This window comes from Oreochromis niloticus, linkage group LG18, assembly GCF_001858045.2.
Source record: "Oreochromis niloticus isolate F11D_XX linkage group LG18, O_niloticus_UMD_NMBU, whole genome shotgun sequence".
Classification (NCBI taxonomy): Eukaryota; Metazoa; Chordata; class Actinopteri; order Cichliformes; family Cichlidae; genus Oreochromis; species Oreochromis niloticus.
The window spans coordinates 30,237,238-30,356,480 of NC_031982.2; the positions used below are offsets into that span (position 1 = coordinate 30,237,238).

General features: G+C 40.2%; 6 protein-coding genes and 2 long non-coding RNA genes across 12 annotated transcripts; 7 read left to right on the forward strand and 1 right to left on the reverse strand.

The window, feature by feature from the left end:
• The first annotated feature begins 16,071 nt into the window (after positions 1-16,071).
• Positions 16,072-18,135, forward strand: LOC109195523 (tripartite motif-containing protein 16-like). The gene has a single exon (XM_019347677.2). It carries the CDS (start codon positions 16,148-16,150, stop codon positions 17,810-17,812), a length of 1,665 nt encoding a protein of 554 aa, XP_019203222.1. The 5' UTR covers positions 16,072-16,147; the 3' UTR covers positions 17,813-18,135.
• A 16,298-nt stretch (positions 18,136-34,433) lies between these two features.
• LOC109195525 (tripartite motif-containing protein 16) lies at positions 34,434-36,753 on the forward strand. 2 transcript variants are annotated; one of them, XM_019347679.2, is made up of 2 exons: positions 34,434-36,242; positions 36,620-36,752. In XM_019347679.2, exons 1-2 carry the CDS (start codon positions 34,625-34,627, stop codon positions 36,676-36,678), a joined length of 1,677 nt encoding a protein of 558 aa, XP_019203224.1. In that variant the 5' UTR covers positions 34,434-34,624; the 3' UTR covers positions 36,679-36,752. The 2 variants fall into 2 exon arrangements, with proteins under 2 accessions (XP_019203224.1, XP_025756472.1); XM_025900687.1 differs by having other exon boundaries at positions 34,434-36,753.
• Positions 36,754-47,685: 10,932 nt separating this feature from the next.
• On the forward strand, positions 47,686-49,763 carry LOC109195530 (serine/threonine-protein kinase pim-2-like). The gene is made up of 8 exons (XM_019347686.2): positions 47,686-48,046; positions 48,172-48,295; positions 48,419-48,513; positions 48,651-48,698; positions 48,783-49,001; positions 49,091-49,271; positions 49,358-49,527; positions 49,617-49,763. Exons 5-7 carry the CDS (start codon positions 48,822-48,824, stop codon positions 49,501-49,503), a joined length of 507 nt encoding a protein of 168 aa, XP_019203231.1. The 5' UTR covers positions 47,686-48,046; positions 48,172-48,295; positions 48,419-48,513; positions 48,651-48,698; positions 48,783-48,821; the 3' UTR covers positions 49,504-49,527; positions 49,617-49,763.
• Positions 49,764-52,222: 2,459 nt separating this feature from the next.
• LOC109195536 (uncharacterized) lies at positions 52,223-52,835 on the forward strand. Its single transcript, XR_002057125.1, has 2 exons — positions 52,223-52,553; positions 52,627-52,835. It is a non-coding gene; the product is annotated as an uncharacterized LOC109195536 (long non-coding RNA).
• Positions 52,836-59,436: 6,601 nt separating this feature from the next.
• Positions 59,437-62,441, forward strand: LOC112842982 (SUN domain-containing protein 3). Of its 3 annotated transcripts, XM_025900693.1 has the most exons (9): positions 59,437-59,577; positions 60,161-60,251; positions 60,377-60,537; positions 60,645-60,703; positions 60,815-60,956; positions 61,046-61,170; positions 61,280-61,453; positions 61,579-61,668; positions 61,853-62,441. In XM_025900693.1, exons 2-9 carry the CDS (start codon positions 60,163-60,165, stop codon positions 61,961-61,963), a joined length of 951 nt encoding a protein of 316 aa, XP_025756478.1. In that variant the 5' UTR covers positions 59,437-59,577; positions 60,161-60,162; the 3' UTR covers positions 61,964-62,441. The 3 variants fall into 3 exon arrangements, with proteins under 3 accessions (XP_025756478.1, XP_025756480.1, XP_025756479.1); XM_025900695.1 differs by having other exon boundaries at positions 61,579-61,930; XM_025900694.1 differs by lacking the exon at positions 59,437-59,577 and having other exon boundaries at positions 60,081-60,251.
• Positions 62,442-73,459: 11,018 nt separating this feature from the next.
• On the forward strand, positions 73,460-93,849 carry LOC109195524 (tripartite motif-containing protein 16-like). 2 transcript variants are annotated; one of them, XM_025900686.1, is made up of 2 exons: positions 73,460-74,867; positions 93,365-93,849. In XM_025900686.1, exons 1-2 carry the CDS (start codon positions 73,490-73,492, stop codon positions 93,649-93,651), a joined length of 1,665 nt encoding a protein of 554 aa, XP_025756471.1. In that variant the 5' UTR covers positions 73,460-73,489; the 3' UTR covers positions 93,652-93,849. The 2 variants fall into 2 exon arrangements, with proteins under 2 accessions (XP_025756471.1, XP_019203223.1); XM_019347678.2 differs by lacking the exon at positions 93,365-93,849 and having other exon boundaries at positions 73,460-75,605.
• Positions 93,850-109,861: 16,012 nt separating this feature from the next.
• On the forward strand, positions 109,862-112,063 carry LOC109195527 (tripartite motif-containing protein 16). The gene has a single exon (XM_025900689.1). The coding sequence runs from the start codon at positions 109,949-109,951 to the stop codon at positions 111,590-111,592; it is 1,644 nt and encodes a 547-aa protein (XP_025756474.1). The 5' UTR covers positions 109,862-109,948; the 3' UTR covers positions 111,593-112,063.
• Positions 112,064-113,195: 1,132 nt separating this feature from the next.
• Positions 113,196-114,514, reverse strand: LOC109195541 (uncharacterized). Its single transcript, XR_002057130.2, has 2 exons — positions 114,455-114,514; positions 113,196-114,202 (listed from the first exon to the last, which is right to left on the reverse strand). It is a non-coding gene; the product is annotated as an uncharacterized LOC109195541 (long non-coding RNA).
• Between the last annotated feature and the right edge of the window lie 4,729 nt (positions 114,515-119,243).

The window sequence follows — 119,243 nt, forward strand, 5'->3', positions numbered from 1 at the left end:
GTCTCAAGAGCATGGAGGAGATTCCAAGTAACAGGAAGTTACTATAAAAAAAAAAGTGTTGGACAGGGCCGTTAAATGTCCTTAAATCATCAGCAGGACCCGTATCTGCTCCTTTGTGTCAGGACGAACGAGATGAGCACTGCCAGAGCTACAAAATCACCTCCAGGAGGCCACTGGTGAATGTTTCAGACCAATTCATCAGAAACAGACTTCATGAGGGTGTAGTCTCTGTAATGAATGAGTGAACTGCTTGCACTGTTAATAAATACCATAAAACAGATCATATATTAATGGATAATAACTTTTTTTTTCAAATTTAAATAATGGAACCAAACAATACAACAATTCACCAAAATCCTACAAAACTGTGGATGCTGCTGTAACTGCACAATACAACTGCAGTGAGAAAAGCTTTGGGTCTACAGGTTTATTTTTTAACTTTAAAAAAAATGTAATGCAAAAGTTTTGTTAAATCCCTCAAATTCAAGCTAAATATCTTCACATGAATTACATATTCATGTTATGATTTTAAATCCACTGTGATTGTATTCACAGGCAAAATTTAAACTATTAAATCAAATAATCTATAATCCCATTATGTAGAACAATCGCATGTAAAAATTAGTTTGATTTATTGGAGACACTTGTTCCCATGCCTCATTCCCACAGTTTGGGAAGGAACTAACATTATAAAGTGTCATGAAGTGCAAGGAAGGCCAGGAGTGCCAAAATGAATTCATTAAATACACCATTAAATAATTAAATAAATGTTACATTAATGAAAATTGGAGTTAATTCATTAAACAAATATTTCAAATATTAAATAAATGCCCATTCATTTCATTAAAAACATTTAATAAATTATTTATTTATTTATTTAAATATTTTAAATTAATGAAACATTTAATTAATTAATTAATTATGTATTTATTTAATTCATTTTGGCATTCGTGACCTTGTGGTTGTCTTCATTAACTTATTTTATCTGTCAGCCTCGCCCATCAAAGTGAGGGCCCGGGGTAAAAGCTGTTTGAATCAAAACCATTGCTTTGGGCTGGTGGCCATTCTTTTTAGTGGACGTTTGTTAACAACAACTGCGAACCTGTAGAAAATAACTGAACTGTACTTTGAAAAACCCTGTTTGTGTGTCACCAAATACGCATTTAATTTTTTTTTGTGGAGAATGTAGTGGTTTAATCTTCAGATATCTGGTCAGTTCGTCAAGATGGAGCCTCTTTGCAAAAGTGCTTCGATGATTTCGTGGAAATGTCTGCCCAGCCCAGTCTCATGGCAAAGCCTGTGATAGACCCGCTCGCCTCGCAAGCAGTCCAGCTGTTATACCACCGACAAAGCGCTGGTCCCAGTACACAACTGTCATAACCCCCGCTGACTGTCACCTCTCGGAGGTTGAACACTGACTTCATTTACTGAGGTTGTATCTATCGGTTCTTTATCTCCTGATGTTCGTATGTGTCATACTTGTTTCAGTCACCAATTCTAATTTATAACTAATATTAAAAACAGAGGAGAGAGAGCAAATAAATCTGATAAACATCTGATCTTTGTGCTTTTTGTTCAGTAATCAGCGTGACCTGTGTGACCATGACCCTGATGAAGGCCACAAGCCAAAACGCGTTGGTCAGTCAATAAAGTTGTTCCTCTTCCCTTTGAGTGTTGCTGGAGTTCCTGCGTTGTGATTTTTTCATCCTCTCCATGCACCTTGGAAGTAGGTCAAGTTGTGCCAGAAATTTCTGCTGTGTTTCCGTCACGTAGTAACTGTTAGGTTTAACTATACGAAGCTTGTTCGACACTATGAAACACATACAGACTTCACAATGTTCAACTAATATTTTCATTGTGAATATTAATCATAAGGGTAAACAGGCAGTCCAGCTGCTGTCTAGAGCCCTGTATACATGGAGTAACATCAGTATATTAAGGATATCTTTCTGTTATCTGGAATCACTGACCCTAACTCTGGGACCAGGATAAACGGTCACACAAAGCTGGTTATTAGCTCTCTAAGTTAACCCAGGGTTTCCCAGTGCGGGCACATGAAAGTGTGTCAAACTAATCTAATGGTCATCAACGATCTAATTCATGGGTCATATCGATATTCTTTTACAAAAAATCATCCTTATTAGTGTCAGCTATTCCAGAGACATGAAAATCTGCAGTATAAAGAACACAAAAATATATCAGTTAAACTCAACACTGCTGTAAAAGAGATGAACGCTTCAGTTTGTTGCAAATCAAAGTGGGTTCAATGTGACTGGTTGAACAGGTGTTCCTGCGTGTTCTGTGTTATCTGCATTTCCATCAGCGTAAAAGACTCAGCAGCAGATTAGAAACAAACAGAACAACATTTACACATTAATGAATCACAAAATTAATACATACATGTTCCTGTGACAATGCGACGCACTGTTTGCACAATGATTTTAGGAGCTGACAGCAGGCTTTACACTTAAAACATGCTGTAAATAAAAGACTGAGTGAAAATGTGGCGCTTCCAGCTCATAAATAATCGAAACAATCAAACCTGCTCCGACGGTTTGAGTTTTTATTTCCTCAGCTGGAGACTCGCTGCTGTTTAAAGGTTTGAGGGCAAAGATTAGATATAAAAGCAAACATAAAATACAGACTCAGTCTACATACACATTTGATTTGAGGTCCGCAATTACAGTTTCTGTGTCCTGTTTTATGATCATATATGTAAAATTGTGTTTAGCCAAAATGACAAAGGTAAATAAAGTTGTGTTTTTGTCTTTATTACGGATGCTCATCAGGGAAACACCTGGGCAGACCCACTATTTTCATCATCAAGACAGTTTGTTTTGCAGTTTTTAAGTATCATCTGTACAGCTGATGAACGACCGCTTTTTAGTTTCAGAGACATGATGGGTGCTTCCCAGAGTCTGACGTGCGTCGATCCAGGTGCTCAGTGTCTGACTTGGTTAGCTAAAGTTAACTTGGATAACTTTTATCACAGACAACGCCCACGTGAGCTGTGCCCTTGGAAATCTGGACTCATGTGGACTTTCTATGGACAAACTGGTAAGAATTGTACACCATTATACTAAAATAAAAAGGCTTTTTCCTAAATAGACATGCTATATTATAAACTATGATATAAATCTTAAGGCGCTATTAACATGCGTTGCGTTTAGCAGTTTCACCCCAGTTCTTAGGCCTCCACAGACGACACCGGAACTCAGTAGTTACCTCACAAATCCTTTATTCATCTTCACTCATGCCTTCTAGAACGGAGATGTACAGGACCCGGCAATTCCTCTGCAAAATCTCAACCGTTTGTCTGTTACAAACAGAGAAGCGACCCCCCATCGTAAAACCCACATGGTGTGTCGTAATCCCAAAACACTGTGCGTGTGCGAGCATGTAAGTGCCTGCATGTGTGCGTACCTGTGTGTGTGCATATGTGTATTTGTCTTTCTGCATGTGACTTCCTGCCAGTTCATCTCCCCTCACCCAAGCTACACCAAGCTCCTCTACAAAACATAGTTAACAGATTACAAGCACTGAGACCCCCACTCTACTTCCATTTGGCCAGTTTCCACTGGGCCATTGGCCTCTGGTTGTCTTACTTTTACAGCTACGCATGGGGGAGGGTCTCCTGCAAACCTACTTCTAAGTTGTGACAGTTATCCTCGTGACCAATGACTGTAGAAAACATGGACGACGCGACACCGCCTCCTCCCATTGTGCAAAAATGAAGCCAAAATATCCCACTTGTGGAGGCTGCCATCTTGCATTTTTGGAGCCAGAGTCGGCGCAGTAGTGACTTGAGGCTGAGCGACTGTGTAACGCTCCCGCCCAGACACCCGCTGGACGTGACCGCAAAGACGCCCCTCTACACTTTTTACGTAGCTTGGCTGCTCGAGTTCTTTGCTGGTTTACCGCGACTGACGACGTGTTTAATTAAGATAAATACAACCATGTCACTGTTATAAAAAAAGGACACACAGCTTATCATGTTATAGTTCTAAAATCACTCTGTTGTTAATTCGTTTGCTAGATTAGCCGCTAGCATACGCACTGTGTTGGAGGCTTGTTGCTAGCTAGTTAGCGATGCTACACACCTGTTACTCTAATAGTCTGTGTTATTGAAGGATTCAGCACTTCTTAGGTTTTGTTATCCATTTTTAGACAGCGATGAGATCGTCTGCACACTCTACAGAGGCCCAGAGTTACTGTTAATATCAAAAATGTAATGCTGTACTTTTGAGATTTTAACATAAGACTGTGAGTGTAATGGATCTAAAACTGTTTAAATCTTCAGAGCCCTCTACAGCCTGGTAACATGGAAACTTTAAAAACATCAGCAGAAGGTTTCAGTAGTGTAGTCTAATTTGTTCTTTTCATTTAATAATAGAGTCCATATTATATCAACAGCTACATTCACCCTGGAGAGAAACTAGTGAGGGAGACCATCAGGACCAAGCTGGGTTTCCTGTGTCCAGAGGTTTGGAGAAACTTCTTCCCTTTCTTTCATCACAGCTGTCCTGTGCCAGAAGTTCTGTTGACCCACTGAGAGAGGCTTCATTTAAGAAACACCAGGAAGACTGAAGCTCATGGCATTGATCAACAGGGGCGGATCTAGAAGGGGTGGCATGGGGTGGCAAGTGCCACCCTAAAATGATCCCTTGCCACCCCAAGTGCCACCCCAGTTTTGCATATGACAGTGTTGTTTATTCAAATAAGATAACATTAACAGTTTGAGTGTAGTTACAGTCAACAGTGAATATAAATGCTAAAACTGAATATATTGCATAGTGTTCTCCCCCTCCACCATTAACAAATGGTTCAGCCCATAGCAGGACCGGCTTTTTTCTAGTTTTCAGTAGCAAGCGATGCTTATGATTGTGCCAGAGCACATTTTGAACAACACCATGGGAATTTGGCTTTTTACACAGCTGGTTGGATGTTACACTCTGGAAATGGAAGGAAGGTGAGTGTTATTAACCCTCCGTGGTCACGGACACGCTGCACCTCCAAATCACATGACTGATCTAAGCTGACATAGCAACAAGCTGCAGCCACACTGAGTCTCTATTTCAGCCCACATTGAAAGTTTGGACTTCAAAGCTTTTAAATTTTAATTACAGGCCAGTAAATCCAGAGTTATGATAATATATATACAGCGTGAAAACAGTAAAGAAAGGGGAAAAAGCCACGTTTCCTATCGGGAAAAAAATGCACCATGTTGACCAATTTAAAAAAAAGTCAACATGTAGGATTTGGTTGTTTAGGAAGAGGGAAAAGTTTGGAGAGTGACGGTAACAGCAGTGAGACAGAGCGAGCGAGTGAGAGAGAGAGAGAGAGTTTTAAGATGTGGGAGATTTGTGACGTTTAGTGTGGAGTGTATACTTAGTGTGTGTAGTTGTTCTGTTGTGTAGTCGTTTTGTTTTGTGTGTCAGTGAGGGCACTAATGAATGTCACAAAGGCACATTTGCAATGTAAACACTGTCACTAAGTAGAAAACCAGCGGAGTGATACACCTGCTGTTGTCAGGCCTGCAGGTTTATCCCTGTGCTGTTCTCCTCTGTCTTTTGGTGGACAACCTTTTTTTTTTTACTGGCACTCATAATTTGTGGGGCATCTTATTGCGACACCTGATTGTTCTCTCATTTTAGTTTTAGTAATATTTTTAAATGGTTGTACAAAATGGAAAAAAAACAGCAGGTGTATTGGCTGCATTTTTAGATAAATAGTTGTATGTTTACAAAATGTACATTTCAAGTTATAAAAATTGACTCAACATGTCTGGGGCTTTTTTACAGTAAAAACATACTTCTAGGATTTTAAGTTCTTTGTGTGATTTCAGATCAGTAGTACTAATGCAGTATGTCAGTGAAAAAACAACTAAATTCAGTTGAGCTGAAAAGAATGATACCAAACAAGGCAAGGGGAAAAAAATAAAATGAAACAATTTGAGGGTGAAATACAAACGTAAACTCAAAAGGAGTCAAAAATGGCCGGTTGTATTTCAGACCTCAGTGGGTTAATCCAACAAATCATGAAAAATTAGGTTTAAATTTTTGTTCATGACAGTGCAGATTTTTGACATTTTGTGTAATTTAAGCTGTAACAATGTGATTGTTTCCTAACAAAAAACAGTGAAACTTAAGTTAGACTTGTGTTTGTAAATGAACCGCCCCATGTTGTGTAGCTTTCTGGATTTTATACTCATTGGGCTACATATTTATTTATTATACAGGCTATACAGTACATAACATCAAAACTCACATGTTTTATGTAACTAAAGTGTGTAATTATGTGGGCTACAGACAATAATTAAGTTATAGACTATATGAAAAACATGTATACTTACTGCATTTGAATTATTTTAACCATATATAACCATATATATGTCATATGTGTTTGAAAAAAAAGGCTTTGATTTTGCCACCCCATTTGATTTCTTTGCCACCCTCATGCCACCCTAAGAAAATTTCTCTAGACTGGGGTCAACGGGGGAGCTGGCCCCAGGGAAGGGTCACTTGCCCCACCCTTCCTTCCCTCCCCATCTCCAGCTGCCTCCCTCTTCCCGCTCCATCACAATCACCCACACATGCAGGGCCTTGGGGTAAAGGTGTGTCACCAGGGTGCAGGGGAGGCATCCCCCCGTCTGTCCCCTAATGGCTGCCGGTACCTCAATTTTATCCCACAACTTAGACATTCACATTACTCACACTCTCATTACACATACATATAGGATCTTGGGGGTGGGCATGCTACACGGACTCCAAATTACCATCAGGGTGTACACCTCACCCCTGGCGTCGTTGCCCACCTCTCAATTTTAAATACACGTAGACATTGAGGGCTATCAGGAGGGGCTATGCGCTTACCTGCTGCTCTCTGGCAGGTAGCTCCATGCCCTCCTGGGTTTTAAATGCACCTTAGAACACACATGCATCAACACTACATATGAGCGGGCGGAGGGAGGGTTTGGAGTCTTCACACACCCCCGTTCTCTGCGGCCTGTTGGAGCGGGGGGGCTGGGAGGAGTAGTTGGCCGTCCGACTGAGGTCTGGAATGTGGGGCCTCCCAGCTGCTGCCGAGTCGGGGCAGTCTGCTTTTCTCCATCCCAGGGAAAAAGGGTAACACTACCTGGGTCTAGGTACCCTTGTCCTACCTAGACCTGGGGCTTAGAGTACGCTTGGGGAGTGTGACTGTGTGTACAGTGTCTCTTTATGTCTGTCTCCACATTGGGTGAGTGTTGAGTAATTGTATATGAGAGCATGAGGGTGGGAATGGATGTTTGTATCTGTGTGTGCCTGTATGTCTGTGTCTATATGTCAGGTCGGGTATCAGACGCCACCTCTCTGGGGACATCTCAGGCCCTCCAAGGTTTGGAGGCCTATCTCCCCCCACCACTTCCCCTGCCAGTGGCAGACGCCCTCAGACATCGGCGCGTTGGTGGTTCTTTGTGTCCGGGGATGGGCGTCCAGGTGCACACCGGCTCACTCCTTGGTGGCTGCTTATCGGGGCCTGGAGCCTGGGGCTCGCTCGGGCCACTTCGGGGGTGGGGTGCCCTCAGCCTCTCGGCCTGGGGCTCGGTCACTCTGGCACTGCTGGCTGCCGGCGGAGCTCACGGGCACGTCACTGCAACCCCCCCTGGCTTCTGCTCCGCGGCTGCTGCGTGAACCCTCATCTGGGGCTCTCCTCAGCTCTTTCTGGGACAGTGGCGCGGCTGCCCCTCTGTTGGTAGCCTTGGTCTCTTGTGTTCTGAGGGCCTCTGGATGTCTGGAGTTTTGCTCTCCTCCATACCTGCTTCATGCCCTGGTGGACGGGGCTGTGGCTCCCCACACCCTCTAGCAGATCATTACATGAAGGAACCTTTTAAAAAAAAAAGCGTGTTCATGCTCACAGGTGTACACACGGGTGATCACACACAAACTACACCCTTTTTGGCTCCTACCTTAAAGCACACTGTGTAATGTTTAATATTTAGTATTTAGTGTTATATTCCCATAGATGATCGTGATGTTGTTTATTCTATTGCTCTCTTTTTCTTCTGCTTGTTTTCTCTTTTTTCTTTCTCAACAGGTGATCCAGGTGATTGATATATGTATTTTTTGTCTGCTTATTTTGTTGTTTTTTGTTTTTTGCCCTTTATCACCGTCCCTCTTCTCCGCTGTTTTTCTTTCCCTCTTTCTTTCTCCCTTTTCTTTTCCTCAGTCAAGTCTGTCCCGTATTTAGCAAGTGAAAATAAAAAATAAAATAAACAATAAAAGGTGAATCAAATAGACCATTACAGCAAGGCTGGGATGGTCCATTTGGTAAAGTAAATCCGTTGGGCATCTTTCTTCGCCTTTAGACAATAATTCTGATGGCAAAAGAGCCAAACGGGACAGGCAAAAAAAAAATAAAATAAAAAATAAGTTACAGGATCAAACGAATAGTAGAAAATAAACAGAAATAGAAAATGTTCTTCTATGAGTTTCATAGAGATTTGTTTTACATATTTTATATAATATAGTAAATGTGCACGAATGACCAGCAATCATTCAGTCACTGCGACATTTCTGGGTCCATTTTAAAGTTGTCATGCTTTGGCGCTAGAGACCGGAAAAACACAGAAGTGAGTGCAGACTTTACCGAAGGCTAGAACACTGTCCAATTTCACAACAGCCTCCCCGGCCTTCGAAGGACCCGCCCTATGTGGACCGGGTAGGTCGGGTCCTTCGGAGCATGCTACCCCTGAATTTGGAGACAGCCCCAGAGAACATGACTGGGGAAACATGGATAACATGACAGGAACCGGAACACAGGATGAAACATGAGGGAAGCAAGAACTCACAACAAAGATAATCACAGCCACACAGAGGGAGACACAGAGGGCAAAGACACAAGGGGGGAAATACTAACTAATACAAATCTAAACAGGAACAACCTCGGCACTAGAGAATCAACTTAACCAAAGACGACTTAAACATGAAATATAATATGAAATGACATCAAAACACAAGAAAACTCAAAACGCTGGGTGAAATGACCCAGTGACAGGAAGTGAGAGACATGTTCCTTTTTTTTTTGCCACAACCCTTTTGCATGTGACAAGTATTCATTTATATCACCTTCTGTTTTTTGTGCCATGTATTCATGTCAGTTCATATTCTCTGATAACTGTTTTCACAGCTTAATGAGCTCTCTCTCTGAAACAGTGCGAGTCTTTCACTCACTCTTACTCACTTAGTTGCTTCTGTAAAGCTGAATTGTTGATCACAGCAGAGAAAATGAGACACAAAGCTCAGAGTTTTGCTTCACTGCATGAGGGAGCCGGTGCTCTGACTATAGGAGGAAGCTGGAGCCGTCTGGGTAATTGGAAAGTAATCTGTTCTTTCTTTTAGTCAGCTGTCTCAACTCTGCTGGGACCTGAACACAACAAACAGGAACAAGTTTAAAGAAACTTCATCTTGTTGATGCGTCATGTAAAAATTGGATAAGATGCTCCAGACATTTCATTTTTTAGTACAAATGTTCTTAGCATAATTGTATATTCCTTATACTTTAAAGTGAAAGCAAACTGGTGGTAGGTTGGGGGGATTTTGGTACCCAAGACCTGGATCACTCCAGCTCTGAATCAATGCTTTGAATTAAGGCTTTGAGGCCTCAGTGTCGTCACTGCAGTAGATCAAGCAGTCAATATAATAATCCTGACATGTTTGTATAGTTGCATGTAGATCAGAAGTGTAAGCTTACCACAGGTTATTATTTATTTATTATTTGCTACTACATATGTCATATTAGGTAAACTGACATAAGATTTGTTGCCAAGAAGCATTTTTACAACAAAGAAATAAATGACCAGACACAACTTTCCTTACATTTCATGCAAAGTTTGATGGTTTTCCATGTTTTTGTTGCTATTTTACTGCTAACTTCGAAATCCTCTAATCTCCAGAAACCCTCATTTTCATGGATGGCTGGATATTAAACTTTATTGCAATAGCAGAGAGTCCAGCCAAACTGATCATTTCATCAGAGCACATTTTTAACTTTGAGTTGTGCCTCAGTGGTTGTTTGTTTTGGGGAACTGAACAGCAGTTAGCCTGGGAAACATCTATCAACACTAGATTTAAGGAGATAGCAGCATAACTAAAGGTTGGTTTAGCATCACTGCCCTTTTTATTGAAAAAGAAAGTTTTATACCCAATTTTAAAAGTGGCGTTTGACCTCAATTATTATCTCTGGACCTGAACTCCACATAAGACTTAAGTTGGGGTGGATGAATAAATCAACATAACACTGGATGAGAGAAAATAAGACATGCACCCTGGCAAAATAAAAACACAATGAAAGTGAAAAATAAGTGAAAATTAAAAGTGTTGGTTGTTTGTAAATGGTGTCGTACTTGCATAGGTCCTGTCTACTCACAGCACTTTCTGCTACATGTCTCATGTACTCAGTCACACACATTCATGCAGCACTTCTATCTGTGCCTGAGGGCTTTAGCCAACATTCACACACACACTGATGGACTTGGGGTTCAGTATCTTGTCCAAGGATACTTTGGCATGTGGACTGGAGGAAACTGTGGACCAATCCACTGACCCTGTGACTGGTACCAATTGTACCACCTGAACCACAGCTGGAACAAGATTAAAGGTGCTTAATAAAAGAAAACAGCAAGAGCAAAGAAACAAAGAACACTTGGGGAAGTCTGAATAGAGATAACATGTGTTCACTGCTTGAGCCACAATCTACTAGCTAACCTGAGTGAAGGAAAAGATTTGTCACGATTAACCAGCCTCTAAAGTTGGCAGCTCCTTGTAATGAATCATTTGACATTTCCATTTATTGCCAGTCTTTAGTGACTGAAACCCTGACATGTGAAACTGGCTGTCAGAATTCACAGTTATCTTCTGCAGCAGATTTTAATCAAACTTTATGCAGCCTGGCGGGTGTTCATCGGCCTTCCTGGTGATTTAATTGGCCAGCACCTTAGCGTGCAAGGTGAATACAGCATGAATCACACAGGCTGCTATAAACAAAGTTATGCCCAAGACAAATATTTGAAATTCAAATCAGCTGAGGACCTCGGTGCTGCTGCATACACACCTCCAACCACATTATACACCTGAACACCACAGGGCTCATCAAACCTGTTGTGATGAGCCAGACGACTGAAAATCTGTTGTTTTTCTTTCTGGAAGTTAATTTTTACTTAGAGATTGATGTTCTTCAAGTAACTTGAAAAGTATTTAAGAGATTTTTATACAAATCATTATCAATTCAATTCAGTTTTATTTATATTGCACCAAATCACAACTACAGTTGCCTCAAAGCCTTTTCTATTGTAAAGTAAAGAACCTACAATAATACAGAAAACAGAGAAAACTCCAACAATCATATGACCTTTATGAGCAAGTGCTTTGGTGACAGTGCTGCTGGGTTTTAACTGATAATAATACAGTGAGCCTATAAAAAGGTGTCTGTCTCTGTCATTTCCCATAAATGACTTTTTAAAAAATCTTTAATCTGTTTTTTGTGCTACAATCAGAAAGCGGTAAAATATACTTAATAAAGTATAAATAACTTTTTTCATGCAGCTGTACTTAAAGTAAAAAAGAAAAGAACGTGACCCAGTTTGTCACTTTCTCAATAAAACTTTATCACTGAGTATTAAAGGTTTTGAGGCAGAAGTTGAGGAGACTTTTGCACATCCCCATGCTGCTGCTGCTGTGAACGCTTCATTTTATCAGATGTAGCTTTAACATGACCGTGCCTCTGCAGACAGCTGCAGCTCAACGTCTGCAGGTTTATGGAAAATAAAGGCGTTTACTGCAACAGTCGCTTTAGATCGCGCCTGTCGCATCCAACAAAAAGTCAGCGCCTTTAGCTACAATTAAAGGAAATTTAATCCATCAGCAGGCTTTTGAGAGGCAGCTCAGAGCAGATGAGAAATGTACCGTAGCTGGAGACGACTCAGTGCCTGCTCAGTTTTATGAAACAAATCTTCAGTCTTTCAGTTCCTGCTGAGGACTCCAGAGGTATAAACATCTGTTTTTTTCCTGGAGCACAAAGAGTTTGTCAGAGTCAGAAGCCACAGACTACAGACGAGCACTTTTCTCCTGCAGTCCTATCAGCACATCTCCAGTTTAAAGCTTATACATGAAAATGGAAAGTATTTACTTAAATCCACCTGCTCTGTCAAACTCAGTTCATTCAATAAAGACAAAAACATCAGAATAGCTCAAATGATTATGAGATGAATCAGTTCATTTACAACCAGAAAATTAATCTGCCTCAATTTTAATAACTGAGTTAATTGTTTGAATAGTTTTTCTCTATTTCTGCTTCCTCAAATCTCAATCTTGCAGCTTTTCTTTAGTGCTTTGCTTCATTGTGCATGTTGGAGTGTGTACTGCACTGAAGGCTGGATGAAACAGATCAGTTCCTTAGACCAGCCGGTGAAGTGATTATTGAGAAAATAAAAGAACAGATTAACCAAATAAGACTTTCCTATCAGGCGACATCCTTTTTGACCTGCAGGGGCCTAAAATTATCTGCAAGGTATTTTTGTAGGTTGGCTGGAGGAATTTGTAATTAATTTCTATTTATGTCAGGCATGTTTTTCTATTAATACAATATAACTTCACTTCACTAATGTCTTATTTTTTGCAAAAAATCTCTTAAAATTTATCAAATTGTACCTGCACATGTTGTATAGCAATATAATTTTTTCTGATAAAGGCAATGATTATTCCTCATTTATTATATTTAGATCCCTTATAACAGTGGTCCAATCTTTTTTGCGCCACGGATCGGGTTATGCCCGACAATATTTTCACGGACCGGCCTTTAAGGTGTCGCGGATAAATACAACAAAAAAAACTTGTACCGGTACTGAAAAAAAGAAGATTTATTCATAACAGACGTGAAAAACCCAGGAAAACCGAGTTAACGATAAAAACGATAAAACCCTGAAAAGCATACGTCCGTGGCCCGGGGGTTGGGGACTGCTACCTTATAACAAAGTTTTCAAACACAAGGCATGGGGACCAGAATCAGCCTTCCAAAACTGGAAAATGTGAAATGCATAGAATTTTAACATTCATCACTACTACTACTACTACTACTAATAATAATAATAACAATAACAATTTTAGGTTTTCTTGACATAAAGAATCCCCCTTAGTTTCTTTTCATACTACACCAAAGTCATTAGGTGACGGTTAAACAATTAAATTGAAGTTCCTGTTTTTTCCCTAATTTTGTAGTTCATTTCTTTTTCTTTCTTTCTTTTTTATAGTGGATTCATTGAAAAATAAGACACTATTATTAAGTTAATGAAAAACGTTATATTTTATAATTACAGGACAGTCTGGGGAATCAACTACCAGAACTTTTCTGTAATTTTACACATTAATCGTGCAGCTTCACATGTCCCGCCCACTTATGATCCAAGTTACCTGTAAGTGGCCCACAGTGTAAAATGAGTTTGTCTTATAGATTCTGTGACATGATTAGTAATACTCAGTAACATCCATCAACCTCGGGTTTCACTGGGCAAAAGGCAGAGTTCACCCTGCACAGGGTTAACACACAGTGACAGAAAATAATAAAAACAATAGAATAGAAAATATTTGACACAGAGCACTATGGTTACTGTTTTTTTCTCACCTTCCTTGACTGAAAATAGGAGGCCTGGTGCTCCTGTCTGGCTCTGCAGGGATGACATGAAACATTGAACAGACTGCACCCCGGCAGCTTTGGAAACTCCTGTTTTGGATGGTTTGACACATGAACCAGAAGCTTCTGCATGCATGGACACTGGAGGCACCAGCCTGAGGTTTGATAACACAAGACCATCATTCTGCCCTAAAAACAGGAAGATAATCTGAAGTTACCTTCAGGTGCTTTTAAGAGACTCACCAAGTGGAATCTGAAAACTGAACTTTACAGAATACCTTTCAATGAAAAAGTTTAATGTCTGACTGTCATGCTCCTGGATATTTGACCCAGGTTTTTGAGTTTGTTGGACATTTTATTCATTCTTCAGAATTGTGAAATAGTTATGTTCAGGTTTTGAGAGCCTCTGAGTTTTGTTGCTTATGTTTCTAGGTTTTGGTTCTTGTTTGTGTTCGTGTCTGTCCTCTTTTCATTTCTAGTCTGTATTTGTCTCATCTTTGTGTTGTCATCTGTCTGATATCATCAGTGTTTTGTCCTTTTGTCTCCTGTGTCTTTCATGTCTCTGGATCTGTTTATTCCCCAGTCCAAGTATCAAGTTCACATGTCTGAGTCTCAGTGTGCGTCACTTCCTGCTTTATTTTATTAGTTTTCTGTCTCCTGTGAGTTTGTCCAGTTTTGCTTCGTCTGTCTCGTTAGTCAGATTTAGTTCACCTGTGTTCCCTGGTGTTTTCCATCTCCCTGATTGCCTCAGGTGTGTAAGCCCTTACTTTCCTTCTATCCTTGTCATGAGCTCACCCTTACTGTGTGTCTTGTCTGTGTTGTAGTCTAGTTTCCTAGTATATGCTTAGTTAAGGGCTTTTTACTGTGGTTGCCTGCAAGTCCAGCAATAAAGCTGTGTTTTAGGTTTACTTCTGAATATGATTATCTGCATATTGGGTCTTTGCCTCTGCCTGCTGCACTACTGACACCTGAGAGTAGCAATACACCTTAAAAGTGTCAATTGACTTTTAGACACTGATTAACAGAAGAGAAGTGTAAAGACTTTTGGGAGATTGCTGAGAAATGTGAATTTGTGAAACCTGTTTGTTATGGGGGATGTTTCTCAGGTGGTGAAACTGGATGAATATTTGGCTTTGCCCTCAGAAACAGTTTTATTGGCAAAAAATGTTTAACTTACCAAAGAATTTCTCCTGAGTTTTTTCTTTAAATATATAAAAAAGGGGAATTTGCAAAATAACAGAAAAATGTTCAAGTTCAATGTGAAAACAAAAATGTCAAACTAAAAAAAACGCAGTACTCTGTCCTTGCAGTGAGTTTCCATCTTTAGCAAACTGTTATTAATCTGTATTTAAGTTCATTTTGTCTGAGGATCTCCTCACCATGAAATAATCATTAGATCAGCAGCTGTGTCTCAGGTCGGACTAGAGGTTTGTTTTCATGCAGTTTTATTGCTAACAAGCTAATATCGCCATCTGGTGGTTATACAGTTTATGACAAAAGGTAATGCTTGTCCCCATTTGAAGACTGTTTCCAAAAGAGGACTGAAGAGTCGTTTAGCTTCTAGTTTAATCGGCTTTGCTGTGTAATCTTTGCTGCCAACAGTGAAGTGAAACATTTAAGCTGCACATGAAAGTTAATGGGTAATTATGATGATCTTTACCACAAAGATTTTAAATGAAAGAATAAACAAAGGGCATGAAAACTGATTCTTATGTCTACTGTGTATCTTCAGTGTGAATGTTGAATTAGTTTAAAAAAAAATTAGAGTTATATTTGAGTGTCTGCATTTAAAGCACATATTAATGTATCGTTTCGAAATCCATGTTGGTACACAGGAAAAATTACTAAAGAATGTAGAATTAGAAAACTATCTGTATTTGTTTTTTTAATAGTTTTACATATATTTTACTATTTAAAAAAAAATAATCAAGAAATCAAGCTTGCTGCCTGTCTTGTACAATAATTTTATTTGAACATAGGTTTGATTCAGTGGAGTCAGTTGTTCCCATGCATCATTCTGTAAGTGTGAGAACGAACTAAGATTAGAAAATGTCAAAATATAAAGTGTCATTTATTTTTATTCATCACAGCATCCTAAACTTTGCTGAACTTTTTGAAATATAGAATGAACTTACTGAGTGTTGACGGTCACATTTCAAACATCCAAGTAAAGATAAACTATTAAACTTTAACTGGGTCAGACTTGTTAATGCATGCTGTAAACACACATACCACACCCTGCGTCATCTGATTGGCTCTTGGTCGCTCTGTAAGAATATTTCTTTAGCGCCTCCCTTCACAGATGTGTCTGTATCAGGATGGGTCTAAACAACATGGTGTAAATGCAGTTGCTGGTGAGCCTCATTTCCTGTAGGAGGCGAACAAGAGCAGAGATCTGTTTCCCTTCAGAGCACAAAGGTTGTTTTTGCTCAGAGGAAGTGAAACTGTCTGACAGTCACTGAGAGACGGTGAAACGGCACAGCACATGAATCAAATGGACCAAACAAAATTCTGCTGTTCAGTCTGTTTGGATCTACTGAAGGATCCGGTGACTATTCCCTGTGGACACAGCTACTGCATGAACTGTATTAAAAGCTTCTGGGATGAAGAGGAAAAGAAGAAAATCTACAGCTGCCCTCAGTGCAGACAGACTTTCACAGCGAGGCCTGTCCTGGTGAAAAACACCATGTTAGCAGATTTAGTGGAGGAGCTGAAGAAGACTGGACTCCAAGCTGCTCCTGCTGATCACTGCTATGCTGGACCTGAAGATGTGGCCTGTGATGTCTGCACTGGAAGAAAAATGAAAGCCTTCAAGTCCTGTTTAGTCTGTCTGGCATCTTACTGTGAGAAACACATTCAGCCTCATTATGATTCACCTACATTCAAGAAACACAAGCTGGTGGAGCCCTCCAAGAAGCTCCAGGAGAACATCTGCTCTCGTCATGATGAGGTGATGAAGATGTTCTGCTGTACTGATCAGCAGAATATCTGTTATCTCTGCTCTGTGGATGAACATAAAGGCCACGACACAGTCTCAGCTGCAGCAGAAAGGACTGAGAGGCAGAGAGAGCTGGAGGTGAGTCGACAAAACATCCAGCAGAGAATCCAGGACAGAGAGAAAGATGTGAAGCTGCTTCAACAGGAGGTGGAGGCCATCAATCAGTCTGCTGATCAAACAGTGGAGCACAGTGAGAAGATCTTCACTGAGCTGATCCATCTCATCCAGAAAAGAAGCTCTGATGTGAAGCAGCAGATCAGATCCCAGCAGGAAACTGAAGTGAGTCGAGTCAAAGAGCTTGAGGAGAAGCTGGAGCAGGAGATCACTGAGCTGAAGAGGAAAGATGCTGAGCTGAAGCAGCTCTCACACACAGAGGATCACATCCAGTTTCTACACAACTACCCCTCACTGTCAGCACTCAGTGAGTCTACAGACTCATCCAGCATCAATATCCATCCTCTGAGCTACTTTGAGGATGTGACAGCAGCTGTGTCAGAGGTCAGAGATAAACTACAGGACATTCTGAGAGAGGAATGGACAAACATCTCACTGACAGTCACTGAAGTGGATGTTTTACTGCCAGATCCACCAGAGCCAAAGACCAGAGCTGGATTCTTAAAATATTCTTGTGAAATCACACTGGATCCAAACACAACATACACACAGCTGTTATTATCAGAGGGGAACAGAAAAGTAACAGCGATGGAAAACCAACAGTCTTATTCTGATCATCCAGACAGATTCACCGACTGGTGGCAGGTCCTGAGTAGAGAGAGTCTGACTGGTCGTTGTTACTGGGAGGTGGAGTGGAGAGGGATTCAGGTTTATGTATCAGTCGCATACAAGAATATCAGCAGAGCAGGGAGAGTGAATGAATGTTTGCTTGGACATAATGACAAATCTTGGGCATTAAATTGTAACAAAAACAGTTATACATTTTGGTACAACAACATCCAAACTCCTGTCTCAGGTCCTCGTTCCTCCAGAGTAGGAGTGTACCTGGATCACAGAGCAGGTATTTTGTCCTTCTACAGCGTCTCTGAAACCATGACTCTCCTCCACAGAGTCCAGACCACATTCACTCAGCCGCTCTATGCTGGACTGACGCTTTTCTGTGCTGGAGACACTGCCGAGGTGATCAAACTGAAATAGACTGAAGTTTTTCATAGTGTGTGTTTAAATCTGTATTTTAGTTTCATTTTATTTTCTCTTTGATTGATAATACTTTATTTGTCCCAAGGGAAATTGGGTCAAGGCTGCCAGCCTTGCCAGTGCCATCTTACCCTTTAGCCCACACATTACACAAACTTAATGAGTATGGCAGACCATGTGTGTGTGTTTGTGTTAGTTTTTGTCAAAATCATCAAACAAATGAGGAAAAACTGTGATTTTAATGAATGAATTCATATATTGTGTTGATGTTTTATTGTGTGAATAAACTGGAAGGTTTGACTATAAATCAAACTTTGAACAAAGTCTTTTCTTCTGTCTTCATTCCAGGATCTCACTCAAATCTGATGCAGAAAATATGAAACTAATCTGAGAGAATAACTGAAGCAGTTTTCCTCCTGAAGCGTCACAAAGTTCAGAGTTCATGTTTAGAGCAGAAGATTCAGCAGTCGCTGAATTGTGATTTTTCAGCGTATGGGCAACATTTAAACCACAGTATTACACTTGTTCATAACAACTAGAGAAAAATACGTTAGTTACAGCAGAACAACTACATCATGAATTTGGCTGCATTAAAACAGTAATGGTGACGACAGAGCAGCTGGAGGCTGATGTCATTCATTTGTATTCATGATCATTTTGTCTGAAGACATGAAATGATTTGATCAGCTACTGTGTCTCATTTCTTACCAGATGTTGACTCTGATGCACTTTTGTTTAATGCCGGCTAAAAACAGTGAAGAAGAGCTTCAGCCTTCAGATGTTTCACTTTGGACAGAAGCCTCCATAAAAAGTGACTCAGACACAAAATAATAATAATGAAAATCCAAACTTAAAACCAGGTTCATGCTGACTGTTGTTAAAAGTTGACCAAATGAGTTCTCATAAGACATATTGACTCTTTGATTTTATGTGTTTTCTGTAATTCTCTGGTCTTTTCTAACCAAGAAAATATGATAAATATAAGAGCTTTCATCTTTAACAGCATCATTGGAGTTTCAGGGGCTCATCTGGCAGTTCTACAGTTTATGACATCTGTGTGTTCAGAAAAAGATCACTTTCATGTATCTAAAGAGGACATGTGCACTTTATGTGCTTATTTTGTACTCTCTTTATTTTCTTTATGCTTTTAAAAGTGTCACATAAACTGAATTCCTAGTTTTTCTATTTCTCATATATTTAATCTTTCCCTTTAACAACTAATGTAAATTAATTCAACGATCCTTCTCATAATTATATTATATGTTATATTTATTTCTAATCTCCAGTATAGGCTGAAAATCCAAACAAAACTCACACTGTCCTTTTAAGATAAAAGTCCTACATCTCCTAAAGGCTTCAGTCTGCAAGCTTTCTTAGGCTCCTCCCCCTCATTGATCTTCAGGTTTGAAGATGGGTACAACTAAAAGGTGATTGTGGAGCTGATACATACTAATGAACACATCACTGCTGACACATAAATAATGTGTTAGTATCAGTTTACATAGTTTAAAGTGTTGTTATTATTATTTATATTGTTGGGTCGCAAATTTTGAAGCCAATATCCCACCAACACTGTGGAGGTCCAGCTTTTTAGATCTAATTAAAATCAAATCACTCATAATGATTCTCTGGAAAAAAGTAGAATTCTTAGAATAGAGTTTATTAAACAGTGTCATATGAACAACATAATAGTACACTTAAAAGCAAAAATAATGTAGAACTAGAATATAGAATAGAATAAAAAATGAATAAAAAGCAAAGCAACCACGGGGTGAAGAACCTTACAGCACAAACAGAACCCTAACACACACACAACAGAGAGACAGGAAACAAGCAGGACAAAGAAGAGAGAGAGAGCAAATGCATATCGGACTCATCTTATATAGGGACAGGGATCCCCGCTCCCATTTTTAGGTATCCTTACATCCTCTGTCTTTTTTTCCTTTTCATCTTCCACTTATGATATACACAACCCTACACTATAACTTCTTGTAAACCAATCTCTCATCCATCGCTGCATAGGGTCCCTTTGTCAGCTTTATGGCCAAAATGAGTCTGAAAGTTTACAGAAAGGCAGTTAATCAGTTAATCCATCCGACACTTTTGTTGGGTGCGCATGCTAGATAAAAACTGCTATCCATGCTGAGTAAGGGTTATTTCATCGCCTTCTGGTGTTTGAGGCGAGGGCCAGAACTTTAGGTGCCCGCCCTGCAGAGGCCAGGTTTGCTTTGCTTATAGAAATATTGAAAGGCTGTATGCTTCTGGCTTATAGTCACTCACAGAGCTGTCTGCTTTTAATTTACAGGCGTTCACATAACTGGATGCTTTTATCTTGCGGCAGCTCAAGGAGCCTTATGTTTTTTCCTTATAGCTGTTCAAAGGGCTTATGCTTTTATCTTATAGCTATTTGAGGAGGCTTGTGTTAGCTTATAGCCCCAAAAAAGGCTGCAGGCCTTTGCTTTGCAGCTATCCAAACAACTGCATGCCTCTGTTGTACAGCCAGTTGAAGGGCAGCACACGCTGTGAAACAGTCTAGTTAAACACAGCTGCATGCTTCTGCTGCGCAGCCATCTCAAACCACTGCGTGCTTCTGCTATACAGTTAGAATAGAATAGAACAGAATTCAACTTTATTGTCATTGCACATGTCACATGTACAAGGCAATGAAATGCAGTTTGCATCCATCCAGAAGTGCTTTAGCCATAATATACATAGATATATTACAAAATATATATAAGCAATATTAAAGATATATAGATATATTACAGAAATGGGTCAGTTATAAGTATGAAGGTACAAAACATGGGTCTATTATGGGTATGTTACAATGTACACAGTATGAAGGTATGTTATGAATATGCTGTAACTATAAGTTTGTACAGGCCTCTGTCATTGCGCCCCAGGGTGGCTGTGGCTACAATGTAGCTTGCCATCACCAGTGTGTGAATGTGTGTGTGAACGGGTGGATGACTTAATGTAGTGTAAAGCGCTTTGGGGTCCTTAGGGACTAGTAAAGCGCTATACAAATACATTACCATTTAGCATTTACCATAATTCCTACAGAGGTTATATAAAGTGCTAGTGGCTGTGAGTGGTGGTTCAGTCCATGTTATTATTCTGTGTATGAGGGTACAGTTGTCCATTTGTTTGCTTTTGTCCATTGTGTGTGTGTTCAGTCCATGAGTTTAGTGTGGGTCAGATGTCAGGAGGCAGAGTTCAGGAGTCTGACAGCTGTAGGGAAGAACAATCCCATTTTCACACCAATCACCCTCTCCAACCACATCGCAGTCCACTTCCTCCAGTCACCTCCACCCCTCCTTACTGACTTCCCATCTACACGTTTCTGCTCTTTTTCACTCTTAGTAATCTGTATTCATTTATCTTTTTTATCAAATCAAATATTGATGGGGCTCTGGTATATAAATTTGCCATCGTTACCTATATATGACAAATAAAACTTGAATGATGGGAATTTTATTTTAATTTTTTCTTAAACTTATTAGAATGAAGCTAAATGAAATTTTCATGGCTAACAGATGGACTCAAGCACAGACTGCATTCTGGCAAGCAAAAGGGTGAGAATTTATTTACAAAACGTGAAACCACAGTACGATATGTATATACAGTGAGTGGGAGCAGGAGTCCAGGGAATCCAGACTCGCTCTTCTCCTCAGCACAATCTCCACCGCTTCTCTTCTTCACACACTCAGTCCTCTTCAACCGCTCTCGTTCCGAATTCCATTCACGCTGCGACACTCAGCGATCACAGGGAAGTTTCCACCACCAGTTTAGGGGAGATCTATACACAGAGAGCTCGATTTGAACCAACAGGCAAAGACACACAGAGAGAGTCTTTCTAAGAGAGAGCTGAGAGTATCAACATGGGAGGTTCAACATTCCAGCAACGACTGCTCCGTGCCGCAGCGTTAAATAGTCATAGGGAACTGGTAGATCAGCAACAGCTGGTGGCAATCACCGCAGGTGCGTGGGCCAAGAGCGAGAGCCCAAAAATGAGCTCCGCCCAGGCAAGCAGGAGAGAGGGAGAGAGAGCGAAACAAAACAAAACCCGTGGCCATTATCAGCCAGCTGGATAGGAACGGGGACCATGACAGAAATGTCCTGGTTTGATCTGCTGACATAGCACTTACATCTGAAATGTGAAAGAAATGTTTTTTGTGGTAGTGACAGAAGAAATCAAACATGAGCTTTTCATGTTTTTAATATGACCTCATCTGTAAATTGTTCCATATTTGCCGCTAAGGTACTCGAGTATCTTCAAATATGAAGCTGAGTATTACTTCCATACTTTCCTCCACTGCTGATGACCTTGTTACCTGCTGCTCCCTGTTAATGATCAGCCTCAGTTCTGATAGTAAACTGTTGGCTCTCGTTCTGTCAGGTTGTTGCTCAGTGACGTCTTGTTTTCATTTTCCTTCTTCTTCAAATGTGTCTTCCTTTAACTCTTTGCTTTTGTTTCTGCTTCAAAGTGAACTAAAATAAGTAATAGTTTATTTATACAGCACTTTTTCACAGGTACATGTCACAAAATGCTTCACAAGAAAGGTAACAAAACATAGTACAGTCATAAATACATCATAAAAAACTTGGTCTAAATAAAAGCTTTTGGAAAAAAAATGTCTTTAGCTGCTTTTTAAAGGTCTCCAAAAGAGGAAGTGCATTCCAGAGTCTGAGTGAAACAGCTTGGAAAGATTGGTCCCCTCGAGTTCTGAAACGAGTGTGGGGGTGACCACTAACAGGTTTTGATTCGATCACCTCAAGTTACGAGAAGAGGTATGAATATGAATCAAATCAGCAATATAGGGAGGGGCCTGTCCCTGTAGTGCTCTGAAGGTTAAAACTAAAATCTTAAGTCAGTAGTCTTGCTGCAGAGTTTTGAACAGCCTGGAGATGAGCCAGCCCTTTCTTGTTTAGTCAGGTAAACAAATTGTAACAATACTCGAGTCTTTTAGAGACAAAAGCATGGGTTATCATCTCAAGTTCACTTGATGACACAATAGATCTAAGTTTTGAGATATTCCTCAAATGAGAAAAGCAGGTTCTTACAGTCGGATTTAAGTTCCGCTCCAAAGAAAAAAAATCAAATGACACCCAGATTTATGAGGTTATTCTTCTGTGAGGAACCTAACTCACCCAGTTGCTGGGTGAGTTAGGTCTGGCCTAAAGGAAGATTGTAAATTAAGAATAAAAGATATAATTATGATCTCTCAAATGTACGTCCTCGACAAACACATTGCCAATTTTGAGGCCCAAGGAAAAGCCAAGGTCTGTTTCTGGTTCCGCTCTCTCTCGAGAAGGCGGCTCCAAAATCAGGATAGCAATGGAAACAAGGGAAAAAAGTAAGAAAAACCTTACGCAATTGAACGAAATGGATGACGACCCGCGGGGCCCGCTAGGAGGTGGCAATGCTAAAGACAACATGAGGCAGACGTCCAGCGAACCCACTAGGGTAATTATGGAGATAATCCTGCAAGAAATTCAAGAATTCCGAAAGGAGAACAACACTCAGCTGGACGACATAAAAGGTGAAATTCATGAGACTAACAGGAGAATCAGAGAGGTGGAAAACCGTATTGAAGCAGCCAAAACCAGCGTTCAAATACTGGAGTGGTGATGAAACACGTATTTAAAGCTCAAGCCCGACGCGATGAAAAACTGACCAGGTGACTGACCAGGAGGGGAGAGCCAGGAGAGTCTACAGAAGGAAATCTCCTCAATAAGAACAAAAATAATAACAGAAAAGGACGTTACAGGCAAAAGGTATGGGACTATTTAAAGTATTATGAGATGATCAAAATGTTTCTCTCTTTGCTCCCTTTCTGAGTAGACAAAACCTTATCACGGAGGACATTTTCTTTCGTTATTGGCATGAACAATTGCAAGGAGGTATTTCTGTAGTCTATTCATTACTACATAGTGGAAAAGGGGTGGGATTAAATAAGCTTATGCTTCTTCCTGCTCCTTTTTGAACATGAAAGTTATTTGGAGTTGTGGTTGCTCGTTTTCCTTTTGTTTTGCTCTGTTCATTTGTCTCTTTTAATTCTATTTTGTTGTACTTTTTCAACATGTTCAAAATAAAGATTCAATCAATCAATCAATCAATCAATCAATCAAACAATTGTTTTCAATGGACTAAAACACAATGGAGGGCCCTTCCTCTGCAGAGGTACAGAGGGGACCTACCTCCACAGACTTTTCATCTGGCAAGCTAAAGGGACTGTTTATAAACACCCCTATTTTGGAAACCATTTTGGCAAATATATGTTCTCCAAAAGAGTTCTTGGTTCATTCTACAAAGTTACTTTCTTTTATTTATCAGGGTAGCAGAGTCACTGTTTGTTGCTAGATATGGTACATGAAAGACTAAACATTATTTCCTTCAATGTGAATGGAATACTGAACCCTATCAAACACTTCAAGATTTTATCTAAGATGAAAAAAGAGAAGGCTAATATTGTATATTTACAAGAGACACATCTAGACGACATAGAACATAAAAAACTGCAAAGGATGGGTTTCACTAAGGTGTTTTTCTCATCACATACATCAAAACATAAGAGGCAGGTTGCAATTTTGATATCTTAAAGGGTTTCTTTTCAAAAAATGTATGAAGAAAAAGATGTGGAGGGTAGATACATTTAGGTCAGGGGAAAGCTAGAAGGATCTGATTTCACTTTGATTAGCGTATATATATTTCACCTCATAGTACTTTCTCTTTTTACAAGAAGATAATAGAGTTGATGATTAGCCAGTCTAAAGGATTCCTGGTCTGTGGAGGTGATCTGAATATACATTTAAACCCAAAACTTGATATATCAAAACAAACAGGCTCCAACAAAACAATTGGTAAAAAAGTGAAAGAGTTGATGAAGGACATGGGTTTGATTGATGTATGGAGGGAAATGTTCCCTTATGAAAAGAGATATACCCATTATTCCTCACATCACTCATCATATACTAGAATAGACTATTTGGTTGCATATAGCAGGGACAGATCAAAACTGATCGACTCAGATATTGGAACAATAGATCTTAGCGATCATGCCCCAATGCATATTGTAGTTGACTTAGAGGGAAACAAAAGAGATACAAATATGGAGATTTAACCCCAGCCTACTTAATGATGCTAATTTTAGGAAAGAAATGAGCAACGGAATTCAAATGTACATGAAAGAAAATGATAATGGAGAGGTGTCACCACTGATTTTGTGGGATGCAGCAAAGGCAGTATTAAGAGGAAGAATCATTGCAGCAGGAAAAAAAAATACCAGGAAAAACTACAGGACTCAAAAACAGCTGAGGCAGCTAGAAAGCAGCCATGCACAAAACCAAAATCTGTCTACAATAGAACAAATTAAAAAACTAAGAAATGAAATTAACTTAATGTACACTCAGGAAATTGAAAAGAAGATGCTATTTTCTAGACAAAGATATTATGAAAATGGCTCAAAATTTACAAAACTATTGGCGTGGAAACTTAAGAAACGACAAGCAGACAATACAATATACAAAGTAGGAGATCTCCAAAAAAACAAAATAGAAAGTAAACAGGACAAGATCTGTCTGTCTTTGAAACCTTTTATAAACAACTCTTTTCTCAAAGTACGGATGTCAGAATTGATCAAATGGACACATTTCTTGAAACGCTCAAATTACCTGTCATGAGTAAAGACCAGAATAAATAACCAGCCTCTGAAATAACAGTAAATGAATTAGAAAATGCCATAAGAAACCTGCAAGCTAATAAATCACCAGGAAGTGATGGGTTCACTTCCGAATTTTATAAAGCATTCAAAGAGGATTTTATTCATACATTGAGAAAATTGGGCACTTGAAAAGGCACAAATCCCACCCACCTGGAAGAAGCAATTATCTCTCTCATTCCAAAGGAGGCCAAAGATAAGAAATAATGTGGGTCATACGGCCGATTTCCATACTTAACGTAGATTACCGTATCTATACATCTATAATAGCAAAACGAATGGAAAGAATACTCCCTAACCTCATCAAGCTGGCTTTATACATAAAGGTCAAACCCAAGATAACACAAGACGCACCTTACACATAATGAACTATATACAACAACATACAGAGCAGGCTGTGATCCTAAGTCTTGATGCTGAAAAGGCTTTTGACTCTGTTTGTTGGCAATACCTATATAGAGTTTTGCATGGTTTGAATGAGCCGGTAATAAAAAATGTAAAGGCATTATATGATAACCCGACTACAAGGCTTAGAATTAATGGTTACCTAACTCAACCTCTAACATTGGAGAGGGGAGTGAGACAAGGCTGTGCCTGGTCTCCTCTTGTCTTTGCTTTATTTCTGGAGCCACTAGACCAAGGCAGAACAGAAAAACTGCAGGTGTCACAATAAAGGATGTGGAACATAAAATACCAATTCAATTCAATTCAATTTTATTTATATAGCGCCAAATCACAACAAAAGTTGCCTCAAGGCACTTTCGCCTCAAGGTGCTTATGCTATGCTGATGATGTACTCTTATTCCTAAAAAGACCTGAGGAGTCTCTGTCGGAGGCAATGAACTGTCTTAAAAACATTGGCCCAATGACAGGATATAAACTTAATCTTGTCACGGTTCTGGGTCTTTCTGACCCAGCTTTTTGAGTTCTTGTGTTTTTTATATTATGGTTTATGTTTTGAGTCCTTTGTTGTACTGTGTTTGTTATTTCCCCAGGTTTCAGTTATGGTTATCATAGTGCATTGAATATTCAACAAGTAATACTAAAACATCATCAGTATACAATAGTGATGTGTCAGTCGCAAATGGCTCTTAGAGCTGACTCTTTGAAGTGAACGACACGAGCCAGCTCCTTATTGGGAGCTTGTTTTTTCTTGCTCCCACCCTCTCTTTTTTCTTTTTTTCGTTTCACTCTGCACGTGAGCCTTGTGCTTTGCGCTGAGCAGAGGGGGAAGGGGCGGTAGTTACACTCGCAGTAGCACAGGAACAGAGCGGGAGGGAGAGAGAGAGAAAGAGAGCCAGGGACAACAACAAGAGACAACATCGTCACATTAGAAAGGTACAGTTATTATTATTAATATTATAGTAATCATCCACAATTATTTTCAATTGCTGATAATAAAGCATTCAGAAATTTTATTCATGCAGTGAATCCTATGTATGCAATTCCAAGCAGGAAAACACTTTCCCAATGTCACGTCTGGTGTGTCAGACGTGTGGAGAAGGAGAATAGGCTCCAAGATGCATTTTTGATGCGAGTGAGTTTTATTAGTAAGAAAGGAGAAACAAACAGGAATGTGGTGGCCAAAATCTCGAATCTTATGTCCAAAGAAACAAAACAGGAGCCCCAAAAGATCTCAAAAGAAGACACGAGATTCCAAAACCAAAAGTTCAAGAAAGAAACTGGAGCCAAGAAACAGTACAGGAACAGTTCAGAAGGCCGACCCGGAGGCGAACAGCACAGGAGTCCGAAACACAACAGTTCAGGGGGCCAACCACGCAGAAGGCAGTGGCGGCAACGCAGTCAAAGGAAATCCAGAGGCTGGCTGTGCGGAACGCAGCAGCGGCGACGCAAGCGGTCCCTCAGACCCTCCAGCAGAGACAGAAGGCTGAAGCAGCCCCCAACAGAGCCTCAACACTAAGCTTGCGGCTCCTTAGCAGGGGACAAAGCTGGAGGCCCTGAGTACTTTCTCCCACACTGAAAACACTGGAATGATAACATTATTTGAACATTACCTAATAAGACTGATTCAGGACAGACAATTAGTTCTTTTAAACTTTTTCAGCTTAACGAGTGAACCGTCAGCTCGTTCAAACACACGTTAAAGTCCGTTTGGCTCGACACCACCGAACAGAGGCAGCAATATAACATAGCTAACATTAACAGTGCAGTGAATCCTGCTTGTGCCGTCATATTCAGGACTGCAAACCGAGCAGCATTCACTGACTTTCAGCTTGTTGTGTTTGTGGATATATGACTGACTTTAATTATCCATAAAATTATCACATTCTCTGTAAGATTAAGGTCAACTATTGTATTATTATTATATTTTAAAGATAAGATAACTCTTTATTGTCATTGCACAGTCATACATAGTACAATAGTACAATGAAATTGGAAAACTACTTCGGCACTACATATAACACAACACGACACGATACGACACATCACAACGCAACACAAACAACACAACACAGTATAATAACTTAGTAATAAAAAAGAAGAATAAGTGTATTTGTATTGCACACTGTTATTATTGCACATTAATTATTATTGCACCTTTTTATAAATATAAATATTATTATTATTACTGTTTTACCATTGTTAACCCCCCCCCAAAAAAAAATCAGGGCTATTGCCCTGTTGTAAAAGCTGTCCTTCAGTCTATTTGTTCGGGACCTCAGTAGCCTGAACCTCCTGCCAGACGGCAGCAGCTTAAACACCCGGTGTCCTGGGTGTGTACCGTCCCGTAGGATGCTGCGTGCCCTCTTGAGACAGCGAGTGCTGTACAGGTCCTTCAGGGAGGGAAGAGGATGTCCAATGATCTTTTGGGCCATATTGATGACCCTCTGGAGTGCCTTTCTCTGTGCTGTGGTGCAGCTGGAGAACCACACGCCGATGCAATATGTCAGCACACTTTCAATGGAGCAGCGGTAGAAGACGGTCAGCAGCTCCTTCTTCAGGTCCATTTTTCTCAGGATTCTCAGAAAGTGGAGACGCTGTTGGGCCTTCTTTAAAACCGCAGAGATGTTAGAGCTCCATTGGAGGTCTGTGTCTATGTGCACACCCAGAAACTTGAAACTGGAGACCCTTTCCACACACTCCCCGTTGATGCTGACAGGCTGCAGCTCAACTTCCTCCTTCTGAAGTCAACTACCAGTTCTTTTGTCTTGTTGGTATTGAGGTCCAGGTTGTTGTCTACACACCAATCTGACAGCCTCTGAACTTCAGCTCTGTATGCCGTCTCATCTCCCCCAGAGATGAGCCCCACCACGGTGGTATCATCTGCAAACTTGATGACTGCATTGTCTGGGTGGGAACTAACACAGTCATGTGTGTACAGAGTGTACAGTAGGGGACTCAGTACACAGCCTTGTGGAGAGCCGGTGTTAAGGCTGAGGAAAGATGAGGCCCCACTCTAACTCTTTGTACACTGTCTGAGAGGAAGTCTCTGATCCAGCGGCAGGTGGTAGAAGGAAGTCCAATTTCCAGCAGTTTAACTATTAGTCTGTCCAGGAGTACTAAGTATGATATTGAAAGCAGAGCTAAAGTCAACAAAGAGCAGCCTGGCGTAACGGCCCTGCACTTCCAAGTGAGAGATGGTGGTGTGGAGCGTTGTAGCAATGGCATCTTCAGTTGATCTATTAGCTCTATATGCGAACTGGAGCGGGTCGAGGTTGGGTGGCAGGCAGGACATGATGTGACGTCGGACCAGTTTCTCGAAGCACTTCATTATAACAGGTGTTAGAGCAACTGGTCGGTAGTCGTTGAGGCTGCTGATGTTAGTACGCTTTGGCAGTGGGACAATTGTGGCTGACTTTAGGCACGGCGGGATGCAGGACTGGGACAGTGAAGTGTTGAAGATCTTAGTGAAAACCCCAGCCAGCTGGTCTGCACACTCTTTTAGGACCCTTGCGGTTACCCCATCTGGTCCGGCGGCCTTCCTGGGGTTCACTGCCCTCAGTGTGTGCCTCACCTCATATTCCTGCACTATGAGGCTTGGGCTGCTGCTGCTGTCCGATGTTTTTGCTGCTGCTGCCTCTGGTCCCTTCACCTCAAAGCGTGCGAAGAAGTGGTTCAGCTTCTCCGCAAGCGCTGCGTTACTCTCAGTCAACGTGGTATTGCAAGGTATGTAGTTGGTTAAGTGCTGAACTCCCTGCCATACCTGTCGTGAGTTGTTGTTGCTGAAGTGGTCTTCGATCCTTCGACACTAAAGGCTTTAAAACCAAGTAAACGCTTTAAGTACAAACATCGGTAATGTCAGATAACTTTGCTGACATGTGGCCAACAGTAATGTTTTAATGTTCCTCATTATTAAACATTTGCACATAAATAAGTGACATAATATTCAGTACTTACTTTTAAAAGTTTATACTTTGGCCGCTCCGCTTCTGCCGTCTGCGGCAAAATTATCCACACCCACTGCCGCGCTATGAATTGTGGGATATGTTGGGCCACGAAGTCTACACCGAAACATCCTTAAAATTCACGGAAATGAAGGACGCATTTGAGGGCCGCATTTAGAGCAGCCTTTGAATTGGGACAGCCTCCGTCGTGTCGCTGTGATGTAATCGGCCTTAAAATGCAGCCTTTAAGGCTGCAGACCCTGAATTGGGATACAGCCAGAGGGAGCAGTCAGGGAGTGGGAAACAGGAGGGAAACACGGCTGGGGCAAATCAGGGCTAATGAGACAAGGGAAGCAAAATCTGATAAAATAACCTGAGACACGGACTTCAAAGTAAAACAGGAAACACAACACAGAGACATGGACTGTCGGAGTGAGATTTCAGAATTGTCATTTGTACTTAGAGACATATAATCATATATGCTTAGAGTTATATAATTGTTTACATATTGATAGAATGTCTCATCCTTAGTAGGTCTTTAAGACTCTGTGTACCATGAGATGGGGAGACGTTTACTCCCTATAGTGTTCTGGCATAACTCATACAAATTCCATATCTGTTCAGTGTCAAGTCTTAGTTGATTGCAGCAGGGAGGACTTCTCCCAGGAGACTCGTGGCGCCAGCTTTTTAAGGAGGTGTTCACAGGGTCATATTTTGACCCACACACATACACACACACCAGCTCACACAGACAGGTACTCTTTGTTCACATATATGCCTGTTTAAGATGTCAACCTAAACCTAACATGGACCTGACAAGGGGATACAGCAGACAGGGGAGACAGAGCAACCAAGGAACACAGACAGAAACCAGAACACAGAACACTAACAAAGAAACCAAAAGACTAGAAATGATAAATAATGTCAAATCAAAGTTCAATAATAATGCAAAACAGAAAACTCTGGGTAGACGACCTAGGCACCCTAACATTAACCACCAGACAGGTACGTTTATATCCTCCTTAGAACCAGCCTATTGATTTATGTCCTCTGTAATAAACATTTGTTTTTGGTCTATATCTTTTGACTTTTTTGAGCTATCCTAATAAGTCCTGATGTACGAAATAGAGGGCATCCTGGTCTTTCCATTTATATCTCATGTGTTTGGGTGGCCCCTTTTAGCTCCAAAGAGAAAGGAAATCACAAAAAATGGTCAATAAGAAGATTCATTTTTCCTCGGTGATCAGGAAGATATATAATATACTATTACTTCAATAATTATAAGTATTTGTATATCATATTCCTATGTACATTTTAGACCTGGGAGCAGAATTGCTGATGAACTGGTTTTTATTCAGGAACAGGCATGTCTATAATTATGTCACACACTGATTCGCTCTCTTTCGCACAAAATCACCAAAACACAGCACAAATCCCACCAATGATTCAATTCCTTATAAGTCATTGAATCAGGTACTGAAGCAGTGACGTGCTGAATGAAGCTTCAGTCGTCATTGATCACGTGACTCTGTTCAGACAAACCAAGCCTCAGCACAGCGTTTCTGAAGCAGTGTGTTGATCTTCTTTTTGACGCATGTGCCAGAGCTTCAGCTTCAAACGGGCCCATGTGAACTGAGCAACACTATCAGAGTTGCTGGAACCATGTCCCACTACTGGGCTACTCTGTTTTATTCTGTGTTTGGTTTTTGGAATTTTAATGTTGGTGAAAAAACACGTGGTTGGTCTGCACCTCATCTCTGCCTCAAGCCTCTTTTTTGAACCCAGCTGGTACAGGCCATCCTAACACACTGGAGCCACTAATCTCAGAAAATGTCTGACTTACAAAATGTATGATTTAATAAAAGAAGCTGCATAAAATAAATAAAAAAATGAATACATGGTAATTAACAAACACAGTTATAATAAGTATATAAATAAGTATATAAAAATAATTATAAAAAAGTATTCCTCTGTATTTGAATTGGAAACAATTATTGTTTATGTAAAAAGCTGCTGAAGACAAATCTGACTAAAGTAGCATTAATGAAACTGGATGAAGTGAATTATATACATATGTTTTTGAATATGTGTTAAGAACAACAAAGAAAATGTAATGAAGAGATTTTGAAGTTTGAAGTTTGTGTTAAATCTTCTAGGGCAGATAGATAGAGAGAGATGAGGTGTGGGTGGACATCAGATGATCAAATGTCAACAACCTGATTGGCCCAAGTGTGCAGATGTGACGTCCACTGAGGGAAGGGGGGAGAAAGGGTGAGCAGGTATAAAAGTGAGGTGAAGAAGAGATTCGGGGTTCTTCCCTTTTGTCCTCTGTGAGATGAGCAGTTCAGAAGTTTGGATCTAAGAGGTTCACAGTTAAAATTCCAGCAGAGACGCTAAAAGGAGAACCACAGTCCAACCTGTGAATGTTTTTAACCCTTTGTGAAACAACAAAGGCATAAATATGATCATATAAATATGATCTACTGGGTCAGACTCACAGGATCAGGGATTAGAACTCCTTTTATCAGAGAGATGAAATCTACTTCCTGTACAGGGTTTTTTTGTGGGCCGACCGATCGACAGAAACTAGAGTCAATAAAAAAACTGGACATTGGCTCAATGTGTGTGTGGCACAGGGAAACAAGGACTGAGCGCTGTGTAGTCCCACATAAAGTCAGACACCTGGTCACCCGAGGTGGACCATGGCATGGTCTATATGGAGGATACAGACACTGCTGAAAACATGACTCTGTCTGGTTTAGATGATAAAATGTCTTTACTTTAGGAGGCTGTGGCTCAGAGTACATTCACATAATGCCTTTGAATAAATGTAAAAAGCTTGTTTTTCTCCTGCTTTGATTTCTTTGTCCAGGTAGAAATTCTGCTTTTTGCCTCTAAAATCTGAAACAGTTTGAAACAAAGTTTGGCGCTCTAATCCTCTCTGTGTTTGTCCTTTGGTCAGATGGTGATATTGAATGAAATATTCCAGTATTCAGTAGCTCAGCAGCTTTGTAACATGTGGTTTTGCACACTGTTCAAACCTCAGATGTTTGTGTAAACAAGTGTGGAGGACACAAACTCACGGGGGGAGGAAGGACATTTACTGTTGATGTGTCTGACATTTAGTCTCCATGAGTTCTCATAAGACTGAAGAACTCTGTGATCTCTAACATGCAGCTGTATGTTTTGAAATGATGTGTCTCATTCTCTGGACTTTACTAGACAACGAGTGAAGAACATATAACGAATATCATCTTTAAAGTGATGAATAATAACTCTGCCTCTGTGTCTTCATAAAAAGATCGTACTTCTGAAAGGTCAGAGGGCAGCATCCACTCTGGGTTTACACAGTTTTGCAGGTTTAGCTCTTCGGAAGTTCAGCACCTGCTTTTTCAACCAATCAGAAGCCAGTATTGTAGAGAGTTCATATTTCTTTTCATGCAATTGAATAATTTTGAATGTTTAGGTGAATATTTCTATTTAGAGTATTTTCTCGATCAGTGTCTTCAGTCCTGACCCTGAGTGCGTACATTTAAAAATAAAGTGATATAACTTCTTTTACATTACTGTGAACTTCTTGTACAGTTTGACAGCTGATTGTTGTCGTGTTTGTCGTCATATGAAGATCGTTTCCTAAAGAGGACTGAACAGTCATTTAGCCTCTGGCTCCATCCATGAATCTGATATTTGCTGTATAATCTGTGCTGTTAATAGTGTAATGGAACATATAATTTGTACATATAATTTCATATGTAATTATGATGATCTTTACCCATTAAGATTTTAAATGAACGATAAACAAAGGCCAAGAAAACTGAGTTAAACTGCTGAGTCTACTATATATTTGCACCATGAATGAATGAATTGTTTGCACCAGTAATAAACAATCAAATACATCAAATTATCATCAATTATTTAAATAAAAAGAACCATCGCACCAAACAAAACAACAATTCAACAGACAGTTCTATAAAACTGTGGATGATTCAAAGTGCTGCTATAACTGCACAACAAAACTGCAGTGAGAAAAGCTTTGGATGTTCAGTTTAGTTATAATGACAGTTAAACAACTAAAATACTCGGTTAAGTAGGTGAGACAAAGTTACATTTACTGGATCAGTTTAAGACCAAAATACATTTGAATGAATTACTGACATGGACACTTTGTGAAAAATTACTAAACAGTTCAGGTAAAGTTTTACTAAAACCTTGAATTAAACTTGAAAGTTTTCATTTCAAATCCACTGTGACTGTGTACACAGGAAAGACTACAAAATAATGTTTGTTTGTTTGTTTGTTTGTTTGTTTGTTTGTTTGTTTGTTTGTTTTTGTAAACATTGTGGACTGATCTGCATTTGTTATTGCTAAATTTAAATATTTGTTACTATTTAATGATCATAATCTCATTAACTCGTCAATAAAGGGCATTTTGTAGAAACTGAGTTACAAGTTAACAAGGTTAGGTAGGTCAAAGTTTTTACTGCATATTGTAAATCAAACATAACACACCCTGGCACTGATGAAATAAGCATTTTATGACTTGTTGGTGCCTCCCTTCACAGATGTGTCTGTATCAGGATGGGTCTAAACAACATGGTGTAAATGCAGTTGCTGGTGAGCCTCATTTCCTGTAGGAGGTGAACAAGAGCAGAGATCTGTTTCCCTTCAGAGCACAGAGGTTGTTTCTGTTCAGAGGAAGTCAAACTGTCTGACAGTCACTGAGAGACGGTGAAACGGCACAGCACATGAATCAAATGGACCAAACAAAATTCTGTTGTTCAGTCTGTTTGGATCTACTGAAGGATCCGGTGGCTATTCCCTGTGGACACAGCTACTGCATGAACTGTATTAAAAGCTTCTGGGATGAAGAGGAAAAGAAGAAAATCTACAGCTGCCCTCAGTGCAGACAGACTTTCACAGCGAGGCCTGTCCTGGTGAAAAACACCATGTTAGCAGATTTAGTGGAGGAGCTGAAGAAGACTGGACTCCAAGCTGCTCCTGCTGATCACTGCTATGCTGGACCTGAAGATGTGGCCTGTGATGTCTGCACTGGAAGAAAAATGAAAGCCTTCAGGTCCTGTTTAGTCTGTCTGGCATCTTACTGTGAGGAACACCTTCAGCCTCATTATGAAGTACCTCCATTAAAGAAACACAAGCGGGTAGACCCCTCCAAGAAGCTCCAGGAGAACATCTGCTCTCGTCATGATGAGGTGATGAAGATGTTCTGCCGTACTGATCAGCAGAGTATCTGTTATCTCTGCTCTGTGGATGAACATAAAGGCCACGACACAGTCTCAGCTGCAGCAGAAAGGACTGAGAGGCAGAGAGAGCTGGAGGTGAGTCGACAAAACATCCAGCAGAGAATCCAGGACAGAGAGAAAGATGTGAAGCTGCTTCAACAGGAGGTGGAGGCCATCAATCAGTCTGCTGATCAAACAGTGGAGCACAGTGAGAAGATCTTCACTGAGCTGATCCATCTCATCCAGAAAAGAAGCTCTGATGTGAAGCAGCAGATCAGATCCCAGCAGGAAACTGAAGTGAGTCGAGTCAAAGAGCTTGAGGAGAAGCTGGAGCAGGAGATCACTGAGCTGAAGAGGAAAGATGCTGAGCTGAAGCAGCTCTCACACACAGAGGATCACATCCAGTTTCTACACAACTACCCCTCACTGTCAGCACTCAGTGAGTCTACAGACTCATCCAGCATCAATATCCGTCCTCTGAGCTACTTTGAGGATGTGACAGCAGCTGTGTCAGTGCTCAGAGATAAACTACAGGACATTCTGAGAGAGGAATGGACAAACATCTCACTGACAGTCACTGAAGTGGATGTTTTACTGTCACAACCAGAGCCAAAGACCAGAGCTGGATTATTAAAATACTCATGTGAAATCACACTGGATCCAAACACAGCAAACGCATGGGTGTTATTATCAGAGGGGAACAGAAAAGTAACATTAATGAATCAACAACAGTCTTATTCTGATCATCCAGACAGATTCACTGACAGGTCTCAGATCCTGAGTAGAGAGAGTCTGACTGGACGTTGTTACTGGGAGGTGGAGTCGAGAGGGGGAGGAGTTTCTGTAGCAGTTGCATACAAGAGTATCAGCAGAAAAGGAGGTAATGAATGTTTATTTGGATTTAATGACAAATCTTGGTCATTAGATTGTAACAACAACAGTTATACATTTCGGTACAACAACATCCAAACTCCTGTCTCAGGTCCTTGTTCCTCCAGAGTAGGAGTGTACCTGGATCACAGAGCAGGTATTTTGTCCTTCTACAGCGTCTCTGAAACCATGACTCTCCTCCACAGAGTCCAGACCACATTCACTCAGCCGCTCTATGCAGGACTGAGGTTTTACTATTTTGGGGACACTGCTGAGTTGATGAAACTGAAATAGACTGAAGTCTTTCATATTGTGGGTTTAAATCTGTGTTTTAGTTTCATTTTATTTTCTCTCCATCATTTCTGCACAGAGATCAGCTGTCAGTCAAACATTATGGGTGGTACCTCCACATCTTCTAGTTGTTCTCTTGATGTTTCTGAGTTTTTAAAGGAGATCTTTCCTGTGACTGTTTATGGAGGCTATCACTGCTCATCATCATTTTGATTTACTAAAATATTTCTCCACATGAAAATGTAAACTTCTCTATCCTCTAAATGTTTCTGGAATATTTGTATTGAAAAATGTCGACATTTCTCTTTATGAGTATGGCAGACCATGTGTGTGTGTTTGTGTTTGTTTTTGTCAAAATCATCAAACAAATGAGGAAAAACTGTGATTTTAATGAATGAATTCATATATTGTGTTGATGTTTTATTGTGTGAATAAACTGGAAGGTTTGACTATAAATCAAACTTTGAACAAAGTCTTTTCTTCTGTCTTCATTCCAGGATCTCACTCAAATCTGATGCAGAAAATATGAAACTAATCTGAGAGAATAACTGAAGCAGTTTTCCTCCTGAAGCATCACAAAGTTCAATTCAATTCAATTCAATTTTATTTATATAGCGCCAAATCACAACAAAAGTCGCCTCAAGGCGCTTTATATTGTACAGTAGATAGCACAATAATAAATACAGAGAAAAACCCAACAATCATATGACCCCCTATGAGCAAGCACTTTGGCAAGTTCAGAGTTCATGTTTAGAGCAGAAGATTCAGCAGTCGCTCTGTGACCTTTCAACTTTCTTCACTGAAACAGCTTCATTACAGAGAAACAAGTCACATTTTCTTGATGTTCTTAAGTCCTTTCAGATGTTTGTAATGGTCCTTGAATGCAGCATCAGTGTCGCAGGTTTAAAAGGTCACTTTCTGTTGTGTTCAAAGATTTCCTTCAGATATGGTCTTTAATCAGTAAAGCCAGTGATACAGCAGTGTCATTAGCTGTGTTATTGGCACCAGGCTGTGTTTATGTATGTATTTAATTCTGTCTGAGGATCTCTTCAGCATCAAATGATCATTTGCTCAGCTGCTGTGTCTCATCTCTTATCAGACATTGGTTGGAACAGAGTTTTGTTGCTGACCATCTGACAAGAGGGTGAAGAAAAGCTTCAGGCTTCATTTGGACACTACGTTGGACAGAAGTCTCCACAAAAATGACTCAGAAACACAAATATTATCAATGAAAGTCCGAATTTCAAAAAGGGGTCATACATGATCCTGAGAAATGTCCTTGAACATTTGAACATGAGTCAGAGGGTTGTCAGGTTTCTACACTGCATCGTGGCATCAAGCCTGAGATGTCTGTGTGAACAAGTATGGAGGACACAAATGCACAGACGGAGTCGAGCTGTTTACTGCTGATGAGGAAGGAAAATAGTCTGTTGGATATTAAAGCAGCATTTATTAGAGTAAGAACAGATACTTGTGTCCTTCATTTGATCCCCGTCAATTTACAGAAGACTTAAAGTCCCTTTGACTTCTAACATACAGCTGCATGTTTACAATTTTATTATTTACTCATTTATTTATTTCTAGCAAAGCGAGACTTTACTGATTAAAGACATATAATCAGACATATTACTGTTACTTTCTGAAAAAGACTCACATAAAGCAGATTTATCACAAGCAAACATCAAGACACATCCGTCATGGCTTAAAGTTGCAGTGGGACTCTTTCGCCATCTGGTGGTTGTAACAGTTATGACAACTGTTCCTGCATATATGTCCCTCCTCAGTGTGAAGAAGACTGGACTCCAAGCTGCTCCTGCTGATCACTGCGTGTTCCTCCTGTGTCTAAAATCTATTTCCATTATGAATCAGGAAACTGTTTGCACCAATCATAAAGGCAATAAAATACGTCACACACTAAGAAATAACAAAAAGGAATTGTGGATTTCAAGGAGATTTTTCCCTCGTTTTTTGAAACCATAAGAATACAAACTAATGCAAGACTGTCATGTTTTCATAAGTTTGTAGAGACACTGTTCTGTTGTATTCTAGGACATCAGTCACTTTTTAAATGCATGCTACTCCCTCATCATCATCATCATCATCATCATCATCAGCACCCATGACCTCCTTTTAGTCTTTGTTTTGTTATTTTTCAGAGTTCAGGAGACGTTCTTATGGGATTTCCACAGTGTACAAGTACTGTTTAGACCCTTTACCTAAAAAGATAAAATGGCCACATTTAAGAAGGCAGGACCTGCAGTTATTGTCCTTTTTCCAGACATTTATCTGGCACTTACTTTGGGGTTTTCTTGGTTGAGTCTCTCCACAGCAGCCAGGGAGGTGACAAACACCGCCGGCTGACAGTGAACCGTTTTCTGCAGCTCAAATTCAAATTCAAATTTTATTTGTCACGTACACAGTCATACACAGTACGATATGCAGTGAAATGCTTAGACAACTGCTCATGACCTAAAGAAAAAAGAAAAGGCTATGAATAAGATAGGAAATAAATATGAAAATTAAAAAGGGGTAAATTTAACTAGGAAGGAATAAAATAAAATATATAAATTAAAGTTAAAAATGAAATAACTGTACAACACAAATTAGAATGAAGGGTAAATTTAACTGGGAAAGAATAAGATAAAATATATAAATTAAAGTTAAAAAATAAAATAACTGTACAACAAAATACACAATACACAGTATAGAACTATATAAGAATGTATGAAGAAAGCTCGTCCTCGGGGCAGTGTTGCCAACTTAGCCACTTTGTCGCTATATTTAGCGAGTTTTCAGACCCCTTAGCGACTTTATTTCTAAAAAAAAAGTCGCTAAAAAAAGACGTGAAAGCGGGTATCGCTTTTACTCTCAACAAGCAGCGGGTGCTGTAACGCAGTCAGTTCTTCTTTTACTCTTTTGCTGTTTTGTGGATCACAAGGTTTAAAACTACTTATAAACACACACACACAAAGTAACTCCACCAGAGTGCCTATTTCGGGTCACTTTTGCCGGTCCAAGCCCGGGTAAAGGAGCAGGGTTGGAATTGTGACATTAAAAAAAACAATAATTGCTAAAAGAAATTTAATTTGTAGTTCTAAATAAACTCTAAATGCATTTAGGACGTTTTTTACTCACTTTATGTCTCTTCCACGATGTTATTTCTCTCTCCAACAACATAGGTTACAATTAGATTAGCATGACCAATTATGCAAATTAGGCGATGACGTCATTTAGCAACTTCTAGCGACTTTTAGGACAGCCAATAGCGATTTTCCTTACTGAGGAGTTGGCAACACTGCCTCGGGGCCCTCCAGACACAGAGACTGCAGGTGTTCCAGATCTACTGGCGTTTAGATCAACTGGCGTTAGTCGAACAGATGTGTGGCAGTCTTGCGTTTCAGGAGCTGCTACCGACAAACCAGCAAAAAAACGCCAAATGTGTCACCTGTGACACTTGTGAGGTTATCTCAAACACACTCCGTCAGTCTTGATGCTGTTGAACAACAAAATGTTTAAAAATGTGGCGAGTTTACCTGGTGATATCCTCACGCGCGACGCGATCGCGAAAACAGCAAACAATTAACACCACGCCGATGTTGTTCACAGGACACCAAGAGTAAACGATCGGGAGACTCTTGTCGTCGTTATCGTTCCCCTCGCACGGTTTATTTCTCCGAATTCAGCGTTTTTGCTTCACAACTAAAGCGAGCAGTTTACTTTGTGCACTAACATGGAGTCGAGTCAACCAGCGCCACCTCTGGCCAAGTACCACAGCCTACAGCCAGATCAACTTGTGACACACATCTGCAGCACGTTTGAATTCGTTTCATGCACAACACATTTGTACCTTTCAATTGTGTCTGTTTGTGCGTCATGCAAATAAACCTTTGAAAAGAATGAAATGACACTAATATTTCACTAGTGTTGTAACATCACATGTCGTTAGCGTAGTCTGTCTGTGTCTTTTCTCTGCGAACAAACATTTTAGAGTTGGTTGTTATATACAGTCTGTATAAGTGTGGTTAATCTAATAAACATTTGTAAGGAGATGGCAGTTACTGTGAATGTACAGCAGGTGATTAGTAATAAACAGTCAGACAATGACCCTGACAATCTCATTCAGTCTTGCAGATTGAATGCACCTTCTGTGGAAAGTGGTACCACACAGTGTGTGTGGACTTCCCCTGTGCAGAAGGCGACTACAAATGTTGTGGGTGCTAAATAAACAGAAAAAAGTGATCCCTGTTGTCTTTGCTTACTGATTGTTTTTAGTGTTGACAATCCACATTGCTGCCATTGCATCTTTCAACATGTTTGTGGGTAGATTTGGATGTACCAGGGGTAAGTGCAGCCACTCAGCCTCTACTCAATGTGATCACAGCAGCAGGTGCAGATGTGTCACAAGTTAATAGTAGTAGGCTGTGGTACTTGGCCACAGGTGGCAGCAGTGGACTGACCTCCATTGGAGACTGCTCCAGCTGCTATGTGATAGTGGATCTGCTACAAATTGAAGATCATATGCAAGTTTTGGAAATTAACCCTTGTATTATGTTGAAAAACAAAAAAATGACTGATTTTGTTGCGGGTCATTTAGATCCGTACTGTGTAAATCCACTCAGAATTATCCAAAAACTGCAATAAAACAATAGCAACGTTATTTTCCATCAGATAAAAATGTAGAACACAGACATACAACAGTTAGACTTTCCATAACTATTTTAGGAACAATTTGGTTTTTCGTTCTTACAAACTAGAGCAGGGCGATATGACCAAAAATATTTATCACGATATATATCGTGTATACATTTTCAAATGTATACATTTGAAAATTTGCGATAACGATATAACTGACAATATAATTGACACTAGACAAAATACTTTACAACTCCACAACTTTATTAGTGCAAAAAACCTCATCAATGTATTTTCACTTAAACAAGCAGCTATTTTTTATGTGCATTAAAGTTATATAAATATTCAACAGTGCAAATACAAATTCCTTGCTGACAGTTTAACCAAAAGGCATTTCCAGTGGAAATTGGCCGACACATCCTCAGCATAACCATGTATAATATCCACAAAACTTAAAAAGAGGTTATACACACACAATACGGTAATATTATGTTGAAGCACAGTACGTATCACTCCGCGAGGCTCCTGCCTACGATAGCCGTAATGCTCCGACAATCCATCAAGCGGTGCAGCTTCGTAGCTTAGCAAAGTCGTACTGAAACATCTGACAGATTTTCGAGCGCCGTGTACCACATAAAATCGTTTCAAGGTCAGTAAACACAACCAGAATTCATACATAAGGCACACGGGATTATAAGGGGCACTGTCGATTTTCAGAAAAATCAAAGGATTGATTTTAAGTGTGCTGTATTTTCCAAACAACACGGTAATAACGACGGCCCGCTAGCATGCTCTACCAAAAATAGTGCTTTGTTGTGTATCTGACGGACGAAAGCTAAACCAGTTCCACACCACTGAAGTTGCAGCATTTTTACAAACCAGTTCTGGTTCATCCGTTTCATTTAACGATCCACTTTAGCTCTTCTCATTCTGCGTCACCGCCATGTGCATATGTAAACAAAGGCACTGCGCATGCGCGTTTTACCCATATTCTATCGCGATATTTCATTTTCCTATCGTTGCACAAAACTACACTGTGAACGGTATGATATAGCCCAGCCCTATTACAAACACATTTCTGTTGAACTTGCCCAACGTTCTCAGTTTTTCAATGCTCAACATTTTCAATTTTGTCCACATGATGGACAGAATGTAACTGTGTGCTTTCTGCAGATGTACTTCTTGCATTTCTCACAAAAAGTGCTTGTTTTCAAACAGGAATCTTCCTAACTAAGATTTAAAACAAAAGATTTCTACGTCTCCTCCAGTCTCACAAACAGATGACAAACCAAGTGACACACCTGAGTCACTGACTTTCTTAAATCCACTCACTCTAACTGGCTCTGTTTATTACTAATCACTGTGTAACTGCTGTGAATTCACAGTAACTGCCATCTCCTTACAAATCTTCATTGGATTAACCACACTTATACAGACTGTATATAACTACCAACTCCCCAGCCATGTTGATGGATTGCCTATATTGGCTGGAAATATTAATTTCCAGAGAAAAGACACAGGCAGACCCTGCTTATAGGATGTGATGTGACAACACTAATGAAATATTGATGTGTCATATTTGTCCGAGGCATATTTCATTGTTATGGAAAAAGAGAATATCAAAATCATGATGACCAATTGGAGTGGTGATTTCTATGACTTTGTGTATATAATTTGGAATTTTGAACAAATGTAGGCCAATAATAAATATATGATATCATTTCATTCTTTTCAAAGGTTTATTTGCATGACGCACAAACAGACACAATTGAAAGGTACAAATGTGTTGTGCATGAAACGAATTCAAACGTGCTGCAGATGTGTGTCACAAGTTGATCTGGCTGTAGGCTGTGGCACTTGGCCAGAGGTGGCGCTGGTTGACTCGACTCCATGTTAGTGCACAAAGTAAACTGCTCGCTTTAGTTGTGAAGCAAAAACGCTGAATTCGGAGAAATAAACCGTGCGAGGGGAACGATAACGACGACAAGAGTCTCCCGATCGTTTACTCTTGGTGTCCTGTGAACAACATCGGCGTGGTGTTAATTGTTTGCTGTTTTCGCGATCGCGTCGCGCGTGAGGATATCACCAGGTAAACTCGCCACATTTTTAAACATTTTGTTGTTCAACAGCATCAAGACTGACGGAGTGTGTTTGAGATAACCTCACAAGTGTCACAGGTGACACATTTGGCGTTTTTTTGCTGGTTTGTCGGTAGCAGCTCCTGAAACGCAAGACTGCCACACATCTGTTCGACTAACGCCAGTTGATCTAAACGCCAGTAGATCTGGAACAGGTCGTAACCCAGGATCTTCTGGGCTACGGTGAACATTTCTTTAACGTTGGGGTATTTCAAAAGTCCTCTGCCCATGCCCACAAACTGGCTGCCCTGACCGGGGAAGAGGAGCACGGAGCAGCCGCTGGGGTCTTTTTTGGGTCTCCGCTGAGGCGCCGCGGCTGGCTCGCTGTTCGGGGGAGAAGCGGGGGCTTCAGCCGGAGGAGGGTAATCTCCAGCCGCGGAACCGGGCTTGTTGGTGGACAGCGTCCTGCTCAGAGAGACCAGCGACCTGACCTTCCCTCTGGAAGATGCTGCCATCCTGACTGCCACTGATGCCAACATGAGCTGTTCCTCATCCAACGACGTGTCTGCGGATGAAATAAGACACACAGCCCGCCCGGACAAACTGTAATCACCGAAAGAGTCAACTTTGCTTGAACTCAACTCTGACATCTGCTCGGCATGACACCTCACAGGGAGACGCCATGTTGTTTATACGGAGTTTATTCTCGTCTTCTTCCGGTTGACGTTCAGGCTCTTTCACGCTGCAGCGCCACCTCAGGTCAAAGTATGTCATGCTCTAATGTATCGTGTTTTTCTTTTCTGTGCTTTAATTTGTCTACAAAGTGAAAATAACTATAAGAGCTTTTAAGTATACACAGACATGCGCTTCTTAAATTTAGCTTAATTGGCTCCACAGGTAGGAAGTAAAAAAGTAAAAAAAAAACTTCCTTGCTGTACTTAATTTTTACTCCCTACATTTTTAAACAAATATCTGTAGTTTCCACTCCGTATATTTTCAAAACAAACTCGTTACTTTGGGTTTAACGCATTTGGGGGAAGTTAATATTTCACGTCACTGCAGGCCTTCAAACAATGAGATTTGAGCCTAAACAGTGACACATGAAAGGCAGTCGCGTTTTAATCAGTAGAGATGAAAGAGCAAACCATGTACCGTAGTTTTGATTTATTTATTTTTAGCACAACACCAGAACAACTAGTGATGGTAAATTTGATTCTTTTTACTGAATCGAGTTTTAATGAGTCACTCACCAAAGTGAATCGGGTTTTTTGAGTCATTTGAGTCACTGAGTCAGTTGACCAGAGAGTGCAAAAAATGTACATTTTCACTCAAACTTAATTTGTTTCTCTTTTAATGTAAATCCTACTGCTAAGATGAGTGATTCTTAAAGAAAACAACTATTTTATATAGCAAAAAAGAGCAAAAGAATTTCTAAAGGGAACATTTCTTTTGTTTATTTTTATTTTATTAGTATTTTCCTTACATGTGTCAAATATATATTTTCTCATCTAAATGTCCACTGAGCTGTGAGCCAGGGGGCGGTAGTGCGCCTTAACATTGGTTGCCAACCAAGAAGAAGAAGAAGTAGCTGCGAGCCAGGAGGGAGGGGGTGAGTGAGTGAGTGATTCGTTCGCTCTATGATTCAGCACAGGAGGGAGGGGGTGAGCGAGTCATGAGTGATTCGCTCGCTCTATGATTCAGCACAGGAGGGAGGGGGTGAGCGAGTCATGAGTGATTCGCTCGCTCTATGATTCAGCACAGGAGGGAGGGGGTTAGCGAGTCATGAGTGATTCGCTAGCTCTACGATTCAGCACAGGAGGGAGGGGGTTAGTGAGTCATGAGTGATTTGTTTCCCCTACGATTCAGCGCAGGAAAGGAGGGGGTGAGTAGCTCAAATGTGCTGTTAGCATGTTAGCAGAGCGATGCTACTGTGAACCGAGGAGCTATTGTCTTGATGTGAGCTTCTACTCAGGGTTTTTTTTTCCAGTTCAGAGCAGAAATGTTTTTGTTAAGATACTGGATGTTGTGTTTTTCTTCACAATTTTAATTATAAGCTAGATATATTTCTACTAATGAAATTAGTTTGCTAACAGCAACAGGGATGAGTCAGTGAGTCAGTTGCGCTTGTGAATCATGATTCACGAGTCAGTAAAGTGATTCTCGAGTATTGAACGATTCGTTCATGATTCGCGCATCACTAAGAACAACCCCACGTGCCCATAATTTGCGGTACTTCAGAAAAAAAGGAGTGAACATAAAAGGGAGTAAAATGTTGTGGCAGGTAATTTCAAATGCAGCATTTCTATCACCTCAACAAACACTAACTGTGTCACAGTGTGTTGCTAGCTAAAGCTCCACTTGCTGTATTTCACAGGAAGAGAAAAGAATGAGAGCTAACTTCACTCAGAGATATAGAAAGAAAGAGAAAGAAACCAGGCTGTATTTAAAGGTAAGGACTGCTTAGTGATATTTGATAAAATGTAATTGTATTTTAACAGGGACATAAAGTGCTTGTCTTACTCCCTTCTTCTAGCTCGAAATTACTTGCCAAGTGGTAAGGACCGTTCATGGTCACACGGTGAGAACATTGGTGTTGACTATGAAGAGATATGGTCAGACAGGGGAGGGGCCAGTCAGATTTATCAACTCAACCTCCTTAAAGCATGGAGAGAGGCTGAAACCAATCTCTAGTGAGCCCGGTTAAGGAAAGAGATGAGTTGGTGCCTGAGATGCCAAATTCCAACATCCTCATTCCCGCCATTGAGATAACACTCTCACACAGGCCCAGAGAGCAGATGTTGCTGCATTGCAGATGTGTTATACCCCCTGCCCAGCCGAATGACTCTCAAAAAGAAAATTTTGCAGAAAATCAATGTGATCGCTTGGATCACTGGAATTATCATCTCGATATCTCTTGTCCTTCTTTCATTTCAGACGTCTTGAAAACAAGTTTTAACAAAGTCCTGGAGAAGTGCCCAATGCTGGAGGACCTCCTGCTTTACCCCTGGCTCAGATAAACTCCTCTCTGACACAAACACACACGCATACTGAATTCACATCTTGCCATACAAATGTGATACAGTAACCAACTTTCTTTCTTTCAGAAAAAAAGAAAATTGGGAGATTCAAAATTTTCCTCACAGTAATGTTTGCATCAGTCTATCAGATGAATCCCCTCCAAGTCCAATATTTACATCAGTTACAGTGATAATGCTTGGTGTCTACTTTCAGCCACCGCAGTAGAATGCCAGGAATGAATCTCATTGAAATTGTAGTTGCATTTGCTATTTAATTTAATTGTCATGGATGATACACAGACAACCCAACAGCAAACAGAGGAAAACAATGGGCTTAAATACACAGAGGGATAAATGAGGGAATAAGACACAGGATGAGAGCACAGCTGCCAGAAATCACAAACAACAAGACCATGGGGAAGGAAAACTGAAAACACTAACATAGTCTAAGGAGCTTAGAAAGAAAACGTCTGGACTTCTTTAAGTTGCTTGAAGACGTTCAAGCAAAGTTTAAGTTCTTTTCATCCGAGAAGGTGAAACATCTTCAAGCAACTTCAAGTCCAGACGCTTTCTTTCCAAACTCCTTAGACTACGATGACCTAGATGACTGAGAACCTTCACAGACATGAAAACACTAACATAGCACACAAGACTATCAAAGTAAAACAGCAAACAAGAGACTTTTACAAAGACACAGAGTTGACACAGAGACATGACTGACTGGGGAGAAATTGGGGAACATGGAAAGAAGAATGACTAGACATGACACGTGGGACACAGGGGCAAGGCAAAGTAACAGAAACCTAAAGCCTAAGAATATAACACAAGAAGAAAACAATAAAGAGAACCAAAAACATACATAAGAATAATCAATGAATATAAATGAACAAACACAAAACACTGGGTCACAGACTCAGTACCATGACAGTTAAATGTACAATAATAAATACTTTAAATCAGATGACAATGTAGCTGACACTGTGTTTATTAGTGTGTGGTCAACCACAAATCTTCATACTGTCATCCATACATGAGGTCTTTATACAAACGATGAAAGATAATGAAAGAAACTGTTTAATTGATATGAAATGATTGAATTATATGAAATATTATGGCTTTGTCTGCCAGAGTGTTTTTCTGTAAACTACTTTGAACTACTGGCAGTCAGTGAAGTCACTGAAAGTCAAGATTCTATGTTGTGTTGCCGTAGTTTCCAGAGTTTACTTATAAAGCTCACTTACAGAATTCAGTTAGAAAAGTCAAGCATTTGAAGGGCGCACATTTGAAGGAATATTAACTCAATATTAACTCATTACGGTTTACATTTTCGAGTTTAAAAGTTCTCCGAAATTACAATGAAAAAGGAAACAAGAAAAATTACCACTCCAGCCGATAAGAAAGATTCAGGAGATCAAGGTAAGTAAAATAATAAAATCAAATCCTGGTAAAATCCAAATCCTAGAAATGTTGACACTGTGTGAATCATTTTTAGAGCAATTGAATCATATGTTTGATTGAAAATAGCTTTAATACAAGATGTCTAATCAAAGAAAGGTTAGCGGTCTTTTGGTCAAATAATGTAATAAGTTTATTCTTGGACTCAACAGTAAAAACAGACCAACAAGTGTCATCAAGATCTAAGACTTAGTAAACCTAGTATCAATTCGCACTGGTCAGTTTTTTTTATCCCAAGAATAAACTTGTGATAATTTAAGCAAAAGCAATTTCAAATTCTTTGCCAAACTGCTTCCAGTCCTGATGTCGGGGACTCTTTTTCACCACTGTGTTGTTGTCGTTTATAGATTGTAAGAGCAGGACTGCTAAAAGAAAGGCCAGTCCTGAAAAGAAGACCCCAATAAAAAGGAGGAGGGTCGCTGAGCAGGCTGGTCCTTCCACCAGCTCAGATGTGGTCAAAGGAGTGAAGCGCAAGGTTGTGCAAGATGAAGAGGGCACAACAAAGAAAGCAAAGAAGGCTAAACTTCTCGACCATATGAGCGGTGACAAGGAGCAAGCATCCTCCTTGTTGGACTCTGGTAAAGGTAGGCTAATTAGTTGAATAAGGGGGTAGATTAAGTGTGGTTGCTAGGTTTAAGATATTAGTGTTTAGTGTTTGTGTCTATCATCCAGTGAGCTGATGTGCTTTTGGTGTTTTCCACATCTCCAGACTTGAATAACAAACAGGTGTGCGCAAAAATGGCAAAAGAAAGGCCGCGGGAGACAACAGAGAGTCACCCAAGAAAAAAAAAGGAATGTGGACCAGGACAAAAAATCAGTGGCAGACCAAAAACGTAAGTAGCAAGCAGCTTGGGTTTTATATTCAGGGGAAGGGCAAAAGGAACATTTAGGCTACAGTGGAGAGTAATTTGTGTCACAGCTGTAATAAAACAAGATTTGTTGTTTTGTCTGTTCAGGTGAATTCCAAGCCAGATATGTGGAGGAGCACCAGCTCGGAGAAGGAGGCTGCGGAGCAGTGTTTGCTGGCTACCGGATAGAAGATCGTTTTCCAGTAAGTGTTCAGATGATGGTAGTAAGACAGGCAGTAACGCAGATAATGGATAATATGGTAACTGAGACGTCTGCTGTGTTTCCACCTTTCATTATGTCATACTGAGGAAATGCTCACCAATGCTCTGTGTCTTCTAGGTTGCCATCAAACACATTCCCAAAAATAAAGTCTACTGCAAAGTGGCGGTAAGCGTCCAACACTTGAATCAGTTTTACATTACTGGATTGAATGCGGCGTTCCTCATCATCCACTTTGTTGTAATATTTCAGGATGAAAGCGGGAAGAAGCTCTCAGTGGAAGTGGCCATTATGGTTAAACTTGCAGGTGAAGCAGAAGGGTCAGTGGGAATATCTGCACCTGTGTCCTTGCTGGAGTGGTTCGACCTTGGCAAAGAGCTGATCCTGGTGCTGGAGAGACCTGTCCCCGCTGTGGACCTGCAAAAATACAAAGCAGAAAATGGAAGAACTTTAACAGAGGACAAGGCCAAGGTAGGTTGACTGGAAGAACCTTAGACTGTACAGCATTCAATCAAGGCAGAAAAGCATGAACTCATTATTGTGTTTTTCATCTTTTCCAGGTCATTCTGAAGCAACTAGTTGATGCTGTAAAGGAACTTGAGGATAAACACATCTTTCATCGGGACATCAAGGGACAAAACATTCTGATTGAGACCGGCTCAGATGTGCCTCGTGTTCGCATCATTGACTTTGGACTGAGCTGCTTTGTTAAACAGCGATCTCTGTATCGCATCTTCTATGGTAACATATTCTGCTCCTGCTTTTCACAGATGTAACAATTTGTGTCTTTTGTTTTAGAAGAAATTGCAATTGTGTCTGTTTGTTAGGCACTCCTCTTCACATCCCTCCCGAGTGGTACATTAGGAGCTGCTACAGGTGTGGACCCACCACGGTGTGGCAAATGGGAGTGGTGTTGTATGAAGCGCTTCATGCACGATACTTTAGTACCGCGAGGTTCCTCACAAAGAACTGAGCATCAAAAAGCGTCTGTCCACAGGTAAGAAAACTTCACACTTCCAGATTCACTGATGCCTTGGATCACTAGAACTATCATCTTCATCTTTTTGATCTTTTCTTTCTTTCAAGAATGCCGGAATTTCTTGGACGCATGTTTAGCTATAGTCCCGGAGAAGCGCCCAACACTGGAGGAGCTCCAGCTTCACCCCTGGCTAAGATAACACACACAAACACACAATTCACACCTTATCATATAAGTATGATACATTGTAGTAACTTCCTTTCTTTTTCTGTTGGACAGGAATAGATAGAATGGGTCAATCTTAAAAATAAATAAATAAAAATTTAGCTTTTTTGGAGTTCCTGTAACCCCCCAGCCATCCCAGGAAAGGGGATCTCTCTTTGAATGGGCTTTCCCGAGGTTTCTTCCCATCGATCTGGCCCCCTGGGGAGTTTTTCCTCGTCTTCATAGAGAGCTTGGGCTGGGTCAGGAGCTCCATCAAAACTGTCTTTATTTGATGACTTTAAAATAAAGATGTGTTTTACTTAAAGTAAAATGTGATCAAAATAAAACTTGTTTAATTCATCTTTGCTGAGGATTCTCCTTCATTACTATTTTGTTTTGGGTTTTTTTGTTGTTTTGTTTTATCCATGGTGCATTTTGACAAATAAGAAAACTGAATCAGGTTAAAGTGTGCACAAAGACAGTCACACTGCAAATGATCTGAAGACTTGCATCTGTTGCTCTAACCCCCAACTAGTTTAGACAGATTTCCTGGTTCTACCAGAGGTTTTTTCCTTCAAGAAGGGAGTTTTTCCTTCCCACTGTTGCTGAGTGTTTGCTCATAGTGGGTTGTAAAAGCATAAAAGTTAATAAGAGGCATTCATAGCAGAGTTATCACAGCGGGAACTATATAGCTTAAATGTACAATTTCTACAGGACGAATTATAACTTCATTATGTATAAAAGCTCCTGTGGATAATTACTCCTATTTGTAACTTTACACAAGAGAAAGTTTGCTGTCACACTATTTATAACAGGTTGGATTTTGTCCTCTGAGTTGAGCCTTTGGTTGCAGTTTATTGAAGAATTTCCTCTAAAGTAGCTGTTGATAAAGATTTAAAGTCCTGTTTATATACAGAAATATGCTTTAGTTCATGTTTTTTTACATGTCTGCCTCAGTGGATCAGTAGAAGATCTGGCACTGGAAACTAGATGATGAAAAAAGGGTACGAATACACATATATATCTATATAGATACAGATATATATACACACACAGGTTGCAATGTAGTATTTTCATTTTTTCTTAGCATTTCTTTAACGTCTTGGTGCAAAAGAATACCTGCATTTGTGTGTAAAGAAATGTTACATATATACTAAAAACAGCTGGAAAAAAGAACTACAAATTTGGAAAGGAATTTATTCATGTTCTTACTCATAGATGGAGTACATGGTTTAAAAAACACTGAGGAAACAGATATGAGGCGGCTGTATCAACATAAAAACATTAATACAGTTAAAAATGAATAAAAAGTTGCACGCTTAAACTTATTTCTCTACAGTTTGTACAATTAATCCATGTAACAATAGGTTCGCTCTTAATATAGTAGTTAATTAAAATATCTTTACATAAAAATACATTTTTAAGTACTCTCCGGTGGAAGTCTGTTGTGGCTTATGTTTCTAAATGACACAACCATAAAGCAGCCCACAGAATATACAAATATGTCCTTGATAAGTGAATGTTGGCTCCCACAATGGCCTGTTAAGTTATTGCAAAAATAATTTACTGCATAATATGTCAGATTAGAACATGTTATAAGCACAAAACTGAAGGGGAAACAATAAAAACAAAAATTAAAAAACAAATACTAAATTAAGTTAAAGGATATTTCTTACTATACTATATAATTGTATAATGTTGCGTTTGATTGCAAATGAAAACCCACCAAGAAAAAAAGAAAGAAAAAGAGAGAATAGAGTTTAATTTATTCAAAACACATTTTCTTTTATTTAAGCTGTAGCGAGATTCAAATGGACAAAAGAGAAAGAAAAATATTACAGATTTGTTTTATTAATCATGAATAAACTTTATTATACACAACTCTAAATTTCAGTTGGTCTTAGTCAGATGTGTTTTTAATTAAATCCTGCAACACTGTGCTCGCTGCCATCACTTTATATCTTAGTGTGCAATTCAAATATATACTTATTACAGTATTTTTCCCCCTTAACTCTCAACTCGCGTTTTTAAAATGTCTGTGATCATATTTGTCCGTTGACTTCTGTCTGGGCCTCGAACGATTCATCAGACAGGTTGGCAGCCTCCAACTGATGCTCCAGACTTTCATCATCGCCTCTATTCTGATCAACTCTTATCTTAAACTTAGTGATGAACTCATTACTGGCCAGCGCGCCCTCCTTTTTAGGGCATGTGGGCTTTGATAACAGCCGGCTTTCCAGTCGCTCTGCAAAGAAAATTCACAAAACATTTCTTATTTGGTAAGCTTGTTAACAAATTTTAGTTCAGTTTTGCTGAAAGTTATAGCATGCATCAGGTAAGAAGCAATTGGTTTTTAAAAAGCATATACATTCCCCAAAACATTTTTATTATGTGCATTTTGGAGAATAAAAGATTGTACACAATTTCCCTTTTTAAAGTAAAAAGATTATTAAGTCTAATTCTTACTTATTCAGTAGATTAAAGTATTGAAACATCATTATTGATAAAATATGCACATTACAAAATTAAAGTTATTCAAAAATTACTCAAGTACTTACTCCAATACTCACATTATTCAAGTAAATTTAATTTTTGCCAATGTAATGTCACATAAAATCTTAATCTGAATAAGGGATTTGAACCCCACTGTCACGGCCAGGGGATCAGCAGGCCGCTGACTAGTAGTGTTGTGTCTCTCTCTCTCTCTCTCTACTCATGGTGGGTTCACGCCCTCGGCCCACGCCCCTCTGAAGAGGAAACACCTGGGCCTCATCAGTGCAGCCAGCATTTAAGCCAGGGAGTGGCTTCTACTCATCGCTGGATCGTTGTGTGTGACTCGCGTCAGTGCTCTGAGCAAGTTCTCTTTTGCTTCCCTGTGCAAAACCTCTAACGTGTGTTTCCTTCTGTACATAGATCCCCTGGACCCGACTCTGCATTCCCCGAGCGGATTCCCTTTTTGTGTGAGTGTTTGGAGAGAGAGTCAGAAGAGGAGCAAGTGTCTTTCCCCTACCTGGATTTCCCCGGAGCCTTTTCCCTGTCACCGCTTTGTATATAGCACTATCCCCTGCACTGTTTGTATATACACCTGGTGGAACTGTAATAAATACTGACTGTGCCTCTGAGTCCTGCGTGTGAGTCCTCAAGCGAACCGTGACACCCACACAGATGAGAGCTTAGCAGTGAAGCTCTCTCTTAAAATTTGAGTTATAAAGTCAGATTTTATCACTGACAGAGATCCATGTTCTTTTAACATAAGAAAGAATATTTGCTGAAATTGACATTAATCCAAGCCCTTAAAACGCCATTTTGGATTAAGCATTTCCTGCCAGTGCAGTTCATTTTGTCCATTTAAAAAGTACCATGTACACTCACTGGCCACATTTTTGTTAGATACACCTGTTGTGCATCCTCAACCCGAAAAGGCCCCACAAGCTCATCTTTGATGATACCAGCCCAAACCAGTACTCCACCTCCACCTTGCTGGCGTCTGAGTCGGACTGGAGCTCTCTGCCCTTTACCAATCCAGCCACGGGCCCATCCATCTGGCCCATCAAGACTCACTCTCATTTCATCAGTCCATAAAACCTTAGAAAAATCAGTCTTGAGATATTTCTTGGCCCAGTCTTGACGTTTCAGCTTGTGTGTCTTGTTCAGTGGTGGTCGTCTTTCAGCCTTTCTTACCTCGGCCATGTCTCTGAGTATTGCACACCTTGTGCTTTTGGGCACTCCAGTGATGTTGCAGCTCTGAAATATGGCCAAACTGGTGGCAAGTGGCATCTTGGCAGCTGCACGCTTGACTTTTCTCAGTTCATGGGCAGTTATTTTGCGCCTTGGTTTTTCCACACGCTTCTTGCGACCCTGTTGACTATTTTGAATGAAACGCTTGATTGTTCGATGATCACGCTTCAGAAGCTTTGCAATTTTAAGACTGCTGCATCCCTCTGCAAGATATCTCACTATTTTTGACTTTTCTGAGCCTGTCAAGTCCTTCTTTTGACCCATTTTGCCAAAGGAAAGGAAGTTGCCTAATAATTATGCACACCTGATATAGGGTGTTGATGTCATTAGACCACACCCCTTCTCATTACAGAGATGCACATCACCTAATATGCTTAATTGGTAGTAGGCTTTCGAGCCTATACAGCTTGGAGTAAGACAACATGCATGAAGAGGATGATGTGGACAAAATACTCACTTGCCTAATAATTCTGCACTCCCTGTATTAACAGAACATGGTTCATAAAACTGCTCCTACAACTGTTTTTGAATCATTTTTAAAGACACTTTATTGTTCTGTTTTTGTCTTTTGGCATTTCTGTGCTAATTTCTTGTTTTAACTCTAATTTAAACTGATTTTTCCTATTTTAATACCTAAATAAATAATCATTTATTTTTTGTTCATTTGTCTAAATTCTAGGAAAAGAAAGAAGTTTGTATTTGTTTAAGATACAATGAAATCATATTTTTACATATTGGAAGATGACATCGAGCTGAAAAAACACTACAGGTATAAATGGAAACTACAGTTTATTTCTGTTATTTCCTGTGATAGTGTTTGTACACTCGCTCATGATAACTGTTCATTCAGCTGCTGTTTTTGTCTGCTGGACATCTTTAGCTTTCAGTAAGGATGCATTCATAGATCAGCACATCTTTTTGAACCACATTTCTTATGAGACTCAGAGTTTACATTTTGGAAATGTGGTGAGACCTGGGGTAGAAAGAGACTGAAGCCAGCTTCAACCTCGGCAGTTTTGTGTGTGTGAAGCAGAAAGATAAGAACTGTGTGGCCAACTCATCACACACATAATCCTGAATCAGAAAAACAGCATCAAGTGTTGTAATTGTTAAACACAGAAGTGTGATTTATATGTGGTTTTACTGATGGTTAACACAGTCGCACAAACACCTGAAACTGATCAAAATATAAAACAACATATTAAACATAAATATGTGCCAGTTACCAGAACTTATATGTGGTTTCACTGAGGTTTAATTATGCTCAGTTTATCAATACTGGCATGTTGAAAATAAATATGTTTAAGTTAACCAGTATAGTGAATCCGAAAATAGAGTAACAGTGATTCTAATAACAGACCTCACCAAGAGTCTGACCATGATGTGTGTGTGTGTGTGTGTGTGTGTTGCAGGATTGGAGTGTAATGAAGGTCGTCTTCATTACTTAACCATATAAACATACATGGGTGATTGTAACAGGGACCCAACACACAATATGTTTTTTCCTTTATTGCCAACTTGCACAGGCACAAACACACAGTCTGCTCAGAGCTGGTCTCTGCACCCACGCCCTGGTCTCTCGCCTCACTATAAAGGAAAAAGAGAGACCGCCATCAGCACGATCGCCACCACCTGTGGCCTCACCTGCCTCCCAGGCACCACCCCTCCCCTGCAGCTGAGCCAGGGACCACACCTCCGCCACATCAACACTGTTAAAGAAAACTCAGGAGGCAAGAAAGACAGACTCAGCGTTATGTCAGGTACATGGGCGGAACCCTTTGATATTGTCTCCTACACAGTCATGTGTATGAGATATATCTCGGAGAACTCGCAACTAGGGGTCCGCTTGTTCTTTATTTATATTGTGAAACAGCTTACACAGCATTCTTAGGTGGAGCATACAGAGTGAGAAAGTAAGAAAACATCTCCTGATTTGGGAACAGGATGTGTGAGTTCATTGACCTTAACATGATGTGCTCTATTTTTCCTTTTAAGCTAACATTCCTAGTTTCAGTTAAGCAACTTCCTTCATATGGTTTCAATCATACTAGTCTACAAATGTCAGGCACACACACACTCTAAGTTTAAATGAAGCTAAACACTATAAGAGTACAAACACTTTATAAAACAGTAGTGGAATTAATACAAATGGATACAAATTTCCTTTAACAAACACATTTGATCAAAAACTTTGAAACCTGTATTGTTGTTGGCAGATGTGTAATATTGCTGCACGCTACAGTTTGTTATTGAAAATTGTTCAGATGTTTCCTATTTTTATGACCACCTACACCCCAAGATACTGTTTTAAAAAGTGTTGATTTCAGATCCTTTCTTTTAAAATCTATAAAGTGCCTGTTCATTTGTCATTAAAATTAGTTTTACATGAATGTTACTGTATCATTTATGATCTTTTAATGCTTAGACTACACTGTACACGTCTACATTACAGACATTTCAGTTACCTATTTATGAGACTGGGCTGCTTGACTGTGGTTTGGAAGCATTTGCAAAAAGCACATAGAGCATGCTGTAGTTTCTTTTTTAATATGATGGTCTGAACATAATCTGATCCTATTTCTACCTGTCTCTACTGTTTCAAGATTTAACTGAAGTTTGTTAACCTAGAATTAAGAGGATATATGTTTATTCCAGCTCTCATGGGGCAAAGGAATGAGACAGACTTATCAAAGTCTCTTTGATTAGATACTAGGGCCAAGTGGGTTCAAAACAGGGAGACACAATACACATTAAAAAAAACATACAATAAAATGCATATGTAACAGTTGGAGTGTAATACATAAGCCTATAAAGTGCAGTTAGGTTATAGCTTATACTCCCGGTGTCTTTGAATAAAACAGTTTGGCTGAGCTTCTTTATGCTCTCCAGTTGTTGTTAGCAGAGGCTGAGCAACCCAAGCTTCTTCCTTCTTCTTTTTTCCTGAAAAAGCAACATGAACATGGAAACACCACGAAGAAGAAACCAAAGAAAAGAGCTAAAACATACAGTACATGGGTCGTCCCTATTACTTTTGTTTCTTTGCACTGAACCAGCTGCTCAAACAGTATTGTGACATTTTCAGATGACAGTGCAGCTCATTTCTTCTGAACAACATGCCCAGAAAGTGAAAATCACCTCTCACATGGTGTGGATGTCACTGTGTGTCTCACCGTGTGCCCCTTCATGTTTGGGCCACCATTTCTGGGGACAGTCCTCTATGTCATTAGTTGGCTCTGTCCTGTGTCGCTCCACACGTCTCAGTACAGTCTTCCTCTTTATCAGATGAAAACTCTGAAACAAGCATGAGAGCTGATCTTTTCTTAGATTGCTCGTATGTTGCTGGTTGTTCAGGCTGTGCAGGCCTCTGCCTCTGTCTCAGCAACGCACTGATCGAGCGCCACACCTCAGCCCTGTCAGGTCTGCTCAGACACTTAAGATCCTTAAACCTAGGATCCAGTGCCGTTGCAACCCTGAGCCACATGATGTTAGTTTCTTCCTCGTGCTTCTCCGTTTCTGCTTTGAAGGTCTCCTTGAATTTAACCATGTAAGCTGGGTCATCCTCAGAGACCTCCATCACTCACCACAGGCGACACAAAGCTGGCAACACCACTGAGGAGGGAATAAACTTCTCCCCTCCCAGAAGTTCAGTTATACACCTGCAATAATAGAGAAACACACTTCATTGAGAATTTGTTACATTTACTCACCTAAGGTTCAGTTACTTTACACACACACACACACACACACACACACAGACACAGACACACACACACACACACACACACACACACTCACCACTTCTTACATAGGAAAGTGCTGATTATGTTTATGTTCAGTTCCCACTGTGGTGAAAAATAATGTGCTGTTACCCCGAGGTAACTGTGATTACTTAGAGAAGTCCGATAGTCTCCGGTGAGTGCAACCGTGTTGGTCTGCCCCAAAGCCTCCTCCACTTTGGCTTTCTCGTCTTCATACAAGTTTTCTATCTCGGTTACAGTGGTGGCTCTCGAAGGCAATTCATACCCCTCATCCTCCACGATGTTAATCGGCCTGCAAGCTGTAGCTGCCCATTTTGCTATGGCTGGAAAGTTTTTTGGTTGTAGAATTTACCAGCCGTCTCCTTTGAAAGCTATACAGCACGTTCTGCCTTTGGCGAGAGGGAGGAGGGCTCTCTGTGTCATCTGTGTGCTTGGCTAGTAAGTGGTATTTCAGACTGGACGTACTTATAACTCAGTTCACATCGACAGTAAATACAGATTACTAAGGTCTTATCAAGAGATCCATCTGGCTTTGCTTTAAAATTGAACTTGCCATTCAAAAGAACCTTTTCTTTATCCATTTCTGCTCACCATCTACAACTGCTGCGTCGCTTCCTGACTTCCAAAAGAACAGAGCGGGCCAAAGGTCCCAGGCTGGGAGTGTGTGAGTGCGTTAATTCTGCATCAAAAAAAATAAAGGTGTTAAAAAATGCATTAATGCATTATTATCACGTTAGCTTTGACAGCCCTATTAGATACACAATGTGAAGTTCATATTTCTCTTAACAAATAAAACTGTAATGACAAACATGAACATGCAAATAGAGAGAGCTGCCCTGCAAACTGAAAAGAGAATTAAAATGACAAAAACAGGATTTCCATAAAGAGCATCTTGGAATCAGTAATCAAAAAATGATCACAAATTTATCAAAAAATCATTGGTTCATATTTCAATTAAATATGAATATGTTCCTTAACTGTAAACAGTTAGGATTAATCAGGTCCATCTCCTCACCACCTTCATATTAACGGTCACGGAGTACTCCTAAGTATTTTTCCCACACCTGAACAAAAAACACTGATATCTACGAATAACAGATTCAGCTGATGCAGCCTGACTCAAACCTGATAATAGATGTTCAGCACAGACACACAGACAGAGAGGTGCTGTTTATGTTTATTGTTAACCTAAGTCACTGATCATTTACAGTATTTCAGAGTCTGACAGTCTTTGCATGATGTAAACGTTACTGTGAGTTTCTAGCTGACTCTCAGGTGTGACAGGTGTGCCAGCAGGAAAGAGGCTCAATAAACCTGCATCCTGAGGTTTGTCCTGCAGGATTAAAGGAGCCAGGCTTTGTTCACACAGCTAGGATTGTATTTACACTGACCCTGGTATCATACAGTTTAAATGAAGCACTGGAACTAGCAGATATTTATTATAGATGCACTGAAGCTAATCGGGATATTTACTGTCAATCTGTGGCTGCGGTTAATCATTTTACTGGTAACTTAATTAACTAGTAAATTAATTAGTCATGAGAGAAGCTTATATTTCTGTCCTGACATCGTTTAAACAGTAACAGCTTTACTACAATATAAGCTAACGTTTACACCGTAACTTTAAGCTAGCACCATAAAACACAAATGCATCTCAAAGCTGTTATATCAGCACTCGCTGTATAACTAACACAACCACATTAACATTATTGACACTCGCTGACTTTGAATAATCACTCCATAAATGCTGTCCATTATAATCTTACCTGTAAACACTGCTGTATCCACCGGAATCCAGCCAGAGTGGATTCTGGAGACTTCCCATCCTCCTGTTAGTGGATGATAACAACCTTCTGAACAATCTAGCAGGTGTAGACGGCCCTACTGGCCCATATCTATGGGCTGATGTCTGCTAATAACACCCATTGAATGGACTGATAACATCCGAAGCGGGTGCGTGACAATTTTCTCACGGCAAAGTGAAACAAATTAGTGACAGTGAATGTAGAAGTTTTCTTCATTCACTGGAACACAGCTTTGCACATGGGCCCGTGTGCGCATGTGTTCTGCCATATGAATTTTGACAACATGATAAGGCGTTTATGAAGGGACTGAGAAGGAAAAGTTCTTTAATTACGAGCAAATAACTACTCACACCTTTGCGCATGCGCACAAGAAATGCTGCTCTTATAGAACGCGTGCGCGTCGTGTTTGATTTGTGTGTTCATCTTTTTGTAACGCCACTTAAAAAGCTGCAATTTGAAAATTTTCTTCTGCTTCTAAATTTTCTGGTTCAGATGAGTGAGAAGCGCTAACCGTTCAAATTTACATAGTGATTCTGTTTCTACAAGTTTGGTTTTAAGTGAAGGTAAGTGCAATCTTTAGACTAAAATTCAACAAGTAAATAAAACAGAGTGTGTTTTAACTTCACATCTTATATTTAATATATGTCATTAAAAAAATCAGAACATTTTAAAAAAGAATGTCCAGTTGATTCAGTCAGAAAAGCACTTTTTAGTGCATTCTACTGTAAAGGTGATTTACTGCTTTTTTTTTTTTACCTCTGTGGTGGATGCCTGTTTTTCAGAATTGTAAAAACTACATTATGAACAAACAAATTGATATTTGAAAGAGATTTTTTTCAAGAAAAGCAAGAAAATGTTGTGATCTGATGATACGATCTGAATCAGAACAATATGACTCTTTGCTTTTGAAGACGCTAAGAAAAAAAGTTCCTTAATTAAGAGAGATTTTCATATATGAGTGTGATTCAAATATTATTCTGTTGATAAGAAAAAAACAAGCTGGCACCGTAAAGTTTATATATAAAAGAATCTGCACTGATTTGTACAGAGATGCTTCTAATGGAAACATGCTCAAATCATAGTTAAGACGTCTGATAAGCTTTGTGTTAGAGTCCCTTAACCCTTTCTCTCGCTTTCATTTTACAGCCATGTTGAGAAGAAGTGAAAGACTTCAGTCTGTGGGCTGTTACAGCAGAGAAGGAGAGCCGATAATCTCCTACAAGGAGACTTTATACAGGTTCGTGCTGATCTACATGTTCTTTTTTTGTCATACATTGACATATATGCATGTTTTATAATGACAATCCATTTGTTCTTCCATGTACCTTTTTTTTCTCACGTGATTTTGTTTGTTCTATGCAGAATTTTCAAAAGGCGACGGCTCCGTCCTCGTCCTGGCCCCGACACTGCTGACCACGACGACGTTGATTCTGACTACACTATAGTCAGTGACAGCAGCAGAGGTCTCTTTGGAGCCACCAAGGCATTGGGACTTTTGGTCCTCATGCTGGCGTTGTGTTTTGGTAAATGATCTCCTTCCACAAACAGTTACAGTCTTTCTAGTAGTACTATGTGCTTTTCTTCTGGATTAAGCGTCTCATCTTATTTTGTGTTTCTCTTCACCCACCAGGATTGATTTTCGGTATTGGAGGGCCCAAAATTGACTTTTCCACCCCGTTCATGAGTAAGGTATGAAAAACATATGAAGCTCATAATATAAAACTGATTTTAATTTTCAGATAATGCCAGTTTAATGTTATCATAAAGCTTTTACATATAACATAAATGGCCTCGTCTCAGTTGCAGTACTTAATGAGCGAACATGAACAGGTGGAAAGGCAGTTACAACAGCTGCAAAGGGAGTTCATGGACATTAAAAAAAGGATGGACTTCCTTCTTCCAGTTGGGGACAGGATGCCCAACTTTGCTCTGGAGGAACTGGGTAAGACATGAAATCAGATCAGAAGTCATGTAAGAATTTCTTTGTTGTTGTTTTGCAATTCCTTTCTCACTCTGTGTTTTTGCCTACAGGAGCAAAGATGGTAAAAGAACAGTCTTCAGCATCCTACCTTCCAGAACAGTCTGGATTGAAGCTGTGGGGGCTTACATTAATACCTGCAAAACCACCATGTGTAAGACCAAGAGTGGTTATTCAGGTATAATCTACTCCCACAAAACAACAACATAACATCTCACACATCTGCACAGTTTAATAGTCAAACACTAGCGGTCCGTACTGAGCTCTGTTTTTCTTTTTCTCTTCAGGGTCGAGCACCCATGGTCCCAGGAGTGTGTTGGAGTTTTGCAGGCTCCCAGGGACATTTAACAGCTGAGCTCTCCCACAGCATCACGATCAGTCATGTGACACTGGGTCATATTTCTAAGATGGTGTCACCATCTGGAAAGATCTCCAGTGCTCCCAGGATGTTTTCAGTGTTTGTAAGTCACAGATTTCTGGATTTCACTGTGCACACATCCCATCACTGCACCAATGTTGAACTGTTGTATTTAGCATACATGTACATAGAGAACAACTTTATATGTATTCATTTCTGTCTTTTCAGGGAAAGAGAGCGTTAGGCGACAGTGGCGTCCACCTGGGAACATTTCTATATGATGAAAATGGAGATCCACTGCAGACATTCAGGATACCCGTGAGTACACTCTGCCATTAGACACATGCACATAGACTTTTCTATCCAGAGTACTTAGAGATTAGCACCCCTTGCTATCTGTATATCCTCCCTCATAATAATCAAAGTATCCCAAAATTTATCATCCTGTCAAGACTCAAAAACTTTTATCCAACTAACTAGACCTGTTTTTTTTGTCTCTCAGGACCACAAAGTAGATGTCATCCGCTACGTCACGCTGCATGTGTTGAACAACTTGGGCAACCACAAGTATTCCTGTCTGTACAGCTTCGGAGTTCATGGAAAGCTGACATAACCAGCTTCCCATGAACTACAAATATATAAGAAAAGAGAGGGAAAATGTGACAGTGAATCAGACTCCAAAACATATTTAAATAATTGCATTAGAAAACAATGTCCATTTAACCCCATTTTTTTCCAGCGAACATCCATCCTACCAGGTAAGACGTGTCTGATTAAGATGTTTGCAGTCTGATTCACCTCACCCCCAACCAGCCATGGCAGAGGACTTGCCCCTCCCTGAGCCTGGCTCTGCTGGAGGTTTCTTCCTGTTAAAAGGGAGTTTTTCCTCCCCACTGTTGCCAAGTGCTTGCTCAAAGGAGATCATCTGATTGTTGGGGTTTTCCATCTCTTATACTGTAGGGTTTTTACTTTACATATACAGTGCTTAACAAATTTATTACAACACCCGTCATAAAAATAAGAACACCCCAAATTTTTTAAACCTGTAATTCTGGTCTACTGGTTTTGTTAAGCACTGTGTTATTGTGAATTGGCCCTACATAACATGAACTCATTTGGACTGAATTACATTTTTTGTAAAACAAAACAATTCTCTAAATTTTCTCCTCTGAAAATTTTGAGATATTTTAAAAACAAGATCAATAAAATTTTAAGAAGATATTTTTCATGTTTTCTGTTATTCTTAATTGTCAGTGTATATTAAACAAGCGCGATAACACTATGGCCACAAGATTTAAAATTTGAAAATGAACATTAAAACCCCTGAAAGTAAAAAAGTAAAGTCCATGTTGCTGTGCTGTGAGCCTTCACTGTGATGAAGGATTTGAGGTTTAGTGATTTAACTTCTGCTTTAACCGTGTGTTGTCAGTGATACAAAGGTAGCTTACGTCTTACCCTGGTACCATCATTGTTGGTATCAGTAACTGTGTCATGGTCCCTGTGTCTGCCCGGTCGGCCCAGTGTGGCTACATGTGTTTTTGTTTTGCTCTCTCTCATCGCTCTGCCTGGGCGGAGCTCACCTCGGCCTCCCGCCTTTGGTCCACGCACCTGCAACTAATTACTCACCTGTGGTTCATCGTCCTGTTTGCCGGCCACTTCTTAAGGAGAGGCTCTGAGCTCCTCGTCGCTGGACTATTGAGTAACACACGTTAGTCTAATCCCGGCTTCATGAATTTTGGAGATTCTTTGTGCGTTTCTGGTTGTGATCATCTCGTCTCAGTGTGTCCAGAATCGCCCGGACCCGTCCTGTAACCCTGTAGCTTGGAAACCTGAGCATGAGTGTGGGAAGTTTGACGTGATATGTGTGGAAGAGGAATTTCCCGAGTGGAGCGAGCGAGCTGGAAGTGGAGCGTGTAGAGTGGTGATCGGTGTGCGAGTGTGAAGATCCTGTTTTCCCTGAACTTCCCCGTGGACCCCTGGAACCCCTGGCTTCCCCCCACTTGTATATATTGCACCTGGTGCTTGTAAATAAAGAACTGTCTAATTGTAATTCTCAGTCGCCGCTTGAGTCCGACCTGCCTGCCTTGACAAACTGGCGATGTATGGTCCAGATTTATTTTTTTCCTCTGAAGGGAGGAAGTGTATAAATGGGTCTGTCTGTATGTTTGTTAGCTGTGTAGCGTCCACAGATTTCAAAAGATCATTTTCAGATTTTGCATTATGGTAGATACCAGGGCTGGACTGGGACAAAAAAAATCTGCATTTTTGGTCCAAGCACCCCAACCCCACATTATATTTACACATATATATGAATAACATAATTTCATGTGCTGTTGTCACAACACATGACTATGTGAAGCCAGACAGCCAGTGACCAAAATAAGTCCACACAAGGCTTGCTTTTCTTGATTTTACTGAAGATCTTTATTAAACTTTTCTTTTTTTGGTTTTTGTCTTGTAAGTGAAATTTATGAAAATAAAAAATAAATTAATAGCTAATACACACATCTTAATGCCAGACTTAATGATTAGCCTAGCTTAAACACATGCACATTACATTACATCTACTAAAATGTTGTGCCAAACACATATCCAAGTTCTTTCTGAACTCAATACTCACAAAGATGAAAGTCTCCCAAAGTACAAGCGTGTAGGGTACATTTAGCGTGTACATGAGTTGTTGTCTGCGTTATTTCTGCTTGTTCACAACATTACTGGTGAAGATCCGGCAAAGATAGATTCAGAACTCCAGGCGTGGTACTGTGTGTGCGGGGCGGGGTGCAAGTTTAGACTTCCCCATTACAAACCCAGTATGGGATTGTCCTTCACTATCAACTGTATGCAGATAAGCAGCGGGGGGCCCATGACACGTTGGGATAAGTGAGCATCAATATTGTCTCCTTTAATGCCCGAGGATTATCTGTTGGGCACAGTGAATTTGACCAATCACGCTGTTTAACTGTGGATAAACGTTTGACATCCTGTGATATATTGTGTGCTCAATAAACTTTTTTACCTAAGCAAGATCTGGAAGAACTGAACTGTTTGCACAAGGACTTTCGTGGAGTTGGCAGGCATCCTAACATATAAAGCAACACACTGGAGCCACTAATCTCAGAGAATGTCTGACTTACAAAATGTATGATTTAATAAAAGAAGCTCCACAAAATAAATAAAAAGGAAAAACAGTAATTAACAAACACAGATATAAAGTCAAAGAAAGTATTTCTCTGTATTTGAATTGGAAACAATTAATGTTCATGTGAAAAGAAGAAGACAAATCTAACTGAAGTAGACTTACAGAAACTGGATGAAGTGAATTATATCCATATGTTTTTGAATGTGAATTTTCTGTGTTAAGAATAACAAAGCAAATGTAATGAAGTGATTTTAAAGTTTAAACTTTGTGTTAAATCTTGTAAATCAGAGAGAGAGAGAGAGAGAGAGAGATGAGGTGTGGGTGGACATCAGATGATTAAATGTCAACAACCTGATTGGCCCAAGTATGAAGATGTGACGTCCAGTGAGGGAAGGGGGGAGAAAGGGTGAGCAGGTATAAAAGTGAGGTGAAGAAGAGATTCGGGGTTCTTCCCTTTTGTCCTCTGTGAGATGAGCAGTTCAGAAGTTTGGATCTAAGAGGTTCACAGTTAAAATTCCAGCAGAGACACTAAAAGGAGAACCACAGTCCAACCTGTGAATGTTTTTAACCCTTTGTGAAACAACAAAGGCATAAATATGATCATATAAATATGATCTACTGGGTCAGACTCACAGGATCAGGGATTAGAACTCCTTTTATCAGAGAGATGAAATCTACTTCCTGTACAGGGTTTTTTTGTGGGCCGACCGATCGACAGAAACTAGAGTCAATAAAAAAACTGGACATTGGCTCAATGTGTGTGTGGCACAGGGAAACAAGGACTGAGCGCTGTGTAGTCCCACATAAAGTCAGACACCTGGTCACCCGAGCTGGACCATGGCATGGTCTATATGGAGGATACAGACACTGCTGAAAACATGACTCTGTCTGGTTTAGATGATAAAATGTCTTTACTTTAGGAGGCTGTGGCTCAGAGTACATTCACATAATGCCTTTGAATAAATGTAAAAAGCTTGTTTTTCTCCTGCTTTGATTTCTTTGTCCAGGTAGAAATTCTGCTTTTTGCCTCTAAAATCTGAAACAGTTTGAAACAAAGTTTGGCGCTCTAATCCTCTCTGTGTTTGTCCTTTGGTCAGATGGTGATATTGAATGAAATATTCCAGTATTCAGTAGCTCAGCAGCTTTGTAACATGTGGTTTTGCACACTGTTCAAACCTCAGATGTTTGTGTAAACAAGTGTGGAGGACACAAACTCATGGGGGGAGGAACGACATTTACTGTTGATGTGTCCGACATTTAGTCTCCATGAGTTCTCATAAAACTGAAGAACTCTGTGATCTCTAACATGCAGCTGTATGTTTTGAAATGATGTGTCTCATTCTCTGGACTTTACTAGACAACGAGTGAAGAACATATAACGAATATCATCTTTAAAGTGATGAATAATAACTCTGCCTCTGTGTCTTCATAAAAAGATCGTACTTCTGAAAGGTCAGAGGGCAGCATCCACTCTGGTTTTACACAGTTTTGCAGGTTTAGCTCTTCTGAAGTTCAGCACCTGCTTTTTCAACCAATCAGAAGCCAGTATTGTAGAGAGTTCATATTTCTTTTCATGCAATTGAATAATTTTGAATGTTTAGGTGAATATTTCTATTTAGAGTATTTTCTCGATCAGTGTCTTCAGTCCTGACCCTGAGTGCGTACATTTAAAAATAAAGTGATATAACTTCTTTTACATTACTGTGAACTTCTTGTACAGTTTGACAGCTGATTGTTGTCGTGTTTGTCGTCATATGAAGATCGTTTCCTAAAGAGGACTGAACAGTCATTTAGCCTCTGGCTCCATCCATGAATCTGATGTTTGCTGTATAATCTGTGCTGTTAATAGTGTAATGGAACATATAATTTGTACATATAATTTCATATGTAATTATGATGATCTTTACCCATTAAGATTTTAAATGAAACGATAAACAAAGGCCAAGAAAACTGAGTGAAACTCCTGAGTCTACTATATATTTGCATCATGAATAAATTAATTGTTTGCACCAGTAATAAATAATCAAATACATCAAATTATCATCAATTATTTAAATAAAAAGAACCATTGCACCAAACAAAACAACAATTCAACAGACAGTTCTATAAAACTGTGGATGATTCAAAGTGCTGCTATAACTGCACAACAAAACTGCAGTGAGAAAAGCTTTGGATGTTCAGTTTAGTTATAATGACAGTTAAACAACTAAAATACTCGGTTAAGTAGGTGAGACAAAGTTACATTTACTGGATCAGTTTAAGACCAAAATACATTTGAATGAATTACTGACATGGACACTTTGTGAAAAAATTACTAAACAGTTCAGGTAAAGTTTTACTAAAACCTTGAATTAAACTTGAACGTTTTCATTTAAAATTCACTGTGACTGTGTACACAGGAAAAACTACAAAATAATGTTTTGCTTGTTTGTTTGTGTCACGGTTCTGGGTCAGTTTGACCCAGTATTTTGAGTTGTTATGTTTTGGTTCATTTTTGAATGATGGATTATTCTTTATGTTTCTCTGGTGCTTTGTTGGGAATCTGTGTTTCAGTTATTTTGGTGTGTTTTTGCATTATGGATTGTTTTCTCATTCTCTTGTAGTACTTGTGGTGGTGGTGGTGATGGATATGATGATGATAGATTATTATTAGTTTCATGTTTCTGTTTATCTGTATTTAAGGATTTGTTGTTTCATGTATTGTTTGAGTTGCATGTGTTATATTCTGTCTGTGTCTTTGTTTAGTGGTTTCTTGTTTCCTGTTTTATTGTGAAGGTCTGTGTCTCATGTGAGCGTGTTCAGTTCTACTGCTCCCCTGTCTCGTTAGTCCACTCCCTCCCAGCTGTGTCTCCCTCCTGTTGCCCATTCCCTGATTACCACCCTGTGTATATACGCACTGTGTTTTCCCGCGCTCGGTGTCGCTTCGTACCATCGGATTATGCCTGTGTGTTTTCGTGTTCTGTATTTTCGTGTTTAGTACCATTGCTCAGTTTGTTTTGTTTTTCTGCCAGCAAATAAAGCTGAGGTCTTTTGGGTTACAATTCAGTGTTCGAGTCCTGCGTTTGGATCCTCCTCTCCGCCTGCCCGCACACAGAGCCCTGACAGAACGACGCGACCAGTATGGATCCAGCGGACTCACGTTTCGCCTCTGAGGGAGAGAATCTCGCGCACCTATGGGATTACTGTTGGAGGATAATCCACGCTGCGAGCCCCTACAAGAGGCAGCTGGAGGTAGTGTTTTTTGATAATTTTTTGTTGTCCACTGCCTCCACTGTCAGTTTTCTAAATATAAATGGGCTTAAACAAATAATAACAGCTCTAAGAGCGAGGCTAAGCTTCGAACTGTTTGGCATGGGCGGTCCAGGAAAGGACTATTCAGCTACCCTCCTGGAGGCCCTCACCACTTGGTGTTCTCGACGTCAGTGGCATTTTTTGCCAAGGTTTATCGCCAAATTGTTTCTTCCATCCTTGAAGAAGAAATGCAACCCTCTCCATCATCACCCAACCACACTTCCATTCTCTCCTGTAGTATGGACTGGTGCAGTTTTCATTTCCACACCGCAGCAGGAGCAGCCGCAGCAGAGTTTCTCCATGTCACCTTTTGCCAGCCCTGATCCCATTTCAACTGGGAAGCGGCAGATGCGCCGCCAGCATTCACAGTCCCAGCAGGAGTCTGGGATTTTGTCTGAACAGCCGGCTAGGAAGGCTCTGGATGATTGTCGTGCTTCTCAACCTGTCAAGCATGTAGAGACTGCTGTTCGTCCTCAACTCAACACATCTGTGAGAGCAAACAACGTGTGTGTCATCCCAGAGACTCATAAGCCCGTGCCAGGTAACTCAGGAGTAGTTAATTCAGAAGTTGCTGTGCCTACTCCACACCCCACACCACACCAAGAACTCCACCGACTTCACCGACAAGGTCCAGAAACTTACCCTGGATCCAGATGAAACCATGGTGTCCTTTGATGTAGTCTCTCTCTTCACTTGCATACCCACCACGGAAGCAGTGGAGACTGTCAGAAAACGACTACAAGAAGACAGCTCCTTGGAAGACAGGACCAACTTCACACCCGATCAGATTTGCACACTGTTAGACCTCTGCCTCACCATCACATATTTCAAATACAATGAAGGCTTCTACAGACAAAAACATGGCTGTGCCATGGGCTCCCCCGTGTCACCTATTGTAGCCAACCTTTACATGGAGGAAGTGGAAAGGAAGGCTCTTGGCTCTTTCAAAGGAAGAGTACCCAGCCACTGGTACAGATATGTAGACGACACCTGGGTCAAAATCAAGACACAAGAAGTGGAATCCTTCACTGCGCACATTAACGCCGTGGATAAAAACATCAAGTCCACCAGGGAAGACACAAAGGATAACTGTTTGCCTTTCCTGGACTGCGCAGTGCACATTGAAGAGAATGGCAACCTCAACATTGAAGTTTACCGGAAGCCCACACACACAGACCAGTACCTCCTCTTTGACTCTCACCACCCTCTGGAACACAAAGTTGGGGTAATCAGGACCCTACACCACCGGGCAGAACTTGTTCCCTCTAAGCCTGAAGGAAAAAAGAAGGAACACACACATGTAAAGGAAGCACTGAAAACATGCGGTTATCCTAATTGGGCGTTCATAAAGTCAGCAAAGAGGCACAGAAAAGAAGATCAGACACCAGCGAGGGAGGAAAAAAAAGACAGACGCAAGAACATTGTCATCCCCTATGTAGCCGGTGTATCAGAGAAACTCAGGAGAGTTTTCTCCAAGCACGACATCCCAGTGTACTTCAGACCCAGCAACACACTCAGACAAAAACTGGTTCACCCGAAAGAAAACTCCAAAACACAAACTTAACAACGTGGTGTATGCTGTAGAGATGGCACGATACCACTTTTTTATGTCCGATACGATATCATAAATTTGGATATCTGCCGATACAGATATGAATCCGATATAGTGTGTTTTTTAATCAATAAAACTGTTTTTTTTTATATATCTTGCTGCATTTTGTATAAGTTCATACTCAAGTTTAAATAAACAACAACACTAAAGCTATTCTGTTATACCTGTATGTAAAAAAAATACACTGCACCCAAAATATTTCATAGTTCAGCAACACTGATCAATCTAATAAACTTAAACCTACTCCATCCTCCCTATTCTCGTATTTTAAAGAGTACTAAGCAGAAATATTAAGCAACCTAACTAATAGGGTTCTAAAAAACAAAAATAGGGAACCACCCCCCACCCTCCACCTCATGATGCTTAATCGACGTAATCAACTTTAATTTGATGCAGTGTGAAAAAGAAATGCACAGAAATAAATTATTTTTCAAGAATAATTAAATAGATTCAACATCTTTCTTCTACAGAATTGCAGACTGCACAGATGGTACCTTCCCAAAGGAAAAAGTACTATAGCTTACTAGGGTATATTAGACTTAACAGTTACTATATACAGTATCAATCAATCAATCAATCAATCTTTATTTATAAAGCACTTTTCATACAAAAAATGTAGCACAAAGTGCTTTACATGGTTAAAACCAGCCCACCCCACCCTCCCACTCACTCCCCACACTCTCATTAACATAAATGATCATGAATACACACATCCCCCCCCCCCCACACACACACACACACACGCACACTTAAAGAGTAAAATTGGGCTGGGTACGCATTAGCCAAGTGAGGAAACACAATCACAGGGAGCCGTCTGGAGCCGGTCACAGACCGCAGCCTCCAGGCTGTGCACAAAGCAGGAGGGAGGCAAAGAAGCCCCCCAGCCAGGCTGAGAGGACCCACAGAGCCCCAGCAGCCACGGTCGTAATGGACTTCTATACATTCTATATATTTTACATCAGATTAAAACTTTGGGTGTAAGATTCAGATAATTATTTATTAAAAGCTAGACATTTTAAATGAGAACAATAAAGAAAAGTATGTCTTTGTGCCCCCTTTTCCCTGTTAATGCCCTATCGGCCCCCCTGGCTAAACTTTGCTAGATCCGCCCCTGCACAGTTATCAGCCGTCAGCTACGTAGAAAAGGATCCTGGTGTAGAAAGTAATATTAAATAAATTCTAACAACAGCTTATCAAGCTTAAACGTGCTGCTGTTGTTCAGCCGCTGGTTTCCTCTTTCTGGTGAGAAGTGGGCCAAAAACAAAGAAGAGAGACGGACTCGCCACAGAAAAGCCGATCAGCTGATCATTAAGCAGTTTCATGAAGTAGCAGCAGGAGAGGGAGGGAGAGAGAGAGAGGCACTCGCTCCATATATCGGTTGTTAAGCTTAACGTGGGAACGCTTTACAAACATTCAGAGATGAACTTACACACTTGCTTTACTTCTCTCTGGGATAACTTCCTTGGAGATAAAATGCTGGTTTGGTAGCGAGGCTACAAACACACACAGCCGCTCTATCACGTGAGCACACTGCTCCGACGTGCTACGGTTATGAGCCGAGTTACGCCGTGTCGCAAGTTTTGTGAGGTGTTTTTTTTGATATTTAATGTATCGGATTACATTTTTTATTTCTCTCCAGTAATTTACGTCAGTATCGGACCGATACCGATACGTAATATCAGATCGGTCCATCTCTAGTATGCTGTACAGTGCAGCGAGGAATGCCCAGGCCTCTACATTGGAGAGACCAAACAGCCACTTCACAAGCGCATGGCACAACATAGAAGAGCCACCTCCACAGGACAAGACTCAGCAGTCCATCTGCAGCTAAAGGACAAAGGTCACTCTTTCGAGGATGCCAATGTTCACATTTTGAACAGAGAGGACAGATGGTTTGAAAGAGGAGTGAAAGAGGCCATCTATGTCCACTGTGAGTGACCATCTTTGAACAGAGGCGGTGGTTTACGACACCAACTGTCTGCCATCTATAATCCAGTGAAACGTCTTCAAGCAACTTAAAGAAGTCCAGACGCTTTTCTTTGCAAGCTCCTTTGGCTGTGCCTACTCCTGTGCCCATGTTTAAAAATGAACTGTGTGTTTCCCGGCCTTCAGCTCAGTTAGCTGCTCAGCAGCCACCTTTAGCTCAGTTTTCAGTGTCCCCTGCTCAGCAGCCACCTGTAGCCCAGTTAGCCACCCAGCCTGTAGCCCAGTCGTCAACTCCACCACCCCTTTCATCTCAAATTCAGTTGCCCTCTGTTCCGTCTTCTGTGTTGCCGCTAGCGCAGTCTATAGCTCCACCACAATCAGCCCCGCTACCCATAGCTCAGTTTCCAGCCCCGTCAGCCACTCAGTCACTACCACAACCAGACTTACTACAACCTTTGTTACAGTCCATAGCTCAGTCAGTAGCTCAGTTGGTAGCGCAAATCATCATCATCAGTTCAGGCTCCAGTGCTTTCACCCATCCAGTCAGCCACTCATCTACACCCTCAGCCAGGGGTCTCATTACCTTCTGGTCCAGCATCACTCCCTGCTGGAAGCTCGAGTGAGCCAACCCAGCACTTCGCGGCTCCCACACCGCTGTCTGTCTCCGCTGGCAGTTCAGGAGAACTGTTTCAGCTGCCCGTCTCCGCTGGAGGGTCCGGAAGGCCCGTCCAGTCATCTTTTGTTTCAGCTGGGGGTTCAGGAGAACCCAGCCAGCATCTTGCTACGTTGGCTGGAGGGCCCGAGGAGCCCGTCCAGCCTCCAGTCTCGTCAGCTGGAGGGCCCGAGGAGCCCGTTCAGCTTCACGTCACGTCTGCTGGGGGTCCTGGAGGACCCAGCCAGCACATCCTCATGTCTGCTGATGGTTCTGGGAAGCCTGTTCAGCCGTCACCTGCTGAATCATCCCCTGTGACTTCTACACCGTCACCTGCAACATCGTCGCCTGCAGCATCCACATCGTCGCCTGCAGCATCACCACCTGCAGCATCGCCGCCTGCAGCATCACCGCCGTCAGGTTCCGCAGCTGTCGCGCTGCCGTCAGGTTCCGTAGCCGTGTCTTCATCCACGCCGGGTCCAGCCTCCACTTCAGCTTCAGCTTCGCCTGGTCCTGCGGTTGCAACACTGCCGTCAGAAACAGCTCGGCCTGTTCCACCTCGCCTTCGTCGGCTGCTTTCCAGGCCTCTAAGTTGGCATCATGGCCGTCGAGGGCGGCCTCCTGAAAGAATTCGCCGCCGCTGCTGGCTTTGCGGCCGACCTCTGGACCTGCTCTGTCGCCGCCGCCGCTGGCTTCATGGCCGACCTCCGGACCTGCTCTGTTGCCGCCACTGCCTTCCACGTGGCCAGCCTCAGGATTTGTTTTGTCGGCGCCGCCGCTGTTGCCGTGTGCACGGCCAGCCCCCTGAACTGTTTTGGCCCTGTGCTGTCTACCTTCGGGTCTACCCCCTGAACTTTTTCCTGGACTCATGGTTTGACCCTGTGTAGTTGGTTTTGAGTTATTCATGTATTTCTGGACATGTGCTCCTTGTGTTTTGTTTTGATTGGATCCTCCTCTCCGCCTGCCCGCACACAGAGCCCTGACAGTTTGTTTTTTAAACATTGTGGACTTATCTGCATTTGTTATTGCTAAATTAAAATATTTGTTACTATTAAATAATCATCATGGCAGTAATTTCATTTTGAACATAAGTTTGATTTAGTGGAGGCAGTTGTTCCCATGCATCATTCTGTAAGTGTGAGAATGAACTAAGATTAGAAAATATCAAAATATAAAGTTTGATTTATTTTTATTCATTACAGCATCCTAAACTTTGCTGATCTTTACTGGGTCAGACTTGTTACTGCATGCTGTAATCACACATACCACACCCTGCATCATTTGAATGGCTCTTGGTCGCTCTGTAAGAATATTTCTTTAGCGCCTCCCTTCACAGATGTGTCTGTATCAGGATGGGTCTAAACAACATGGTGTAAATGCAGTTGCTGGTGAGCCTCATTTCCTGTAGGAGGTGAACAAGAGCAGAGATCTGTTTCCCTTCAGAGCACAGAGGTTGTTTCTGTTCAGAGAAAGTCAAACTGTCTGACAGTCACTGAGAGACGGTGAAACGGCACAGCACATGAATCAAATGGACCAAACAAAATTCTGCTGTTCAGTCTGTTTGGATCTACTGAAGGATCCGGTGACTATTCCCTGTGGACACAGCTACTGCATGAACTGTATTAAAAGCTTCTGGGATGAAGAGGAAAAGAAGAAAATCTACAGCTGCCCTCAGTGCAGACAGACTTTCACAGCGAGGCCTGTCCTGGTGAAAAACACCATGTTAGCAGATTTAGTGGAGGAGCTGAAGAAGACTGGACTCCAAGCTGCTCCTGCTGATCACTGCTATGCTGGACCTGAAGATGTGGCCTGTGATGTCTGCACTGGGAGAAAAATGAAAGCCTTCAAGTCCTGTTTATTCTGTCTGGCATCTTACTGTGAGAAACACCTTCAGACTCATTATGATTCACCTACATTCAAGAAACACAAGCTGGTGGAGCCCTCCAGGAAGCTCCAGGAGAACATCTGCTCTCGTCATGATGAGGTGATGAAGATGTTCTGCTGTACTGATCAGCAGAGTATCTGTTATCTCTGCTCTGTGGATGAACATAAAGGCCACGACACAGTCTCAGCTGCAGCAGAAAGGACTGAGAGGCAGAGAGAGCTGGAGGTGAGTCGACAAAACATCCAGCAGAGAATCCAGGACAGAGAGAAAGATGTGAAGCTGCTTCAACAGGAGGTGGAGGCCATCAATCAGTCTGCTGATCAAACAGTGGAGCACAGTGAGAAGATCTTCACTGAGCTGATCCATCTCATCCAGAAAAGAAGCTCTGATGTGAAGCAGCAGATCAGATCCCAGCAGGAAACTGAAGTGAGTCGAGTCAAAGAGCTTGAGGAGAAGCTGGAGCAGGAGATCACTGAGCTGAAGAGGAAAGATGCTGAGCTGAAGCAGCTCTCACACACAGAGGATCACATCCAGTTTCTACACAACTACCCCTCACTGTCAGCACTCAGTGAGTCTACAGACTCATCCAGCATCAATATCCGTCCTCTGAGCTACTTTGAGGCTGTGACAGCAGCTGTGTCAGAGGTCAGAGATAAACTACAGGACATTCTGAGAGAGGAATGGACAAACATCTCACTGACAGTCACTGAAGTGGATGTTTTACTGTCAGATCCACCAGAGCCAAAGACCAGAGCTGAATTCTTAAAATATTCATGTGAAATCACACTGGATCCAAACACAGCACACAAGCAGCTGTTATTATCAGAGGGGAACAGAAGAGTAAAAGTCATGAAACAACAACAGTCTTATTCTGATCATCCAGACAGATTCACTTATTGGTTTCAAGTCCTGAGTAGAGAGAGTCTGACTGGACGTTGTTACTGGGAGGTGGAGTGGAGAGGGGGAGTTAGTGTAGCAGTCGCATACAAGAATATCAGCAGAAAAGGATTGGGTAATGAATTCGGATTTGGACATAATGACAGATCTTGGTCATTAGATTATTACAACAACAGTTATACATTTTGGTACAATAAAATCCAAACTCCTGTCTCAGGTCCTCGTTCCTCCAGAGTAGGAGTGTACCTGGATCACAGAGCAGGTATTTTGTCCTTCTACAGCGTCTCTGAAACCATGACTCTCCTCCACAGAGTCCAGACCACATTCACTCAGCCGCTCTATGCTGGAGTTTCGATTTGGCGAATTGGAGACACAGCTGAGTTGATTAAACTGAAATAGTCTGAAGTCTTTCATATTGTTTGTTTAAATCTGTATTTTAGTTTCATTTTATTTTCTCTCCATCATTTCTGCACAGAGATCAGCTGTCAGTCAAACATTATGGGTGGTACCTCCACATCTTCTAGTTGTTCTCTTGATGTTTCTGAGTTTTTAAAGGAGATCTTTCCTGTGACTGTTTATGGAGGCTATCACTGCTCATCATCATTTTTGATTTACTAAAATATTTCTCCACATGAAAATGTAAACTTCTCTATCCTCTAAATGTTTCTGGAATATTTGTATTGAAAAATGTCGACATTTCTCTTTATGAGTATGGCAGACCATGTGTGTGTGTTTGTGTTTGTTTTTGTCAAAATCATCAAACAAACGAGAAAAAATTGTGATTTTAATGAATGAATTCATATATTGTGTTGATGTTTTATTGTGTGAATAAACTGGAAGGTTTGACTATAAATCAAACTTTGAACAAAGTCTTTTCGTCTGTCTTCATTCCAGGATCTCACTCAAATCTGATGCAGAAAATATGAAACTAATCTGAGAGAATAACTGAAGCAGTTTTCCTCCTGAAGCATCACAAAGTTCAGAGTTCATGTTTAGAGCAGAAGATTCAGCAGTCGCTCTGTGATTTTTAAGCCTATGTGCCACATTTAAACCACAGTGTTAGACTTGTTCATAACAACCAGAGAAAATCATGTCAGTTACATCATGAATTTGGCTGCATTGAAACAGTAACGGTGACGGTGATGACAAGCTGAGACAAAAAGGTAATCACTTATTCCACTTCCTGACCCAAAGTGGAACCTGCTCCCATCTGGTTCCCCCTCTCCACCTGCTCTAAAACAGAATAAATGTAAAGCACCTGAATCAGCACATGAAACCTAGAGTTGACATAATTATGCTCACAGAAAAATGTGTTTATCTCACAGATGTCTGTGCAGGTTCTCCGTCATCCAGGTCATGGTAGTCTAAGGAGCTGCTTAGGTTTACCTCACATGTGAGATCGTGTGCCTTGGAGTGCATTATGGACAGGAAAAGTTTCAGGTCCATGAGGTGAGCATATTCTGGATGTGCAGAGATCACCTTATGCAAGTAGAGCACAAACGTGCATGTGACTGCTGCCTGGATGTTACCTCATCCAAAAGTATTAAAAGATGGGCATAAACTTCCTGTCATTTTGATCAATTTGTAAAACACTCCAAAGTCCTGTAAGAATGCAGTCGTGGGAATGACTGCCACGTAAAAGAAATAAATTCATCTTAAATGCATGCATCATTCATATAAATACAATTTCAGTTTTTGTTTGGTGTATTGAGGCTGTGTAACATGACAATAAAATGGAACCTGATAAAATATATAGTCCATTGCATAACAAAAATGAAATAAATGTAATAATATTGATGAAAGTGTATTTACCTTATTGGGAGAAATCAGATCAAAATGTTCCCACGCGGGGGAACTTTCTCTTTCTGACAGGCTCCATCAAAATAAGCAGCAGTTTAACACAATTCACCTCTTTATCATCCACAAACCAACAAATCGCCCACACTAACCCACAGAGTGTCAGTGGATCCATTGAGCTATTTATACATTCATAAATCGCACCAATACTCGAAACACTTCCTGAACCAACAAGGCTTCAAACATCATTGGTGACATCACACGGCCAAAAAAACACAAACTAAGGATCTTGGAACTAAGGAGTTTCAAGATTTCTCGACACACGGTCTGAAGCATCGGCACGATACAACCCATCACTAGTAATCACATATCTGTGATGACTCATCCACTACTCAAGGCTAAAGATTTCTCTCAGTTGCTGCCAGATTGTTGCTCCTACTTTGGTCGTGTAGTTTGACCATCATGTTCTGTGTTTTGGGGTTTATGAGAAATTCAGTTTTCTCTTTTAGACTTAAATGTTTCTCTTCTGAGCTTCTTCATAGTTGCTAACCTGTGCAGAGAAACACATGAAGGAAATCTATTTGGATTCACCTGCCTGCCCCACTCGCTCGCCCCACTCAGAAAGAAGACACCAAAATATTCATAATTCAGTCTTTGCTGATTGTTTGTGGCTTTAATACACCTGTTGAACTTTTATTCTGATGTCCTGAACTTGAGTTTACATTTAGTTTGGTTCTTGACAGAATTCTTTTTTGCTTTTTAAATGCACTACTCAAAAAATAAAAACACTTTCATGTAGCATCAAGTCACTACTGATAGCATGAGGTGATACCTGGATAGAGTTTTCACGTGTAGTCCAGTTCCTCCAGGATGGCACAACGATACATGCCATTGTCAGAAGGTTTGCTTTGACTCCCAGCACAGTCTCAAGAGCATGGAGGAGATTCCAAGTAACAGGAAGTTACTATAAAAAAAAAAGTGTTGGACAGGGCCGTTAAATGTCCTTAAGTCATCAGCAGGACCCGTATCTGCTCCTTTGTGTCAGGACGAACGAGATGAGCACTGCCAGAGCTACAAAATCACCTCCAGGAGGCCACTGGTGAATGTTTCTGACCAGTTCATCAGAAACAGACTTCATGAGGGTGTAGTCTCTGTAATGAATGAGTGAACTGCTTGCACTGTTAATAAATACCATAAAACAGATCATATATTAATGGATAATAACTTTTTTTTTTTCCAAATTTAAATAATGGAACCAAACAATACAACAATTCACCAAAATTTTACAAAGCTGTGGATGCTGCTGTAACTGCACAATACAACTGCAGTGAGAAAAGCTTTGGGTCTACAGGTTTATTTTTTAACTTTAAAAAAAATGTAATGCAAAAGTTTTGTTAAATCCCTCAAATTCAAGCCAAATATCTTCACATGAATTACATATTCATGTTATGATTTTAAATCCACTGTGATTGTATTCACAGGCAAAATTTAAACTATTAAATCAAATAATCTATAATCCCATTATGTAGAACAATCGCATGTAAAAATTAGTTTGATTTATTGGAGACACTTGTTCCCATGCCTCATTCCCACAGTTTGGGAAGGAACTAACATTATAAAGTGTCATGAAGTTCAAGGAAGGCCAGGAGTGCCAAAATGAATTCATTAAATACACCATTAAATAATTAAATAAATGTTACATTAATGAAAATTGGAGTTAATTCATTAAACAAATATTTCAAATATTAAATAAATGCCCATTCATTTCATTAAAAACATTTAATAAATTATTTATTTATTTATTTAAATATTTTAAATTAATGAAACATTTAATTAATTAATTAATTATGTATTTATTTAATTCATTTTGGCATTCGTGACCTTGTGGTTGTCTTCATTAACTTATTTTATCTGTCAGCCTCGCCCATCAAAGTGAGGGCCCGGGGTAAAAGCTGTTTGAATCAAAACCATTGCTTTGGGCTGGTGGCCATTCTTTTTAGTGGACGTTTGTTAACAACAACTGCGAACCTGTAGAAAATAACTGAACTGTACTTTGAAAAACCCTGTTTGTGTGTCACCAAATACGCATTTAATTTTTTTTTGCGGAGAATGTAGTGGTTTAATCTTCAGATATCTGGTCAGTTTGTCAAGATGGAGCCTCTTTGCAAAAGTGCTTCGATGATTTTGGAGATGTCTGCCCAGCCCAGTCTCATGGCAAAGCCTGTGATAGACCCGCTCGCCTCGCAAGCAGTCCAGCTGTTATACCACCGACAAAGCGCAGATCCCAGTACACAACTGTCATAACCCCCGCTGACTGTCACCTCTCGGAGGTTGAACACTGACTTCATTTACTGAGGTTGTATCTATCGGTTCTTTATCTCCTGATGTTCGTATGTGTCATACTTGTTTCAGTCACCAATTCTAATTTATAACTAATATTAAAAACAGAGGAGAGAGAGCAAATAAATCTGATAAACATCTGATCTTTGTGCTTTTTGTTCAGTAATCAGCGTGACCTGTGTGACCATGACCCTGATGAAGGCCACAAGCCGATACCCATTGGTCAGTCAATAAAGTTGTTCCTCTTCCCTTTGAGTGTTGCTGGAGTTCCTGTGTTGTGATTTTTTCATCCTCTCCATGCACCTTGGAAGTAGGTCAAGTTGTGCCAGAAATTTCTGCTGTGTTTCCGTCATGTAGTAACTGTTAGGTTTAACTGTACGAAGCTTGTTCGACACTATGAAACACATACAGACTTCACAATGTTCAACTAATATTTTCATTGTGAATATTAATCATAAGGGTAAACAGGCAGTCCAGCTGCTGTCTAGAGCCCTGTATACATGGAGTAACATCAGTATATTAAGGATATCTTTCTGTTATCTGGAATCACTGACCCTAACTCTGGGACCAGGATAAACGGTCACACAAAGCTGGTTATTAGCTCTCTAAGTTAACCCAGGGTTTCCCAGTGCGGGCACATGAAAGTGTGTCAAACTAATCTAATGGTCATCAACGATCTAATTCATGGGTCATATCGATATTCTTTTGCAAAAAATCATCCTTATTAGTGTCAGCTATTCCAGAGACATGAAAATCTGCAGTATAAAGAACACAAAAATATATCAGTTAAACTCAACACTGCTGTAAAAGAGATGAACGCTTCAGTTTGTTGCAAATCAAAGTGGGTTCAATGTGATAGGTTGAACAGGTGTTCCTGCGTGTTCTGTGTTATCTGCATTTCCATCAGCGTAAAAGACTCAGCAGCAGATTAGAAACAAACAGAACAACATTTACACATTAATGAATCACAAAATTAATACATACATGTTCCTGTGACAATGCGACGCACTGTTTGCACAATGATTTTAGGAGCTGACAGCAGGCTTTACACTTAAAACATGCTGTAAATAAAAGACTGAGTGAAAATGTGGCGCTTCCAGCTCATAAATAATCGAAACGATCAAACCTGCTCCGACGGTTTGAGTTTTTATTTCCTCAGCTGGAGACTCGCTGCTGTTTAAAGGTTTGAGGGCAAAGATTAGATATAAAAGCAAACATAAAACACAGACTCAGTCTACATATACATTTGATTTGAGGTCAGCAATTACAGTTTCTGTGTCCTGTTTTATGATCATATATGTAAAATTGTGTTTAGCCAAAATGACAAAGGTAAATAAAGTTGTGTTTTTGTCTTTATTACGGATGCTCATCAGGGAAACACCTGGGCAGACCCACTATTTTCATCATCAAGACAGTTTGTTTTGCAGTTTTTAAGTATCATCTGTACAGCTGATGAACGACCGCTTTTTAGTTTCAGAGGCATGATGGGTGCTTCCCAGAGTCTGACGTGCGTCGATCCAGGTGCTCAGTGTCTGACTTGGTTAGCTAAAGTTAACTTGGATAACTTCTATCACAGACAACGCCCACGTGAGCTGTGCCCTTGGAAATCTGGACTCATGTGGACTTTCTATGGACAAAGGTAAGAATTGTACACCATTATACTAAAATAAATAGGCTTTTTCCTAAATAAACATGCTATATTATAAACTATGATATAAATCTTAAGGCGCTATTAACATGTGTTGCGTTTAGCAGTTTCACCCCAGTTCTTAGGCCTCCACAGACGACACCGGAACTCAGTAGTTACCTCACAAATCCTTTATTCATCTTCACTCATGCCTTCTAGAACGGAGATGTACAGGACCCGGCAATTCCTCTGCAAAATCTCAACCGTTTGTCTGTTACAAACAGAGAAGCGACCCCCCATCGTAAAACCCACATGGTGTGTCGTAATCCCAAAACACTGTGCGTGTGCGAGCATGTAAGTGCCTGCATGTGCGCGTACCTGTGTGTGTGCATATGTGTATTTGTCTCTCTGCATGTGACTTCCTGCCAGTCCATCTCCCCTCACCCAAGCTACACCAAGCTCCTCTACAAAACATAGTTAACAGATTACAAGCACTGAGACCCCCACTCTACTTCCATTTGGCCAGTTTCCACTGGGCCATTGGCCTCTGGTTGTCTTACTTTTACAGCTACGCATGGGGGAGGGTCTCCTGCAAACCTACTTCTAAGTTGTGACAGTTATCCTCGTGACCAATGACTGTAGAAAACATGGACGACGCGACACCGCCTCCTCCCATTGTGCAAAAATGAAGCCAAAATATCCCGCTTGTGGAGGCTGCCATCTTGCATTTTTGGAGCCAGAGTCGGCGCAGTAGTGACTTGAGGCTGAGCGACTGTATAACGCTCCCGCCCAGACACCCGCTGGACGTGACCGCAAAGACGCCCCTCTACACTTTTTACGTAGCTTGGCTGCTCGAGTTCTTTGCTGGTTTACCGCGACTGACGACTTGTTTAATTAAGATAAATACAACCATGTCACTGTTATAAAAAAAAGACACACAGCTTATCATGTTATAGTTCTAAAATCACTCTGTTGTTAATTGGTTTGCTAGATTAGCCGCTAGCATACGCACTGTGTTGGAGGCTTGTTGCTAGCTAGTTAGCGATGCTACACACCTGTTACTCTAATAGTCTGTGTTATTGAGGGATTCAGCACTTCTTACGTTTTGTTATCCATTTTTAGACAGCGATGAGATCGTCTGCACACTCTACAGAGGCCCAGAGTTACTGTTAATATCAAAAATGTAATGCTGTCCTTTGAGATTTTAACATAAGACTGTGAGTGTAATGGATCTAAAACTGTTTAAATCTTCAGAGCCCTCTACAGCCTGGTAACATGGAAACTTTAAAAACATCAGCAGAAGGTTTCAGTAGTGTAGTCTAATTTGTTCTTTTCATTTAATAATAGAGTCCATATTATATCAACAGCTACATTCACCCTGGAGAGAAACTAGTGAGGGAGACCATCAGGACTAAGCTGGTTTTCCTGTGTCCAGAGGTTTGGAGAAACTTCTTCCCTTTCTTTCATCACAGCTGTCCTGTGCCAGAAGTTCTGTTGACCCACTGAGAGAGGCTTCATTTAAGAAACACCAGGAACACTGAAGCTCATGGCATTGATCAACAGGGGCGGATCTAGAAGGGGTGGCATGGGGTGGCAAGTGCCACCCTAAAATGATCCCTTGCCACCCCAAGTGCCACCCCAGTTTTGCATATGACAGTGTTGTTTATTAAAATAAGATAACATTAACAGTTTGAGTGTAGTTACAGTCAACAGTGAATATAAATGCTAAAACTGAATATATTGCATAGTGTTCTCCCCCTCCACCATTAACAAATGGTTCAGCCCATAGCAGGACCGGCTTTTTTCTAGTTTTCAGTAGCAAGCGATGCTTATGATTGTGCCAGAGCACATTTTGAACAACACCATGGGAATTTGGCTTTTTACACAGCTGGTTGGATGTTACACTCTGGAAATGGAAGGAAGGTGAGTGTTATTAACCCTCCGTGGTCACGGACACGCTGCACCTCCAAATCACATGACTGATCTAAGCTGACATAGCAACAAGCTGCAGCCACACTGAGTCTCTATTTCAGCCCACATTAAAAGTTCGGGCTTCAAAGTTTTTAAATTTTAATTACAGGCCAGTAAATCCAGAGTTATGATAATATATATAAGCCACGCTTTTTACTAAATACTGTCGTCACGTTTTTGTGTGTGTGTGTTTTAAGCATTTTCTAAGGACAGCGCGAAAACAGTAAAGAAAGGGGAAAAAAGCCACGTTTCCTATCGGGAAAAAAATGCACCATGTCGACCAATTTTTAAAAAAGTCAACACGTAGGATTTGGTTGTTTAGGAAGAGGGAAAAGTTTGGGGAGTGACGGTAATGACAGCGAGACAGAGCGAGCGAGTGAGAGAGAGAGAGTTTTAAGATGTGGGAGATTTGTGACGTTTAGTGTGGAGTGTATACTTAGTGTGTGTAGTTGTTCTGTTGTGTAGTCGTTTTGTTTTGTGTGTCAGTGAGGGCACTAATGAATGTCACAAAGGCACATTTGCAATGTAAACACTGTCACTAAGTAGAAAACCAGCGGAGTGATACACCTGCTGTTGTCAGGCCTGCAGGTTTATCCCTGTGCTGTTCTCCTCTGTCTTTTGGTGGACAACCTTTTTTTTTTTACTGGCACTCATAATTTGTGGGGCATCTTATTGCGACACCTGATTGTTCTCTCATTTTAGTTTTAGTAATATTTTTAAATGGTTGTACAAAATGTCAGTGAAAAAACAACTAAATTCAGTTGAGCTTAAAAGAATGATACCAAACAAGGCAAGAGGAAACAAATAAAATGAAACAATCTGAGGGTGAAATACAAACGTAAACTCAAAAGGAGTCAAAAATGGCCGGTTGTATTTCAGACCTCAGTGGGTTAATCCAACAAATCATGAAAAATTAGGTTTAAATTTTTGTTCATGACAGTGCAGATTTTTGACATTTTGTGTAATTTAAGCTGTAACAATGTGATTGTTTTCTAACAAAAAACAGTGTCAAACTTAAGTTAGACTTGCGTTTGTAAATGAACCGCCCCATGTTGTGTAGCTTTCTGGATTTTATACTCATTGGGCTACATATTTATTTATTATACAGGCTATACAGTACATAAGATCAAAACTCACATGTTTTATGTAACTAAAGTGTGTAATTATGTGGGCTACAGACAATAATTAAGTTATAGACTATATGAAAAACATGTATACTTACTGCATTTGAATTATTTTAACCATATATAACCATATATATGTCATATGTGTTTGAAAAAAAAGGCTTTGATTTTGCCACCCCATTTGATTTCTTTGCCACCCTCATGCCACCCTAAGAAAATTTCTCTAGACTGGGGTCAGCGGGGGAGCTGGCCCCAGGGAAGGGTCACTTGCCCCACCCTTCCTTCCCTCCCCATCTCCAGCTGCCTCCCTCTTCCCGCTCCATCACAATCACCCACACATGCAGGGCCTTGGGGTAAAGGTGTGTCACCAGGGTGCAGGGGAGGCATCCCCCCGTCTGTCCCCTAATGGCTGCCGGTACCTCAATTTTATCCCACAACTTAGACATTCACATTACTCACACTCTCATTACACATACATATAGGATCTTGGGGGTGGGCACGCTACACGGACTCCAAATTACCATCAGGGTGTACACCTCACCCCTGGCGTCGTTGCCCACCTCATTTTTACAACAAAGAAATAAATGACCAGACACAACTTCCCTTACATTTCATGCAAAGTTTGATGATTTTCCATGTTTTTGTTGCTATTTTACTGCTAACTTCTAAATCCTCTAATCTCCAGAAACCCTCATTTTCATGGATGGCTGGATATTAAACTTTATTGCAACAGCAGAGAGTCCAGCCAAACTGATCATTTCATGAGAGCACATTTTTAACTTTGAGTTGTGCCTCAGTGGTTGTTTGTTTTGGGGAACTGAGCAGCAGTTAGCCTGGGAAATATCTATCAACACTAGATTTAAGGAGATAGCAGCATAACTAAAGGTTGGTTTAGCATCACTGCCCTTTTTATTAAAAAAGAAAGTTTTATACCCAATTTTAAAAGTGGCGTTTGACCTCAATTATTATCTCTGGACTGAACTCCACATAAGACTGAATGATGAATAAATCAACATAACACTGGATGAGAGAAAATAGGGCATGCACCCTGGCAAAATAAAAACACAATGAAAGTGTACTCACAGCACTTTCTGCTACATGTCTCATGTACCCAGTCACACACATTCATGCAGCACTTCTATCTGTGCCTGAGGGCTTTAGCCAACATTCACACATGCTGATGGACTTGGGGTTCAGTATCTTGTCCAAGGATACTTTGGCATGTGGACTGGAGGAAACTGTGGACCAATCCACTGACCCTGTGATTGGTACCAATTGTACCACCTGAATCACAGCTGGAACAAGATTAAAGCTGCTTAATAAAAGAAAACAGCAAGAGCAAAAAATAAAGAACACTTGGGGAAGTCTGAATAGAGATAACATGTGTTCACTGCTTGAGCCACAATCTACTAGCTAACCTGAGTGAAGGAAAAGATTTGTCACGATTAACCAGCCTCTAAAGTTGGCAGCTCCTTGTAATGAATCATTTGACATTTCCATTTGTTGCCAGTCTTTAGTGACTGAAACACTAACATGTGAAATTGGCTGTCAGAATTCACAGTTATGTTCTGCAGCAGATTTTAATCAAACTTTATGCAGCCTGGCGGGTGTTCATCGGCCTTCCTGGTGATTTAATTGGCCAGCACCTTAGCATGCAAGGTGAATACAGCATGAATCACACAGGCTGCCATAAACAAAGTTATGCCCAAGACAGATATTTGAAATTCAAATCAGCTGAGGACCTCGGTGCTGCTGCATACACACCTCCAACCACATTATACACCTGAACACCACAGGGCTCATCAAACCTGTCGTGATGAGCCAGACGACTGAAAATCTGTTGTTTTTCTTTCTGGAAGTTAATTTTTACTTAGAGATTGATGTTTTTCAAGTAACTTGAAAAATATTTAAGAGATTTTTCACAAATCATTATCAATTCAATTCAGTTTTGTTTATATTGCACCAAATCACAACTACAGTTGCCTCAATGCCTTTTCTATTGTAAAGTAAAGAACCTACAATAATACAGAAAACAGAGAAAACCCCAACAATCATATGACCTTTATGAGCAAGTGCTTTGGTGACAGTGCTGCTGGGTTTTAACTGATAATAATACAGTGAGCCTATAAAAAGGTGTCTGTCTCTGTCATTTCCCATAAATGACTTTTTTAAAAATCTTTAATCTGTTTTTTGTGCTACAATCAGAAAGCGGTAAAATATACTTAATAAAGTATAAATAACTTTTTTCATGCAGCTGTACTTAAAGTAAAAAAGAAAAGAACGTGACCCAGTTTGTCACTTTCTCAATAAAACTTTATCACTGAGTATTAAAGGTTTTGAAGCAGAAGCTGAGGAGACTTTTGCACATCCCCATGCTGCTGCTGTGAACGCTTCATTTTATCAGATGTAGCTTTAACATGACCGTGCCTCTGCAGACGGCTGCAGCTCAACCTCTGCAGGTTTATGGAAAATAAAGGCGTTTACTGCAACAGTCGCTTTAGATCGCGCCTGTCGCATCCAACAAAAAGTCAGCGCCTTTAGCTACAATTAAAGGAAATTTAATCCATCAGCAGGCTTTTGAGAAGCGGCTCAGAGCAGATGAGAAATGTACCGTAGCTGGAGACGACTCAGTGCCTGCTCAGTTTTATGAAACAAATCTTCAGTCTTTCAGTTCCTGCTGAGGACTCCAGAGGTATAAACATCTGTTTTTTCCTGGAGCACAAAGAGTTTGTCAGAGTCAGAAGCCACAGACTACAGACGAGCTCTTTTCTCCTGCAGTCCTATCAGCACATCTCAAGTTTAAAGCTTATACATGACAATGGAAAGTATTTACTTAAATCCACCTGCTCTGTCAAACTCAGTTCATTCAATAAAGACAAAAACATCAGAATAGTTCAAATGATTATGAGATGAATCAGTTAATTTACAGCCAGAAAATTAATCTGCTTCAATTTTAATGACTGAGTTTATTGTTTGAATAGTTTTGAATAGTTTTTCTCTATTTCTGCTTCCTCAAATCTAAATCCTGCAGATTTTCTTTTGTGCTTTGCTTCACTGTCCATGTTGGAGTGTGTACTGCACTGAAGGCTGGATGAAACAGATCAGTTCCTTAGACCAGCCGGTGAAGTGATTATTGAGAAAATAAAGAGCAGATTAACCAAATAAGACTTTCTTATCAGGCGACATCCTTTTTGACCTGCAGGGGCCTAAAATTATCTGCAAGGTATTTTTGTAGGTTGGCTGGAGGAATAATGTATTTGTAATTCATTTCTATTTACAGGGAGTGCAGAATTATTAGGCAAGTTGTATTTTTGAGGAATAATTTTATTATTGAACAACAACCATGTTCTCAATGAACCCAAAAAACTCATTAATATCAAAGCTGAATGTTTTTGGAAGTAGTTTTTAGTTTGTTTTTAGTTTTAGCTATTTTAGGGGGATATCTGTGTGTGCAGGTGACTATTACTGTGCATAATTATTAGGCAACTTAACAAAAAACAAATATATACCCATTTCAATTATTTATTTTTACCAGTGAAACCAATATAACATCTCCACATTCACAAATATACATTTCTGACATTCAAAAACAAAACAAAAACAAATCAGCGACCAATATAGCCACCTTTCTTTGCAAGGACACTCAAAAGCCTGCCATCCATGGATTCTGTCAGTGTTTTGATCTGTTCACCATCAACATTGCGTGCAGCAGCAACCACAGCCTCCCAGACACTGTTCAGAGAGGTGTACGGTTTTCCCTCCTTGTAAATCTCACATTTGATGATGGACCACAGGTTCTCAATGGGGTTCAGATCAGGTGAACAAGGAGGCCATGTCATTAGTTTTTCTTCTTTTATACCCTTTCTTGCCAGCCACGCTGTGGAGTACTTGGACGCGTGTGATGGAGCATTGTCCTGCATGAAAATCATGTTTTTCTTGAAGGATGCAGACTTCTTCCTGTACCACTGCTTGAAGAAGGTGTCTTCCAGAAACTGGCAGTAGGACTGGGAGTTGAGCTTGACTCCATCCTCAACCCGAAAAGGCCCCACAAGCTCATCTTTGATGATACCAGCCCAAACCAGTACTCCACCTCCACCTTGCTGGCGTCTGAGTGGGACTGGAGCTCTCTGCCCTTTACCAATCCAGCCACGGGCCCATCCATCTGGCCCATCAAGACTCACTCTCATTTCATCAGTCCATAAAACCTTAGAAAAATCAGTCTTGAGATATTTCTTGGCCCAGTCTTGACGTTTCAGCTTGTGTGTCTTGTTCAGTGGTGGTCGTCTTTCAGCCTTTCTTACCTTGGCCATGTCTCTGAGTATTGCACACCTTGTGCTTTTGGGCACTCCAGTGATGTTGCAGCTCTGAAATATGGCCAAACTGGTGGCAAGTGGCATCTTGGCAGCTGCACGCTTGACTTTTCTCAGTTCATGGGCAGTTATTTTGCGCCTTGGTTTTTCCACACGCTTCTTGCGACCCTGTTGACTATTTTGAATGAAACGCTTGATTGTTTGATGATCACGCTTCAGAAGCTTTGCAATTTTAAGACTGCTGCATCCCTCTGCAAGATATCTCACTATTTTTGACTTTTCTGAGCCTGTCAAGTCCTTCTTTTGACCCATTTTGCCAAAGGAAAGGAAGTTGCCTAATAATTCTGCACACCTGATATAGGGTGTTGATGTCATTAGACCACACCCCTTCTCATTACAGAGATGCACATCACCTAATATGCTTAATTGGTAGTAGGCTTTCGAGCCTATACAGCTTGGAGTAAGACAACATGCATGAAGAGGATGATGTGGACAAAATACTCATTTGCCTAATAATTCTGCACTCCCTGTATGTCAAGCATGTTTTTCTATTAATACAATATAACTTCACTTCACTAATGTCTTATTTTTTGCAAAAAATCTCTTAAAATTTATTAAATTGTATCTGCACATGTTGTAGAGCAATATAATTTTTTCTGATAAAGGCTAGGATTATTCCTCATTTATTATATTTAGATCCCTTATAACAGTGGTCCAATCTTTTTTGCGCCACGGATCGGGTTATGCCCGACAATATTTTCACGGACCGGCCTTTAAGGTGTCGCGGATAAATACAACAAAAAAAACTTGTACCGGTACTGAAAAAAAGAAGATTTATTCATAACAGACGTGAAAAACCCAGGAAAACCGAGTTAACGATAAAAACGATAAAACCCTGAAAAGCATACGTCCGTGGCCCGGGGGTTGGGGACTGCTACCTTATAACAAAGTTTTCAAACACAAGGCATGGGGACCAGAATCAGCCTTCCAAAACTGGAAAATGTGAAATGCATAGAATTTTAACATTCATCACTACTACTACTACTAATAACAATATAACAATAACAATTTTAGGTTTTCTTGACATTATAAAGAATCCCCCTTGGTTTCTTTTCATACTACACCAAAGTCATTAGGTGACGGTTAAACAATTAAATTAAAGTTCCTGTTTTTTCCCTAATTTTGTAGTTCATTTCTTTTTCTTTCTTTCTTTTTTATAGTGGATTCATTGAAAAATAAGACACTATTATTAAGTTAATGAAAAACGTTATATTTTATAATTACAGGACAGTCTGGGGAATCAACTAAAATAACTTTTCTGTAATTTTACACATTAATCGTGCAGCTTCACATGTCCGGCCCACTTATGATCAAAGTTACCTGTAAGTGGCCCACAGTGTAAAGTGAGTTTGACATCCCTGTCTTATAGATTCTGTGACATGATTAGTAATACTCAGTAACATCCATCAACCTCGGGTTTCACTGGGCAAAATGCAGAGTTCACCCTGCACAGGGTTAACACACAGTGACAGAATAGAAAAGAAACAATAGAAAATATTTGACACAGAGCACTATGGTTACTGGTTTTGTCTCACCTTCCTTGACTGAAAATAGGAGGCCTGGTGCTCCTGTCTGGCTCTGCAGGGATGACATGAAACACTGAACAGACTGCACCCCGGCAGCTTTGGAAACTCCTGTTTTGGATGGTTTGACACATGAACCAGAAGCTTCTGCATGCATGGACACTGGAGGCACCAGCCTGAGGTTTGATAACACAAGACCATCATTCTGCCCTAAAAACAGGAAGATAATCTGAAGTTACCTTCAGGTGCTTTTAAGAGACTCACCAAGTGGAATCTGAAAACTGAACTTTACAGAATATCTTTCAATGAAAAAGTTTAATGTCTGACTGTCATGCTCCTGGGTATTTGACCCAGGTTTTTGAGTTTGTTGGACGTTTTATTCATTCTTCAGAATTGTGAAATAGTTATGTTCAGTCTTTGAGAGCCTCTGAGTTTTGTTGCTTATGCTTCTAGGTTTTGGTTCTTGTTTGTGTTCGTGTCTGTCCTCTTTTCATTTCTAGTCTGTATTTGTCTCATCTTTGTGTTGTCATCTGTCTGATATCATCAGTGTTTTGTCCTTTTGTCTCCTGTGTCTTTCATGTCTCTGGATCTGTTTATTCCCCAGTCTAAGTATCAAGTTCACATGTCTGAGTCTCAGTGTGAGTCACTTCCTGCTTTATTTTATTAGTTTTCTGTCTCCTTTGAGTATGTCCAGTTTTGCTTCGTCTGTCTCGTTAGTCAGATTTAGTTCACCTGTGTTCCCTGGTGTTTTCCATCTCCCTGAGTGTCTCAGGTGTGTAAGCCCTTACTTTTCTTCTATCCTTGTCATGAGCTCACCCTTACTGTGTGTCTTGTCTGTGTTGTAGTCTAGTTTCCTAGTATATGCTTAGTTAAGGGCTTTTTACTGTGGTTGCCTGCAAGTCCAGCAATAAAGCTGTGTTTTAGGTTTACTTCTGAATATGATTATCTGCATATTGGGTCCTCTGCCTGCTGCACTACTGACACCTGAGAGTAGCAATACACCTTAAAAGTGTCAATTGACTTTTAGACACTGATTAACAGAAGAGAAGTGTAAAGACTTTTGGGAGATTGCTGAGAAATGTGAATTTGTGAAACCTGTTTGTTATGGGGGATGTTTCTCAGGTGGTGAAACTGGATGAATATTTGGCTTTGCCCTCAGAAACAGTTTTATTGGCAAAAAATGTTTAACTTACCAAAGAATTTCTCCTGAGTTTTTTCTTTAAATATATAAAAAAGGGGAATTTGCAAAATAACAGAAAAATGTTCAAGTTCAATGTAAAAACAAAAATGTCAAAGTGAAAAAAACGCAGTACTCTGTCCTTGCAGTGAGTTTCCATCTTTAGCAAACTGTTATTAATCTGTATTTAAGTTCATTTTGTCTGAGGATCTCCTCACCATGAAATAATCATTAGATCAGCAGCTGTGTCTCAGGTCGGACTAGAGGTTTGTTTTCATGCAGTTTTATTGCTAACAAGCTAATATCGCCATCTGGTGGTTATACAGTTTATGACAAAAGTTAATGCTTGTCCCCATTTGAAGACTGTTTCCAAAAGACGACTGCAGTCGTTTAGCTTCTAGTTTAATCGGCTTTGCTGTGTAATCTTTGCTGCCAACAGTGAAGTGAAACATTTAAGCTGTACATGAAAGTTAATGGGTAATTATGATGATCTTTACCACAAAGATTTTAAATGAAAGAATAAACAAAGGACATGAAAACTGATTCTTATGTCTACTGTGTATCTTCAGTGTGAATGTTGAATTAGTTTAAAAAAAATTAGAGTTATATTTGAGTGTCTGCATTTAAAGCACATATTAATGTATCGTTTCGAAATCCATGTTGGTGCACAGGAAAAATTACTAAAGAATGTAGAATTAGAAAACTATCTGTATTGGTTTTTTTAAATAGTTTTACATATATTTTACTATTTAAAAAAATAATCCAGCTTGCTGCCTGTCTTGTACAGTAATTTTATTTGAACATAGGTTTGATTTAGTGGAGTCAGTTGTTCCCATGCATCATTCTGTAAGTGTGAGAACGAACTAAGATTAGAAAATGTCAAAATATAAAGTGTCATTTATTTTTATTCATCACAGCATCCTAAACTTTACTGAACTTTTTAAAATATGAAATGAAATTTCTCAGTGTTGACTGTTAAATTTCAAACATGCAAGTAAAGTTAAACTATTAAACTTTAACTGGGTCGGACTTGTTACTGCATGCTGTAATCAAACATACCACACCCTGCAACATGTGACTGGCTCTTGGTCGCTCTGTAAGAATATTTCTTTAGTGCCTCCCTTCACAGATGTGTCTGTATCAGGATGGGTCTAAACAACATGGTGTAAATGCAGTTGCTGGTGAGCCTCATTTCCTGTAGGAGGTGAACAAGAGCAGAGATCTGTTTCCCTTCAGAGCACAGAGGTTGTTTCTGTTCAGAGGAAGTGAAACTGTCTGACAGTCACTGAGAGACGGTGAAACGGCACAGCACATGAATCAAATGGACCAAACAAAATTCTGCTGTTCAGTCTGTTTGGATCTACTGAAGGATCCGGTGACTATTCCCTGTGGACACAGCTACTGCATGAACTGTATTAAAAGCTTCTGGGATGAAGAGGAAAAGAAGAAAATCTACAGCTGCCCTCAGTGCAGACAGACTTTCACAACGAGGCCTGTCCTGGTGAAAAACATTATAGTAGCAGATCTACTGGAGGAGCTGAAGAAGACTGGACTCCAAGCTGCTCCTGCTGATCACTGCTATGCTGGACCTGAAGATGTGGCCTGTGATGTCTGCACTGGAAGAAAAATGAAAGCCTTCAAGTCCTGTTTAGTCTGTCTGGCATCTTACTGTGAGAAACACCTTCAGCCTCATTTTAAATCCTCTGCATTTGAAACACACAAGCTGGTGGAGCCCTCCAAGAAGCTCCAGGAGAACATCTGCTCTCGTCATGATGAGGTGATGAAGATGTTCTGCCGTACTGATCAGCAGAGTATCTGTTATCTCTGCTCTGTGGATGAACATAAAGGCCACGACACAGTCTCAGCTGCAGCAGAAAGGACTGAGAGGCAGAGAGAGCTGGAGGTGAGTCGACAAAACATCCAGCAGAGAATCCAGGACAGAGAGAAAGATGTGAAGCTGCTTCAACAGGAGGTGGAGGCCATCAATCAGTCTGCTGATCAAACAGTGGAGCACAGTGAGAAGATCTTCACTGAGCTGATCCATCTCATCCAGAAAAGAAGCTCTGATGTGAAGCAGCAGATCAGATCCCAGCAGGAAACTGAAGTGAGTCGAGTCAAAGAGCTTGAGGAGAAGATGGAGCAGGAGATCACTGAGCTGAAGAGGAAAGATGCTGAGCTGAAGCAGCTCTCACACACAGAGGATCACAACCAGTTTCTACACAACTACCCCTCACTGTCAGCACTCAGTGAGTCTACAGACTCATCCAGCATCAATATCCGTCCTCTGAGCTACTTTGAGGATGTGACAGCAGCTGTGTCAGAGGTCAGAGATAAACTACAGGACATTCTGAGAGAGGAATGGACAAACATCTCACTGACAGTCACTGAAGTGGATGTTTTACTGTCACAACCAGAGCCAAAGACCAGAGCTGGATTCTTAAAATATTCATGTGAAATCACACTGGATCCAAACACAGCAAACAAACAGCTTTTATAGGGGGGAACAAAAAAGCAACATTAATGGAAAAACAGCAGTCCTGTATTTATCATCCAGACAGATTCACTGATAGGTGGCAGGTCCTGAGTAGAGAGAGTCTGTCTGGACGTTGTTACTGGGAGGTGGAGTGGAGAGGGGGAGGAGTTTATGTAGCAGTCGCATACAAGAATATCAGCAGAAAAGGAGGAAGTGAATGTGTGTTTGGATTTAATGACAAATCTTGGGCATTAAATTGTAACAACAACAGTTCTACATTTTTGTACAACAACATCCAAACTCGTGTCTCAGGTCCTCGTTCCTCCAGAGTAGGAGTGTACCTGGATCACAGAGCAGGTATTTTGTCCTTCTACAGCGTCTCTGAAACCATGACTCTCCTCCACAGAGTCCAGACCACATTCACTCAGCCGCTCTATGCTGGACTGTTGCTTAACCATAAATATGGAGCCACTGCTGAGTTGATTAAAGTGAAATAGACTGAAGTCTTTCATATTGTGTGTTTAAATCTGTATTTTAGTTTCATTTTATTTTCTCTCCATCATTTCTGCACAGAGATCAGCTGTCAGTCAAACATTATGGGTGGTACCTCCACATCTTCTAGTTGTTCTCTTGATGTTTCTGAGTTTTTAAAGGAGATCTTTCCTGTGACTGTTTATGGAGGCTATCACTGCTCATCATCATTTTGATTCACTAAAATATTTCTCCACATGAAAATGTAAACTTCTCTATCCTCTAAATGTTTCTGGAATATTTGTATTGAAAAATGTCGACATTTCTCTTTATGAGTATGTCAGACCATGTGTGTGTGTTTGTGTTTGTTTTTGTCAAAATCATCAAACAAATGAGGAAAAACTGTGATTTTAATGAATGAATTCATATATTGTGTTGATGTTTTATTGTGTCAATAAACTGGAAGGTTTGACTATAAATCAAACTTTGAACAAAGTCTTTTCTTCTGTCTTCATTCCAGGATCTCACTCAAATCTGATGCAGAAAATATGAAACTAATCTGAGAGAATAACTGAAGCAGTTTTCCTCCTGAAGCATCACAAAGTTCAGAGTTCATGTTTAGAGCAGAAGATTCAGCAGTCGCTCTGTGACCTTTCAACTTTCTTCACTAAAACAGCTTCATTACAGAGAAACAAGTCACATTTTCTTGATGTTCTTAAGACCTTTCAGATGTTTTTAATGGTCCTTGAATGCAGCATCAGTGTCGCAGGTTTAAAAGGTCACTTTCTGTTGTGTGCAAAGATTTCCTTCAGATATGGTCTTTAATCAGTAAAGCCAGTGATACAGCAGTGTCATTAGCTGTGTTATTGGCACCAGGCTGTGTTTATGTATGTATTTAATTCTGTCTGAGGATGTCTTCAGCATGAAATGATCATTTGCTCAGCTGCTGTGTCTCATCTCTTATCAGACATTGGTTGGAACAGAGTTTTGTTGCTGACCATCTGACAAGAGGGTGAAGAAAAGCTTCAGGCTTCATTTGGACACTACGTTGGACAGAAGTCTCCACAAAAATGACTCAGAAACACAAATATTATTAATGAAAGTCCAAATTTCAAAAAGGGGTCATACATGATCCTGAGAAATGTCCTTGAACATTTGAACATGAGTCAGAGGGTTGTCAGGTTTCTACACTGCATCGTGGCATCAAGCCTGAGATGTCTGTGTGAACAAGTATGGAGGACACAAATGCACAGACGGAGTCGAGCTGTTTACTGCTGATGAGGAAGGAAAATAGTCTGTTGGATATTAAAGCAGCATTTATTAGAGTAAGAACAGATACTTGTGTCCTTCATTTGATCCCCGTCAATTTACAGAAGACTTAAGGACCCTTTGACTTCTAACATACAGCTGCATGTTTACAATTTTATTATTTATTTATTTATTTCTGGCAAAGTGAGACTTTACTGATTAAAGACATATAATAAACATCACTTCAAAGTTGATGAACAATAACCGCACCTCTTCCCAAATATCTTCATATATATAATACATCACAGTACAGAGGGTAATTTCTGGGTGCTTGAATTTTGCAGGTTTAGCTTTTCTTCACTTTTGTTTTAAATATTTATGAATGATTATTTATTCTAATGTCTGTGTTTGTGATGCAGCAGTTGCCTTATCTTATCTTTGATCTTATCTGAAGTTCAAAAGCTCTTTTTTCAAACAAACAGAAGCCAGTATTCTAAAGAGTTCATATATTTTTCATTCAGGTGAATAATTCAGAGCTTTCAGGTGAATATTTAAATTTAAACTACAAACTGTCTCAACCTATGGTTTCAAACTGATCCTGAGTGAGTACATCTAAAAATAAAGAAATAAAAACTGGCTCCTTTTACATTTTTGTCACTGTTACTTTCTGAAAAACACTCACATAAAGCAGATTTATCACAAGCAAACATCAAGACACATCCTTCATGGCTTAAAGTTGCAGTGGGACTCTTTCGCCATCTGGTGGTTGTACAATTTTCTCTCGTCTCTTATTTGTTGTGTGTGATCAGGATAATTCTGGAGAAGATGGGTCTGCAGGGGAAAGTCACCCCCTGTAGGCCAGAAAGAAATGGGATAACTTAAAAAAGTATTTATGTGTAATATCAAGAAGATAATTTTTAAGAAAACAAGTTAATAAATGGAATTACTAAGAGTTGTTGTGTTGTATTGATTTGCTTCCTGTCCTAATTCCCTCTCTCCCTGAGGACACTCCAGGGCCATCTACGCACACAAATCAGTTACAGGATCAAATGAATAATAGAAAATAAACAGAAATAGAAAATGTTCTTCTATAAGTTTCAAAGAGATTTGGTTAACATATTTTATATAATATAGTAAATGTGCACGAATGACCAGCAATCATTCAGTCACTGCGACATTTCTGGGTCCATTTTAAAGTTGTCATACTTTGGCGCTAGCGACCGGAAAAACACAGAAGTGCAGACTTTACTGAAGAGTAGAAGACTGTCCAATTTCACAGCAGCTCACTTCCGGCCTACCCGACCTTCGAAAGACCCGCCCTATGTGGACCGGGTAGGTCGGGTCCTTCGGAGCATGCTACCCCTGAATTTGGACACAGCCCAGAGAACATGACTGGGGAAACATGGACAACATGACAGGAAGGGGAACACAGGATGAAACATGAGGGAAGCAAGAACTCACAACAAAGATAATCACAGCCACACAGAGGGAGACACAGAGGGCAAAGACACAAGGGGGGAAATACTAACTAATACAAATCTAAACAGGAACAACCTCGGCACTAGAGAATCAACTTAACCAAAGACGACTTAAACATGACTTAAACATGACACATGTTTAAGTCGTGACACATGTTTAAAATGACATCAAAACACAAGAAAACTGAAAACGCTGGTCAATTGATCCAGGATCGTGACAGGTTTGAGGCCTCTGTGTTGTCACTGCAGTAGATCAAGCAGTCAATATAATAATCCTGACATGTTTGTATAGTTGCATGTAGATCAGAAGTGTAACCATACCACAGGTTATTATTTATTTATTATTTGCTACTACATATGTCATATTAGGTAAACTTGGCATAAGATTTGTTGCCAAGAAGCATTTTTACAACAAAGAAAAAATGACCAGACACAACTTTCCTTACATTTCATACAAAGTTTAGATGGTTTTCCATGTTTTGTTTGTTTGTTTCAGAAATACTAGAACATGGAATCTCTTTTATCGAGCTATTTCACTGCTAACTTCTAAATCCTCTAATCTCCAGAAACCCTGGATGGATGGATGTTAAGACATTATTACTTTATTGCAACAGCAGAGAGTCCAGCCAAACTGATCATTTCATCAGAGCACATTTTTAACTTTGAGTTGTGCCTCAGTAGTTGTTTGTTTTGGGGAACTGAGCAGCAGTTAGCCTGGGAAATATCTATCAACACTAGATTTAAGGAGATAGCAGCATAACTAAAGGTTGGTTTAGCATCACTGCCCTTTTTATTGAAAAAGAAAGTTTTATACCCAATTTTAAAAGTGGCGTTTGGCCTCAATTATTATCTCTGGACCTGAACTCCACATAAGACTTAAGTTGGGGTGGATGAATAAATCAACATAACACTGGATGAGAGAAAATAAGGCACGCACCCTGGCAAAATAAAAACACAATGAAAGTGAAAATAAGTGAAAATTAAAAGTGTTGGTTGTTTGTAAATGGTGTCGTACTTGCATAGGTCCTGTCTACTCACAGCACTTTCTGCTACATGTCTCATGTACTCAGTCACACACATTCATGCAGCACTTCTATCTGTGCCTGAGGGCTTTAGCTAACATTCACACATGCTGATGGACTTGGGGTTCAGTGTCTTGTCCAAGGATACTTTGGCATGTGGACTGGAGGAAACTGTGGACCAATCCACTGACCCTGTGACTGGTACCAATTGTACCACCTGAATCACAGCTGGAACAAGATTAAAGCTGCTTAATAAAAGAAAACAGCAAGAGCAAAGAAACAAAGAACACTTGGGAAAGTCCGAATAGAGATAACATGTGTTCACTGCTTGAGCCACAATCTACTAGCTAACCTGAGTGAAGGAAAAGATTTGTCACGATTAACCAGCCTCTAAAGTTGGCAGCTCCTTGTAATGAATCATTTGACATTTCCATTTATTGCCAGTCTTTAGTGACTGAAACCCTGACATGTGAAACTGGCTGTCAGAATTCACAGTTATCTTGTGCAGCAGATTTTAATCAAACTTTATCCAGCCTGGCGGGTGTTCATCGGCCTTCCTGGTGATTTAATTGGCCAGCACCTTAGCGTCAGTGGCGGAGCGGGGGGGTGGCTTACTGGGCTTAAGCCCGGGTTGTTTTTTCAGAAGCCCGGGGTCTTTTGAAGTGTATTTTTTTCATAGTTAGATGCCTGGCTGACAACTGTATAAAACAAAAACTACACACAATATTCGAAGCACATAGTGCACATTGTGGGAATTTACGACTGTGCGTAAATCCCCCCTAATATTGGTATGATCCGAGCTCAGACACTAAGCCACTGAGCTAGGGGGCGGGGGGAGCTGCTGCCTGCGAGGTACCAAAGCAAATCATTCGTACTGTCAGTAGCGGTTTTAGATACGGGCGACACGGGCGGTTGCCCGGGGCGGCATCGTGATGGGGGGCGGCATCACGGGCATCGGCAAAAAAAGAAAAAAAAACGCTCGTACTCATGCTGCCCCAACGGCAGCCAGCGCATATTGGGAATGGCACAGGCATCGATCGGTTTTCTATCGCCCATTTGCTGGGAGTAAGAGCGCCCTCCGTTTGCGTGGTGCGCCTGCTGCTTGCGGCGAAGAGAGGAGAGGGCGGGGCGGCGGGGGATTCTCTGGCTGACTGGAGCGGCATCTAATAACCAACTAGCAAAATAAAACAAAATAACAAACACGAAAACACCAGACATCATGATACAGACTTATAATTTGCACCGATGTTTTTTCAAAATTCTATACACGAAAAGTGAGCGCGAGAGCCCTCGGTGCGCCTGCTCGCTGCTGAAGTCAAAGTAAACTTTATTGTCATCTCTGCTACATACAGTCCAGTATATAGAGAGACGAGACGACGAGGCTCCAGTTACAGCAGTGCAAGTGTGAAAAGATTTTGTTTATTATTCACCCTGATATGCTTTGCTTGTGATTGTGTAAACTCTGAATGACGATTCACCCTGATAAACATGAAGCCTTGCCTATGCTTATCATATGCCTGTGAAGACAAGTTCCTGTGTAAAGAGGAACGGAAAGTTCCACTTAAGCAGATGTTTAGTATAGTATGGACAGAACGTTTAGCAAGATATGCATTTGTCTGTTAAGCAATCTATATTCTTTAGCAAGATATGCATTTGTAATCTATATTCTGAGAACAGGCGGAGACTGCCTCCGTCCTGTTGAGTAACCTACATGCCTATATAACCTGCAATAAAGAAGAGTACTGGTGTGACTCTCATTAGAGACGTTCACCCCATGTACATGTGATTGTTTATATTGTCTCACTGTGTCTCTGTTTTACTTTGGCAGCCTTCTATTTGGGAGATTTCCTCCAACAGCAAGTAAACAAACAATAAATATAAGAAGAGTAAGAAAATAAATATACACTTTAGGACTCGGGGTAAAGGGATCAATGACAATTCAAAATTTACAGTTTGATGATTTAAAGTCTCACACACAACCAGTCGAAAGGGGAGGAGCCCCGGCTGCTTCCAAATCGAGCACATTTCATTCCTAATGTTGTAAATCCAAGTCTGTTATGTATTCATGATTTGAATCCTGGGTTGTGTGAAATCTCAGAAATGCACCCTAGACAAAGTGAATCTGTGAACTAAGGTGTAGGTCTGTTAGGATATGTTGTGGTGATCCTTGGGTTGAGGGATGGGTGTTCATACTGGAGTGCAAAATTAAAACCAATGGAAGATGGACAAGAAAAGTTCAAAGCCATCAGGTGCTCAGTTTAGAAAAAATAGAAAAGAAGAGGAGGAGAAACGAGCAAAAGATACAGGTAAGCAGATGTGTCATTGGATAATGGCAGGTCATCCTGAAACAGTCAGAATCAGAATACTTTATTAATTCCTAAGGAAATTACGTGTGTTACAGTTGCTCCAAGAAGAAATGGTAAAAATAGTAACACTAACAGATTAAACTCCAAACAATACATTATGTTACAGATTTTAATATTAATTAGTCATTGTCAGTTGTTGATTTGTCCTGTTCTCATTGTATGAAGAATTATGATGTCTGTTTGGTAGCCGTTTGCATACTATGCATACTCTCTGTCTTCATATGTGTGTGTGGACAACAGTTTTATGTTAATGTACGATCCTTAATATGTTTTGTGTGTGTGTGTGTGTGTGTGTGTGTGTGTGGTGGAGGGGGGGCGCCAGAGGGAGTGTTCGCCCAGGGCGCCAAACAGGCTAGGACCGCCACTGCGTACTGTACAAATAATGTAAATATAAAGATTGATGTCAAACTGATCACTTGACCCATATTACGTTACTTGCTCTTCAAGTGAATCAACAAATGGCGAAATGAAAAGCCGAACAACAACAACGCTGTTTCTTTAGAGAGTCTTAGCTTACATGTGTTTTTATTTCATATTTCCAGTTGTTACCCTCCACGGCTAAATAAATCGGTTTCAGTAATGTACTGATATACAAGAATGGACATAAGGAGCTTCTTTCAAAGAAAAAACTCTGGTAGATGTTATTTTATATATTATGCTTTGTATGTTGTTCAGTATATTTCTATGCAAAACAAGAGGAATTTCAATACACAGCAGTATATTCACAGTTTAAAGTAGATATTTACATACACTTTATGGAAAACACAAGAAAAATTTTTTACTGTTAAACAATTTAGAGTAAACTTGTTTTGTTTTGGATAAATATATCTTTTGAATTAGTTAAATGTCAGAATAAAGAGAGAGAGAGAGCTGTCTATTTTTATCACTTTCATCAAATTTAGGAGTACATCTGGTGTTTTGTGCTTAGTTATTAGTTTGTTTTTTTTGTTTGTTTAGGTTTTGTTTTGTTTATTTGTTTTTTGTTTGTTTTTGTTTTTTATTTATTTATTTATTTTTGGTTCTGAATTGTACACTTTATTATGTTATGTAATTATGTACTATTTGTGAAAACAGAAAAACTAATAAAAACATTTAAAAAAAATTATTTAGGAGTACATATACACTAAGTTTATTGTTAATTAATAAGAAAACTCCAGACGATTCCATTCTGAGCTTAAGAAGCTTCTGATAGGTTAGTAGAGTCCATGTGAGTAAATTGGTGGCACACCTGTGGATGCATATAAGGCAAAACACAGAGCCTGTTTCTTTGACACGGGAAAATCAAGAGATGTCAACCAAAACACCAGGAAAAGAACTGTGGAGCTCCATACGTGTGGCTCAAGTTTAAATACAATTTGGTGCCATTTGCAATTAAGAAATACAGATAGTTTCTCTCTTTACTCTTAAAGTTAACAAATATGGTTTTTATATTTATCAATCTAAAAAAAATAAACATTTAGTCTGATTTGATGTTACAATTAAAAACGTGTTTTTATCTGAAGAGTATGCAAATATCTGGTTTCAACTTTATATTTGATGATGTTGGTGTTTGGCTTGATTGTCAGCACAAAGAGGGAGAGAGAGAAACAGAGAGAGAGATGGAGAGGAGAATGAGGACAGAACATAGAGGGAACAAGAGCCAGGTGAGACAGACATGTTAGTCAAATGGTTGTTTACCAAAAGTATCACCGTATCATAGGTACTCATGTATCTCGTACCTAGTGTCAAATTCTATATTTATTAAGTTATGCAGGCTTGTTTGCACAACAAGGCTAAATAATTATATAAACTTTTCTGAATCTAAATAGTGGACTTTGGTAGAATTAAAAAAAAAGTGTAGTGCAGGTCTATGATGATTTTTAGTGCTACTATCATCTAGTTTTGATTCTGGTTCTGTCTTGGTTAAGTCCTAAGTAGTCCTGATTTTGAACTGTTGTAGTCCTGTTTTAATTCCGGATCAGTTCTGGGTCTGGTTGAATTGGCGTTTAGTCCCTGTGTCTTGATACAGCCCCGACTTTGTTCTGCCTTGCTGCTTAATTAAAAAACTAGTTTAAGGTGTCCTGCATATGTGATATGTATTTTTCCCTATATGAAGTCATTCTTTTTTCAACAAAACTCAAAACAGAGCCTATTAATCTTTCAGTCATTTCAACACAACACACTGTGAACATGTGGAGGAGCAGATGGCGGCGATGAGCATCGCCGGGGAAAAGAAAGGAGACGACATGGTCAGCCGGATTTTTACTGCAAAGAAAGAGAAGAACAATAGACCAAAAGGAAAAATGAAAGATGATAACAAAATGAACAGACAGTGTTACAGGTGTGGTTATACTGACCACATGGGCAAAGATCCCAAATGCCCAGCACGAGGACAAACATGTCACAAGTGTAATGGTAAGGACCGCTTTTCAAAAATGTGTTGTACAAAAAGACAAAAGAAACAAAATGTGAATGCTGTTGAACAAGATGATTATGCATTTACTGTAAATGATGATAATGTACCTGAGAAACTTACTTTTTCTGTTGGGGGAATAGAGTTGAAAATGCTAGTTGACTCTGGAGCTACACGTAATGTGATGGGAGAAAACATATGGGAAAAGCTAAAAGCTGAAAAGATAAAATGTCACCCAAAGAGCAGAGGAATTTATATGCATATTCCTCAGCACAGGCACTCACGGTTAAAGGTGCATTCAGATGTGAAATCAAGATTGGTGACAGGACTGAAGAGGCTGAATTTACTGTGATTAGAGGTAATGGTGAACCACTCCTGGGAAAGAAGACTGCTATAAAATTAGGAGTGTTGAAAATAGGTGAAAATGTGGCAGCTGTCACAGATTTAAAGCACACTCTTAAAGAAAAGTATTCAAAAGTGTTCAAAGGAGTAGGAAAGCTAAACACCAAAAAGATCAGCCTGTACGTTGATCCAAATGTGAAACCAGTAGCACAGCCGCTGAGGCGCATACCTTATCATGTGAGGGATGCAGTGGAGAAAAAGATCAATGAACTAATCGACATGGACATTATAGAACGTGTAGAAGGACCTACACCTTGGGTAAATCCTGTAGTGGTATTCCCAAAGAAATGTGACAAACATATCAGAATGTGCTTAGACATGAGAAAAGCAAATGAGGCAATAATCAGGGAAAGATACCCCATACCCACTGTGGATGAAATCTTGCAAGGACTAAACAGCTCTGCAATCTTCACCAAACTAGATCTCAAGTGGGGATACCATCAGCTAGAGCTTACCCCGGAGTCAAGAGAGAGTGAGCAATATCAGCATGAGATCGCCAATGCACTAGCTGGCATTGAAGGAGTTGAGAACATGTCAGATGATGTAATCATACACGCACCAGACCGGGAAACCCATGATAAGCGCCTGCATGCTGTGATGAAGAGACTCTCTGACTGTGACCTGACACTAAATTCAGAGAAGTGTCAGTTCAACGTGGACAGACTCGTGTTCATGGGAATACTGCTGACGCAGAAAGGCATTGGCCCAACTGAAGAAAGAGTGAGAGCTGTGGTGGAAGCCTGAGAACCGAAGAATGCTACTGAGGTGAGAAGCTTTCGTGGATTGGTAGGCTTCAGTAGCAGGTTCATACCACAGTTTGCTACACTCTCTGAATCGTTTAGACGTTTAATTCGAAAAGAGACTATGTTTACATTCGGGCCAGAACAAAAGCAAGCATTTGAAAGACTAAAGACTGAGTTAGCCAGAGCAGGTACCCTAGCCTATGTTGACAAAGAAGCCCCAACCAGAGTAATAGCAGATGCAAGCCCTGTAGGCTTAGGCGCAGTGCTAATACAAATACAGAACGGAGAAGAGGTACCAGTGTGCTACGTAAGTTGGAGTTTGACAAACTGTGAGCGAAGATATTCTCAAACAGAAAGAGAAGCCCTAGCACTGGTATGGGCATGTGAGAGACTACATCCATATGTGTATGGCAGGAAGTTTGATCTCATCACAGACCACAAGCCATTAGAGGTCATATACAGACAAAGATCTAAACCTTGTGCACGCATAGAAAGATGGGTTCTCAGACTGCAACCATATGACTTTAGAGTAGTGCACATTGCGGGAAAACAAAACATTGCGGATTCACTGTCAAGACTGCTGTCTGACACCATCAAAAGAGGTACACAAGCATGAATCTGAAGAATATGTGAGATTTTTTGCAGTTAATGCCACTCCAAAAGCACTCACAACAAGAGAGGTTGAAGAAGCCTCTGCTACAGGCTACCTCGGCTACCAGTTACCATCAAATCTGATAACGGCCCACAGTTCAAATCTGAGTTGTTCAGAGAATATTGTGAAACTAATGGAATCGTCTTGATGCATTCTCAATCATCCAGGAAAGTAAATCTCCAAAAGTTGAATCTGTTCATCTGGACGTAGCGTTTTGTGGGAGAAACGTTTCGTCACTCATCCAAGTGACTTCTTCAGTCTCAGCTGACTGCAGGTTTCCCCAAACCTTATAAACAGTACATTTGCATAATGACTGAAACCAGCCCACTGAAGGAACAATGGGCTGTGAGGTCAGTTCCTTAATCATAATTATGCAAATTCCCATGACCATTGATCAACAATCACTGACCAAAACCCACTGATCAAAGAACACTGATCAATGGCCATGAGTACCATTCACAGAGAGTTGGGGAATGGCTGCAATCACAGCATTGTAAGATGGCGAAAGATGTACCCTTAGGCCCCCTCCTCGATTCAGAGATGGTCTTTCCCTTTTCACGTAAATGGCCTCCTTGACTCCGCGCTCAAACCAGCGTTCTTCCCTGTCCAGGATGTGTACATCCTCATCGTTGAAAGAGTGTCCACTGGCCTAATGGAATGAACTAATGGAATCAAACATATAAGAACTACACCAAAGTGGGCTCAAGCAAATGGAGAAGTGGAACGTCAAAATGCATCATTGATGAAAAGAATCAGGATTGCACAAGCCAAAGGACTTGACTGGAAGTGAGAGCTAAGAAAATATGTGACAGTTTATCACAGCATTGAACATCCAACCACAGGTTAAAGTCCCGCAGAACTCCTGTTCAACCGCAAAATGAGAGGAAAGTTACCGAACATCAGTGAGTCAAAAACAACGGAGTTGGACGTGCGTGACAGAGACGCTGAACAGAAAGGAAAATCAAAGATTTCTGCTGATGAACGAAGAGGAGCTGAGTATTCAAAAGTTGACACGGGAGACACAGTGTTGGTTCAACAAGACAAAGTGGACAAGTTTACAACACCATTCAATGCAACGCCACACAAAGTTGTAAGTAGAACTGGAACCAAGTCATTGTTGAATCACCAACAGGAGCTCGCAATCACCGGAACACGACACATGTAAAGAAATACGAGACAAATGAGACCAGAGAAGGACACTACGACCAAGACACAATACCTGAAAGGGAGGAAGGTGAAGCACACACAAAGATTGAGACCTTCACTCAGACACCACAAGAGGGCTCCCAGGGGCCAGAGAGACCAAGTAGATCACAGAGGGCTAAAAAGATACCTGAGAGGTTTCGTGATTTTGTGATGAAATGAACTATAATATGTTAAGGTGAAGAGGTAACATGAAATGGGCAAGTTTCAAGATCATATGTGTATGTGTACATGTATATATTGGGGGGGGAAAAGGTACACGTGTGGTGAGGCAGTTAGAAAATATAATTGTTAGAAAGTAAGACAAGAAAGAATGTTCAGTGTTGGAGAGGGGAAAAAAAGACATCAAAGTTATTAAGACTAAAGTTTGAATCTAAGGAAAAGGGGGATGTCATGTACTGATATATGGCTATGTCTTTAAGTGATGACTTTTGAACCAGATGTGTTGTCCGGAAGGAGGCCCTGTTAAGTGGCTAGTTGTCAGATGGACAGTGAGGACTCCAGAGGTATAAACATCTATTTTTTCCTGGAGCACAAAGAGTTTGTCAGAGTCAGAAGCCACAGACTACAGACGAGCTCTTTTCTCCTGCAGTCCTATCAGCACATCTCCAGTTTAAAGCTTATACATGATGATGGAAAGCATTTACTTAAATTCGCCTGCTCTGTCTAATTCAGTTCATTCAATAAAAACAAAAACAGCAGAATAGCTCAAATGATTATGAGATGAATCAGTTACTTGACAACCAGAAAATTAATCTGCCTCAATTTTAATAACTGAGTTAATTGTTTGAATAGTTTTTCTCTATTTCTGCTTCCTCAAATCTCAATCTTGCAGCTTTTCTTTAGTGCTTTGCTTCATTGTGCATGTTGGAGTGTGTACTGCACTGAAGGCTGGATGAAACAGATCAGTTCCTTAGACCAGCTGGTGAAGTGATTATTGAGAAAATAAAAGAACAGATTAACTAAATAAGACTTTCTTATAAGGCGACATCCTTTTTGACCTGCAGGGGCCTAAAATTATCTGCAAGGTATTTTTGTACATTGGCTGGAGGAATAAAGTATTTGTAATTAATTTCTATTTATGTCAAGCATGTTTTTCTATTAATACAATATAACTTCACTTCATTTATGTCTTAATTTTTGCAAAAAATCTTTTAAAATTTATTAAATTTTACCTGCACATGTTATATAGCAATATAATTTTTTCTGATAAAGGCGATGATTATTCCTCATTTATTATATTTAGATCCCTTATAACAAAGGTTTCAAACATAAAGCTTGGGGGCCAGAATCAGCCTACAGAAACTGGAAAATGTGAAATGCATAGAATTTTAACATTTATCACTAATAATAATAATGATAATAACAATAATAACAATTTTAGGTTTTCTTGACATTATAAAGAATCCCCCTTAGTTGCTATTCATACTACACCAAAGTCATTAGGTGACGGTTAAACAATTAAAGTTCCTGTTTTTTTTAACTAAATTTGTAGTTTATTTCTTTTTCTTTTTTTGTATATCATGGATTCATTGAAAAATAGGACATTATTTTTTAAGTTAATGAAAGACTTTATATTTTATAATTACAGGACAGTCTGGGGAATCAACTAAAATAACTTTTCTGTAATTTTACACATTAATCGTGCAGCTTCACATGTCCGGCCCACTTATGATCCAAGTTACCTGTAAGTGGCCCACAGTGTAAAATGAGTTTGTCTTATAGATTCTGTGACATGATTAGTAATACTCAGTAACATCCATCAACCTCGGGTTTCACTGGGCAAAAGGCAGAGTTCACCCTGCACAGGGTTAACACACAGTGACAGAATAGAATAGAAACAATAGAAAATATTTGACACAGAGCACTATGGTTACTGGTTTTGTCTCACCTTCCTTGACTGAAAATAGGAGGCCTGGTGCTCCTGTCTGGCTCTGCAGGGATGACATGAAACACTGAACAGACTGCACCCCGGCAGCTTTGGAAACTCCTGTTTTGGATGGTTTGACACATGAACCAGAAGCTTCTGCATGCATGGACACTGGAGGCACCAGCCTGAGGTTTGATAACACAAGACCATCATTCTGCCCTAGAAACAGGAAGATAATCTGAAGTTACCTTCAGGTGCTTTTAAGAGACTCTTCAAGTGGAATCTGAAAACTGAACTTTACAGAATACCTTTCAATGTAAAAGTTTAATGTCTGACTGTCATGCTCCTGGGAATTTGACCCAGGTTTTTGAGTTTGTTGGACGTTTTATTCATACTTCAGAATTATGAAATAGTTATGTTCAGGTTTTGAGAGCCTCTGAGTTTTGTTGCTTATGTTTCTAGGTTTTGGTTCTTGTTTGTGTTCACGTTTGTCCCCTTTTCATATCTAGTCTGTTTTTGTCTCATCTTTGTGTTGTCTTTAGTCTCTCCTGTTGTCGTCTTTCTGATATCATCTGTGTTTTGTCCTTTTGTCTCCAGGTCTGTTTATTCCCCAGTCCCAGTATCAAGCTCACATGTCTGAGTCTCAGTGTGCGTCACTTCCTGCTTTATTTTATTAGTTTTCTGTCTCCTGTGAGTTTGTCCAGTTTTGCTTCGTCTGTCTCATCAGTCAGATTTAGTTTACCTGTGTTCCCTGGTGTTTTCCATCTCCCTGATCGCCTCAGGTGTGTAAGCCCTTACTTTCCTTCTGTCCTTGACCGTTTCTCAATTCTCAAGTACGCAAGTACGTACTCGCGTTCTCGGTGAGTACGTACCCGCCGAGAACGCAAGCACGGACTTGCGATATGTACAATTGGAACACCTGCTTACGTGATGATGTAACAGGTCCGGAGTTTTTACTGCCGTCCCCTCTTAATTTAACTGTGAGTAACATGTTATGAAGCTTAACTTTAATCACAGCCAAACCAGTTTACTCAAACACTGAAATAAACCAAACATTAACATTTAGAAGTGATCTAAGTGACTTATATATCATTTTTAACCTCAGTAGTGAAACCTCTATTAATAAAAATAGTGTACATGTACATACGTGTACATACCTTAATAAAAACAAGCAGGTGAGATGTTAGAACGCTTTTATTTCTATTCTAGTGGACACTCAATACTATAGACAGCTGCTGGAGTTTCTTTAACCTGAGTAGTGAGAAGTCCGCGAGCGGGGGGCCGGGGGTTGAAAACGTTGTGCCGGGAGTCCGCTGTTGAGTTTTGGACGAAATGCATTCTGGGATATTTAGCTGTACCAAGTCCACACCGATGCATGCTCGATAAAACGGGCGGAGCGAGAACACATCCGGGACTTTTTCGCGTTCTCGGCTTGATGCGTACTTCGAATTGGAACAGTACTTGGTCTCCGACTGATGACGTATCACGAGTACACGAGAACGCAAGTACGCACAAGTACGCATATTGAGAAACGCCCCTTGTCATGACGTGTAAAGACTTTTGTGAAACCTGTTTGCTATGGGGGATGTTTCTCAGGTGGTGAAATTGGATGAATATTTGGCTTTGCCCTCAGAAACAGTTTTATTGCCCAAAAAATGTTTAACTTACCAAAGAAATTCTCTTGAGTTTTCTATTTAAATATATAAAATAGGGGAATTTGCAAAATAACAGAAAAATGTTCAAGTTCAATGTAAGAACAAAAATGTCAAAGTGAAAAAAATGCAGTACTCTGTCCTTGCAGTGAGTTTCCATCTTTAGCAAACTGTTATTAATCTGTATTTAAGTTCATTTTGTCTGAGGATCTCCTCACCATGAAATAATCATTCGATCAGCAGCTGTGTCTCAGGTCGTTATTACTTACAAACTAATATCGCCATCTGGTGGTTATACAGTTTAGGACAAAAGTTAATGCTTGTCCCCATTTGAAGACAGCTTCCAAAAGACGACTGCAGTCGTTTAGCTTCTAGTTTAATCGGCTTTGCTGTGTAATCTTTGCTGCCAACAGTGTAGTGAAACATTTAAGCTGCACATGAAAGTTAATGGGTATTTATGATGATCTTTACCACAAAGATTTTAAATGAAAGGATAAACAAAGGGCATGAAAACTGATTCTTATGTCTACTGTGTGTCTTCAGTGTGAAAGTTGAATTAGTTTAAAAAAGATTTAGAGTTATATTTGAGTGTCTGCATTTAAAGCACATATTAATGTATCGTTTCGAAATCCATGTTGGTACACAGGAAAAATTACTAAAGAATGTAGAATTAGAAAACTATCTGTATTTGTTTTTTTAATAGTTTTACATATATTTTACTATTTAAAAATAATAATCAAGAAATCCAGCTTGCTGCCTGTCTTGTACAGTAATTTCATTTGAACATAGGTTTGATTTAGTGGAGTCAGTTGTTCCCATGCATCATTCTGTAAGTGTGAGAACGAACTAAGATTAGAAAATGTCAAAATATAAAGTGTCATTTATTTTTATTCATCACAGCATCCTAAACTTTACTGAACTTTTTAAAATACAAAATGAACTTACTGAGTGTTGACTGTCACATTTCAAACATCCAAGTAAAGATAAACTATTAAAGTTTAACTGGGTCAGACTTGTTAATGCATGCTGTAATCAAACATACCACACCCTGCATCATGTGAACGGCTCTTGGTCACTCTGTAAGAATATTTCTTTAGTGCCTCCCTTCACAGATGTGTCTGTATCAGGATGGGTCTAAACAACATGGTGTAAATGCAGTTGCTGGTGAGCCTCATTTCCTGTAGGAGGCGAACAAGAGCAGAGATCTGTTTCCCTTCAGAGCACACAGGTTGTTTCTGTTCAGAGGAAGTGAAACTGTCTGACAGTCACTGAGAGACGGTGAAACGGCACAGCACATGAATCAAATGGACCAAACAAAATTCTGCTGTTCAGTCTGTTTGGATCTACTGAAGGATCCGGTGACTATTCCCTGTGGACACAGCTACTGCATGGACTGTATTAAAAGCTTCTGGGATGAAGAGGATAAGAAGAAAATCTACAGCTGCCCTCAGTGCAGACAGACTTTCACACCGAGGCCTGTCCTGGTGAAAAACATTATAGTAGCAGATCTACTGGAGGAGCTGAAGAAGACTGGACTCCAAGCTGCTCCTGCTGATCACTGCTATGCTGGACCTGAAGATGTGGCCTGTGATTTCTGCACTGGAAGAAAAATGAAAGCCTTCAAGTCCTGTTTATTCTGTCTGGCATCTTACTGTGAGAAACACCTTCAGCCTCATTTTATATCCTCTGCATTTGAAACACACAAGCTGGTGGAGCCCTCCAAGAAGCTCCAGGAGAACATCTGCTCTCGTCATGATGAGGTGATGAAGATGTTCTGCCGTACTGATCAGCAGAGTATCTGTTATCTCTGCCCTGTGGATGAACATAAAGGCCACGACACAGTCTCAGCTGCAGCAGAAAGGACTCAGAGGCAGAGAGAGCTGGAGGTGAGTCGACAAAACATCCAGCAGAGAATCCAGGACAGAGAGAAAGATGTGAAGCTGCTTCAACAGGAGGTGGAGGCCATCAATCAGTCTGCTGATCAAACAGTGGAGCACAGTGAGAAGATCTTCACTGAGCTGATCCATCTCATCCAGAAAAGAAGCTCTGATGTGAAGCAGCAGATCAGATCCCAGCAGGAAACTGAAGTGAGTCGAGTCAAAGAGCTTGAGGAGAAGCTGGAGCAGGAGATCACTGAGCTGAAGAGGAAAGATGCTGAGCTGAAGCAGCTCTCACACACAGAGGATCACATCCAGTTTCTACACAACTACCCCTCACTGTCAGCACTCAGTGAGTCTACAGACTCATCCAGCATCAATATCCGTCCTCTGAGCTACTTTGAGGATGTGACAGCAGCTGTGTCAGAGGTCAGAGATAAACTACAGGACATTCTGAGAGAGGAATGGACAAACATCTCACTGACAGTCACTGAAGTGGAGCCAGAGCCAAAGACCAGAGTTGAATTCTTAAAATATTCATGTGAAATCACACTGGATCCAAACACAGCAAACAAACAGCTGTTATTATCAGAGGGGAACAGGAAAGTGACATTAATGAATCAACAACAGTCTTATTCTGATCATCCAGACAGATTCAGTGTATATGAACAGGTCCTGAGTAGAGAGAGTCTGACTGGACGTTGTTACTGGGAGGTGGAGTGGAGAGGGAGAGTTTATGTAGCAGTCGCATACAAGAATATCAGCAGAGCAGGGAGTGGGTATGAATGTTTTTTTGGACATAATGACAAATCTTGGTCATTAGATTGTAACAACAACAGTTATACATTTCGGCACAACAACATTAAAACTCGTGTCTCAGGTCCTCGTTCCTCCAGAGTAGGAGTGTACCTGGATCACAGAGCAGGTATTTTGTCCTTCTACAGCGTCTCTGAAACCATGACTCTCCTCCACAGAGTCCAGACCACATTCACTCAGCCGCTCTATGCTGGACTGTCGCCTTATACTTATGGAGACACTGCTGAGTTGATTAAAGTGAAATAGACTGAAGTCTTTCATATTGTGGGTTTAAATCTGTATTTGAGTTTCATTTTATTTTCTCTCCATCATTTCTGCACAGAGATCAGCTGTCAGTCAAACATTATGGGTGGTACCTCCACATCTTCTAGTTGTTCTCTTGATGTTTCTGAGTTTTTAAAGGAGATCTTTCCTGTGACTGTTTATGGAGGCTATCACTGCTCATCATCATTTTGATTTACTAAAATATTTCTCCACGTGAAAATGTAAACTTCTCTATCCTCTAAATGTTTCTGGAATATTTGTATTGAAAAATGTCGACATTTCTCTTTATGAGTATGGCAGACCATGTGTGTGTGTTTGTGTTTGTTTTTGTCAAAATCATCAAACAAATGAGGAAAAACTGTGATTTTAATGAATGAATTCATATATTGTGTTGATGTTTTATTGTGTGAATAAACTGGAAGGTTTGACTATAAATCAAACTTTGAACAAAGTCTTTTCTTCTGTCTTCATTCCAGGATCTCACTCAAATCTGATGCAGAAAATATGAAACTAATCTGAGAGAATAACTGAAGCAGTTTTCCTCCTGAAGCATCACAAAGTTCAGAGTTCATGTTTAGAGCAGAAGATTCAGCAGTCGCTCTGTGACCTTTCAACTTTCTTCACTAAAACAGCTTCATTACAGAGAAACAAGTCACATTTTCTTGATGTTCTTAAGTCCTTTCAGATGTTTGTAATGGTCCTTGAATGCAGCATCAGTGTTACAGGTTGTGACTCCTGTGAACAAACTGACACAGTGTGATATTACACATATTTAAATCTGTCTTTACTGATGATGTTGAAGCTGCTGAAGGCTCAGTGAAGTTTTGTCTTCCTGCAGGTTAACAAGTGAAATCTGAAAGTGATGCACAACACAAGAGGGCGCCTTCATCCTGCTAACAGGGATGTAGAGGAGGTTAAAGCACCTCAGCTCAGTTTGTCCACATGTTTTACATTCTGCCATGTTTTTAGGCTGAACGAAGCCTTTATCATAAAGTTCACTGTGTCATAGATCATTTTGTGTTATAAAATGATAAGAACTTTTAAAAAATCTTTACATAGAAATCTGTCCTTCATTGAGTTATATAATTTTAGAAACACTTTGCATAATAATGTATTAAAATGACTTTTTCTGTATTAAACTGTTTCTCTGTTTAGTTACAGGCCATTCCTTCATTAGAAACACATAAAACATGCACATTTAGTTTAGCTGATAATTTACACGACAACCTCAGTTTTGTGTACAAATATGACAAACATGACGTTTGCAGATTTCTTGAACCAGCTGAAGAAGACTGGACTCCAAACTGCTCCTGCTGTAAAACTGATATCACTGCTCTGCTGGACCATAAGTGCTGTACTGTTTTCAATACAGGCTTTTTACAGATGAGATATTTAACAGTCATTAGAATTGGAATTTAGATTTGAACAACATTTGTATTTTGATGTACTAATATTTGTTATTATAATATTAATATACACCAGGTTCAGTTACCTTTACATAAAAAATGATGATAGAATTTTCCTTTAAGGAGCAACTTTTTACTTTTTTACTTTAAGTACATTTCAATAAGGAGAGATCATCAGAAAGAATGAACATGATTTATTGATGAACAGAATATACAAAGGTGTTTGGTGGTCTGTCTCTCTGCAGAGATCCAGCTGTGAAACGGATTAGAGCAGGACCCCCCAGAGCCTAGATGCTGGTGATGGAGATGAAGGTGACTTGAATGAAGCTTGAGTGATGAGAGGTGGAAATGGGCAGGAGGTGCTTTGCACAAAGGCGTCTATGAGGGAGAATGACAGATGCACAGTGAGGTTTAAAGTACACAGCATGAATGATGATTGGCCTGGAGAAGGCCGGGAGAATGTGATTGGACCAGACCAGTGATGACACAAACAGCTTGACAGTGGAAGTGATAAAGCTTAGATTCAGCCGGCAGCACCTGGGAGCGGACAGATGTGAGACCATAGATCTTCCTTATTGAACTTACACAGAAGCTTTATTTCAGAGCCTGAACTTTTTTACTCTTAGTTGAGTAACACGAGTATCTGTACTTCTACTTAAATACAGAATGTCTGCACTTTTGCCACCTCTGCTTTTTGGCAGCTCCAGGAATGAGAACAGAAAAACATACACTGACACAAAGTGTAGTGGATTTATGAACTTTACATTTAACATATCTCACAAAGAAGCTCAACACAACAGTCAGCTGTTACTGTCGGGTATGGAGGATTGAAGACAGCAGGTGAGGTTGTAGCAGAAGAGAAGATTCACACTGATGGGCTTCATCCATCAGTGTGAATCTTCTGTTGCCTCTACTGTTGTTAACAGAAAGTGCAAATCAAAATTACTATTCTGTTAAATATGGGAAATGTTACCAACTCTGTAGAGAATAATGGTGAGATGCAGTTGCACATCGTCATCATGAGAACTGATTCCTGAACCGCTCGTCCTGCATCATCTTCAATTATCAAGCTCTGTCAGCATGATCTCCATGATTCCTGGGATGTATTCCTCATAGACCACCCTCAGGTGTTTCTGCAGTGTGTTTAGCTTCTGACTCAATATACACCACAGACCTGAATCAGACCCTTTAGGTTACACACAACAGAGCAGGTCAGTCAGGAATCTTTCTAATTACTTTTTAAATGTCAGCACTGCCTCAGAGAAGCTTTTAAAACCTGAAGAATGCTGCTGAAACTAGAGGGTTTATATATCAATAAGATTAAGATTAATAAAGATTATGGCTCCTTACAGCCATCACATCAAAAGACTTATTTTTGGAGACAATGCCAACCATACCTTAAATTATCTTTAATGATTCTTAATGATAACACACTTACCTAAAACAAAGGTAATGTAAAGCATATCATCAAAGAGTAACTGCCACAGGAAAACATGACTGTCACTGAAGACATGCATCTGTCTGCTGCTTCTACCATGGCACCATATTCAGCAGAGAAGACCACTTTGGTTTAGTCTCTCTAATTATGCGAGCTGGGACCACATCCTCACTTTAGGTTTGACAGCATTTCTAGTAGATAATGGCAGATGGCTTCAGCATGAACTGAGGCAGCGGTTTGGGGAAGGCCTCACATTATTAAACAACCCACAAACATAAAGGGCTTTATGTGCTGCTGTCAAACTTTGTCATATAAACAAGTACAGAGAACTGTGCTGAAATCTGGAGTGACAAAGCAAAGCGGGTACAATTACAAATACAGATATCAGTGTCACAGTAAAAAGCTTCATTTGAACATGAATTTAGTTGTGATGACAAGCTGAGACAAAAAGGTAATCACTTATTCCACTTCCTCACCCAAAGTGGAACCTGCTCCCATCTGGTTCCCCCTCTCCACCTGCTCTAAAACAGAATAAATGTAAAGCACCCGAATCAGCACGTGAAGCCTAGAGTTGACATAATTATGCTCACAGAAAAATGTGTTTACCTCACAGATGTCTGTGCAGGTTCTCAGTCATCCAGCTCATGGTAGTCTAAGGAGCTGCTTAGGTTTACCTCACATGTGAGATCATGTGCCTTGGAGTGCATTATGGACAGGAAAGTTTCAGGTCCATGAGGTGAGCATATTCTGGATGTGCAGAGATCACCTTATGCAAGTAGAGCACAAACTTGCATGTGACTGCTTCCTGATGTTACCTCATCCATAAACTTCCTGTCAGAAATGACTGAAGGTCCTGTGGGAAGTTTTCATCAATAAGTACAGTTTATGTACAGCAGTGGAACAGAAGCTGTTGTGGTCTTCTTGTCCTTGTCTTATATAGTATATAGTATATACCCAATGTATATACTATATACTATATATATATATTTATAATGTTTTTCCTCTACCCCCCCCCCCCTGTTTTTGCACATGTCGAGGAGCGTGTCAGGATACATTTCACTGTGTGTTATACTTGTATAACTATGCATGTGACAAATAAAGAACCTTGAACCTTGAACCTCATGTGCCAAACTACCATTTTATCTCTCTCCACCTTTTGCTCTTTATTTCTTTCCTGTGTGTGTGTGATCTGTTTCTTCTTTTTTTCATTTTTCTTCAGTTTTTTCCTGTTTTTTTCTCACTGATGCTTCTTTGTGAATAACTCAAAAACAACTGAAGTAATGCACGTTCATTATAACCAAAACTCCAGACTGACAGCAAAACATGATGTTAGAAAATGGAAAATCCACAGCAGTGGAAAGTTCAGGAAGGTTTCTTCATGCTTCACAGGCTGCTCAGCAGAGGATGATTTAAAGATGTGTGTGAAATGGAGTGTTACGATTGGTCAGAAAATGTGATGAATGTTAACTTTTTATAAAGAAAGACAACACATTTAGTCTTTTCATTTAAATATATAAATATTAAGTTGATTAAAAATCAAAGCTAACACTATGCCAGCTTCTAGCTTTGCTTGACAGGTGTAGAAAAAACCTGATGACAGACACGAACCCAGAAAACTTAAAAGTCAACCAAACATCCAAACTTTGAGCCCAAAACAGCTGTAAACCTGTGTGGTTATTATAGTAAACACTGCAGTCTTTTCTCTGTATGTGTTACTTTATAAATAGATTTATTGTGAGCAACACGAATGTTAACAGATGGAGATCTTTGCTGAAGCACACTGATCACTACATTCACAGATTGCTGTCTTTAACAGTCTCATCATTTTTCTTTCCTTCGTTCTGTGAGAATTTCTCCAAAATAATGTGTTGATCACAGTTATTGACTGTCTGATATAATAAGTAGCTTTGTTTTAATTGTGCAGGGCTCGTCTGTGTCACTGTTTCACAGCATTATCAAGATGTGGCGATCACCAAATTGACCAGCAGGTGTCGCTGTGGAGATGGTGTCAGATTGTTTTGAAGCCTCGCTGAAGGAATTAAGATTACAAAATATTGTGATATTAAGTACAAAGTTTATTCATTATAACTCCATATATTTTGCTGAAGTGTTTGAAATTCCTGGGTGTTGACTGCCAAATATCACAGGCTACGTCCACACGTACATGGGTATTTTTGAAAACACAGATTTTTCTATGCGTTTGGGCCTTTCGTGCACACTAAACTGCATTTTGGGTCACTGAAAAAGGAGATTTTTAAAAAGTCCTGCCAGAGTGGAGATTTTCAAAAACTCAGTTTTAGTGTTTAGGTGTGGACGAGAAAAACTGAGAAAACGCAACGTTAAATGTGTGCGCCTTTTTTTGACATCACGCTGTGCGCCACGTTATTGTTTCGGGAAGATGAATTTGTACAATGGCGGACTTGGAAAAAAGTTACTGATAATTTTACTCTGAAGTTTTAACAGGCTTACATATACACACAGTTACTGTCCCTCCATTTCGAAAGACAGTTGTCACACTGAACTTTGGACGTGGCTTCTAAATTCTACACAGACGCTCTCACAACCTAAAACCTAAACCACCGCTTGGTGGGACAACTTTGAAAGCGAGACGGTTCTTCCAGAGGGATGGCGAGAGAAAATGTTTGCATGTCGAGCACTTCACTTTTGGCTCTCTGTCAGCCACTTCATCCACACATCGAAGGCCAAACAACTGTTAAGGTTCAAAAATATATTGAGGAGGAATTCAAAATAACCACCACTGATCCGGCCGGTGCAATTAGACGGCATTTTAATGAACACATGTGGAGTTCTAACACTGTGCAGATTCAGTGTCGAACTACCTTACAATAGTCAGACAAAGGTTTTATAGGGTTGGGGGTGATACTGCTCCCCCCCCTCTCAGACACAATACAGCATACGTCAATCCAAAACCACAAATGTTCTGTCAACAACTTTTAACATAGTTTTTAAAAAGAACATCGTCTTCGGCTCGGTGCTTCCCCTCAGCTCGTCTTCGCTGTCGCTTATCTCTGGGACATCTGGTCCACGTTCTGCACAAACTGTCACTCATGCAGGCACAATTTTGCAGTCGCAAGCAAAACATGATTAAACTCTTACCTACTCAAAGGAGTCTATCTAATATGTGTGCATGTATATGTCAGCTTCTGCTGCCCTCTGTTTCACCCTTCACTTCATCAGCTACACCTTGTAACCTTTCCACTAGACAGAAGGCCAGCACAACTGAAACTGTGTGTGTATGTCTCGTCTGTCTGTGCGTGCAGAGTTTGCATGTGCTCTCTGAACCTTAGTTGACCTCAACTTAGGCAACCAGGCTAAGGCCATCCTGTGTGTAATGATCTTGACTTACATGTAAAATATATAAAACAAATGTTTCAATCTAATACAACTACTTAAAGCTTAACCAAAGATATTAATGCATAATAAAACACCCTGCTCTTAACTTGCACTTAGACTCTGCTTTCAGTTTCACTTTTGCAAAGCCTGCAACTTCAAAAGCCTATAACTTCCTGTCTCATTTTGGAGTTACTCTACGTGGGGCCTTTTCTTTCACCATGCAGTCTGCATACAAACATTTAAGATTATAAATTCAACTCAACAGCTTAAAGTGGTTATAACTGCTCCTGTAATAAAGACTGATATGATACCAATATATTTGAACATCTGAATGCAACATCACTCTTAATAATGAAATGATAATGATGATTATAAAAATAGCAGCAAATAATAGCAGTAAAACATTTTACCACTCTGGACACAACCGAAATGAGTTTGCCTGTTAGTGTTGTAAAAGAAGGTGAATGCACACTTTATTATTTAGCTGATGAGGGGAGGTTACGAAAGACTGCAAACGCTTTCGGTCTATCAAGGCAAGTTTCAACTTACAAGTACGAATTTTGACCCGATTTTTCTTCTTTTCGGCTGATTGGTCCTGGGTCAACCCTAAGTCAGTGAAAATTAATTTCTTGGGGTAAAAATAGATGAAAAACTTAACTGGAGAGCTCACATAAGATGTATTCATTCCAAAGTATCAAGAAACATTGCAGTCCTAAACAAAGCAAAGCAGGTATTAGACTGGACGTCACTTCATATTCTCTACTGTTCACTGGTTTCACCTTACTCAAGCTACTGTGCAGAGGTCTGGGGTAATAACTATACAAGTACATTACATTCACTTTTTACTCTTCAAAAAAAGCAGAATAATCCACAATGCAGGTTGTAGGAATCATACAAACTCACTATTCTTGCAGTCTGAAATATTAAAATTTGCTTTTCTTATGACTGGTGGGTGAGCTCCATTAACTCCTATCAGCAGAGAGAGAGGGCACACTGAGCTGTAAAATCGTTCAAATATCCCGATAAAAACCGCCTCTGCTTTCAGTGAGAAAATAAAACAGGCGGGAATTTCAGCTCTGACTCGATCTTTTTTCTACTTTCAACAGAAAATGTTATTTTCAGTATTAAGTGACGTCATCCTCACTATAATCTGTTACTCACTGTGTCACCGTGAAGAATATATTTATACTGTAAAAAAAGAAAAGCTAGAAAAACACTTTCATTAATTACACGTGATCTGTTTCTTCTTTTCACGACAGAGTTTTTTCCTGTTTTTTTCTCACTGATGCTTCTTTGTGAATGACTCAAAAACAACTGAAGTAATGCAGGTTCACTATAACCAAAACTCCAGACTGACAGCAAAACATGATGTTAGAAAATGGAAAATCCACAGCAGTGGAAAGTTCAGGAAGGTTTCTTCATGCTTCACAGGCTG

Excerpts from the sequence above, each read along its gene's own strand:
- LOC109195524 (XM_025900686.1), top strand. The coding sequence starts at position 73,490 with ATGAATCAAATGGACCAAACAAAATTCTGCTGTTCAGTCTGTTTGGAT. Across the intron at positions 74,868-93,364 it reads TATCAGCAGAAAAGGATTGG|GAAGTGAATGTGTGTTTGGA; the intron begins GTAATGAATTCG and ends GCAGAAAAGGAG.
- LOC109195523 (XM_019347677.2), top strand. The coding sequence starts at position 16,148 with ATGAATCAAATGGACCAAACAAAATTCTGCTGTTCAGTCTGTTTGGAT.
- LOC109195525 (XM_019347679.2), top strand. The coding sequence starts at position 34,625 with ATGAATCAAATGGACCAAACAAAATTCTGTTGTTCAGTCTGTTTGGAT. Across the intron at positions 36,243-36,619 it reads CTATGCAGGACTGAGGTTTT|TGTTTGTTTTTGTCAAAATC; the intron begins ACTATTTTGGGG and ends TGTGTGTGTTTG.
- LOC109195527 (XM_025900689.1), top strand. The coding sequence starts at position 109,949 with ATGAATCAAATGGACCAAACAAAATTCTGCTGTTCAGTCTGTTTGGAT.
- LOC109195530 (XM_019347686.2), top strand. The coding sequence starts at position 48,822 with ATGGTTAAACTTGCAGGTGAAGCAGAAGGGTCAGTGGGAATATCTGCA. Across the intron at positions 49,002-49,090 it reads TAACAGAGGACAAGGCCAAG|GTCATTCTGAAGCAACTAGT; the intron begins GTAGGTTGACTG and ends CATCTTTTCCAG. Across the intron at positions 49,272-49,357 it reads TCTGTATCGCATCTTCTATG|GCACTCCTCTTCACATCCCT; the intron begins GTAACATATTCT and ends TCTGTTTGTTAG.
- LOC112842982 (XM_025900693.1), top strand. The coding sequence starts at position 60,163 with ATGTTGAGAAGAAGTGAAAGACTTCAGTCTGTGGGCTGTTACAGCAGA. Across the intron at positions 60,252-60,376 it reads TACAAGGAGACTTTATACAG|AATTTTCAAAAGGCGACGGC; the intron begins GTTCGTGCTGAT and ends TGTTCTATGCAG. Across the intron at positions 61,171-61,279 it reads GACCAAGAGTGGTTATTCAG|GGTCGAGCACCCATGGTCCC; the intron begins GTATAATCTACT and ends TTTTCTCTTCAG.